The sequence below is a fragment of the Lutjanus erythropterus genome, chromosome 5 (genome assembly GCF_056507025.1).
Source record: "Lutjanus erythropterus isolate fLutEry1 chromosome 5, fLutEry1.hap2, whole genome shotgun sequence".
Classification (NCBI taxonomy): domain Eukaryota; kingdom Metazoa; phylum Chordata; class Actinopteri; order Lutjaniformes; family Lutjanidae; genus Lutjanus; species Lutjanus erythropterus.
In genome coordinates this window covers 41,117,244-41,222,385 of record NC_139321.1, presented here as the reverse complement: position 1 = coordinate 41,222,385, position 105,142 = coordinate 41,117,244, and the positions used below count along the sequence as shown (strand labels likewise).

General features: G+C 38.1%; 2 protein-coding genes across 2 annotated transcripts in view; one reads left to right on the top strand and one right to left on the bottom strand.

Moving 5' to 3' along the window:
• Positions 1-9,838: 9,838 nt before the first annotated feature.
• slc36a1 (solute carrier family 36 member 1) lies at positions 9,839-87,961 on the bottom strand. Its single transcript, XM_084719814.1, has 11 exons — positions 87,805-87,961; positions 76,008-76,122; positions 75,801-75,891; positions 73,726-73,814; positions 68,112-68,201; positions 66,250-66,334; positions 60,125-60,352; positions 52,169-52,267; positions 50,357-50,523; positions 47,219-47,388; positions 9,839-10,484 (listed from the first exon to the last, which is right to left on the bottom strand). Exons 1-11 carry the CDS (start codon positions 87,839-87,841, stop codon positions 10,210-10,212), a joined length of 1,446 nt encoding a protein of 481 aa, XP_084575940.1. The 5' UTR covers positions 87,842-87,961; the 3' UTR covers positions 9,839-10,209.
• Positions 87,962-103,907: 15,946 nt separating this feature from the next.
• atox1 (antioxidant 1 copper chaperone) overlaps positions 103,908-105,142 on the top strand; it is an 8,962-nt gene continuing 7,727 nt past the window's right edge. The window contains exon 1 of the mRNA XM_084719813.1: positions 103,908-104,080. Coding sequence (XP_084575939.1) covers positions 104,075-104,080 — 6 coding nt within the window. The 5' untranslated portion in view covers positions 103,908-104,074. The remainder of the gene's footprint in view (positions 104,081-105,142) is intronic.

Below are 105,142 nucleotides of genomic sequence, written 5' to 3'. Positions count from 1 at the left end.
AGTTGAGGTTAATAATAATAATAATAAGAAGAAGAATGAGAAGAAGAAAACGAGGAGGAGCAGAAAGGAGGAGAAGAAGGAAAGAAGGAGGAGAAGGAGGGGGAGAGGAAGAAAAAGGATGAGGAGAAGAAGAAGACAATTTACATTACTGAGAGCTTGTAATTGATGAGGAGGATCTTGAAGTGGATTGGGAGCCAGTGAAGGTGTTGCAGGATTGCTGTCATGCATTCCTTACACTCTGACTTCTAAAGAAGTCTCTTATGTTCACTTTTCTATTTTCCGACATCCTGGCTGTGCCTAATGACCGAACACAGACACACACGGATACAAACGTCAGTGTAGGCTCAATGAAACCTCTGCACAACGTGACGTGACCGAGGCAGAACGATCGTTGCCCTCCAAAAAACTTACAGTGGCGAATGGTGATGTGTATTGCAGCACGGACTCCGATTAGCAATTAGCTAAACATCATGTGATTGACAGCAGGGATCATCACACAAGAAGCGGCAGAGCCAATCACAGAGCTTGTGGGCGGTCCAAACTGAGGGAAACAGTCTTCGGCTTGAGCAGCCGTTTGGTCCCAGTGCTGACGTCACGTGCTAACATAACATTGTTTTTGGATGGTTAAAACTGCAGGGGACTAAAACGGGCTTTTGAAAAAGTGCAGGGGACATGTCCCCCATGTCACCCCCAAATTACATCTGTGACTGTGAAGCTACAGTCACACAAGTGTCTTCATGAATTTCTCCATCTGCATTAGAACTGGTAACAACATGTCCATTGTGAATTATGAAGTTTAAAAAAACCGCAAATCTTATTTTCATCAAAATTACTGTTGGAAACCTTCAGCTGATTTAAAAGAAGTCAACATTTCGATTTTCTTACCAGTTTGTCTTCTGTGCATCCACACCAGTGCAGATGATTCAGAAATTAATACAAGTAATCTTTCCTCCATGTGAAGTGGGTCAAAGTGACACAGTAACTATCAGGTAACTCTACTGTACTGAATTCTACTGTATTTCCCTACTTCTGCACTTGAATTAAAAAAAAGGTCTCACCTCTGTCAGGACATAAGATCTTGTGAAATAATGAAGTGTTCTGTTCAACCAAAAAAAAAAAAAAAAAAAAAAAACTCTGGTCATTGTGAAAGAAAATAATAATAAAAATTCAGTCATTATCTACTCACCCTAATACTGATTTAAGGTTTTTTTTTTTTTGTCCACAAAACGCTGCAGGAGTTTCACAGAAAAACAGTGCTGCTGAATCTCACAAACAATGGAAGTGAATGGTGACCAGTTTTCAAACAGAAAAAACAACTGAAAAAAAATAATTTATACACCGTCACAATACACAGTTAAGGTTGTTTGCATGTGCTTGTGAATGTGGCTTCAAGATTCAGGCTAAAAACACGGTTTAAATTAACAACATCTTTTTAAGTCAACTTGGCATTAAGGGCTTTAGACTTGGATTTCACCAGACGAGCAGTTTGGAGGCATTTTATGTTTTTATTCTGTTGTTTTCTTCCGTTCGAAAACTGTACTGTGAGCTGATGCTGATGGCGCATTTTATGTCTTTATATTGGCCTTTTCTCTGATCATAAATGTTTTGTGCTGGTCAGGGGGTATTTGGCTGAAAAAATATTTCAAAGGGGTAATTTCTTAAAAATAAAAAAGTTTGAGAACCTCTGCTTTAAATCATCATTTGTGTAACTAAACAGGGGCATTGCCTCTGTTGTATAGATTAGAACACCTTGTGGTGTCTGGATTTCTTATAATGTTGGATTTTGGTGTTTAGATAAACCAAGATAATTAAAAAAAAAAAGTCATAAATGTCCCTCTTTAAGACTTTGTTGTCATGGCAGTTCAGTATAGACCCTATGCAACCTCTGCTATGTGGCGTCCTGGTGCCTGCACTGCAATAACATCAGTGATAAAGAATGTAGGACAATGGAGACTGACTATGGAGTGTTTTTATTCATCACTCAGTGTGAAGCTGGAAATCTGTTCATCAGTGTGAGTGCAGAGTGAGACCTCGCGTCATTATGAACGACACAGAATGTTGGCCTCACATGCTATAACTGACTCTGTTGACTATCTGTGACCCAGAACATTTTATGTTACTTTATTTTTCAAAATAACTTGTACGCTGCTGCTGTTCATGGGACAAATAAATGACTTTGTAATAGAAACCTGCAGCCCTCCACATTTGTCTGTGTCTTTTCTCATTCAGTGAGAATCTGTGAACCGATAACTGTCTGATTACTGATGGCTGAGATTACAGTTTGCACTGTAGCTGAGCTTCACTTTATCCTCAGTGTCCTTGTATGACTTGACAGTGGTGGGAAAATGACTGGAGAAAGAGCTGTTTTGTATTAGCTGCTGTAACAACAGCCAAACCCGACTGAAGAGCTGAGGGAGGGATTAACTCAACAGTGATGTATGCTTATCTCTTTCTATGCATCTGTAATTTGATTTCTGGATATATTTCTGTTGATATGAAGACTAGTAATGTGTTCATATAGAAAGTGAAGCAGTAATTACACATCAGGTGACGTGACTGTCCTGCACCAGGTCAGGTACCCGATGAGTGACCCGCAAAAATGTTGTGCAACGGGTACAAGTCTATGGTACGACCTTTGAGCCTGCATCCTGCTAAACAATGGGACGTCCCTGTTTGATTTGACAGTGATATAGGCCACGTGCTGGCTAAAATTGATGACATGAAGGCAAAACTATCCAGTGGAGGATACCTAATTATGGACAATACATCATCAAAGTTGCACATTCGGGAGGATTTTGGTGCTCAGAGGCTGTGAGAATAACCTTGTCAGTGACTTTGCTGCTTGTAAAAACTTTCAAAATGTTTTAGCTTTTGATAGCCACAAGTGAGGCCTGTTATCACTATGGAAACACATCAACAGCTGAAGGAGTACAGGCACTGAACCAGTTGAGAACACAGATGAGAGTTTTTAAATCACAGGTGCAGGTTGGGTTGTAGGCGTTATATTTTTCAGGTGATTTAAAGATAACCGTGGGTAATGAGCCAGTTCCGGATCTTAAGGGATAGTTCACACAAAAATGTGTTTTAGTCCACAAAACACTGCTGGAGTTTCACTGGAAAATAGTGTTGTAGAATCTCCCAAACAATGGAAGTGAATGGTGACCAGTTTTCAAACATAAGAAAACGACAGAATAAAAACATAAAACACCTCCATATTGCTCATCTTAAATAATCCAAGTCTCCTAAAGCCCTAACATGTTGACTAAAGAAATGTTATTTGTTGATGTGCACATGCACACTGTCTGGGCGCGCGTACTGTGATGGTGTGAAAACAGCATGCTGGGGCTTCAGGAGACTTTACATCTTACACCAGACGAGCAGTATGGAGGCATTTTATGTTTTTTTCCAGTTGTTTTTTTATGTTTGAAAACTGGTCACCATTCACTTCCATTGTTTGGGAGATTTTACAACACAGTTTTCCTGTGAAACTCCAGCAGTGTTTTGTCGACTAAAACACTAAACCCAACCTTCAATCAGCATGAAGTGAGTAGATAATGACAGAATTTTCATATTTGGTGAATTATTCCTTTAGTTTTTCAGGTTTGTAAAGTTGGACCCATATAGGCCTCTGATGTGACTGACACAAATTACGCAATGCAAATACATTAGATTAGCATGACTGGTGTATTCAGACAAATTGAAAATATTCAATGTGAGCAAAATTTTTTGCCTGAATCCAGAGATGGGAAGTAACAACAAGTACAAATACTTTATTGTACAGTTTTCAGACATTTGTAGTTTACTTAAGTATTTATTTTACCGCTCTGACATAACAATATCTGTACTTCCTACTCCTCACATTTTCAAAACAAGCTCATTACCTTAGTTTTAGTGCATGTGGGGAATGATTAACATTAATTAATCATTATTATTATTAATTATTAACATTTATTTTGCATCATTGTGTGCAGTCTTCTCAACACAGGACTGATTTCAACATAGTGGGATGAGACACACAGAAAAGGCAGTTCCAAGATGTATCCATCAGGTCATCATGTATGACAAACATAACAAAACAAAAAAGACAAGAAAGGGAGAACTGACCATGGAAAGGTTCACACAGCTGGTAGAAATGTCCTTCAGACAGCTGAGTCATTACTTCTACACAAATATCTGTACTTCTACCTGAGTACAGACTGTGTGTCCTGTTGCTGGCTGAAGTGGAGGGACAAGGCTGCTGACGGACAGCAGAGGAATAAATGCTGGAGTTACAGCAGATTCTGCTCGGAGATGGAGCCATTAAGCAGTGGGGGCTCAGGTCAAAGTTTATTTTTTAAACTTTTGGGATTAAGAAAGCAGATTTATGTTGACTCTCACTTCTCATCCTGTCTGCAGATGACCTCCTCTGTTGGGTGTTATAATGACTGTAATTAGCCTCTTTTCATCCATGTTTACTGCTGACTGGAGAGGAAAAGTACCTCATGAATGTACAGAGAGAGAAAAAAAGAGACTGGAGGGTCTCTGCTGAGTTCAGTCAGAGGCTGAACTGAACACAGACACACACACACACACACACACACACACACCCTCTGTGCCTGCTGTTGCTTGCTAGGTTATGACTGTAGTATTCTGGCTGTTTGGGGCGAATAAACACAAATGATCCCAAAAAGGTTTTCAGTCAAACTTCGGTGAGTAACCTGAGGTGAAAATTTGGTTCACCTTCTTTGTGAACACATCATTAAACTTACAATGATCTCTGACTTTGCTGCTGGTCCATGTCAGGCAGATTTATATGTCTGCAGCACAACATGAGGGACGTTTAGCCACCAACACCGAAATAAACAAATGTTTCTTGTGTTTCTCTTTGGAACAGTATTATGTAACTATTTTATGTGAACAATTACATCCAAAGAGATGCTTCTATTTCACTCACCTGTGGTGAATGTAGCCTTGACCAGCAGGAGTGGATGTCATCAGATGGGGTCCAACTTTCATTGGGTGTTTTAACCCTGAACTGTAACACCCTCCTGTTGGTGGGTAGCAGCTTGTCTCGTCTCTCCTGTTACCCAGACAACAAGAGGCTCTTTCTTCTGCCTCCCCCATCATGTAAGCAACTGTCTTCCTCTCCTTTTCTGTAATTCCAATGGCTGTTAGCATCCTCCAGACTGACTGAACAGGGAATCCTCCACAGCCGACCCTGGCTGGGAACAGCCATGCTTGCCATCCCTTCTCCCTGCAGTCTAGCAAAAGGTCCTGGTATTTCACCTCCTTTGGTTGTCTGGACAACCTGGGGAAAACTGCAGTCTTCCTCCCAGGTCTGAGCATAACCACTCACTACACTTTGCCACCTTGTACTCATCTGCTACAGATGACAGAAGAAGTTGGAGTTGTCTTGATCTTATGTAGAAACCTACTGAAGCGAAGCTTGGAGGAACTTCCAACCACCTTTGGAGGTTTTACATCAAAATGCATACATGCCTACATTTATTAAATACTCGATTCTGGTTGGTCAATTTGACCATTCTAGGGGCTGTTATTTCTATATAGCAGACAATAACCATGTATGACAGACCACTGCTATAACGAACAGACTGTTGTTATGGATACAGTTCTCATCATAGACTGGCGTAGCAATATAATCTTGAAATTTTGAGAAAATTTTGAAATAATTTTAAGGATGCAGGACGGTCATGAATCATCCTGAAGGGGTGTCTTTCACACACTGTGTGTACACACACACACACACGCATTACACAAAAGAACCTACAGCCTTCAAAGCTGTTGCAATCTAGAGCTGGGCGATATGCTAGACTTTTCCAAGCCATCATTGTCATCCATCCATCGGCGATGGACTCAGCCCATTGTCCAACCCTATTGCAATCTATACACTATATTAACATCAGATACAATCATATAAAACACAATAACTGAGTAACATATCGAAAATATCTGTTTGACAACTCATGGCACTGTATCCTGTAAGTAAGAAAGGGAAAAAAAATAAGACCTTTCAGAACGAAATTTAAAACTTGTGAACAAAATTCAATACCTTTTCAAGGCCTTAATTTACGATTATTAAATTTAAGACTTTTTCAAGTTTTTAAGACCCCGTGGGTGCCCTGTGTGATAGACTTTTGAGTTTTGAGCTCAACTCAAATTCTTAAGTTTTGAACAAGTTTTACCAACTTCACATTTATCTCTTGTTGAGATAAACTTAGCCTGGAGCTGAACTTTGAGAATTAGAAACATCCCAAAAAAATATTCAAAACATTTTATAACTTACATATATTTCATAAGTATCAATCCTCAAAGAATATTTTTTCACCAAAAATTGGAATTATAGTGTTTTTACTGATTTTTTTCATAGGACATTATTTGTCCAAATTCTAATGTGGCTTTAACCATCTGAGGACAAAAACAAGAAGAAATATTTGTAGCAGCTACCTAAAAAAAGGCAGTAAAACACATGTGGATACTTGAGATGTTATTTATTCTGAGCAAGGAATAAAGAAATGAAACTGCTAAAATGAAAACTGTTTTAAGTAATTTATCAAATAAAAATCTCAAACATTTGTAGGTTACAGCTGGTCCAATCTGAGGAGGACTGGGAACATTTTAAACTGTTGCTACAACACCAGTTTAACTGGAGAATGATGTGTTGGGTCATTTAAACTATTGATTAATTAAAACAATAACAAAGTGATTATGCGACACTTAAAATTATCATTAGCTGCAGCCCAAAATGAGCATTAGTCTTCTTTGGGTAGCTGCACATCATTGCCATCATCATCATCATCATCATCATCATCATCATCATCATCATCCTCTTAAAGTGTCAAGTGAAATCTCATTTAAACTGTTTAGCACATAGGCTCCACCTACAGGAGATGGAGAATAATGGGTGTTTTGTCATTTAAAACTAGATTAAACATTTTTGTGTGACATTAACATGTACAACAAATGGACATTTACACACAAAAGCAACTGTCTGAAACCAACAACCAACAACGAATCCTTTACACATAAGGCTCACACATTTCCACTGATAATTTCCTGCATTTCTTTTGAAAGAGAAAAATCTAAAATTTCTCTTTCTACTGCCACATAAACACTGAAGACATACAACAGTACAGAAGCTTTAGAAAGAACTTACAGTACATGTTTGTATTTGTCTGCTCACTAAAGCAGGTGGATGGGCTTCATTTTATGAATGTAATACCTACAGCTTGTAACCAAAACTTGTTTTTCATTACATTATATTACATGCAGAGCGTTTGTGTAATTAAACAAAAACAACATTTTTAAGGTTAGTTGTAAGTCTTAAAAATGCATGCTGCTGAATAAAAAAAACTATTCAAAAATACCATTAACCATTAATTTAGTAAATACATTAAAACATAAAAACACATTAAAAAAGAATCAGATCAGAAAAATAAAAGTTTTAAAGACAAAAAAAAATGTGTTAAACAACAAAGCTCCTACACAAACACAGAACAACTAAAGTCTGACATATTTTCTTCTTGGGTTGAGTGTCCAATGATTGATTCTCATTGTGCTTATCAATCCGAGTTCTCATCAAACCCTGGTTTTGTGGCCCAAACTAAAATATGTAAACAGTAAAAATCTACAATACACTAAGATGTAACTATTCCTTCTCCCTGTCATGAACAATGTCTGCTTCCCTTTTGATTGTAACCGAATTTTAAGATTTACCAAACCAAAGAAAAAAACGACTAGGATTCTCATTTAGAATCTCACAATTTCCAGATTTACAGCTCATGTTTGGGACTTAAATCTCAAAGTTATGTGATGTAGATCCTGATCGGGACGTGTGTGCCAGTATTTCAAAATGAAAGGTAATTCAGTCTGATTATCAGGCTGCTCAGGGAGCCTAAATCATTGCTTCAGTGTTTGCTAGCAGTAGGTAAACTTTCTGTAGAAATCCAGCTCGTCACAAGCAGTTGTGATTCATCACTTCATGATGATGTAGTGCCTGATATGGTACGAGTTGAAATTTAGGGATGGCGGAAAAAATCTAAACAGCATATCATAGTGATATTTTCTCACTACAAGGATGTCAAATATGAATCTTTCATTGTATTAATTATTCAGATTTCAAATTAAAATGTAAGTGTTTGATACTAGAATAATAAAAACAATTAGTCAGTCCAAGAGATGGCGTTTTTTCTTTTTCAGGTCAGTCAGCAGGATTTGTAGGTTTTTATGACAGTGTGTCTATTTTTCTGCAATAAAAATGACTGTTTTATCTAGAAAATCGAAAAATCGAAAAATGTCATAAATTGCAATATATCATCACAATATTCTGATACTGTATCATGACAATATCTTTATAATATACAATATCACACTGTGGTGCCACCAGTGATTCCAGATTACAAAGAAATAAGACAAAACTCAAGGAAAGATGTAGCTGATCTCATTATTACTATATTAATATCCCGTTACATGAGGTACCAAGACATAATTATAAGAGACAGAAGTAGCCTGTCTAGCTTTGTAGAGACTGATGTATATTTAAAAAAGAGGAGGACAGAGAACCGCTCGTCTGTGCAGCCCTTACATGGACTTCTTGGAAACGTGATTTTCAATGATTTGCAAATTATGCACTGCTGTGATTTTATGTTTTTATTTCTTTCATCTATTTGTTTTTAATTTCATTCATTTATTTTTTGAGTTTTTCCAGGGAGGAGGGTAATATACTCAGTTTTCTTTATTGGAATGTTTACATTTAATGTATAAAAAATAAGAGATGGAAGTCATTATTGAACATCATATCTTCCTTTGGTAAATGTAACTTAATTCTTTACTTTTAAGCTTGACAACAGGGTGTGAAACACTCGCCAAGCACCAAATCTGACTTGTGAGTAAATTTTGACAGAAAACTAAATTTGAATCACTGGCCAGATGGCTGGTAAATAATTTGGGATCATAGTGAAGGTCAGGTCAGGTTAATATTGCTGCTTTTTATGTATACAGACAAATATGACCCTCACTGAATTTGCTTCTTTCGACATGTCCATGTTTATGCCGTGAGAAATATCTACTTTACCTTATACCTTATTAGAGATGTGGTCACACAGTCCTTGTGTTTTAAAATGAAGAGAAAAGTCATGGCGGTCTGCATTTGTACAAGAAGTTGTGAGCCCCAGTATCCTGGCTAAAATTCGGAGCTCAAAACCACAGTATGTACTGCAGTGTTTAGTTTTAGTTAAACAATGACATTTTATGGCCAGTAAAAAAAAATCTGGTTAGTAAATTTTCTCAGTTGTCTTGCATTGGCAGATGAGCCAAAAAGTTGGATGCTTGTAGACACTGAACACGTGTACCTGCTGATGTAGACAGAACAATATCAGCTCAATAAGCAAAATTGAAAAGCACAATTCCTACAGAACCCACGGTTCCTCTTAAGATGGAACTGGTTCGCACTCAGAACCACTTGGATACTCAACCCTTTTTTGTTCTTGGTATTATTATAAAAAGAATATGTTGTCTTTTTTAAAGTTTTAAAGTTACAGTTACTTGATTTAAAGTTTGTGTGATGTGTTGTCTATGTTGAAGTAGTGCACTGTTTCACTGAATAAGGCATAATACAAAGTGCAACAAAAAATATTGATTTTTTTTTTTTCCTTTTTTGTAAATGAGGGGGTGGCTGGTCAAACTAAAAGCTCTAAATGAGAAGCTGTTCGGGCTACGAGTCCACGCGTTAAAAAAGTTTCTAAAGACCAAATCGATACCAGTTTGTGAGGTAGTTTGAATTTGTGACTGAAATATTATAACACATCAATATATTCAGGCTGTCGAAATGATAAATTACCTCTTAAAACCATCTAAACTCTTAAATTCTCTTGAAAGTATCTCCTAGCTGAAGGAATGATTTAACTTTTATCATAATTTTCTTGTCATCTGAGAGCACTACATAGCTGAGTGAAATGTGAGTAACTTGATGTCATGTATGTCAGATACAACAGGACACTGTAGCGCAGCAGTGACATTATGAAACACAACATCAAGCACCACAAGTCCTTACAGCTCCATAATGCTTAAACATGTGACGGATGGTTCCTAAAATGGCCGCCGTATCCAACAGCAGCAAATCAAAGACGAAAATAAAAATAAAAATGTGCCCTAAAATGGTTTCTAAATGGCTGGGGTGTGTTCAATCCACCTGCCAAAAGTCATTTCTTTTCATCACTGGACCATGTAGGTGGAGAACGTCTCTTCATGTTTGTGTGCGTTACGGGCGATGATTTGCTCGATGGCGATGTAAGTTCCCGCGAGGAAACCCACCAACCCAAACAGGCTGATGACGATGTTCTTGATGGTCACCAGCGGTGACAGGCCCTCCGTGTGAAACGTTATAATCTGGAGGAGGGGGGGAAAGATCAGCGCCAGGAAACTGCTGCTGACCGAGCCGACCAATGAGATGACGAGGTCCAGCTCCGGTATCAGGATGGCGAGAGCACCTGGAGGACGAACAGAGAGAAATAATGAGATGCAGAGCTTTGTAACAGTGGAACAGTTCAGAAAGTCACTCTGGTTAACACACATATTTATGTGCATTTTCTTAGTGATTTTTCTTATCTCAAAGTTCATCAGTTCACCTCCTGGATGCTGCCAGGCAAGGCACAGGAACGCCAGCTGCTCCGGACACCACCATGACTCTACCACCTCTCTCAGTAATTGCATATGCATGTGTGTATTGCAACAATGGAGTGAATAAAATCTGAGCCTGCGGACTGTTTTAAGGCCCTTTAGAGACTACTGTATTATAAAACCTAGCTAAACAAACTGGACCTGCTGGGGATAAAGAGTGAGAGAAAACACTTTCCCAATCTTTTATTTTAGTGCAGAAATATTGGGTGTTGAAACATAAATATATATTTGGTCTTTTATGTTTAAACTATAACTTCACAAAAGTTGTTTGTGAGCAGCGTTGAATTTCACTACCAACTGATTTTGGCAGTATTTTTTATTATTATATAAAACTAAACTCCCAACACAAGGAAGTAGATTTTAAAGTGATTCAGGATCTGTAATATCAGTTGGAGGACCTCCCCCTGCCCCTGTGTTTGATATTTCCTTGTGTTATAAGGCCATGATTCTCAAAGTGGGAGGAGGGAGAACTCAGAAATTTAATTTTTATTATGTGTATTATTATAAAGTATATTGTGTATATGTTTTTTTCACATATACACATGCATCAGGCTTTAATGTGTATGAGATGCAAGTGCATCGGTTCAGATGGCCTGTATTGTAAAAAGCTGAACGTGAATCTGAAAAAGAACTGATGCAGCACTAGTGTTTATAGGATGTGCATATGTTTCATTTTTGGTGTCAATGAACTGCTGCTGTAATTGTTTTCTCTCTCCCCCTGCCTCCGCTCTCGCTCTCGCTGGACGCCTGCTGCCTTGCTCACACAAAACAAGCGCTCCCTCCTCCCTCTGCTATCTCTCCTCTTCATTTCCTAAAACAGTGTTGCACCATCAAACTTTCATAACGCACAAGTGTGGATTAAGTTTGGGTTTTTAAAAGAAAGATGAAAAACCCTGCAGCAAACCATTTATGCAAAACGTGTCGGACAGCAGCGTACAGAGCCATGAGTCTCCCAACCCACAGCGATGTCATGTCCCTGGGAGAGTAGGTAACATGCAGCGTCACTGTTCCTCCACACCCCACTTCTTCTACACAGTCAAATTCAATCAGAAACACAGCACTCTTCATATGAAACAGAGCAGCTGATCATCTTACTACAAAAATGCATTTTAAACAGTTTTATAGTTTGTTCACAGATTCTCATTGAGGCTTTCTAAGCGTTGTAAGCATTGTGTCATTGAACCTGTATTGAGATGCGTATTGAATCGTCTCAGTCTTTTCTTACTTTACACATCCATATTTCTGTCACATGAGAAAGATCATGTGTTGTAGAAAAGCTAGATGAGGAGATGACTGAGAGATGAAAGTGGCTACTTCATTTTCGTCCACTGCACAGATCTCATAAGAAAATTAGAACTACAGTAGAATACAAGCAAAGCAGAGAAGGTTCAGAAGACAAGAAAGAAAAAATGGATGGATGAGAAATCAGGTGAAGTATACCAGGCAATAAAGAGATGGATGAAGTCAGAAAGAAGACAATGTGATGGGAAAAAACGACAAATTGAGAAGGAGAGGACAGAGTCACCCCCTGAGACACAATAACAAAAACATGTCATCAGGAGTGGCAACCATGCTGTTGTGGTCACTGGGGTCCCGAGTCACCTTTACCCATTGCCATAGACATGGACATAAACAGTGATGGGCAGCAAACAAGCTCTGATGCCATGCTGCATTGTCACAACAGAGGTGTGCATTTCTATTCCCGCTGACACACTCCACAGTGACACTTACACCTTGAAATGGGCTCATGGGTAATTGTTACATGCTTGGACACACCTGAAAAGAGGCCTACTTGCTTTGCTACACACACATATATACACACATTTCATCTCTTGTCCGTTAGCATCTTCTCTGCAGTGAGTGGAGAGGACAAGTCGGGTGTTCTTGTTCTCTCTGTACGTCGGACACCCATTACCAGCGGCTGATAAAAGACTCTTTGAACCTTAATCAATTGCGTGCTGCTGCGTGTTCACAAAGTCTGTCAAATTAACCTATGGGGTGATGGCAAGGTCGAGCTTTCATGTGACAAGTACGGCAAATGCACCTCACTGCCACACGCTCCCAGGGAGTAAACCTGTCACTTCTAGGAAAAGGCCCTCGCCATTGAAGGCTGCTCTTCAAACTACATTTGAAGGTTTCCAAGCCATCAAACAAGGCAAGCGCGGTTGTGAAGGAGGGCGGTGAGGGGGAGGGAATACCTTAAGAATGCGCTGAGCTTTCATAGCAAATAAACTGCAAGGCTGTAGCTAAAAGGCCGGCTGCCGTCCCCTGAGACAAAGGCAGAATGTGGATCATCAGGCAGCTTCAAAGGGCTGAAGAAGGAACGCTCCGAGCACACTAATTTGGCCGCACAACCTCCAATCTTATAGAAACAAAGGGAAAATGCTTGCTTTCTTCCCATCAGCCTGCTGGGGCTTTGGTTTGCCAGGGAGCACTCTACCCCTTCAGAGAATTCAAAGAAGACGTTATAGAAGGAGAAATGTGATGATGGTGATTTTATGATGTTGGGAAAAGGAAAGAGTTTGATAAAGGCAAGGTGAATGAGTGACCTTGCCCTTTAAGGTTGGGTATTGCATCTGCATCGAGTTTAAAGTCTTTGTGAAGATGAGAAAGTCGTGAAAGTCAACTCATTCACTCAAATACAAACAGCAGATTAAAAGAGTGAAGTAAAAAAAAAATGAAAATTTACATGAAGGAAAACAAACACCAAAATGGTTAAAAGCCCAGTGGCCACAAACACACATGGCTGGATGAAACAGTAATCTGTTCAGCAGAGTTCCTGCAGGCTACAAAGAATGAGGCAGGTTTTATTTATTCCATGATAGTGGGAATAACAGAAATCTGTGTGTGGACATCATCAACATCCAATCACATTCTCATGCCATGACTGTTGCTGACACAAAAACATCACTCCTGAGGGCACATCATATCTCCAAAATAAATTTTAATTATGAATACAAGGCAGTTTGGTGATTTGTAGTCAGAATACATCTACAGTGTTTCTGCAAGTTGCAACAAATGAAATTTATCTAGTCACCCTCATGCTGATTGAAGGTCGGGTTCAGTGTTTTAGTCCAAAAAACACTGCTGATGTTTCACAGGAAAACAGTGTTGCAGAATCTCTCAAACAATGGAAGGACCAGTTTTCCAACATAAAAAACAGAATATGCCTCCATACTGCTCATGGTGTAATCCAAGTCTCCTAAAGCCCCAACATGCCGTTTGCACACCATCACAACACACACACCTAGTTCAGAATGACATGTTGGGGCTTTAGGAGACTTGGATTACACCAGATAAGCAGTGAGGAGACAATTTATGGACTTTTTTGGTTGTTTTTTCCATTTTGAAAACTCATCACATTTGAAAAAGTCAGCTTTTGCAGATTCTGCAACACTGTTTTCCTGTGAAATACCTGTAGTATTTTGTGGACTGAAAAACTAAACCTGAACTTCAATTGACATGAGAGTGAGTATAATTTTTGGGTGAACTATCTCTTTAAGAATGAGAATGAGAATTGGTTTACTTTGTTAATTTTAGAAAATGTTTAAAAATAAGATGCTAAACTAGTATAATAATGAGGTATGAACACTATTGTGTATGACATGTCTGTGAACTTGTTTCAGTCTCTGTTTTGTTTTTGGTACTTTGTTTTTTTTCTGTTTTGCTTGTCTAGTTTTTTGTTTGTTTGTTTTCTTAAACCCAGACAGGAAAGAGGTGTTTATCAGAACACGTTACATAAAGACAGTAGGTATAATAAGCTAAAGCTTTAGCCTACAACTTTTCGGTCAGTTTGACAACTTTTTTGTTACCTGCTGTTACTTATTTATCCTTCTGTAAAAGTGTTAACAAGGGCTGAAATAAATGGCTAAAAAGAAATTTCAAAAATTAAGATATCGCAATCAAAATGCTGATTTCTGATATCATGTTAATGATGTGTGATGTGTTAGCATTGAGCAAACAGCCTTTATATAACTGATTCAGGAATTAAAAAGTCAAGTTGAAAAATAGCAAAAAAAAAAAAAAAAAAAGGATCAAAAATACTAAATCGTTTTTTTTTCCTTGCCCCTAGCAAAAAAAAAAAAAAAAAAAAAAAAAATCAAGCAACAATATCTAGAAAAGTCTCACAAGTCTTTAAAAAACAAACTATCAGGCAACTAGAAACTCTGAACTTTTATCTTTTTACCCACGAGGATCAACAGACACACTGGCCGGGCCTGGCCAGTTCAAATAAGCAGCTGGATGAAGAAAATAAGGACAGACTCAGAGGGAAGGAGGGAAGTGGGGGTCTGGCGCCTTTAGACTTTCAGCGGGCAGTTTCTGAACTGAGCCCCCAACTTTTAAATCCACTGGGATAGACAGCTCCTCATCCAGGTGGAGTCAATTACCTCCAGAGCCATAAAGCTACAGGCAGCAGTGGGGGATGCTCTGAGGTTGGATCAAAGATTAGTGGGGAGGGTCTTGGTTTCCTTTTCTTCACAGTTAACCTGGATGTACTAGACACTGTCCTACTACTTTATTTCTTCACCTCACCGTAAGCAGAACAGAGCCACGGGACCCATCTGCCTCCAGCTCGGGTGCACAGCATCCGGCTTTCATCTGGCACAGCCGGAACTGGCTGATCTACTGCTCAGTGGACTCCAGCTCATTAAAGATGGGAGGAACTCAGTCTCCCCAACAGACTCCCAGGCTGTTTTCACCAGGACAAACAGCAAGTGAACAGTCAATGTCTGTATATGCTAATGCTAATTAGCCAGCAGTAGATCCATTCAACATGAAGCCAGCAGCACAGGCAGCCAGATTAAACTTCACTGTCACTCCAGAAAAAATGTGCAAATTTAAATACTTTCATAAAGTAAAATAAAGACAACTTCTTCATATTAATAACAGCAATTCACCAATCCTAAGCCCCACTCCTTTAATATCAGACATCACAACTTGGACATCATCACACAACATTTCTTCAGTAGACCAAGCCTAAATGTCTCAACAGATTAGCAATATCAGAGTTTTCCTGAGGACATTAATGAGAGGTGGTCATTCCTCCAGGTCCTGATGAATCTTGTATTGTGATGGTTTAGTTAAGAAATAACCCACTCGTAGCCACTCTGCTCTTATTTGTCAAAGTTAAATATATCTTTTCACAAAAGTCAAAATTTATTTTCAATTGTGTCAAGCAGAGTGGCAAACTTCTGGTGCAAATAACAGCAGGAAACCACAAAGATACCGAAGATGTATCTTGGAACAGGTAGTGCCGAATTGGTAGGTGCTAAATTTTTGAAGCACTGCTCCCACAGGCTTAACCTGACACACCCAATGGTTTGTCACAGAACCATCTGGGAAGCCGTCCATAGAAACTTTGGACAAGGGCAGGCACTTTTGAAAAAACCTGTGGCAGGTGGTTGGATGAACCATCTGTCTTGTCTAACTTCAACCAATCAGAACACCAAATCAAAGCAAAAGCCAGATGGAAGAAAAGTTGAAACTTTTCCAAGGATAAAAGGTGTATCATTCAAGTCTGTATTGTTTTTTGCTCTTCTTTCAATGAAGAAATACTCTCCAGTTCTGATATAACTGATGCTATCACGGAACCTACACTAACCTCTTCAGGAGCTGGCATTGTTTGTTGGAAATGAATTGTTTCCATGGACACTTCTCACTGTCGTCAAACCTAAAACCACACCTGTAGCTGCCAGTAGTCACTCCGAGGACACTCATTGGCTCACATTACCTCTGGTGCAGACAAAAATGGATAACTTGGAGCCTGGCAAGATGGGTTCGTTCGTGATTTCATGATCTCGCAAATCCAGCTGCCTTGCAAGATAACCACAGGCCCACATGTCCCTAAATTTGGTAGCCAAGTACATTTTTACACACGTAAAAAAAACAATATAGAAAAGGCAGTTAAACACAACTTAACACAGCCATTCTTAACTGTGGCACATATATTAACTTTTCCCAATAAAATGTTTAGTACAGTGCATCTTCAGATATGAAGCTACAGCTTCCATTAACTAATAAATTTTCTTTGCTGTTTCCTTTTTTCATAATCTACCTTTTGCAGTTTAAGTCATACTGGACCCCAAAAATACAGAGGACTTCGAAAACCCCAAAAATTTAGTTTCTTTGCTTCCTGTATTTTGGTGAAACAATGAAAATAAAAAACAACAACTAAGTACATTCCAACAGCATTTGTAAAAAAATTGTCATAAATCAGGAGAAATACAGGAGAATTGTGATCCTGGGAGGAAATGGAGATAAGGCAATGAAAAATGGGATTTCTCCTTGGAAAAATTGGAGGGTTGACAAGTAAGATTTAAGTAGGTTTAGTAAACCCAGACTTCAGTAGGCCTGGCACATCGGTAGCTAGCCAGTGACAAAGACTGTTCACTGATTTCATATGAATGTTGAACTAAAAGGCCCAAAGGAATTGTAATGTTGCAGAACTGTAAAGAACTATATTGAATATTTGGTACATTTGGTGGCTACTGAACAACTTTTTGCATCAAGGGGCAATAACCCTCTCTCTTTTTGCCCAAACATACGTATTAACACACTCTCTGCACCAATGCAGTGGTCCTGTGGTTAACAAATTCATGCTACCCAACCCACCCAGTTGAGAAGCAATGTTAATTTATATTATCATGACTGAATGCATACACAGGGTGTCTTTCTTTTTTTTTGTAGAGAACAGAATGACTTTACTGAGATAATTTTAGCTACTAATGTTTTGCTGCATGTTCCCTACAAATGACCCTGGTTATTACACTGGAGAAAGTGCTCTTCTTATGGATGGTGACATGTTGTCTGATAACAATAATTAGACGGAGGGACAACACATTGATAACACTCTCAGAACATGCAATGGTCAGTGTTTTTGTCATGGACACCATCTTTCTTGATGATCTTTGGAGCCTTTGTTGTTCCAATCACAGGACAGTTTATTTGTCAGTCCACCCTGTCAATGACAAATCTATAAACCATGATGATGGAAGACAAAGTAGTAAAACTCTTAAATATGCTGATTTGCAGTTTCTCTGTTGCAGTGCTGTCATTGAAAGCAGAGTATATAATTTAACCAAACAGCTATGATCCCTAACGATCATTAACTTGGCATCAAACCCACCACCTCTGCCATTTTGTCTGAATAATTGCCCTCTCTACTTCCCTCCTCCTTGCCCTCCATTTCACTGTCAACATAACCCCTGGCTCACCTCCCTCTTTCCAACCACTTCATCACTGTGTTGAGTCAGCAATGAGCTTCTCTCCTCGCCCTGATGAACCAAGTGAGGTGCAAAAACTTTGTGCCGACCAAACGGATGCTGCTCTGGATTCATCACTTTTAAGTGTCGTTTTGAGGGCTGATGTTTGAGACACACTGAACCTTTTTCTGCCACAAGACATGACAGGAATGATGAAGTTGTGGCTGTTTAAGAGTCAGAGAAAGTTCAACAATGTGGCCAGAGAAGAACTACAAAGAATATCAATCCATAATGATACCACAATGATTTACACAGCAAATTCTGCTTATTCTAGTGCTGTAACAAGCTGCTGTACTTTATTATACAATTAGCTGATTGATGGGAAGTTAATAGACAATTCAGGTGAATCAATCAGTCATTTCAGTCTTTTATCAAAGAAAAAAGCCAAACATTCTCAGTCTTTTAGCATTAATGATAAATCATGTACGCAGCTGATGGGTAACTTTACACTTACACTTTCACAGGGATCTTGTTTTAAAACATGTAAGATGGAAACATTAAAATGTTAGCTGGAGACGGACTTCTTGGCGGCTCAAGGAGTTAGCAGTAGCTACATCAGCCAGCTACACTTCTGAAATCTACTTGTGAGTCATAATTTTAGTTGACAAAATCCACTGTGTCAAGCTATAAATGAGAAGCTGCTTTTGTTTACTTCTCTAAGGATTCAAAGACCTCATATTTCAACAATTACTCCCAGTTTCGATGTTAAATCTGCTACCATTATCACTGAAAACTACATAAATGCAGTGCCAGAATGGAAAGTCTCAGGTAAAGTTAAATTTTCTAATGCATACTTTGCAGTATATTACATTATAAGATCATTTAATAAGCAGGTTGTATACAACACTATTTGATAGATTTTGTTTGGCTGTCAGTGTTCGTTCATTAAATTGCTCTGAAAGTGATCCCAAAAATATCTTAATTAAGAGACAGATCAGTCTATAATAGAAATCATTTTTAGTTGATATCTATCTCTACTTAACACAGATGTTTGTGTTGTATGTTTTGGGCAGGACAACTTAGCACAAGGTTGGACAAACTTTCTTTGCTGTTGCAGAGGAAAGTGAAGTGTTCTTGAATCTACCGTAATTTTCAGGAGTGTCCTCTGTACACACCTCAAGCCAATATGCGTCGTCAGGGCTCCACCACAAAATAAAAATAATTTTCACCTGACTCAGAAACATTATAAGTAGGCCTGAGGGGGGGTACATCTAGCAGGGGCTTGTAGGAAAGTACATTTCCTTGCTCTGCAATTACAGGCTTTTGTTGGAGGGGTTGGCTGTCCTTGTTAAACTGTTCCTTGTAGATCCTCTGCAAATGGCCAGAATTTCTTAGGAAATTAAAATAGATTATTTTAGGCCTTGGGATACACAGTAAGAGAAGTCAAAACCTTTGGCCAAGTGGAAACGGGATGTACGTTCATCAAAATGAACTCAATTTATTGTGGCTCATGGTTGTTTGAAATTACGAAAATATAAGGTAACAGGAGCTGTTATTACGTCTCTTCCCTGTGAGCGTGTGTGAGTATTCATTTTAATCAGGAGGTGACAGTCTGCTGGAGGGGCTGTAATCAATTGGGACTGTGAGGATTATTTATTTAATTTTTATTTAACCTTTATTTATCTCTTTCAGGCAGGAACACACTGAGTTACAAACAAGGCACACATAACTATATATCACAATAATATATCAAGTGGTTTCAAAGTGTTTCGAGGTCTGGCTATGCTCAGCTCTCAGAACCACTGTAGTTATCAGCTGATTCTCTGTGTTTCAGAGTTAATGTTCCTGTTCCTATTTACAGATACCATACAGATATCTTTACAGCCATACTGGAGCTATATTTGAGCTGTGTTTGTTGCTAAAGCAAATCATTTCCAGCTGCCTCACATTACAAGCATGCCACTGGCAACTTTTTTGTGAAGCAAATATGGAAAATATTGGGTTTAATTCTGATGCCCGTCCTGAAAATGCCTCTGATACAGTCTAAACCAAAACTGGATTTTATCATGTTAAGAACATCTCCAGAGTGCCACAGTTTCTCTCTCAAGCCCCCACAGAGACACTTATGCATGTTTTTATTACCTGCAGAATTGATTACTGTAATCCTTTCTGGTCTTCCTATGAAAAACACTGCTCAGTTATAATTATTACAAAACCAGAAAGAGAGCACGCAGTGCACCATTAAAGTCTCTGCTCTGGCTTCCTGTGTGCTTCAGAATTGATTTGAAAATGCTTGTATTGGTTTATAAAGCTCTTAATGGTCTCAGTCCTACCTATTTGTCAGATTTGCTTTTATCGTATGAACCCTCTAGAACCCTCAGCTCTTCTGGTAGTGGCCTTTTAATTATCCCCAATGAGAATGTGGGTACTGTTGTCTCTTGTAACATTATCTTACCTGAAGTGTTTTATTCAGTTAGCTAAGTTAGTTAAAAAAGTTAGCTAATATGTTTATCCTTAATACCAACATGTTGATTAGTGCCACAAATGTACTGAAGCTAATACAAAAGTGCTAAGTGATATTTAATTATTTTTGGTTTAAATTCATGTTATTCAATGCTGACAATTATATGGATTAGTGCCTATATATGTCGCTGTGCATACACCTATACCAGGGGTCTGCAACCTGAGGCTCCAGAACCACTGTGGCTCTTCAGCTCCTCTCCAGTGGCTCCCTGTGACTCTGGCAAAAAATGATATGGAAGTGAATAACATATTTTTTTGGATATTTTTCATGTTTCATTGTTGTAGGTCTATGAATAAGTTGAGGAAGCTCTAAATTTCAACAACAACTAACTATATACAACCAACTACTGATCTTTTGTTGAGATAATTTACTTTCCTTTTTTAGATACATATAAATATTTGAATTTTAGAAACCCCAAAATGCTATATTTTAAAAATTATAGTGTAAACCATTTAATTCTAAGGCAACAAAATAGTAACAAATCAGCTTCACAGTTAACTGTGACCAAATTGTGAAAAACATTTTTTTTTAGTTTCTCTGACTTTAACTTTTACTATGAGTTTTTTCTAAGGAAGACTAGTAAATTATCTCAACTAAAGGTCAGCAGAAAGTTTGTAAAGGTTTGCGTTGGACACAAAACTCAAAAATCTATTGCAGTATGTTGTACACTAAATTTCAAAAAAGAGTTATTTCATCACCTAAAATATGCATCAAAGACTGTGTCTGTGGCTCAGTGTGTTTTCCTCTAAATTGTGATGCTGGCTTGTCTTCTTGAGTCTCTATAAGCTATGGCTGCCAAAAAAAGTCTTCAGGGTAAAGAGCATTTAGTAGTTGTGGCTCCAGACAGATTTTTTTCCACCCTTTTTTGGCCAAAAATGGCTCTTTTGATCGTAAATGTTGCAGACCCCTGACCTATACTTAAATAATAATGTTAATTTAAATTATTATTAGAAACACCTCTGACGCACTACTTGGATCTCAGAACTTTTTACACGTTATAGAGGATACATATTTAAGTAATTAAGATCTGCCCTAAAAAAAGCCATTTTTGGTAGAATCATATTTAATCATATTTATTTCATGATTTGATAAAATTTTTCATTCAGAACATATTGAGGACACAAAATATGTTGAGTTTATGTTGTAATTTGACTGAAGATGACCCACACTTTTGGGTTAAATGACATGACTAAAATGGTAAGAGGTACTCACAGGCCTTCACAACCAGACTGGTCAGCTCATAAAACAAGTCACACAGATGAGCAGTGGAGTGTTTTCCAGAGGAATTATAGTTATTTTAACTTCCAAGTGCATGGAAACAGCTGCACAACAAGCCCATGATCACTAAAGCACTAGATGATCTGAAGTTTAACCAGACCATGCAAAGCACACTCTGTATAAACAAATCTGTTATTTTAGTCATGGTACAAAATTCCAAATGAGAACATAAATGTACAAACATGGAACAAAAAGCTCAAGCACAAACAAGGACACACTACTTCATTACAGCAACTTAAAAGTGTACAAAGACTGTGAAGTACCCAGGCGTATAAAAACACACCTCTCACTGCTGATCTTAAATAAGAGATTTAGCCTTGAACAGCTGCCTGGATTTTTATGTGTGAGCAGAGTAATAAAAGAGAGAGTGCAGAGTGCTGTGTGAACATGTGTGTTTGTGAGAAAATGAACAGCACGGTCTGCAGGGTGGAATTACAACTAATGTTTACGTTCTGTACCAAAGATGACAACTGTGGGAAATGATCGCTCTAAATTGTATGGCTGTGAGGGGCTGTATGGTAAATACGGATGTCTGCAGCCTGTTTAGAGACTGGTTTCATGAATAAATCCATATCAAATCTCTTCTGAAAATATAATTTTGAAATAAGTGATGTACATCTTGAACAAAATGGAACATGGGCTGTGGGGTGAGCAATCATGTTTCCTGGATAAGATGGTAAAGTTCACATCAGATTATGAGGACAAACCGGTCACATTCATGAGCAGGTAGTGATGGCCTAGAAGTCAAGACAGGAAATTTCTGCTTTAAAAACTGACAATCTGAGCAAGATAAGGAAATGACAAGGTTCCTGTGCTGCTCAAAAGCTAACCTATAGAAACAAAAATAAATAAATAACTAAGATCATACAATTTATAGAAAGCGTTCTTCTGCTGGCTTGCCGACAGATAGGTTGAAATAACTGAAAGGGCATAAACATCAAATATGTCAAGAGTAAAATCACACACAATGTTACAACAAAGGTTAAAAAATGACAAAGGCACATTTTGATAAACAACACAAAACCACAAAACTGTCCAGTCCAGCACCACACCATGATGGGTTGTCATTCCTTCTTTGTGGTGCACTGTACAACAACAAAATGCCATCAAGAGACCTTTCTAGTCTGCCATGCTATTTGTTGAAAGTATGAAAACATTTCATTGTGTGATACCTCCAGGATGTCAGAAGTGAAATAAACATACACAAAAGACAGACTGGAGTCATTCAAAAGCTTAACAAAACTGAAAGTCTAAAGCCCCTCTAGTGGCCACTGGAGGCGGAAATGTTCTGTCTCCCAAAATCTGAAATTTCTTGAACAAAGAAGAAAAGCAACAAATTTGGTCATTAAAGTCAAAGCGTTTATCCTCTGGGATGCATGAATGTCCTCAGCATGTTACTGGACAAACGGCCTTAGCTATTTTGTGTGCAGTCAAATTTATATACTCATGATAGGCCTGTGCGGTATACCGGTTTGTAGTGAAAAACGGTCTTTATTTTCGTTATGATATGAATTTTTCATATACCGCCATACCGGTGAATAGCCCAAAACAACGTCCGAAACGTGTGTGGCGGGAAAGTGTTTCAGCAGGGACCCATTTCACTGCTGCACACCAACACCACAGGCATGCTTCCTGGAGTGTGTGCACTAGGGATGTTCATGGCGACTAATTTCCCTGTCGATTTAGACTAGTAGAGTAGTCTAACACTAAGAAAACACTCAGAAAGAAGTTAAAATTTAGCAGAATTTGTTAATTTATAATGTTAAACACTGTCCAAAAGAAATACTGTGTATTAAGAGCCAATTGAAGACGTTAGTCACAGTCTACAATTGCCAAATCATACTTTAAATGCAGCTGAGATGCGCACTACTTTGTGCTGTGCAATACAAGCCTTACACATTAATGTACAAAACATGACAACAACTCAATAAATGCTTCACCTTTTCAGACTGAAGAGGGTCACAGTGTCTGCAGGTAGAGAACACAGAGCTAACGTTAGCTGCCAGCCTGACACACAGTGTGGCTAACGTTAGCAGTGCTAGCAGCAGCAGCAGTTCTGCTTGCAGGTTTATGTCTGTGTCTGTGCTTAATGTGGTCGTGTTTCTCCAGTCGAGTGAATATATATCAGCTTATTCTGTCACAGTCTACACTAATCTGTCCGACTTCGCTGATATAAACATCTGGTGTTGCCAGGGTGATCAGTTCATACGCACTAGGTGAGAGGGGCTGTCGTCTGACAGAGCCGCAGCCCTGACAAGTGGCATGCAGCTGCACAAAATCTTAGAGGCAACAGATAACTGACATCATGCATGAATGAAATATTGATAAATATTTTATTTTTAAATATTTTAAACTACTAGTATTTCTGGTGCCGTCTAGTGTGGATGGGGACGTTTAATCGTATAGTTGTCCCTGCCATGTGATAGTAACCATACTTTGAAGGGGTCATGCTTTTACCTGTGTCTGGACATGAAAAAAAACATGATACAGTCCTTATGACAGTAAAATGGGCTATGTAAAGCCAATCAACTGCAGTAATTCTGTTCTCAGTAGAAGAAAATGTGGGTAAGAACACTGTTGCACGAAAAAAACCAAAAAAAAAACGTGAGATACTGTGAAACCGATATGATTTTTAAAAAACCGTGATATGAAAATTTTGTCATACCGCCCAGCCCTAACTCATGATAATTCACAGTTGTATTTTAGGAACTACTTTCTCTCTGCAGTAGAATCTAACAGGACTCTGCTTATGACAAAGTATATGGATTATCTTGAGTGTGTCAGGATTTTTGGAAAGAGACACTGTTTTTGAATTTTCCAATGTATTTTTTTGGTGCTTAGAGCACCACAGATGAATTGTGATTTACGCAGTCAGCTCCATGGCCGGTAACTACAAAACTCTACAACTCACACCAAAAAAATCTAGATGGATAAACAGGACTACAGCCAGGAGAAATATATAAAAATATGTATTTCTGATTTTGGGGTGAGCTGTCCCTTTAAAGAACAACTAAGTCACTGCTAAAAGTACAGAACACAATGAAAAACTTAGCTTGAAGAGCAGCTTTATTGGTCAAGATTAGGGATGCACCACTTTTTGTCAGACCGAGTACAAGTACAAGTCAGTGTTTCCCCTATAGTGTATTTGGCAGGGCGCCCTGCCCTCCCAATAGACGCCCCCGCCCTGCCAACAGGACCCCCACACAGAAATTCAAGTTGTAGATTTTTTTAAATTCCATTATTTAATTTATATTTTAAAAGGGCCTATAACGTGTTTTTTAATCAAATAAAAAAAAGCTAAGTCTAATTTGTGCGATTTCAGAGTCGGATGCGTTGCTATCATTTCATTACATTCATTACAATGCATTTCTCCTCTCCTCTGTGACGGGCGGGTCTCCCCCCCTCGCTCCTCTCTCACAGCACACACCGATGCACCGGCACACCCACCCACACTCATATAGCAGAGGAGAGAGAGTTTCCAACTGTTACGGTAAAAAACAACAACAAACAAACAAAAGTTGTAAATGGACGACCAGTGGTTCCCCAACTGTTCGCCCCACCAAGCAAAAATATCGGCGTTTTTTAAACGAACCGTACGTGGCGAGGCGGGAAGCACAGGTAGCTCTGCGACCAGTGTTAGCCAAAATGAGAGCATCTCTCCCAGCCCCGACCACAGCGCTTGTCAATCTCCTGCCCCTGTTAACGTCGTCACGACTAGACCCAAACACACCTGTTCAGCCCTCCCACCGAAGCACGCAGTAAAAAGCTGCAGACGGGTCACCACCGTCAGTCTGGCTTTGATCCAACATGGCTGTCAGACTGTAGATACTCCGCATGGCTGTACAAGAGCGAACTTGGTGAGTGAATTGATTAATGAAGATGGATGGATGGATGGCAGGCGGCACCAGGATTTTAATTTTGGGCCTTTTAATTACAAAAGTTAACTCTGTTTCCAGCTGGTAATCTCACTTTAACAAAAATCACTGGTATCATACTGTGGATGGCGACGAGCACTTCCAGTTGATTATGACACTTAAAATCTTTTGAACAGTTTCAATCTGCAGTTTATATTTATTTCAAATGGCACAGGATATCTCCTTATCTATGTTTTCACTATGGATCAAGTAGATCAGTATATCAGTTCATTAAGAAAACTGTCATTTTATTCCTTTTAATGCATTTTCATTTGATCTGGCTGGATTACTCTTTAAATTGAATGTAAGGAGAGAGAAACGAAGTGATCAGAATGATGGGTGAGCTACAATGACTTTTAACAGGAGAGAGAGTGAGTGGGTGGGCCCAGGCCTGTTAGGCCCACCCATAACGCTGCGCCTGATGGATGGGTGGATGGATAGATGCATAAGTAAATGTTCCATTGCTCCCCCTGGCCAAAGCTAAAAAGGTAGGGGAAACACTGCAAGTACTTACATCTGGGCACTTGTCAATACCAAGTACCGATACAAATACTTAATAATGCCATTTAAGTTCTTACAGTAACTTTTAAAACATATTTTATTTTCATTAGATGGTCACTTTCTAAATGTAACAAATTATTGTTGCCGTTTCCTGCTACAAGTGTAACCATGGTTACTGTACACATTACATTTTTAGGTGATTTGTAGTAAGTTACTTTACTGATTTTGTGGTCCTTATTAAGCTCTGCAGTTTACTGTATATGATATATTTCAGTATAATAATTTCACAACATTATTTGTGGACTTGTAGAATTAAATACTACATATGTAAATGTATAATTAAAATACTAGTTAAAATGCTGTAAATGATAATGAAATAATTATCATATATACCACTATTTATAATAGTAAACTTAAGTTTCTTCTACTTGTCTCTCTTGTCTAAGAGCTAATAGTTCCTACCTGTCATTGTTTACGGGGGACAGGTATGAGTGTGGTGGCTGGTGTGCAACAGTTTTGTTTACCCTGCTGTGAACCCCTAAAGGCCCCAACACATGATCAGCGGTAAAAACACTTTGTGCTGGTTGCCCCATTGTTTTCCTATGGTGTCGCCCGACCAAGCAGCACTGCTTGGATCTGCCGCTGACTGTTGCACTCAAAGTTCAAAGATTTTTATCCTTGACCTCGTTTGCTGCTGACTTTTCAAAGCGCAACCAATGAGATAACAACTGAATGTGTTGACACAGACCGCAGATGTGTCGAAGTGACTCAAGTAGAGGAGACAGTGACAGATGGTTGACTCTTGAAAGGAACCCCAGAACTGCGGAAGATCTTGCCAGAGTGATAATTTTAACGTCACAATGAAGAGAAGACATAGGAAAACCTTGCAAGAAGTTCGCAAATCAAGGCTTCCCTTCCAGAAACGACCTAATAAAAGTGTGTGTGTGGAGTATCGGAGTAGTTTTATGAGTATGAGTACATGTATGTGAGGTCAGTATCGGACCGATACCAGATGCTGGTATCGGTGCATCCCTAGTCAAGATTGAAGGCTCTATACTGGAGAAAGTGGCACTCTCCGGGTTTACTTAAATGAAATTCTCCCTGCCATACCTCCCTCCTGCCTGTCACTTATTTTGCACCCCCTCTTTTAACTAGAACTAGGTATTAGGGTTGGGTTGAGTTTGGATTTTTATGATTCTGATTTCAATTCTGCTTTTTGATTTTGTTTTTCAATGACTGAATTCTCATTCTTTGAGTGTTCCCCGCACTCTTCATAGCAGAGCTGTCTGACACACTTATCACCATGGATAAGTGTAACCAGTGGAAACATTCAGCTCAGCCAATGCTAACCGTAGCGACCGTGGTGTTTTTTCTGGTTGCTTGAACATTTTGGGGTTTAATTAGGTTTCTTCACTGCAACAATACAGGAGTATCCCATCTTTGTTAAGTCATTTGTAGCATGACATTTTCTAAATTGGGGTGACTGTTACAAGACTCACACAATTTGTGCTATTCACCTGCTAGTCAAGCAACTTAGCAAGAGGTGAGTAGGTTAACTGAGAATAATGCTAGAAGACAAATGCATCAGGAGATGGGAAGACATGCAACATGTTCAACTCAGATGTGCACAGGTGCAGACAGACTGCCATACAGTAGGTGTCTGAAGTACATGGTTTAATTAGAAACTAGCAGTACTGAAATTTGTGTAGGGATCAAGAATTGAAATTAAACGTTGTTCATGATTCATTTGAAAATGTCTGAAATAAATTCCCAATGTCTAGCCCATGAATACCACCATCTAGCGGACAGTTTCTTGCCTAATCTATTCTAGTATTGGCATAGCACGTGTGAAAAGGCTCAAGACAGAAATGCTCCTCAATGAAGATGCATGTGTGAATAGTGAAAGTCAGTGGCAGTGCCTGAAAGGTTATTCCAGTAATTTAATGGGAGCTCTGTGTGAAAAGGGCTCATGTCTGGATGCCATGCAATCAATTTCAACAACTGAAGGCTGTGCCGACAAAGAGGACACACTGTCAAAAGGACTTTGATGTCCTTTTCACATTCTGAAGTTGAAGAAAAACTGATAAAAGTCAAAAGCCTCTTTCTTTGAACAACAAACACATTAAGTTGTAAGCACCTCTGGGAATACAATAAAAATAATGACAAAAAGACCCCAGTGGACACTTAACTTTATCACCTCACCAAACAAGTCTGAGGAAAAACAAGTAATCGGATCATAGAGACTGTTGTCCTTTCCTAGCTTGACATCACTCAGACCTGTCTATATTTAAAAGCCCTCAAGTGCTACTACCGGGTTTGAGAGGGTCTGAAAGTGCAAGAAGGGCTGTAATGACAGCAGCACTTTCACAGAGTGTCAACCTGTATATAGCTCTGGGAACATAGCTTTCTGTCCTCTTTTTTTGTCAAAAAGACACTGAGGACATATAGGCTGTAGAGAGGTGTTTGATACTTCTTGAGCACTGGCTGTCATCGCTTAACAAGGATGAAGAAAATCAGTCAGGTCGCAGTCGGACAGTCTTCCTGTTTGACATTCTGCTGACTCTCCTGTGTATAAAGCTGCAAGGAAGTCTCTAAACAGTTACCTCCTGCTGCAAATGTGTAAACTCCCAAAACTTGAGAACTCAGAAGTCCTGTCATGTCAGGGTGCTAAGCTGCACACAGCATGATCATATTTCTTAACTCAGCCTGTCTGAAATGCTTTATACCAGAGGATACCAGGAGGATAAAAAAGGCAAAGATCATATGTCAGAAAGTTTTCTTTCTCTGGATAGAAAACTTTCTGAAGTAGAGAAGACGCTAAAGTTCTTCATTTTCTTGATTCTTGTGTTCAGAGAAACTTGGCATCAGTGACCATAGTGATATCCAACTAAATGGTTCTCTTCTATTCTGTGTTACATCTCCACTTTGTTATTTAGACTGAAAAAAAGAGGTATTCGGCTGTGTGCAGGCAACATTCGTACTGTAGAAAAAATGCAGCCCTCCCATTCACTTCAGTGAGACAGCTGTCGCCTGGCAGAAAGTTGAACCTACCTCACATTTTGCCACAATGCAACATCATCACACTAGAGTTTACAATCAAACACACACAGGGCTCCAGAGTAACTTTTCCACTGGTAGCACTGGAGCTACCAACTTTCTCAGACTGTTTATAGATCAAAGTGAATCACAAAAAAGTCTTAGTGATAAGAGGATTTAAGTTTTTACTTTGAAAAAAATCTGTCCCTACCATAAAACATTGGATAGGCGTTTAGGAAGGGGTTTGGTTCAACGTTGCCACAACAGCAAAATGAAGTGTCTGAATGATTAAAAAAAAGGACATGTATAAACGGCATTAGCTGAAGATACAATAAGGTAGTTGTATGTCAGCTTTGTCCACTTTGATATTTTTTAAGTTACAGATTGACAGGCAAAGACATATCATAATTGCTCACCTGACTGGCCAGAGGGTTACAGACTCCTAATAGCTAAACAGAGATACATTTTTTCTTATGTCTTTTTGCATTTAAACTGGTTAAGCCCTCTGGATTTGTACTGACTGCCAGTCAAATTAGAGGGATGCTTTCACCCAAAAGGGGATGGGGGCATGATGCATGAGCAAAGTATTCAGATGGGCTGCTCTCATCTATCATTTTTTTGTTTGTTTTTTATGCAGTGTCTTTTTTCACCTGAGGACTTTGTTAGGTGTCAACTCTTGGCTTGTGACAGGCTTAACAATGCAGAAGGGGGATTGTTAGGACGACCATTAACGGCTGGCGGTGCAGTAATGATGACAGAGGAGGTCGAGGATACCAAGCATCTGGTGTTTATTTACAATATTTAGAGCATTACTAACGGCATTACAGCAACCCAAGTGAGGTCTAACCAGCAACACACATAGATGGGAACTGGCGCCTTAAATACTGCGTCCCTGGTAGACCTAGTTGGAAGATACCATCAACAGGTGCTATCCAAAACCCTTTGCTGTTCAAATGCACCTAAACCATATGTAAACAGTGGCAAAATCAAAATATATACAAAATCCCATTAAATGCTGTTAACTCCATTAATAAACACCCAAGCATAATTAATATTAATAAATATTTACAAATACAATACATTTCCAAACCCCCCTCCCCTTATCTCCCTCCTTGGTTGCCTCACGGAACGTTTAATGAGCCCCTTGTAGCCGGGGGGACTCTTTTGGCCGTGCACCCTGGAGCGGACACAATGCAAACAATATTTAAACTTATGCACTAGTGCACGCACTTGGTCCCAGTATTAGCACATCTGTATTGCTGCACAGAACTCAGCACAGAAATATAATTGTTATTCGTCAACCAAAACAAACCGATGCACGATACTGTCGGAGCCTAATATCACTCTGCTCTTTCAGGCAGCGCCGCGTATCGATCGCCGCATCTGCCAGAAAACACCGCAATCACTCATTGTTCAAACTGACAATAATATCAATAAATACAGCAATAAATATGCTACCAAATGTGCAAAATATGCAACGTGCAAATTAAATTATTCTGTGCCAATTCTGCTAATATAGTGCAAATATCGCTGACAAAGTGCCAAGTGCCATTATAATTATGCATAGTTTAATTGTTTGTTAGAAAGTGCAATTAATTCTAACCCACATTGTGCAGTATTCCCAAGGCCAGAGTCATCTGTCCACTGTAACGAAGTGCCCTTCGTTACAGGGATATAAAATTAGAGTTTGGACAGAGAAGGACAAGACCAGAGGAAGAGAGGGGTCAGAGGGACGGCGTATAAACAAGGGAAAACATGAGATTTCTGAAGACTTACTAGAAATCATCCAAGTATATCCTTTGGAGGGTCGCAGGGGGTCTAGAGACAGTTGCAGACAATGAGTGAGAGGACAGATCAATCACAGGGACTTCCATCCATTTTTGGCATATGCAGATTGTATCCAGATTGATTTTAGAAAGTCTGGACAGCAAAAAGCTGCATGAAATGGGATGTATTTGATCCAAGTCACATTTGGATTTGGATTTCTACAGATGTTTCTCTCAGGTCTGGGTGCTATGACTGCTCAAATCAGATTTCAAAGTGTCTGTCGTGTCACTTGAAAGACAACACACGACGACAACGTCAAATCCAAAGTGCGTCAGAGCGGCTAACTGAAGGAGGAAGACAGAACACCCGGAGGAAACCGAAGCAGGCAGAGGGAGAACATGCAACAACAGAAAGGCAGCAGCCCCAGGTTTGGACCCAGAATCTCCGTGGGGTGACTGTGCCACTCACCGACGTTAGCAGCTAAAGATCTATATGCTATATTGAATGTAATTTTTATTTAGATACAAAAAAGGACATTAAGTAAGCTTTAAAATGTATCATAGTGTTGATACAGTGCAGCTTGAATGACCTCAATGGACTGATAATATATATAAAGATGCCATGCTTCAGTATAAGGGTAATAGCTCTTTCTACCTTCAGGTATCATTAGAATTTTAGCACATTAAAATTAGGTCACAGGCCAGAATATGCTGAGCAACCCCGATCTAGACACTGAGAGTGAGAAAACATAATGAAAAGAACTATGGGGGAGAGAAGGCTGACAACAGGAAGAAGGCGGAGGAGGAGTGGAAGTGAGGGAAGATGGAGTTGGAGGGCGAGGCTGACCTTCCCCGCCCAGCAGGAGGTCCATGCTAAAGACAGAAATCCTCAGGCTGACCTGTCTGCTCACAGTCCGGCTACTGTGGCGGTGCCTCTTTTAGCTCGGCTGACACACTAAGTGAGCCGTGCTTTGGATGTTTGGGGACACAAGTTGTCATTCAGAGATAAGGCTGTTTTAAAAACATGACTTGCACATTCAGACACTGTGCTCTGGTTTATTTCTCAGATCTGACCTTTAGGGCTGATTGTTCTTCTGGTCACTTGCAAGTGACCATGTGAGACTCCTACATTTAATTGTTACCATATCTTACAATGGGTGCTGTGTGTCATTATTGCACCACAAAAGCTCTGAGTCACAGTTTTCAACTCCTGTGGAAGTTACATTATATTGGCTTAATCCAAAGGCTGAGGTCTGTCTGGTTACCAGTAAAACAGGGATACCGAAAGTGGAGTTTGAATACACTATATGGCCAAAAGTATGTGGACACCCATGTTCTACTGATTTTCATGATTTAGGCTGAGCCCTACAGCTCCATTGTAGGAAAATCTCCTTGCTGGAATATACAATATTTTGGATAAGTGGTTTCTGAATCTTTTTGCTTGTGACCTCTCACAGGGATAGACGCAAACATTTGTAAGCACTGGCCACACGGGCTACCAAGACTTTATAAATCTGGTCACCAACCAAAATGAGAAAAACATGCTAGATTCCCTTGGCTAGTTGAAGAAACTAGCAGCACACACTGCAGTACAATACATCCTTACATGTCTTATTTTCTAGCATCTTAAACTGCTGCTTCCATTCACTCCTATGTTTTTGCTGCAGTTTCGCTTCTTCATAGTCTACTTTTTTTTGTCTCTGTTTCTTATGTAAGGAACATGTTAGCAGTTTGAGTAAGCTTAGTAAACCTAGACTTCAGCAGCCCCAAAATATCAGTAGCTAGCTGCTCATGAGTACTGTTTGCTGTTTTCATAGAACATTAAAATAAAAGGAGCAAAGGATTTGGGATGTTTGTATAACTGTAAAGTTGTACTGGTGAGGGCTTGCAATATGGAGATGAAACTTGAGATAAGATAAGATAAACTCTATTGATGCCACACCAGGTAAATTCACTCAAACTGTACAGGTAGAAAAGGAAGTGGCAATAGAATACTTCTAAATAAAGATAAAATAGAAAAAATATATTAAAAAAAACATAAAACATAAAGTACTGAATTTGCCAAAACTAAACACTCAAGACTGCATACCTACATTGTTATTTGGTGGCCACAGAGTAACAGGACGAAGGCTAAGTGTAACTGCAGCGAGTCCCCCCGCAAACCGTTGGCTCATCTCAGCACTGGCCTCTTTAGGCTTAGGTTATAAAACAGTTGGTGGGGTTTTAGCCACTTTCAATTCATAAACTAGTATTGATGTGTTTCATCACAGTATTGTAACCTAATTTACTTTACAGCTTAAAACATGTGTAAGTGTCCAGTACTTCTGCCTTACTGCAAAGCCATGTCCAGTCCTTCATAACATGCTGGGCATATTGGAGTTTTTCACACTCTGCTCTAAACTTTGCTTTTTTTGTAGTGAAGAAAGTTATTACATGTCCCAGTAATAAAATCTCAACCCATTAACATTTGTTTTACCATTCCCCCAAGTAGTAACCCCAAGTTGGGGAACACTGATTAAATGATGGTAAATGTAGTCAACTGAAGCAATAAATTCCTCAGTGCATGCTGTGGACCGTGGAAGCTAAGACAATAGTGTGCTTGCAACTTCGTGCAAAAACCCTTGCACAATACCATCTCCATAAAGAAATTATTTTCTCAGTTTGGTGTGGAAGTACTATATTGGCCTCCACAAAGCCCTGAGCTCAACCCTATCCAACCTCTTTGTGATGAACTGGAATGAGTCGGACCTTATCACTCAACATCAGTGTTGGACGGCACTAATGCCCCTGTGGCTGAACTGGGGCAAATTCCTGCAGTCAGGTTCCAGCATCTGGTGGAAAGTTTGAAACAAGAACAGTGGAGGTTGCAATAGCAGCCTATTAATGTTTAGTAATCACATATAAGTTCAGGGCCACACACTTTTGACCATGTAACTTACCTAGTTTTACAATTTACTTACATTTAATAAGCTTAATAAAAAGTAATTGTATTTCATCATTGCTTAGAATAAATGCTAGGGTTTTACAAAAAATAGTTTTATTTAACAGTTTTGTAGTCCTACATAGTTCAGCTGCTTTTCTGTCTACCAATAAAATGTATAACTGCTCTTTAGTTTTTATTTTGGTGCTTTTCTGAAAGTGCTTTTTCTAAAATAGACCTTTATATCTAGAGTAGGTTCATCACATCACCTGACATCTGATCTTTGAGTGTCACTACTGCTAACAGACATGGGGTAATTCAGACGAGCTGAAACAGGCGCAGAAAGCAAAGGCCAAACAACAGAGGTGAATTATCTCTGAACGACATAAAGGTGAATGTGTGCACACATCATGTTTCTAAAAGGGTAAAAATATGACAGCACTACAACAGTCCAGCAACATGCAGCATGCATTCCCAGTGGCATGCCACCTTTGTGCCACAGTGCTCCAGGATGAAGTAAAAAAAAGAAAAAAAAACAAAGAGAAGAAGAGGAGGCTCACGCGACATCCTCATGTCCTCTCTTGTTCCCATCAACAGCTCAACAACACACGCTAGCTGCTCAGCTCAAGCCTGTGGCAAAGTGACTCAGACAAAGGAAGTACTTTTGAAAATAAAATGACCAGTGCAGCCAATTTAGCTCCACACAGGCAGGAAACAAACTGTTTTTTGTTTCATGGCTTTCTGAGCTAGAGTGAGTGAATATGACTTCTGTATTTAAAGCAATATTAAAGTGGGGCTATTATGGAAACCAAGCCATTGGTGCAATCCATGTATTAGTAAAGCCTCATTCATCTGTGTCCTCAGATATATTTTAAACTGTACATGGTCCCTTTTAAACAAATTAAATAAATAAGTTCAGACCAGAGGGGCGAAGGGGTGGGATACAGGGTTTATTGGTGTGAATTGCTTTCTGCCGCCAGGCAATTCAAGACAGCTTTATACATATAGCACATGGAAAACACAAAGGCAATTCAAAGTGTTTTACATAGGCACAGAAAAGCTGTGTCTTTTTTGATACCACTGGGAGCTGTTAAGTCGTACACATTTGGGCTTCAACGATAAATCAAATTACTCTAATGTGAAAGCGCTGCTGGAACAGAGTCCCTCTGGCATTATTTTGATTAGCTAGTTCATCTGGTTAAGTTCTTCCAGCTTTGGGGCAAAAGTGTCAAATATTTATTAAGTTCAAGTTTAATTTCTACATGAAAATGATTTTTAAGGTGTTTTTTTTTTCAGGTCTGTAACATGTCTAATGATAAAGGGTACTGTATGCTGAAAAGATTGTAAAGCTCCAAACATATGATTTGTGATTTAGAGATGCACCAGTCCACTTTTTTACAGTCCCAGTTCAATTGTACTGTGTTCACAGCCAGTCAGTTTTCACATCTGGAAAGCTTTTATAAATCCATGCTCCAGAGCAGTAGGCTTGTGTAATGGCATCCTCCAACCATTGTGGCTTGTAACATTCATATGCAGACAGAGCTGAGGGAACTGCCCTCATTTGCATAATTTCCCATGATGCATTGGTGACAGTCCATGTTTGTTATTTTATGCTGCAAATGCAAATGTTGCTTTTTGTTAGTGTTAATAATGTATTTGTTCAGAAAATGGAGGTTCATGTTGGTTTATGTTGATTATATCATGAGTGAGATGGCTCATACATTAAATACAGTTATTCTTAATGCCAACCACCGGGTTGGATATGAAGGTTCCTTGTAGAAGTTTTAAAGCTGCATTAATTAGTATTTCTATATGAACAATGGGTCAAATAACTATATATGATGTTATGGAGTGCTTAAGCATCTTTCAGCTCATTGTTCTGGGTTTATACAAGCTAATTCCCCTTCTTCAGCCTAGGGCAATGTGGCAACATCATCACTGTACAAACCTATGTCAGGTCACATGGGAAAATATTTTTCAAACACCTTGGGAAACTAGGAGTTTGACACTTAAACATATGTACTTCGACCAAAACGATGATGGTGATGTTACAGATGATTCTGATGACGAGGATGGTGCCTGTACTGAGTATTTCATGTCACATACAACTACTAATGCTAGGGATGTTCCTGGCACCGTACAATATGAACATTGGACATTAACCTACAAAACATGGCATCAACTCACTAAATGCTTCAACTTTTCAGAAAGAAAAGAATCAAACGACATCATTTACCCAGAGCTGATGTTAGCTGCCAGCCTGCTACACAGTGTGGCTTACAATCAGCAGTGCTAGCAGCAGCAGCAGTTCTGCTTGCAAGTTTATGTCTGTGTCTGTGCTAAATGTGGTCACATGTTGCTACACTTGAGTGGTTATATGCCAGTTTATTCTGTCATAGCCTACATTCAACCTTATTTCCATTTTCTATATTAAAACACTAACAAACAGCGCTGGTTTACAAGCTGTCATCTGTCTGACTGTACTGACAAGTTGGTTGGGCCATCAGTCCATCAGGGCACACATACTGGGCAAGAGGGGCTGCCACCTGACGGGGCCGCAGCCTTGACTAGTGGCAGACGGCTGTATAACACCTTAGAAGCAACAGTTAACTGGCATTGTACATGAATAAAATATCAGTAAAGAGTTTTCCCAACTAGTACTTCTGGTGGCAACGTATAATCATGTAGTTGACTAATAGTGCACACCCCTAACTAATACTAACACTAGAAAAGTCTCACTGATGTGTACACCACTTATTATAGTGCTGTGCTCTCCCCTTGTAATGCCTTGAGATGTGTATGCCTTTTTCTACTTGTCTTACCTGCTGGCTAGACTGTGTGTGGTAGGACAGACATGAGGGGATTAATAAAAAATGTTGTTTCGTAGGATTGAAATGTTTGGATTTGAATACACAAGGCCCACTACTGAGAAGCCACAGAATGATAAGAAAAAACAATTTAAAAAAAATGTATAAAACACATAATGGAACCACCCTTTAAGTGATCAACTGCCCTCAGGCATTATGGCACATACATACATACATGCCAGAAACAAGGTAAAGCTATGTAGCATTCCTACAGCTGCCACTCAGGAGCTCTCTGATCCAGAACAACAGTAACAGCAGCAGTAAGCTCCTCCACCCCTCTGACTATCTCTGCTAAATTAGGATAGGGAGCTCACTTGAAAAGTAATCTCCCTGCATTGAAATGAACTGACCTTTAGAGCAGGAGCACAAGTCAAAGCACCGCTCAGCAGAGAGAGAGAGAGAGAGAGAGAGAGAGAGAGAGAGAGAGAGAGAGAGAGAGAGAGAGAGAGAGAGAGAGAGAGAGAGAGAGAGAGAGAGAGAGAGAGAGAGAGAGAGAGAGAGAGAGAGAGAGAGAGAGAGAGAGAGAGAGAGAGAGAGAGAGAGAGAGAGAGAGAGAGAGAGAGAGAGAGAGAGAGAGAGAGAGAGAGAGAGAGAGAGAGAGAGAGAGAGAGAGAGAGAGAGAGAGAGAGAGAGAGAGAGAGAGAGAGAGAGAGAGAGAGAGAGAGAGAGAGAGTCAGCTAAGGGCCGTCCTCCCTTTTAACTCTTATCTGACTGTTTGAGCTCAAACTGAAAGCCATGACGGGAAAGATGAGGATTTGTTGTTGTAGCAGCTACAAACACGAAATAACATTAAAGTTCATTTTACAGTTCCAACACTTGAAAGCCCTCCTGAGTAAAATCAGGAGAAGAGAATAACGTACAAAGACATCAGTGGATATGCACCTACTGTGACATTTTCCACCATCATTTGAAAGCCGTTTTGACACCACAGATTGCCAACAAGATGTCGTCAGCTGACTGATCTCACATTATGGAAAGACATTTGAAAATGTTAAACACCACACCACATAAACAAACATGTTCAATATCCAGAGACAAAATGACAACCACATTTCATCCATCCATTCACTTAAATTTATTTTCTCTTTTGGAAGGTAACAACTTTTAAGATGAAACATTCTTCAGGCAAGTGTTTGGGCTTCTGGCTCTCTAAACACTGACAGCAGTTTCTCTGGATATTACTGTTGTAATTTTAGTGAAACTGTTTCCTCTTTATGTTAATATGTACTTTTCATCTGTTTGCAAGATGTAGAAGAATAAAAACTACAGGACAGGAATTATATCACGGCCAAACAGCCAGTGACATGAATGCTCAACAGTGTGGCTGTAATGCCCCTTTAACCACACCGCCGGACTCATATGCCCTTAAAACAAAGTACAGTCTTAGAAGTAAGGGTTCCAAAAGGGTTCTTATTGAAGGGTTGAGGTGCTACCCAGAACCATTTGGTTCTTAATAACCTTTTTTTGAGGAAACGGTTTGTCAAGGGTTATCTGCAAGACTGAGGGTTTCCTTTTCATCCAAAAAAAACTTTTTTGAGGAAAGAGTTCTTTAAGGATTGTTAAGAGGTTCTCAGAGTTCCTTAAGGATTGTTAAGAGGTTCTCAGTAGAACCTCCTTGGTGGGCTCCAGATAAAATTATTGGAATATGAAAAGGTTCTCTGTCTTCATAGAAGAACTCTTCTTGGTCCACCTGGAACCCAACATAAATGCTTATACCTAGAACCAACTGTTAAAGGTTCCACCCAGAACCCCCTATGAGAGGTCCTACAGAAAACCCTTCTATGGTACAATGGTTCCACCATAACACTCTTTGGGGGTTCTACCAAAAACCTTACCACCTTGAATGGGGGCAAAGAAGAACCCATCCAAGGGGTTTCATCTAGAACCCACGCGGAAAATATAAAAGTAGCTTTTTTCAGGATTTTCAACTAACTTTTTTCCTAAGGGCTCTACAAAGAACCATGTATTCAACAGAGTCCAAGTAAAAATGAATTGATGAAGATGATTCCGGATACATCTACATTAAGAAATACTATTTGACACATGGGTAAACATTTGCATATTTGAAGTTGATGATCTTTTAACATGCATGTTTTCAACAATCCTTGAGGAACTCTATCTTGCAAAAAGAGTTCTTTGGTTCATAATGGAACCCTTAGTCTTACAAGCAACCCTTTCTTCAAAAAAGTGTTATTCAGAAGTGAATGGTTCTGGGTAGAACCTCGACCATGTCCAAGAGTGGACATTTTAGCCCTAAAAATGACTTAATTCCAGGGCTGAAACTATCTGAAAGTGATGCACCTTCTCTGTGAGACGTTTGTTTCTTTGTACACTGTCAATGTCTCTTTTGCTGCACACTCAGATAACCTTGCAACGCAGACCAAGAGAAGCAAACTTGCATCGCTAAAATATGGCAGTAGTAGTGTAAGAAAGACAAAAGTTTCTCCCTGCGGACAGCCAAGAAGCGACATCTGCTCTCGATTCAAAGACAGAGACTCTCAGAGGCATTCTCTTCAAGATTTACTCTACACATACAACGATGCTCTGCTTCAATCTCATCTCATATTCCGATTCAAAAGCAAATGCAATCTCCTACTCGCAGATGTGCATGTAAGAGCAACATGATTCCTCCTCCAGTCCCGTGTCCCTCGCCTCCTTCATTCAAGCATGCATCAGTGGGATCCCACTGGAAGAAAGTCTTTTCTTGTTGCTGCACCATCTCCACATTCACAACACACACTCTGCTCTGCGCCAATGAAACCACAAGCTGCCATGCAAATGACCTGCAGACATGAAGGGGCGCATGTTTGCATTTATTCCCTTTTATTAGCTTATCAACATGCATGTGCAGAAACCTATACAGCGTGGCAACACTCATTTGCATAATTCTCTACAGGCTCCAATCACAGCTAATAAAGGAAATGAAAATCCTGGGGCTAAGGAGTGCTGTGGTTCTCTAACTGAATAAGTCTGCCGTGACTTGAGGTTTCATTCCATGTGAAGTGCAGTGAGAAGGGAATGGCATTGAAGCTGGACATTTCTTTCTGAAAAACACTTTCATATTTTGGCAATTACTACTGTTAAGCTATGATTATATCAACTGTAAGGCCACAAACGTGGTATGGACTACCACCAGTGCCATCTCTGTAGAACAGTTAAATAAGCTGTATAGTACTGCCTCTACAGTACATCTGATTATCTGCCCTGGTTCCTTCACTTGCTACATCTTTTGTAATAAAAAAAAAAGACCTTGAGCACTCCTTGGTGCTGAGAAACCAGCATCTGTATCAAACTCAACTTGAGATAGCCACATTTATCTGCTATATTATCAACCTTTCACATCTCCCTCCAGACTGATGGGATTTAAATTGTGGTCTTAAGGTCCATTATTTAATGGAGGCTTTTATGCAAAGCACTTAACATCGCCACAAGTGTATAGAATACATAACACCTACCCAGAAAGTGAAACTTATTGTATATTTATGTCTGCACTAAACCCATCAGGCTATTCATGACCCATACACAAATTAGAGGGTGTAAAAAAAGACATAATGGAGGATGGAGGAAAACTTAAGTCTACCATAATTTATCTGACAAAAAGCAAGCAAGCAAATTTATTTATGTAGCACAATTCAGTGTGCTTCACACACATAAAAATGCATCTAATTTCAGCAAACTTTATTTTATAGCAAATTATATAAAGATCAGTAGGTTACTGACAACATACCACTATGCCACTGAGTTGACATCCAAGCCTACATATATATTCCTAGTAAACACTATGAAATGTGGACGTGAGCTTCCATCCCCTTCATTACTGGTAGATAAGTCATTGATTTCTGCGTGCCTGCTGCAAACCCAATTACTTCATTTCCTTATTTTTTGAGAAACCTGTTTGAAGGCTTCATTTAGCCTTTCTTTCTCCAAACAGCTGCAAGAACAATGGTGAACCTGCACTCATTTTAGAATGAGGCGATGGTGGTTAGTATAATGTCAGTTTTCCATTCACAACCCATCCATCCAAAATTAAATTAGCACCATCAATCACATTTTTCTACAGAATGTAATCAAGGCAAAATTCAGGCTCACTGGAAGAATCAATTGAGCAACTGGTTTAGAAACCATGTTGAGCAGGCGGACTCGATCAAACCATTTAGGGGCTGCTGTTATTAGAAGCACTTTGTAATGGCGTCCATCCATTAATCCATTCATTTTCCATCACTTTTCCTCTCTGATATTTTTGTGGCAGAAGGAAGCTCAAATGTTTTTCTCATCAACCACATCCTCCAGCTCTCTCTGGGACTTCCTGAGGTGTCCCCAAGCAGAGCTGTAGTGTGTTCTGAATCTGCCCAGGGGATCTCGCACCAAGTGACATGTCCAAAACATCTCTAAAAGGAGTGTGTCTTCATCACCTTAACTGACTCATTTACATGTGAAGGAGCAGTTCTACTCTGATCAGCTCTCACATGGCTGCCAGGTGAGCATCCAACATGCATCTCTGTGCCGGGTTTAAAAGGCCTTCGTCTCTGCACCACATGTTCATAACTTTGTTGTGTTCAGCATCTGATGTTTGAAACAAAGTCAGCCACCTAGTTTTACTGAGCTAAGCTAAGAAAACAATTATGTAATAACAACACACAACTGAAAGACACACACTAACAGCGGAAAGCGAAAAGAAACACTGCTGCCATCAATGCGTCTTGGGTTTATGGTAGGGATGGGCATTTTCGACAAACTTTTTGATCGATAATCATGAGAATTAACGATCAATTATCGATTTAATCATTAAGAAATGTCTGATAGAAAAAATGATTAAAAATACCACAAGCAGTCTGATTTTTCTCAATTTAATCCAACAATCCTCTTGCACAATTTAGGCTACAGTTTAAATGTGCAACTGTTAAACAAAACACCGCGAGGCGTCGGGCTGAAACTCACAAAATAAAAGCCAGTGACAGTACTATTTTCTCAAACAAAATACAATTCCGCCTCTTTTAGACAGAATAAAAAATCATAATAAATAATAATAATTTAAGGAGAACTTTAATCCACGTCTTGCGCGATTTACAATTTAAATGTGCAACTGTTAAACAATAGAAATATACCTACGCGGAGGCGTCGGGACTCGGGATCTTAACAAAATAAGAGCCAGTAGGCTATTCTCTAAAACAAAATAAATAGGCTACATTTCGCCTCTTTTAAACACAAAAATAAAACATCATATTATTAACTAATAGTCATTTAATCAAAGAACAAAGTAGACTCGCAGCTGACCTTTTTTTTTTTTTTTTGCCAGAAGGCACGACTGAGAGAGGGAGATCCCACATAACAATAACACATTATAGGCCTATAGGTTTACATGAAGGCTACGGTGGTAACTGTCCTGGGCTATAGCTTACTTAACCTACTTGTTTTTGTTCGCCGTGCACGCTTCATGTTTACTACCTTCAGATACGGCGGCAGGGCAGAAGTCAGCTCGCAGGCGGTTTTCTCTGCTATATCGCCCCCCGCTGGTGGGATATTTTACTACCGCCACATAATGAAATTCATTACATTGCTTTCTCGACGCACACTACATGAACTCTGTTTAACACTGTCGAAAAATCGAAAAAAAATTACGTGATCGACAAAATTCTTAATGTTCAATTATCGATCATCGATTAATCGTGCCCATCCCTAGTTTATGGTATGGCTTTGCACACAGCAATCATCACAAATATTCCATAATTTAATTCAGTGTGTGACCAGCTTTCTACCACAGCAGCTACACACCATATAGTCTGTGGTGGAGTCGCCTACGGTGAATTTGATGGAGGCAGTTGAGTATGCAAATGTTACCACCACACACTTGTGGCATTTGATAATTAAATAAAAATACGGTTTATTTCAGGAATGTTTCCATCCACATAATGGGAATTCAGTGAAGTAGAAAGAAAGAAAACACAGTGGCCTACTGATATCTGCAGGGCTCCAGAATAGGGCTGAACAATTTTGAAGAAATATTTAGTTGTAATTATTTTGACTTACACTGCAATTGCAAAATGATTTGCAATATTAAAGGATAATATTTACATCATTATTCTCATTTTCATTAAAAGGTTTGATTTGTTATTTTTTTCTTGGATCTGTACTGAACAAATATCTTTTCTGAAGTGTATGAATGATGTGTTGGCCAGTACACATCTGCAGCACCACAATATTAATCAATATTAATTTAAAATGCTATTTTGATTTGCAGTCGACCATATTGCGATTTTGATAAAATTTTGATTCATTGATCAGCCCTACACAACAATAAGGACTGCCTACTTTCCCAGGGCAAGTAAAATGCCATGTTGTAAATCTAGCAACTCACTTGCCCGACTGGGCAGTGTTAAGTAACGTTTCAGGTAAAAATGCTGTTTTCAGCCTCAGCCTCTATGGAGATTCCCCGCTTTTCTTTGTTAACTATGATATTAAACTGAAAATCTTTGGGATTTAGATATCAGACATTTAAAGACTTCACTGTGGACTGTGAGGAACTGGGATGAACATTTTTCAGAATTGTTTGACATTTTATAGAGGTTGCAGCTCCATGACAGTTGTTGTTACTTGATAATTGCTAATAATACTGCTACTAAAATCAGTCTGTACAGGGGCAAGTAAAAACTGACTCTGGGCAAGCCTGACAGGGCAAGTGAAAAAAGAAAACATTAACCATGACCCATGTTTGGTAGCCTCAGTAACCCCCGTTCCCCCCCAGCACCATCCACCAGAGACCATGTAGACTGGACCAGCAAATGAGTAAGAAGCTGGTCCACAAATCTGAATCTGAAGTTCCTATTCCTCCTGACCAGCCTTTGTACCATATACTTACATGTCCCTTTCATTCAGTTTGACAAATTTGGTATGTTTGGATACTTTGGGATCTCCACTTGAAGTTGAGATGGATTTCTGTGCGCTTGAAAAATGGTGATCTTCCCAAAAAAGTAACCACTGGTAGGTACTTCAGAATTTTAAAGGTTAAAGAAGGAATCAACCCTAAACATGTCTTAATCAACTGAGTAGACGTCTGCCACCTACTGTCAGCAATGTGTCTCATCACCTCCACAATGAATAACAGCAATATGTCCAGGAAGCTGTGTGACAACAACAGAGTTAACGTGAATAGTAATCAATTGGAGGACTACTGCTGCTATAAATAGTCTAGTAGAGCTATTAGAGGTAATGTTTTGCTGCTGCTTGAAACTGAAGGAGGAAGGAGAACGGATGGGGGAACGTGAGTGTCTGTTAACAGGACACGCCGCTGTTGGTAGGCACTGGGTCCTATTTCCAATCACATGAGAGCTACTCTATCACAGTGAGGTCGAGGAGCAACACATGACTGGTCACACATGGCTGGATGGACACGCATGGGACTGCAGATTCACATATACACACACAGTCCTCGAGATACACAGGCAATCGCTCAGAAACACATACCTGAAAACATGCTGACCCCAGCGTCCTCCCATACATGTAGAGTGCATACAATACACACTCACCTCTTTATATACACAAAAACTGCAGGTACACAGAAGCGCCTACAAAAATAGGACCAAAAAACAGGAGCATCTTAATATAGGAATCATGCCAAAAATAACTAGGTGGTTTTTAAAGGTAGTATTTTGTGTTTCACACGCCTAAAAGGAAAAATACACACACAAGGCACACAAGCACACACACTTCATGTGACTGCTGGCTGAATGTCACACAATGAGGTTAGAAATATAACTTTAAAGAGCAGTATTTCAAATATCACTCGCCAATAAAGGGTCTTACAAAGATGCCACACAAAAACCCATAAAGACACCCAATGGTGTTTGTGAAAGACACACATGGACTAGTATTAAAAAAGACACACTTACGATGGCAGAAAACAGTAACAGAAGAGCTGTTATTAATAACTGAACACAGAGAATTAAAGTCAAATGTGAATGACAAATTCAGCTGCTGAACAGCTCTGCTACAGATGGAACTTTTCCTGGAGATCGAGAACCTTTGGATATGTAATATATTTACTTTACAAAAGCAACTCTTTTTGTTTGCTCATTTCACATTTACTGAGTTACAATTAATGCTGGATATTCACTGATTGAGTAAGTGTCTGTGTATGAGTTGTAAGAAATTATAAATAATCTATGGCTCCAACTGGCTATTTGGGACTGCAGTAGTTATTTTTGACCACTTATATTTTTTCCTTTAACATACATTTCTACCAGAAGTCATTCCTCTATGATAGAGCCAGGTGGTAAAAAAAAAGAAAAAAGTCTGTACTTTCTGGTGGTTTAGGAACTGCTGAGAGAAGTTTTTAGGGGTGACAGTTGCTTATATGTCAACCACTGACCCCACAACTTGAAACTGTGAACCACTTCATTCATAAAACTAAGTACTGGGTGTGAACAAAATCAATATTTAAAGAGTAATACTGATATTTAGGTAACAGGAAAGTGCATGGGGACTTTTTGTTGCTACTTTAGTTCCAGTGGCTACGATATTATCACGATACATAAGTGCAGATTCAATGCAGTTCCCATTATGTGTTAGCACTGAGCTAACTGACTAAGCACAAGTTATTCATATACATAAAAACTGATTCATAAATTCTCAACTCACTGCAACCAAAGACTGTCTCTCAAATAGGGTTTCAACCTATTTAATATACTGTCTATGGCTCCAGTTGCCTATGTGGACAGCAGAACTCACTTCTGAACGCTTTTTGAGCACTTGATCAATAATGTGAGAGCTCCTGTAGGTGATCACTCATATAGTGTGCAAACCACAACAAGTACAGTGATTTGATGAATTGAAAGGCACTACTCAGTGGTTCTTTGGATTGAACTGCACCTCTCTCAAGAGCAGTTCCAGCTGATTCCACGGCTCAACTAAACTGAGGGATAAGAGGTGGCTTTCAACAGTTGTTCTTGCCCAGTTTAAGAGCCAATTTAAGATTCACACTAGGACACTAGGTTCCCAACCAGGGGTCCAGGCCCCCCTTAGTGGGGTGGCAAAAATCACAGGGGTTGTCAAAATTAGATTTACACGTTCACATTTAAGATTTGTCAGATTTGTCCAAGCTGTTTGTAAACGCAGTAGAAAGATATTTCATTGTTGAGTCTCACTCAACGTTTTGGGTGGGTAAAATGTAGCCAAGCAGCAAAATAATGAGGAAATAAGAGATTTGTTCTACACAAGGAGGAGTGACTCCATGGCAAAAGGTTGGAAACCACTGCACTAGAAGTCATCTGAGTATATATTTGTTCTTCTGATCTCAAGGTTTCCCCTCAAGTCCTATCCACACACACACGCGCACACACACACACACACACACACACACACACACACACACACACACACACACACACGATTGGGATGTGCAACTACATGGGTGCTTTTATTCCATTTTACTAGTAAATTACTTTGCCCTCCATTTTTACCTCCAAATGAGTTTTTAGACAAAGACAGAGCTGTAAAAAGAGACAGATCTTAGACGTGGTCTGCTTGAACATTTTAAACAGCTTGTCATTTTCTGACTCATTAAAAAAAATATTAAAAAAAGAAACATTTTGTTGGCTGAGATCCCTTTAAAGAGCCAGCTGGCATGTTGATTGCCACTGCTCCAATTTTGTATAAATGAATCTAGTACAATAAAACCTAATACAATAAAAGAAACTAGGTGCTCTAGTAAATTAAGTTCAAAAGCTTTACAGCAGTCATGAAGGAAGCACAAAACAGGACTGCTCAGGACTGAAATAAAAGCTGTCTGCTAAGCTTTACTGAATGGGACTGCATCAGAATATACAGCAAATATATACAGCAAATTGAGAGCAGCTCAAATGGTAACAAAAAAATATATGTCCATTATATTTTTCCAAAGTAATTTCACACTGTACATGAACTCTACATCACTTTAAGAAGTCAACTTAAAGGGTTAATTCACCCAGGAATGAAAATTTTACATTTGAAAACTGGTCACCATTCACTTCCATGATTTGGGAGATTCTACAACACTGTTTTCCTGTGAAACTCCAGGAGAGTTTTGTGGACTAAAAAACTATTTGATTACTATCAAATCCTGTGAGGGCATCGGTCAGATTTTTTTATATTTCATGTGAATACTGTCATTTTCATTTATTTTAGTGTATTGTATATGTGTCTGTATATTTTGTTATTGTCTTGTTCATTTAATTTTTTTATTTTTTTATTTCATTTGATTTGATTTTTTGTAGTATTAATCAATTCTACCTGTTATTTTGTCAGTACATTTTTCTTGGTCTGGTGCTGTTTGGGTCTGTGTTTTGTAGGTCGTGATCTGATGTGGTTTTATCTTATTGAATTGTGAAAATCAATGAACATTAAGTCAATTGTATGAGGGGGGGAATATTCATGTGTATCATCAGGATATAGCTTTAACTTGGTCAAAGAAAGCTATTTAACACTTGAAATAACTAAAGATTACAGCATGCACCCTGCTGTGGATGTATTTTAGGATTATGTGATTGGTTTCTTTCTACTTACATGTGAAGATGACTAAGATGGCTCGGAGCAGCAGGTCGACAGCTTTCTCCCACCTCTCTGGCACGCGAGCCACGACTGGTGGTATGAGAATCTCTGCTGGGACGTAGAACTGCAGGGCGAAGGTGATGAAAATACCAAAGCAGTACAGCAGCTTCACAGCCTGGTATGTCCTGCAAACAGGGATTAAGAGAGGAGGGTTAAATCAACAGAGAGTCACAGAAATGTGACGAGACTGAAGCAGACTAAATGACAGTTGTTGTGTAGTAAAGTAAGAAAACATAAATCATATTTTAATTCTTTTAGTGCACTGAAATGTAACCCATAAAAAACGTTTATAAAATAAATAAAACATCAACACAGGACCCAAATTTTCATCTTCAATAGCCATGAGAACATATAACAAGATGAAGATTCATTTATTGGTAGTCCTTGTAAAACAAAGAGCCAGCATTGACGGTCTTCTGCTCCTTTTTTAAAAAATGAGACGCTGGTAATTATAGTCACTGAGTTTTCAACCTCATTGAGCAGCCAATCTATTCCACTAATTAGCTGTGTCAGCCCAGTCAGGGGAGGCATTTCAAAGGACGTCTGTCTCCTGTTGCTGTGATGATAGTAACAAATAATGAGCAAACAGATCCAGTCGAAGTATTTGATTTTAGTACCTTTATTAGCCCTAAAAAACTAAATGAACTCACAGTTGGAATAAAATGAGGACACGATGATGAATGGTTAGAATCAAATCACACCAGATGACTCACACCACACATTTGTCACAAAGTTAATTTGCTCTCAAAGTGAGTTTAGTATTCGTTTGTATGTCATGATTATTCTCAATAGAGTTGACACACAGTGAAAGTAGGGTTCTTAAAACAGATTGCAATGTAATCCTTATGGATAACTATGAACTGTCAAAGTATGTTGACTTAAAATAAGTGAGTGTGTAGTTGATGGGGACAGAACAAGTGGTGGAGAACAGTGGAAAAGCTGAGCAGTGAAGTTGTCACTCTGGCAGTAAAAGTACAGTGTAGTGTTGTCTCCAAGAGGGCTGCTTGGACCTATCAGTGACAACCCTCCTTTTCTCCCCCTCAAACAAGTGAGTGTTGTGATACTGAGCTCGTGCGTGCAGCAGAGCAGAGTGAAAGACGTTTTTAAAAGTCTCTTTATGTTCATATTTCAGTATTTGAGAAGATCATCTCTGTGGTTTGTGATTTTAGCTCCTCATCTGTTCCACTGTTTTTTCATTCAGGTTATCTGCTGTATTTTACTGTCATGTTCGCTACGTATACAAGTCATGTCAAGTTACCGCTGATGAAAACTGAAAATGTTCCAGTTTTGCTGCTTCATAATAAAAGCTTCTGAATAACACATTGTCACAGGACTTTTATTATGAAGAATTCATATGAAATTCAGCGTTTATTTGCTGTTTACAGCTGCTCGAATCAAGCTAAGCTGCTCATCTTCAGTCATGAGACACCCATTCGAGTAAGCCCTGTTGTACTGGAAATGAAAATGTGCTGGGCTGACGTGCCGAGTCAAACTGAGCCAACACATGTATGGAAAAGACATAAAATTCTGTGGTACTGTTACTATGGTACCGGTTGCACAGCTCGCTCTTCTCTCTGACAGGGAGTTGACACACGCGGCTGAAGTGTCCACATAGTCCCGCCTCCTCTCACCTACCTACAGAGCTGTCTTCTTCTCCCACTCATCTCATTTTCTACATTTGTCATCGAGTTAGTGTCTTTTAATAAAAATCTAAAATTTTATGCCCTTAATGTTAATTTTTACTTGTGGTAACAAAATGGTAAAGAATATCAATATTTTTCAAGCTATTGTATCAGACATGTATGTGTAGGTTACAGTTTGTCAGTAGGAAGGCTCCCTGCCCTATTAGAGAGACGGGGAGGAGGAATAATTCATGATGAATGATTGCAAAGACTGTTGTGGTATTAAATTGTCATATTGTCTCACTATAAGCCTGCAACGATGAATCGATTATGAATTGATGGTTTAAATTGTTTGTTTTTTTAACTTGACAACTGTTTTGATAGTTCATAAATCAGTTTGAGGCTTTTTTTTAATATTTACATCTCAAAATGGGTTATTAATATTATTATTATTATAATTACTGGTATTATTCAATTGTATTAATTCTGTAATAATAATAATGATAATAATAACAACAACAACAACAACAACAACAACAACAACAATAATAATAATAATAATAATAATAATAACAATGGACAGTGCCTCATACAAACAGTTAAACATGTATGCACACACACACACACACACACACACACACACACACACACACACACACACACACACACACACACACACACACACACACACAAACACACAAAACCAACCCATACCATCACATACACCTTTGTAACTACTTTGTGTTCTCTGTATCAGCATGTACTCTTTGTCTACTCTGTTTATGTCCCTTTCTTTTGTCAGTCTTTCAACAATTAAAAAAAACAACAACAACAATTTGTCAGTAAATAAAGGCTGCAGATTCTCAGCACTGAAGCACCCATGTATGTGTTGTTTCCAGCTTGTTGGAACAGAGTTGCTATGATGATCAGCTCCGCCTATGTTGAGAGAGTACAATCTGCGGGAGAAAACAAAGTAGGAGTACCGAAAACGAGTCGGGTCCAGCCGTACCGTGTTGTAGAAACACGGCTGTGGAAGGGATTTCTAGTTCCTCTGAATCTGGCCACTAGATGGCATCAGAGGAGCACTTTCTGCCACCACTTTCTCATTTGCCTCAAATGAAAAAGTGTTGGTCGTGGTACTCAAAATTCCACTGAGCTGTTGTCAATGAAATGCTATTTTGGGTTGAGTATTTACTTTATAAATAAAGGAAAGATTATGATGAAAAACTGGCACCACTGCTTTTGTAAATTACATCAAACCAAAATCCACTACAAACAGGTTTAAATGTGTAGCATGAAAAGAAGCAAGTGGGATTAAGTTCACTGGCTGGAGAAGTTCAAAGCTATTTAGGCAGAACTCAACAGAGAACTGCATGCTATCCAGCATCAAACCTGCTGATCAGGTCCTCAAATGCTACAAATCGAGTACCACCACCTATTTGTGATCCAGGGAGGGTTGATGTTATCTTACCAGCAGTTTGGCAGGTTGAGAGTGATGCTCCCTCCTATCTGAGCTCCAAAGCACATGTATCCTATAGTACCGAGACTGATGTAGAGGAAGGTGACGATGCTCATCCCCAAATACAGAACAGGGATGAAAGTCTGAGGCCTCTGCATCTTATTCTCCAGGGGAAGAACCTGCCGACCCACAGAGATAAAGACACAAGCAGACTGTTAATGGGACAATGGATCATAATGAATGCATGATTTGTGAGTCATCCTCTCCTTTGACATTTGATCAACATTAGAGGCAGCAGTCCAAAGACTTGGAAAATGTCTTAACAATGTTCCTGTGAGTTTTCCATTTTAAAATGTCACTTCCTCTCAGGCTGTGATGTCTTGACTCTGGCTTATGGACGTTATAGTGAAGGCTAAATTTGTGTTGACATTTCAGTAAAGACCGACACTCTCTTACACTGCACTCAACATATTGAACAGTGTTATGTTCTCTCAGCGCTCTGGATGATGTTAATTGAATACCAATGAAGAATCCTCTTCTATGTGTAGCTCCTGCAGAACTATGTGATCAGTACATCTGACAGCTTGTGTCTATACAGTGTTTTTTTCTCTGGCAGAAAAGCACTAGGGAGTGCTGAGATGAAGCGCTCATGCATCGAGAGAAAAAAAGCAAACATTTTTTAAAATGGGGTTGTATGAGGTACTCATCCATAGTCAGTGTATTACCTATGATGGTCAGCATCCCTAGTTTAGAGAAGCTGCGGGAATGAAGGAAGGTAAGTAATGTACTGCTGTGGAGAGGATGAGCACTAAAATGTATTTCAGTATCTCCAAAAAATCGCCACATTTATAATATGGTGTCTGCTGATGCTTGACACCTGTGACATACTCAGGGAGTCTAAGTGAGACCCAAGTCCATTCTTTATTAAAGTGCACTCAAGTAGCTGAAAGACACAATCACTGGAGGTATTGGACTGAGCACCAATGGTAACAATCTGAGGACAAGTCCAGGAAACCTAAGCCATCTTCATTGTTATATTTTTCAGAGTAAAGGTACAGCTACCTTTTTTCTCCTCTTTGCTGCTTCAGCTAGAGATTATATTTTGCTTTCTCAGTTGGATTATTAAGACCCTCTTCTGAGGAGTTTTTGTTCCTTTTTTGTCACAGAATTTCTGGATTACTTCTGTTTAAAGAAGCCCTTTTTATGAGAGCGTTTAACTTTGCACCAGAGCAGAATGGGACTGTAAGAACTGTGTGCACGTTTCAGACTCTGTGTATCTGCGACAGGCTGAATGTTTGTATGCGTTCTCTGGACACAACTGTAATAGGTGTTTAAAACAATAATCTTCGAGTCAACCTTGTCTTTCCTGATTTACAAAGCCAAATAAGTCAAACAGTAATCATTTTGCTCCTATGTAATTCTTGTTTGGATAACAGATTGTTTTGGCCACATTCTTAAGAAAAAAGATCTTCTCTAGTTCTATTTTAAACCTCTGGTTATTTCTGGCAAGCAAAGGAAAAATGTTGAGCCTATAGCACAGCATTGCTTCTCACCACCTAGGAGGCTCCATGTTTGATGACAATATCAAATCAAACTCTACTTGTATAATTTGCATATATTAATGTGATAATGACATGTCCAGAACAGAGATAATGAGAACATTATAAGACCAGGTGTAAATGCAATGATCACATGTCATATTGTCTTCAGACACACATTTCATGTTAATACCAGATGTAAATGGAGTTTGACTTGTGTGGAAGTTAATGTGTTTGACCCTTGCTTTCATCAGCTTCACAGAGTCATCACCAGTCGGTCACGTACCACTCCGATCCCTTCAAAGGCAAAGATGGCCGTTCCAAAGAAAAGAGGGTAGTCTTTAGCTCTGCCGACTTTTGGTAGGTTGATGGGGTACGTGATGTTCTGGAGAGAAAAAAAAAGAGAAAAGATTTGAAAATTAACTCTACATTCTGCCAAAGCTGCATCATCTTATTCAATATCATAATCCAAGGCTTTGTTGAGCCCTCATCTTTGAATAAATGATTTGTTATCTCTGAATACCAGACTACTCCTCCACATCTAATCATATCACATTTGCAGTCAAGAGGTCCATTTGGATAATTTGTAATCAAATTAAGTAACAACACCGTGTGGCGAGGGGACATCACTCCTTGGCCCTGTTGGACTCGTTTGTTGGCCAAAGATTGCAAATTACATTAGCTCATAATAAAATAATTTAATATGATTGGGGTCCTTGATAATGTAAAGGGAACTGTCATTACTGCAAAATAAACCCAACTGGGAGAATACAAGACAATGTGAGTCATCAAACTTCATCTCTTTTGCACATTATTATACAATTCTGTGCTAATAAAAGGTTCTCCTGTTACTCTTCAACAACGTGTGGATGTGGGCTGCACTGACTCTCTTACAGAAGCTGTAGTGGGCTCAGTTTTAAAGCTAGAGTGAAGATACTGGCGTTATATGAAACTGTAAGACCTAAGGCATCCATTGCTACAAACCATGTCTTGCTAGTTGGGTCTGGGGCTAAACAACACTCCAAAGTTAGGCTACATTTTTATGAGGGAAAAGTGGCATGGCATTAAAGTATTTAAGTAGTGCACTGACCACTCACCTCAGGATATCTGAATGTAAATTTGTTCTATGGGTACCCAAGAGTTTCCCCTTTATAGACATACCCACTTTATGCTGATCCTATACCCCGGCAGTGTTTTGCATGCAGCATCACCCTAAAAATCCCCTGCCCTCCTTAAAATTACAAAAATAGGTGTATGGCAGGTTAAACAATGACTTTGAATTAAATGTATTTGCTGGAAAAGGATCGGTCGAGTCAGCTGGACTGACAATGTCTTTGCTGTAATGGAGAAACCTCTTTATGATTTCACTTTGGATGACCACATTTTACATTACTCTTAAAATTGAAGGTCAACGGGATGAGCCAAAACCTTAAAACCATGATATGGAGTCATTTAAAATGAAATAGGAGCAAGCATGTAAAAACCACATTAATATTATTATATATTCTGGGGTTAAAGGCAGAGATAAAATACATATAGGTCACTGAATTAAACAGGGAAACAAAAAAAGACATTCCAGGCTATTTTGTAATACTTGAAGCCTTTAATGCTCCAGCTTTCCCAAAAGTCTTTGCTCAAGTGATTCATCAGCCATAGAAACACCTTACAGGCCACATATATCTCTTAGTGCTAAATCTCTGTACGCTTTCTGATGCAAGAAATTGCTTTTTTTTTTCGAAGGCAAGGCTGTTTCTCTAGGAACACGTCTCCTATATATCTGTAAAGGGCTGAAGCTGCGTGATGAAATACTTTATAACCAGAAAACAGGTAATCTGGAGACTCTGTCACTATCACTTGTCCTGTTATCCATAACAACCCCAGAACCTAATCAGCACAGTAGAAAGAGAGAGACAGATTATCACACACAAAGAAAAGTGAGGGCTTAAGGTGGCTGGTTATTAACAGGCTGCACCAAATGTCATTCCAAGTGTCTATTGATGTTTTTGAATGAAGCTTCAACTCTTTGTTGTCATAGTTTGATGTCATCACACTAAATAATAATAATAATAAAAAAAAAATACTTGGAAGAAAAAACTTAATTTGAATTAGGTGAATCAAAGTTTTCAAATAGTAAGCCTTTTTTTTTAAATTAAAGCTGAAATATATTTTTTGTTTTTGTGGTTATAAAAATGAAATTTAGTGCTGATAAACCACCTCGTGTCTCCACCTGTGTGATTTTTAGATCACAGTGACAATGTTGCTTTTGAAAGGCTGGATAATAATAATAATAATAATAATAATAATAATAATAATAATAATAATAATAATAATAATAATAATAATAACAATAATAATAATATACGTTATTTATAACACCTTTCATATAAAACATGAAGCTCAAAGTGTTTTACATTTTATAAAACAATGAATAAAAACAGTAATAACAATAATTAAAAATTAGGCAAATAAATTAAAATCAGGCAATTTGATAGATCTAGTTCTGTTTAAAACAGAAAAGAAAAAACATATTTGAAGGCATAATAAAAAATTTAAGACATTAAAGGTGCCATTTAAAAACAGGATACAAGGCTAATAAAAATGCATTAGTAACCAACTAAAAACAACATAACTGGGTAATTAAAGTCAGCCTGTGGAACATCTTGCAGAGGAAACAGGTTAAAAAGATGTGCTGTTCCTGGTTTTAAAGGCTGCATTACAGTAATTTTCAGAATTAACCAGACTGCTTTAGCTGTTCTCTTACTTTTCTTTACCCCCTTAGTCATCAAATGCACATTACTGATATTATTTAACTAAAACCTCATTGTGTTAATATTTTCTGCCAGTAGTCCTCTGTGATTCAGAATTATCGCCTTCAGGTCATCACATTCTTGTGTACACCATGTAATGCCTTGAGGGAATTTCTTCAAACATGGAACAAGCTTCCACTTGGACTAAAAGATGAACTGATTAGATTTTAGTGGTCAAAGGTCACCTCACCAGTAGTGGACAGTAGTGAAGTACATTTACTTGAGTACTGTACTTAAGTACATTTTTTGAGTATCTGTACTTTACTTGAGTATTTGTTTTTTTGGAAACTTATGACTTTCACTTCATTTCAAGGACAAATATTGTACTTTTGACTCCACTACATTTCTAGGAATGTTGTTACTTTTCAACTAACCACAGCTTTGAAGTCAGCTGTTGCTGTTTTTTCTTTTCTAAAATGCAATTGGTCACATGCTGTGTTCCTCACAAAAGAAAACCAATCACAGTAGCTCCTCTCAAATGGGACTGATGTATAAGAAGGAAATACGTCATCCAGGTGCTCTGTAACAAGAACAAGCAAGCTCTGCCTCTGTCATTCAAACAAAAAGCAGTAATGGTGACGGCAGGAGAAAGACAAAATTAAATCTCAAGATGTTATTATAATTATTAATTATTCGAAGTAGCTTTAAAGTTGGATTGTTTTTATCGTAGTGAAAAATACCATATAATTCATGTACATGCTGCCCCTGAAGCCAGAAAGAAATCTCAGTTATTTAACAGACTTGGAGAACTCCTTACAGTTGGCTTCAATCTAATTTTATGATGTGATTTTAATACAGTTACATCAGAAAATGACAATAGCTGTCCTTTTTGTTTTTGATTATATTTCTATGCTAATTTTTTTATAGGTGTTTCTATAGACTTTGTGTAGCAGAGTGGTTCTACAGGCATCAGTGCATCATTAGATGGTTTCAGAGAGTTACAAGCTTCTGTAAATGCATCATGAAAACAATACAGCATGTATTGATATTAGAAAATGTACTTTGTAATTTGTACTTTTGAATACTTAAGTATTTTTAAAAACATGTACTTTTGAATAATTAAGTATTTTTAAAAGCAAGAACTCTAATACTTTAACTTGAGTAAAATTTTGACTGAGCAACTTTCACTTGTAGTTGAGTAGTATTTGACCAGGAGTATCTATACTTTGACTCAAGTACTGGGGTTGAGTATTTTGTCCACCACTGTACCTCACTAAACATGTTTCATAAGCTAACTGACCAAATTGCATACAAATATCTAACAGGATAAACTGATGAGGTGATGACATTTTATATCCAAAAGGTCAACTTCACTGTGACATCATAATGTCCAACTCTGTATCAGTCCTCTGTCCTCCTCTGTAGAAACAGTCTCTAAGTGAAGACAGCATGTTTCTACCTGGAAGTTCTTTACTGGAGAACTTCCATTTTTACAAAAAATACACTTAATACCTTTTATTAAATTCCATCAAAGTTACAGGTCAATATAGTGTTAAGTTCCATATTAAACTCCTATTAACTCCTATTAACTTCTCTGTTTAATACACCCATTGACAAGTATTTCAGCTCAGTAATCTGATTTTTCCCAAATTTTAGCAGCAACCTGATTTCAGTTTTTTCCCATTAGGTTTCTGTTGGAAAAATTAAACTCTTTGGCTGATAAAAGGTGTGTTTTAAATGTGGACAGGCTGCACGTCACAGACCCAGAGCAGGAAACGTATCACTGTAGCAGCATAAACACTGCAATCATTACTACTCCTCTGTGTTGATGCACGCATATCAAATAAATAAAAAGCTTTACGACAAGTGAAACTGACAACTGAAGACAACTTAGTCAAAACTGTGATGTTGATTTCTGCACTCAGAAAGGTGATTATCTGCATTGAAAATGTTCACAGTAGGAAAAATCGTGCTCTCCCTCTGCAGTGCCTGCTCAGTAGTCTAATTAGTTGTTGGACCAATTAGATGATGCATCACTTAAACTTTTATATTTCATTATTTGGCCCATTTGATTACATTAACATTATTGTCAATTACCTTGCATTTATAATAACTACTCAGTTAGATGCTAATTAATGTCATCTATAATAATGCAGTAATTGCAGAAAGTAAAGTGTTCATAATTCTTGTGCAGGGACTGAATCCAAAAAACTATAATTGTGATTTTTCATATCTCGTATAATGACATAATGCATCGCACAAAACCAGAAGGCAGATATGTCATTTCAAGTTCATATATATAAGTTCATATGTTTTTCAGATTAGGTTAAAAATGTTTCTTAACCATCCAGAGGAACAAATATATTTTGAACTATCAGACAGAAATGTCTTTGAGTCTGTAAGGATTTGCGTTTCAGCAAACAAGATGCTTAGCTCTATGACTTAAGGGCATAGTTCAGGGTTTTTTGACGTGGGGTAATGTGAAAGCTAAGCAATGTACTGCTGTGGACAGGGTAGGCAGCAACACGTATTTTAACTCTTTTTTCTTGTCCTTTTCATCAAACCATTTGGGCTAGTTTTTATTGAGAAATAGTAATAAGATGTGTTTAAGCTGGGTGTTCTGGAAATGATCACATTGAAGTGTGTGTGCTTTCACTGGAGCATTTCATTGTGTGATGAGCTTCAGGTGTGTGTGTATGGAGCATGCAATGACTGAAAGACTGAGCATTGAGACGACAACAGAGGCGTCGGTTTTGAAAAGATCTGATGAGGACACACTACAGCTGCACTATCATCCAGCTCAAAAACTTTTGTTTGAAAACCAGCTCTGTTAGTTTTGAGATCCATCCAACACCAACCTGAACCTGAACTAACACACCTCCCAAGTACATCTCTGTCCCTGAAAGCCAGTCCAGTTTTCCTTCTACAACACACTCCAGATTAGGGTTAGTGTCGGACACTTGTAACACCCCTAGATATGACTAGTCCCTAATGATAATAACTGGCAATTAATGGTCGGCAGCCTTTTTATTTTGGAAAGTTAAGCACATTAATTCATGCTCCGCTGTGTTGTTAATAACATTGTGTCTCCAGCTGTGGAGAGCAGCCCCTCTGCTGCTTCGAGGAAAACCATTGCTGTCCAAGACGTGGGGCGGGTGCAGCGTTTTTGAGGTGAAACTGATTTACTTTCTTCACCACAGAGTTGGTGGAAGTTGTTTAATGCTGCAGTGTGTGTTGGTCAGCCAGTCTCATTTGTTACAGCTGATCACTCCTCCGCTCAATTAGTCTCTGGGTGATGGGGTGTAAAGTATTCACAATATACTTTACTTAACTTTTGTCTTGCAAAGGTAATCATGTAAAACCAAAACATAATTAAGCATGCTCACAACCACTGGGTTTGGTGATGTCCATGCACTGTAGACGCATGATTACTCAACTACACCACCCTCACTAGTCGCCATCAGAAATAATAGTCAGTTAAACAATTTATCAATATTTTATTCATGTACAATGCTGATTAACTGTTGCCTCTAAGGTGTTACGCAGCCATCTGCCACCAGTCAGGGCTGCAGCCTCATCACACGGCCTGATAGCTCACCCAACCCCGGATACTTTTATCAGCAAAGTCAGACAGATGACAGCTTGTAAAATCAGCGCAGTTTGGCAGTGGTTTCATATAGAAAATTGAAATAATGTTGAATGTAGACTGTGGCAGAATAAACTGATATATAAGCACTCAACTGGAGCAACATGTGACCACATTCAGCACAGACACATGAACCTGCAAGCAAAGCAGCTGCTGCTAGCTCTACTGATGTTAGCCACACTCTGGACAAACAATGTTGTTTAGCCCCACATTCTATGATCTTTTGTGGTCTGAAAAGTTGAAGCCTTTAGTGAGTTGTTGTCACGTATTGTAGGTTAATGTACAGTATTCATATAGCATTTAAAATATGATTTGGTTATTGCAGACTGTGATTAACAGCTTCAAATGGCTCTTAATATACACAGTATTTTTTCAGACAGTGTTTAACTTTATCAATTAATAAATTGTGCTCAATAGTTTAAATTAAAATTTGCATTTAACTGACTGAGAAATTAGTCACCATGAACATCCCTACTGTAGACAGTCCATTGCTGCACTGCACTTGTATCACAATGCATCTAAAAGCCACACCAAACATATTTTGCATGTGATAAATTCACATTTTTTCTGATTTCAACATTTGACCAATCAAACTGTGTGTTGTTGACAATGTCACGTTCAAACATGTCACGTCAACATGACAGATCACTTGTTTCACACGTTTTACAGAACTCTGCATGTATGATGAAAGGGGGAAAACTATGGAGACAATGATTTCAAAGACAGTGTGTAGAGAGGAATATAATGAGCTTCAGTAGGGCAGGGTGTGTATATCAAGCTTCAACAGTCTGGAGCAGCAGCTCGATCTGTTTACAAATCATATAACACTGCTGCTCTGGGTCAATCCACTTTCAGAAATCACTCCTCTGTTTCTGCAAACACTTTGTCATCCTAAAATAAGTCATGAAGCAGCTGTCATACAGTTTCAACTCCTAAACCAAGCAGTTTTTTTTTCCTTCTTGTTATTAAGCAAAAGGAGACCCAGGAAATGTTCACGCAATGTCAATTATATCTTTTTTGTTGCAGTGCAATTTATTTTTAGAAGATTAATAATATATTCAAAAATCATATACCATATACCCGTTTGACTGAATCTGTTTTTTTAGGATTGCCCTTGATTGCTGCAGTAAAACACTCGTAACACTCGTAACACATGAAAACCACCACATGAACAAGGTTAAAAATGTGGTTTTCCCTGAAGGGGGTCTTTAAGAATCTTTTTTTCTCCATAATCCTTCTTTGGAGAGACCAATATGATGCAGTTTCCCACTGGAAAAGGCTGTCTGGCAGCAAGGTAAGGCAGTAATATTATTCTAAATATAGCGTGCAATTCAACTGATATTGATTATGTAAAATATGTGTTGCTGCTGACGCTGTCCACAGCAGTACATTTAGCTTCCATGCTGGCACTCCAAACTAGGGGTGTGTTGAAGGCCATCTACTGTAGGTAATACACTGACTTGGGCAGTGGTGTTGTTGTACCTCATACAACACCACTTCAAAACACTGAAACTATCCCTTTAAATGTAGTGTTATTACAAGTAGAGGCACAAAGTGAGGCTAAAATATGCAAATCCTGGTTCAAACATTTTTTTTGCTAGTGACATGTGTCTACTGAGCACCTGCATGTAAACCGTACACTCAAGTCTCAGACTACTGCAGTGCATGTAGCGTAAATGTGTTACAACGTGATTGTAACCTCCTGTTATAAATCTGGTTTAGAAAACAAAGTCAGAGTGAGAAAAGGCAGAGCTGACAAGCAGCACTGAAGTCAGTAATCTTCTCTGAATTAATGAGGGTCACTGAAGGCAAAACAGATGAGACAGAGAGACATGTGGTGTTCGTTTACCATGAGCGAGTAGATGTAGATGAGGACCAAGCTGGCGGTCATGACCAGGTTTGCCACCAGAGAGAGTGGAGCCAGGTACTTCAGGTTGGGGGTGAACACCAGCAGGATGAAGGCAGGGAGGAAGCAGAGCATGTAGAGACGGGAGTCGAAGCTCTGCACCAGCACCTGGGTCTGGTTGGTGTTGTTAATGTGGCAGCTGAAGGTGGTGGCGTTGGCTGCTTCTACCACCTGATGAGGGCAGGGGTGGAGGAGAGGAGCACAGAGAAATTAGTCAGTTTGTAAAGGAGAGGGGAAGGCAAACTGATGTGTGCCTCAATATGTTGTTTTTTCACTTACCACCTGTTTTCACTGCTAAGTTAATAACAGGTGGTAAATCTCAAGTATTTTCTGTAACTTATGATGAATGATATAAACCTAAAATAAATTAAACAAGTTATACTCAGCAGAGCAGATCAGGTGGAGCAGTTCATAAAAATTAACACATCAGATTATTAGAGGATGGGTTGTGGGTGGTTGAAAAAATATATTGTTAATAAGGAAAATATTAACTAGGTTCTCCTAAATGTGAACAGGCAGACACTAAAGATCAGAGTGGACTCACTGTGTCTGTTGTGGGGTCATTTCTCACCACACTAAATTCATATATATCACATCTGTGATGTGAAAACATCACATTTTCACACAGTCAGAGAAAGTTAAAGTGTGCATCAGCCTATAAACCAATCCAGCACCCACTTTGTGTGTTCTGCCATCCTGCAGCAGTGCAGTGGCAGGTCGCGTCTGTCACTCTGTGTCTGCTGGTTGTCAGACTCTTGTGAGACTTTTCATGGTTTCAGTCAAAATGTTCTCTCTCACCAGATCTTGCAGATCTGGGGTTACCTTCTAGACACTGTGTCTTACTGTTGCTTGCCAATAATGACAGATGGATAACTAGACGATGTTAAACAGTGGCCTGATGAAGGTTCCTTTTAGGATGGTGACAGTAATGTTTTTAAATTTTTACACAGTAGTTAGACATTGGTTGAGACAACAGCCAGAAACGGATAATAATAAAGTTCCTTTCTGTGAATATTTTTAATCCACTCTGACACATAGTGGTCCTCTGTACACTCAGTGAATCTCTGTAGAGTCTCTGCTCTCAGACAGTAGCTCTCTTCGTCAAGTAAAGCTTTGTGGATTTTACATTCTGTTTTTGTCCAAAGTTGACGTTTGACTCGACAGTTGGAGCAGCTGGACTGCACAGCTTCTTCCCAACTTGGTAGATATTGTTGTCAAAAGTAACGGTACATAAAGAGTAAGTGTAAAAACAGAATACTGTAAACTTATGGTGCCTCACATTCATTCACACTGATACTGTAGGGAGATGCCACTGCAGCAGTGGTGGTTTGTTCACTTCAGTTACTTCACCAGGTTTGTGTCTCTGCTCAGGTTACAGCTGCTGTGTTGCACACTGCACACTCCTTCATTATGTGAATTAAAGGATTATTTCAGCCAAACAAGAGTTGGTGATTGTTGGAACAGTGAGAAGATAAACCAAGATTCTTTGGTGAGTTTTATTTAGTTTCTGTCGAGTCTGAATGAAGCTGACAATTGGTGCGGCGAGAGCAATTTAACAGCTGTTTCTGGTTAAATAAAACATGTTACTCTTTAAAAGGGTCTCCCACTGTTATAATCCGTTCCATAAAGATGTCAGACTCATTCCACCTTCTCTCATTTGTTAACCACCAGCGTAGGTTGTCACAAGGATTTTTTATGAAGTGCGGCAGATAATAAACTATATTTATGATTCCCCTTATTTATAATTCCTCATTAAAATGTTATCCCAGTCAATTTTTTTAAGCTTGTATCTGTTTTATCATATAACGGTGATGCACACTGACTGACAAAGGGAAAAAAATGAATGAATGCTCCACTGGAAGAATCTCAGGGGCCTCTCTACAGTTCAGGTGCTGCTCTCTAAATTAAAGACAATATTTAGTGCAGGTGGTTGACGGGTGGATGATTTATGTGGACATGTGGTTTTGGGTGATGTCAGAGCTGATCTGTGCATCTCTAAGACTCAGCAAATGTTTGCAGTTTTTATTGGTGAAGTAATTTACATGTATTACAATAATATTGGTTGACCGATATTATCGCGCTGATATCGACCATCACAGCTTTATCTGTCTATATCCTTATCAATATACATACATGTTTGATAAGTGCAGACTTGAAAACTTTCTTTTGCAGAATATAATCCAGATTGTTTTATAGTCAGTGTTTCATGTATAATTCTTCCTATTTCTTAATTCAGATTTAATAAAATATGTATATTTTTTGTTCTATTTGTGTGTTTTCTTTTTGATTAATAGTTAATTAGAATTATTAAAATATACCAGGGAAAGTTTACTGTCTCAGTTCCCTGATATCACTTTGGACAATACAGTTTATTGTTAAACTGTAAAACATTCTGCCTCTATTGCATATCTTTGTCACAAATGTTTGATAATCACATTTCAGGAATCATTGTATTTAAAAAAAAAAAAAAAAAAAAAAAAGAATATCAGCTGATATATTGATATCAGAATTTTCCTTCTTTCCTAATAACAGTGTTGACAAGAAATTCGGTTGAGCTCTACTTAAATGATAAATTGATTATCAAAATGGCTTAATGTGGTCCTAAAACCTCTAAATAAATAAATTAACTAAACATTTGATTTAATTAAATACACATTTTATTCTCTTTCTGTATATTTTATTCTGATCTTTATTGTTCTTACTTTTTTTTGAAGCATCCCAGATAAAGTTTTACATCTGTGCTTGTATAACTGCTGTGACAATATACATGTTGAATCTTAAGTTTCTGTTAAATTTTTTTTATCAGTCATTCAACCCAGCATTTCATAAACACTAATTAACACACTGCACAACAGGTTTGGAAAAAGAACAAGACAGTTCTTACAAACCCCTCAAAGGCTTGATTGTTTTAGTGAAATGTACTCAGTGTTCTGCCTGGGACAGTTGATGTGGCAGCAGAGGAAAAGAGACCCTCACAGTAGACAGACAGACACCACCATCTAGTGGTAAGACATTGTACTACACTGATGATGTCTATCCAGGACTTCACTTTAATATACACAATTAAGCCAAATACAACGCAGAAAGAGTTGTCAGAGTGTACTTAATGTTATACAAACTGCAGCAAAAACAGTTTGATCAAAATTTGATCAGAAATTAGTTAATTATATCCAGATCTTCTACTTTTTAAACTCTATCTTCAAACTATTGTGTCCTCTGTATATGTGAGTGTTGTGGTCACAGAAACACTACAGCTTCAGTATAAATAAAAAAATACTGTCACCTTAAATTTAAGATAACAAAGATAATGAGAAGTTCAAAAGCAGAAATATGACAATGCTGATAATGTGCAGTTGTTCTTATGCAGGATTTCGTAATAACAAACAGTTACTGTGAACTGTTACTAACTATTAATCGATTATTGAATTAATTGCCAACTATTTTGATAATCAATTAATTGGTTTGAGTATGAAGTCAATTCTCTGATTCCAGCTTCTGAAATGTTAATATTTCATAGATATTTGTCATAGTGGAGTAAAGAAACAAAAAAAATATAGTTTTATATTTGTGTATTTTAAAAGCTTCAAAAACGGGCAGATTTTCTGTTTGGCAAGAAAATCTCAGAGGGCGAAACAGCACAATGACAGATAAGTTTACACCAAAATAAACCAAGCTGGGAGTCTCTGATGTGTTTTGGTGTCATTTACAGATGTGCTGCTTCTGTCCTTTGATGTCTGAGTCTGAGCTTGACACACAAACACACACAAACACACAGGGACAGGGACCACATGACGCATTCAGATGCACCTTGTAAACACTGAAATCTTTACTCAAAAAACATGAAACATCTGTTATTACTTTCTTGTTCTCTTACTACATAATACTTAATTATGAGATGTTAAAACATAACAATATCTCATCAATTTCTACATGGGCAGATTTTTAAAATTCCATTAAAAAAATCTTAGCAAATTGCTATTAAACTCAACCATACTCTTGTGCAACAGGTCCCCAACCACCAAGTTTTCATTTTATACTATAGTATAGAATGCTGTGAAGAATAGGGCTGCAACTAATGATTGATTCACAGTAGGGGTGGGCGATATGGCAAAAATATCATATCACGATTTTTTTCTATTATAAAATCACGATTTCGATTTTATCACGATCTTACATGTATTTTTGAGACTAATTAGCAAGTTTCTGGTCAGTGCAACCAAACCTTCCTGCTTCTGTTACCTCTTTCCACCGCTTGCTTGTCTTCTCATACGGAGTGCCTTTATCAAATGCCTGTGTTAACATTGTCTGTTTGGGTCTAGCTGCTGCCTCTGGCTGCGGTGCCTCTGGCTGCGGTGCCGCCGGCGGTCCCCTCACCGTTTGGCTCTCAGCATACTGTTTACGACGTGCGGACCGTCCCTGTGAAAACTTTGCAAATTACCTTTGTTTGCGCTTTGTCATTTGGGGAAAAGCCAAACCAATTCCATATAATGGAAGTGGAGTTTAGCGACCAAATCCTCTGTTTGGCTTTCAGCCATGGCTCTCCATGTGGCTACCGCTACACACACACAAACAAGGAAGTGGGTAAGAAATTGCGTCACTGCCCGTAATTCGCTATGATTGGTCGGTCAGGTTGACGACGTAATACATCTGGTGCATCGGAGCATCAGCATAGAACTGCAATTTATAGAACGTGACCTAGACGATCCATACGATCTCCTCACTTTGGCACATCGTCTACATGTTCTAATCCTTCACGATCTAATATTGTCATATCGCACACCCCTATTTCACAGTCGATTTATCAGGTGATTGTTTTCTGATCAGTGTTTCCCAAAAATGTCTTGTTTTGTCCACAACTGACAGATGTATAGTTAACTGTCGTAGAGGAGTGAAGAACCCAGAAAATCACATTTAAGAAGCCAGAATCAGAGAATTTGGGCTTTTTTCTTTAAATATTATTCAAACCAATTACTTGATTATCAAAATAGTCTGTGTTTAATTAAATAATCACTTTAAAGTTGACTAATTGATTAATTGTTAAAGTTCTAGAAAGAAAGAATGAAAGACAGAAAGAAATCTGATTCTGTTAAATCTGCTGGATGTAAATCCTCTCTCCCTGCTCTTATGGAAACCACTGTTCTCCCTCTACTCTTCCTGACCTCTTCATTATGCCTCCGCCCACCGAAGGTATTGGGCCGGAGGCATACTGTTCTCTGGTTGTCCGGCCGTACGTGAGTCCGTGCGTCCGTCCGTCCATCCGTCCGTCACAGATTTTTGTTTGCGCAATAACTTTTGAACAGGTGGACGGATTTGCACCAAATCTTGTGTGCTAACACTCTATAACAGGTACATGAACTGATTATTGACTTTGATATATTTTTGAATAACTATGTTGGATACTATTAGGTAATAAAGGTAATAGCTCTTCCCTTGCAATCTTTTCTCATTAACTGTATACTGTATCAATAGAGCCATAATTCTCAAACTCCTGGGACACTTGCAAATAGGATTTATAATGAATCAATGGTTTCAATCAGGTGTAGGGAACACAAAAAGTCACAGTTGTATGAAACTGTTGCAGGCGGAGGCATCAGAATTGACGCTTTAGCGTCGACTTCTACCCGTTTTCATTGGTATCTAGAATGTTCTGTGTAAACTTTGAGTGTATGCTGAAGCCTACTCACTCTCTCAGTGGGAACATGTACATACATGGGCAATATTCTTACATAACTATGGGAACTGCCATATCAACTCAAATAACCTTCATGTGATCATTCTAACTGAAGTCCATAATCAGAGCAAACAGACCCGGGGTCACACACTTTGTGCTCAACTTCCACAGTTAGTGGGGCGTGTAAACACCATCGATCTATTCTGATCTTCAGGGCTGTGCGGCTCAAAGGTCAGAAGACACAGTGACTTGGTTGTTATATTGACACAGCAAACAACCTCTCAAAGTGGTTTGACAAGCAGTAGACAACTATTAGACAGCATTTAGACCAGAGAAAACATATTGTATCATATCTAGTGTGTGTGTGTGTGTGTGTGTGTGTGTGTGTGATCATGACCTGCTTGATGTTGTCACTGAGGAAGACAAAGTAGACACAGCAGAAGCCGAGCTGGGTGATGATTAGAAAGAGGTTCACTGTCTGTCTGAGTGAGATAAAAAGAGACAAGAAAGGTCAGACAAAGGGGTAAGAATGATGCTACATTAAATATAGAGTCTGAAATGTCACTATGGACTTGTACAAAAGCTTCATGAGCTCTCATGTGGATGAACAAGATGGCTGTCTGACAGAAAATTCATATTTCTATGCCAAATACCTTTACATTTGGATATTTTCATGCCAAAATGTTTCAGCAGCATGTCATTTCACGAGTCTATATTTTTTCTGAATCATTTTCTTTAAATGTCCAAGAAGTTTCCTGAAATAAGATCTACGTAATTTGGTACCACTGTAATTACAGAGATGTTGAATTGTATGTCTGCCTGTGGGCATGTGCGTGCACAGCTGACTAGATTACAATAGCAATTAAATAAAGTAGATTCAATGGAAGTGTAGCAGTTTTCCCTTGAATAAGCAACAAATTACAGCAAGCACATTTTTCAGAAATATAAGAATCTATAAAATAAGACCTGATATAAGGCTGTCTTAGATTTTGGATTTTGTTGTAATGTGAAATGGTATATGTGTTATCTTTTATTGGTTTTAAAGGCTCCTTTACAGTAAACTGATGAAATATACTGAAGCTGTACAACTGTAACAACTGTACATTAAAAAAACTAACAACAAACAACATTTGTATTTTGGAACATAAAATAATCAACTTAAACTGCAATGCATCATGGGCACATGCAAATGACGGGGCTGTGTCTCATCATCATATCTGCAGCACATGTGAACCTCACAAGTCTGGATCCTACAGCGCCCCACAGTGGTTGAACATTAAACAAGCCTCCCAGACAGTGAAAACTCCCAAATACAGTCCATCAACATCAACTGACACACAAATTTTCATCACTAAAGTTTCAGCCTCATGTAAACTTACAAATAATACCAATACTACCTACTACTACTACTACTACTACTACTACCAATAATAATAATAATAATAATAACAATAATAATAATAATTGGGCTACTTTTTTCCACACAAAAAGAATCAGATCGATCAGCAGAATAGATAATGGCACTGGTATCATTTGTAAGTCCAGCCTTATTTCCACCATGATTACATTTTAAAGTGGGAAAGTCTTTAAAACAGTATTCACCCTCCATCAAAACTCTTTACTGAACTGGAGCATCGGGATACTTTGAAAATCAGATAACTTCAATAAGCATATTCAGGCCTTGAAATTTACTTTTTTTTTTCCTCAGTGTTTCACAACTGTACCAAATTCTACTTTCATCTGTCCCAAACTTAACAACCAATCAATTTATTTTTTATGTTATTCATAACAAATTTAGTTTATTAACTTTCAGTGACTCGCATCACTTTGTTGAGTCACTCTGGTCCACCATGGGAGTTCTGCTAGTTGTTCCATCCACTTCTATAGAAATAAAAATGAAACTGTAGATGTCTGGCCACAGTCAGTTTCATTATTCTATTAGTCATTTGTTGAGTTACTGTTTCTAGTTTATTTCTAAACGTTTCATCAAAAAATAAATCCCTGCAAATTCAAACCTGTTTCTGATTGGGATACAGTGACAGGAATTTATTAATCTCATAGTAACAATTTTCTTTTTAATACCATGACAGTGAGTAAGTGAGTGTATGATGTAGTGCAGAGCCTATTCTAGTTCATTTGAACACATTACTTGTACATTACTCTGTACAGTTCTTTTCATAATGTGTCAGTGATAAAACTGCATGAGACTTGAATGAAAGATGAGAACTGACAAACTCAGAAGGTGAAACACTGTCTTACTTTCCCCACTGCGAGTGTCTCCTCAGCCATGAAACGTTCTCCATCCCATACTGCATCGCCTCGCCATAGGTCAGAAACGGTCTATTCACCCTGGAAAGGAAACAGAGACACATTTTTGAATTGTCATGAGAACACACATCTCATTCTATGTTACTATTTAGATAATATTCTCATTTTTGATGTCTACTCATTCACAGAGGAAGTTGTGGAAGTTTTTCCATGCTTCACAGTCACACAGTAACAGACATTCACACACATTGAGGACAATCTAGTAAAACCACAAAAAGCCCAAAATAAAAATGAAAGTTGTAGGAAGACCCTTTGCAGTGAAGTAATATCAGATACAATCAACTGCCAATACACTACATAAATGCCTCTTTACAGCCGCCAATGGTAACAGATGTAGACAAGTTGGGGAGTAAAAAGTAAAGGGCCGTCGTTACCAAAAATGATAACTACCTCTAACAGTAACACTCTTAGGAAAGTTTCCATTCATAATTTCTTATGAGTTGACATTAATTTAATGCCATTCTCATGAGGAAATAAGTAATGCTGTGTTCCACTCTCACCAGAATTTCCCAGTTTCCAGTTGGAAATTTCAACTGGAACATTCCAAGTCCGATTTTTGACTCAGACAATAGGAAGAACCTCACCAACTTCAACTTCACAAACAAAGATGGCTGCTCCGCCCATCATTACTAGTAAAGGCTGCTGTAATATACCGTTTTTTAGCGCTTCTGTCTTTCGTGTCTCATTAAGTCAGTCACACACACAGTACAACCCCACTCCTATCTGTGGACATGTTGGACATGTTACTACTAGGAATGCAACTAACTCATTATTTTCCCTGTTGATTAACCTGTCGATTATTTTCTCAATTAATTGCGTAGTTTGTTCTGTAAAATATCAGAGAATAGTGAAGAATGTCCCAAAGCCCAATATGTCTTCTTTTGTCCACAACCCAAAAATAATTCAGTTTACATTCACAGAAAAGTCAAGAAAAAAGAAAAGAAAAAAAAAAGAAGAAAAGATTCAAATCGATTAATTGATATCAAAATAACTGGTGATTAATTTAATTGAAAAGTAATCGATTGATCGTTGCAGCTCTAGTTGCTAAGGTGTTTGTAAGCAGAAAATACCTTCTAATGCATCACACACAATAAATAATAGTTTTCTTGGAGGCATCAGTATTTCGTTTTTGACTTGTTGTAGGGGAACACGGTCAACTTGGGTGTCACTCCCACCTCAGACTTCCTCTGTCTGCAGTAAATCTAATGCACCTGAAGGACCAAACAAACTTCAGCTCCAGAGATTATTTGGCAGTATGTCTCAGGTTTTGTAACTGTTATTTGCAACCTAACACCATATTGTTAATATTAAATAAGTATGCTATATCCTGTAAATTTGGATGGATCTGATTGGCTGTCAGTCAGATTAAATAGTTCAGTAAATATAGTTAACAATAATATAAAAAAAATGATTTCTGAAATGCTAATTTATTTTGCTCATTGAAAGTCTGCTGACTATTTATTGTTTTCAGTTTTTTCTACATTTATACTGTACTTGTCAAAGGTTTGGACACATTCACACTCATTCAATGTTTTTTCTTTATTTTAGTTATTTTTTACATTGTATAGTAACACTGGAGACATCAAGTGTGCAAAAGTTGTTTTGCTCTTTGACATTTTAAATTCATCAAAGTAGCCATATTTTGCAGTGATGGCAGCTTTCTGAATTATTTCTTACAAAACTAAACAAAAAACACTGAATAAGAATGTTTGAATTAAATACATTTTTGATTTTATATTATATATTCACAACATATTTGTAAGTTCAGCAGATGAAACTTGTGGCTGCTTCATGTCTATGAGGGAACAAGAGGAAGTGATAACTCCAGTTCAGCAATAAAGAACCGTCAGAAGTGGGAAGAACAGCAGGTTTCCCATCAGCATGTTCTCCCTGTACATTTCACATTGATGTGTGACTTTTTTAGCAGAGGCTATTTCTGAGTCCTGTTGTAAGAAGCTCTTCATTCATGTTCTCTATCTGCTTAATCCTCTTTAGCGTGGCAGGGCGGAGCTACTGTACATCCCTGCATGACCAGGGCAAAGGGCGGGAGACACCGTGAACAGGTGGGTTTACTGTGAGAGGCAGAAACAACTTGCAACACACACAATTTAAAGTGCACATGAGGTGTCAATCACCTGAGCTGTCACACCATACCAGCTGTAAAACAGATACTGGATCATTTTAGAGGTTATTGGCCTCATTTGTTCAGTTATATAATCTGATGGTTTAAAATTGGACTGTTGACAACGTTTACTGCAGCACAAGAGCCAGCGTCTGATTGGTGGAGCTGATCACAGGTCACGGTTACATTATGTCTGGTTTGTGGAGCTAATGAAAGCCTCAGTGTGTCCATATGCCGTTGATTACACAGTAGGAATGGGTGGAGAGAGGCACTTAAATAGAGTGTAATCTGTCAGCCAGTGACAACAAACAAGTCGCTGTTGGCACAGCGGATGGCTAAGTAAACAAATGACAACGAAAGCTGAGGTTTTACAGCACATACAGCGTCAGATGATTTGGCAGGAACAAGCCACAGCGGACCTGCTGTGAGGGAATTGATGAGAAATTATCTGCAGGCTGTTTTGGAAACAAGCTATTGCAGCAGAAGAAAAAGTAATTTAAAACCCCAGGAAAAGGACAAGGTCAAATTTAGTAAAAAGTATTCAACATGTAACAAAAACACTTCAAACAAGCAAAGATTCCTCCCCCCACAGACAGAAGAGGAGAGAACTTTTTTTCATTTCTCTCTAACGTTTATACAGTGGTAACTTCCCCTTTCATATCTCTGCTTGTATTGCAGACAGATGTTTTGTCAACAGTCAGTGTATTAGCTACAGCAGATGGCTGATGGCAATAAACTGCTGTGGACAGGATCAGCAACAAAGGTATTTTGGCCACTTAAAGTCCACCTAAAAAACATATCACTTAAAGTCTACATTATATTAAGAATATTTTGACTACTGTACTTTGTTGTTGTTATGGTTTAGGTTTCTCGTAGTCACTTCCTGTTTTATTCTGGTGTGTCTTCCCTTGTGTGTCTTTGTTTTTACTTCCTGTCTTTGTCTGTTTTCCCACTCTTTTTTGATCACTGATTATTTTCACCTGTCCTTCACTGCCCTCACCTGTGTCTTGTTATCCTCCCACTCCCTAGTGTATTTAACCCTGTGTCTTTTTCTCCTTAGTTGCTCGTTCATACTTGTCTTTTGTCAGTGTTTCTTGTTGTACTTTGGTTGCATGTGTTTTTTCTCCTGGATGGATTTGTTTGGTGTTTTTCTTCCCTGGACTTTGATTCTTGCATCCTGGAATTTTAGTTGCTTTTATTTACCTGCCTCCTCAGTAAGTTTTCTGTGGTTTTTTTTCCTTGCCTGGTTTGAAATTTGCTGCCTTACATTGATGTAAGCTTTTGTATCTTTTTGTTACTCATTAAATTTCACGGAACTGCTCTGCTCTGTCTCCGTTGTCTGCATTTGGGTCCAAACCTGAAAAACCTTGAGCATAACAGTTGTCAGACAACCTTTTCTGATGGGAAATCACTGTTCAAACATGGGAGTTGCTGGTCTACCACTGCCTCAATCTGATAGTTTGTTTTTGTGTGACTTCTGTGTTTTACAGGGATAGTTCAGATTAGCTTATTTGGCATTTCCCCATCAGAAAAGGTTGTACCACAGAAAGGTTAAGAGGTGAATATATTGTGAATGTAGTGTTGGACCTTTCTGAAGAGGCTGATATACCTTTTGTTGCTGACCCTGTCCACAGAACTTCATTACTTAGCTTCTGTGCTGGTGCCCCTCCAAACTATGGGTGTGCCAATTATTGTAGCTAAAACTCTGTTTGTAAGAACCTCAAACAATCCCACATCCAAACTATCCCTTTCATCAATTGTCGGTTGTCAACATTGGATTTACAGGATTTGTGCTTCAATGTAATGACCGATTTGTCAGGTAATTAATTGACTCTTAGTCTTGTCTACTGTTTTCTTTTAATTGTAAATAGACCGCACTTGTAGAGTGTTATCAGCACAAATGTATATGTAAAACAATTTTTAAAATTGGTCCAGTATTGAGTTATGCTGCAGTCATCAGATGAGAAACAGACTAAGATGTAGAGCTCAACAATAAGGGTTAGAGTTAGGCAGGTAAATCTGGCAACTTGCTTGCCTGACCTGGCAAGTTGTAAAAAATAAGTAACTATTTTGATAAGTAATTCATTAGTTTTTCATGCAAGATGACCAAAAATGCTGTTTTCAGCTGCTCAAATATGGAAATGTCCCACTTGTCTATCTTGGGGCGTTACACTGACAACACAGGACATTTAGTGACAATAACTTAGACATGTAAAAACTGGGATGAATATTTTTCACTATTTTCTACATGTTATAGACGTTGCAGCCCTAGATTAAACACGATAATCAAATTTAGTCTTTGTTATTTGTTAACAATTTGTACAGGGGCAACTAAAAATAGACTTTGAGCAATTTCTGACCTGCTTGTCCAACTGGCCCAAGTGAAAAGAAACATGAACTCCAAACCCTGGAATTTAATTGTTATGAGCAACTGTGCAATGTCAAAAGTACGTCCACTAAAAGTGCTTCTTTTGCCACTGACAGGCTCAGATTATTTTACTCCCTGACAACATTTTCAAAAGGATCCCTACAGAGACTGACCTTTTTGTTTCAGAGGATGGTAATCATTGTAAAACATTTCATTTAAACGTGACAGAAACAAAAATTAACTGATCAGAACTGTCTTGGTTCCTCTTTCCACTGCTCCCACAATCACCAGCATGGGTTCTATGAGAATCAGGAGGGAGAAACGGCGTGTAGAACCAGAGTATTTTCACATCTAACAAGGTGAATTAAGGTTTTATTTTGACCAAACAACCAGAGATGGTGATCCGTTAAACAGTGGAAAGAACCAAAATGGTTTTATTTTGTTTTTCATTGTCTTTTACAATGACAAAAGTATTGTTTCTGTAAAGAGACTCTGGTGGGTAAATTAATAATAAATTGTGTGTTTCTGGTTAGACAAAAAGAATCTTATTCTCTAAGAAAAAGGTCTGTTTCTGGAGGGATCCTTCTCATAATGTTGTCAAACACTTGTTGTCAAACAGTCTGAGTCTGGTGGTGGTAAAAACAAGAACTTTTAGTGGACATACTTTAACAGTTTGCATTTAGCCAGAAGGGTTTCATTGCAGCCTGTTTTGTGGCTGCCGGCTGCAGCTGTCCTGCTCAGTACTGGACAAGTGTCAAAAACTGTTGTCCCAATTTGTAATTTAGACACAAAAACAGGGTCCAGGCTGAAAAACACTTCAGTTTCCCTTTTTAAAAGGCAAAACGTCTTGGCTGCACTGCATAGTGGCCTATTAAGCCCTGTATGCATGATGAGTACTTGAAGTTTTTGCTATTTGCTTTGTGAGGAGGAGCCGACATCAAAACCTGGTGCATGTTGTCTGTAACTCAATTTTACCTGCTGGGAGTTAACATGTCAGTAATCCAGTGGAGATAGTGGTATTTAAGTGTTCAGAATTTCCAGGTGTTTTTACTTACTTTCCACTGAGGTGGTGGGAACATTTCACCAGCAGCCTCATACAGTGGACAGCTATGATACCCATAACCAGCAGGCTGATTGGTCCAAGCTGCACCAAGAAACAGAGAGGGACAGAAGAAAAGTCAGGTGATTCATTTATTTAATCTCTGCATCACTGATTTCAGCACAAAATTAGAAATTAATATTTAGTGATACATTTCATGATGTTACAAAGTTACGGTGAAGACAAACATCCTGTTAAACATGAGGATGTCCTATGAGTTGAATTAAGGACAGTCTAGTGTAACTGAAGACACATGTCCAAATCTGTTGCTATTTGGAGCTGCAACTATCAGTCAATTAATCCATTAGTTGATCAAAAGAAAATGAATCAACAACTACTTTGATAAATAACTAATCTTTTAAGTAGTTAAGTTAATTCTGGGTCCTCAAATGTCAAAATTTTAAAGGTTATATAGATGAGATTCTGAACATTAATATAGCAACAAAAAATGCTACTCCCTCTGTTTGTGTTAGAATCTGAGCCTCTGTTCTTTGTTTTGGTAGCCAGGCCAGCCGTTTGTGGATGTTCATGCATGTGAGTCTCCTCATGGGGAACTGTTGGCTCTCTTTGCTTTTATAAAGACACTAAGACAGCAGTCTTTCACACAGTATTGTAAAAGCAGGATCACAGACTGCAGTTTGAAGCTGAAATCATTCACATTCAACAAAAAACAAATTTTAGCTATTTAAAGCATATTTTACTTCATGTTTTTAGGTAGGGAGCATTAACAAGACAACTAGCAAGCTCATAATTATGTTACATGGATATAAATCACTCTCAGGCAAAAACAGCATGTACAGATAGAATAGTTGCACATCTCAGTGGGTGAACTAAGGATTTCTTTCAACCTGGCATTATTCAAGTCTCGTAAAGTCATTTGCACACAGTCACACCACACATGACACGTCACACCCACTTCAGACAGTGTGCATGTGAACGTGGCTCCAAGCTAAAGATCTACAGTGAAGATTCAGGCTAAAAACATGGTGTAAACAACATTTTTTTAGTCAGCTCGGCATGTTGGGGCTTTGGGAGACTTGTATTACACCAGACAAGCAGTATGGAGGCATTTTATATTTTTATTCTGTTGCTTTCTTACATTTGAAAACTGGTCACCATTCACTTCCATTGTTTGAGAGATTCTGCAACACTTACCTATGTTGATTGATAATAATAAATAACATACTTATATATATCTCATTTATGTACATAAATTTCTGTAATTATTACACACTGGTCCTTTAAGTTTGTTTTAAGATAATCTGCACGCTAACATTACTGTTTTTGTAAATGGAATCTGGTTGCTTTGAGGAAGTTGTTTTTGGTTATTAGGGGAGAGGTGTGGCTGACATCTTGTGACACATTTAGCATTTCTTGGTCTGACATTATGACAATATAGACCAAACAATTAAATGATTAAGAGTTATAATTGGTAAATTAATGTATGACAAAAAAACACACTAACACACTGACAGTGGAAACTTAATCATGAAGGTTAACATGATGGCTTTTGTTGTTTCAGTTTAGAGGACCGTGAGAATAATACTTATATTGTCATGGAGCACATCCAGTATATCTCACTAGTTTGACCACAGTCTTTCACTTTGATGCAACATGTAAATGAATTCACACGCTCTGACCACAGCTCTCTACATGACTCTGTGAACAAGGCTCATAGCTCAGGGGAGTTCTGCCGCTAGAACATCAGAAATACCAGGGAAAATTCGAATCAAGAAGGGAAAAACCACCTCTGATAATTAAGATAATTCATCTTCCACATTTAGTTATGAACATGGTTAACTGCCCCTAATGGTCTCCTTGCTCATGACTGCATTTTCAGACAGCCACAGTATACTTTACACGCTGACAAAAGAGGATCTGTTACAAACTTCTCATCAACTTCAGCACCAGCATGACCACATCTGTGCTCTGTCATGAATATCTGACAGGAACAGGAACAGAATCTAATTTCCAGTCTCCAGAGCTGTCATGTGACCTGGTGTGATGAGTTAATAAAATCTGAGTACTCACCACCAGGCCTGCGTTCTTGACAGCCAGGGGCAGACCCAGCAGCCCTGTACCGATGTTCCCTTTCAACAGGTGGATGAGAGTCTGACAAAAACTGGAGGAGGAAAAAACAACTAAGTACAATAGAACCAGGCCAACTACAATTTAATTACATTTTCAAAAGAAAATTACTGTTACTGTTGGGTGCATTTAATATTTTATAGCACTTACGAGGTTCCCGTCCGTTCTCCAATCCTCTCATAGTTTCGTTGGGGTCTGGAAGGTCCAGGAGGAGACGGACAAAGTGCATCCATTTCTGATGGATTTTGGTCAGAGAACAAAGAACCTGAAGCAAAGTAGAAGAGAGGAAAAAAGTGAGAATAAATTAGGACAAAACCCTGTGTTGCACTGCTCTGATATTATGTGAGGACTTCATGATGGCAATCAGTTATAAAATCACCACTGCATTTCATTAAATCATTTCATAGGGAAAAAACACACATTTTTTGACTCCCTAGGGCTCTGCACAGTATCACAAGACAGATTTTTTTTGTTTTTATTTTAATTTCATCAAGTAAAACAACAACCAATATGTTCACAACAGCTGCTCAATTATTTGCAATATTATCAAAATCCCAGTATGGTCAAATGCAATATCCAAATCACAGAACCAGAAGCAAATCGAGGAAAAGTGTGAGAAAACAGCATTATAAAGAAGTAGTGTAGTGCTGTGTAGATGCCCTGACCTAAAGAAAAATGTTTGTTTGGTACAGATCCCAACAAATATCACATCGTCACATCACAAAAACATCACATCACACAGACACCCAGTAAAAATAAAAAACTGTAAGGCAAAAATGACCATCCCAACTAATCACATCACTAACATAATTTCAGTCAACGTAACCGCAATATGACTTTTTTAACATATGGTGCAGCGCTAGTTCAGAACCTTTTTCCACAATGAAAACAAGACCAAAACTAAATGAAAAGTAACTGATTAAAGTAAAAAAAACATGAAAAAATGTATCATCAACAACAACTGGATCTACATATAAAAACTTAGAATAATGTGAAAAACAGATGGATGTACAAATGAACTAATATCAGTTTTAATGTAAGGTATTATTTAGTGAGCTGCAGGCGTCTAACAGTTTCCTCTGCTGCCCAAAACAAACTCTTCTTTAGATGTTGATTTAGACCCTTGAACTGTTGCGCAAATCAGCAGCATTCTGCATTACAGTAACATCTCACATACAAAGCAAGAGCAGGATACCCAGGAGGCAATGAGGCAACACAAAGCCAAAACAATGAGGACAAACAGAAGCAAGAAACAATCTAAAACTGAAGTCGACACTAAAACGTAGTAAAAATATGATGGAACAGGAGGAAAAGCAAACATACAAGTAGGAATAAATAGAAATAAAAACATGGCGATAAGAATAAATAAAGGAAAGGCTTAAGAATGCAGGAACAATGTTACATGATGTTGTTTAGTCAATGTAAATAAAGATGGAATAGATAAGATGATATCATGTAATGTAAACACAATAAAAGGAATAAAAGAAGAAAAAGAATAAAAAAAGATTAAAATGGTTTAAACAATGACATAACACAAAAGCAAGTCTATAAAAATGGGTTTTAAGAAGTGATTTAAAAGATGTCACTGATTGTGAACCCTGATCTCCTCGGGCAGGTCGTTCCAAAAGCGAGGTCACCTTTAAATTCAATCCTCAACTTTGGAGCAGCCGAGGGGACCCCGCCCGAGAATCAAAGGCTGTGTACTGGCTCTTACAGGGTTAACATTTCAGCAATGTAGCTTGGGGGCCAGACTCAGACGGGCTTTAAAAGTCATCAGTAAAATCATAAAATCAATTCTAAAACACAGAGGGAGTCAATGGAGGGAAGCCAGGACTGGAGTGATGTGATGTCATTTGTTAAAACCAGGAGGTGTGAGAGTGATAAAAACCATCAGATGATAAAAAGTTTAATCTTAGTGTCAAACTATAGTGTTTTTTCCCTTCCTTACTGGTATACAGGGTATATATGAAGTGCACAAATATTTGTTGTGGGATGTGTTGTGTTTATCATATCTCCATTATTAAATTCCTTGTCATGCTGACTCTATCACACACAAAAAGACTGAGGTGTTTAGAAGAAGTTTTCAGAGAAGTGGATCAGACAACTGAAAACAAAATGTTTTTTCTCTTGTGATTTTTCAGAAACGCCGCACCACCTGTACACCACCTGTAACCATGGTAACTGTAAACATCAAAGATGGCATGACTTCACCTACTTCAACGGTGCATGAAGACAGGAAATAAGTCTGAGGTCACAAATTACACAAACACTTGTAGTGTAAGAACAAACAGCTTGAAACAGCTTCACCACAGTCTGCATTAAACTGCCTCACAATGCTTACAACACAAAATGAAAATTTACTGACAAAAATGAGAATACCTAACTAAAACAGAATGATAACATGACTAAAATGTGACAAAACCTGTGTGTAGGACTTTGAGAGCATAAAAAATATCATTTCATGTCTTCCAGTCATGTTAGTTCAGTCAGAATCAGTTTTTTTTCCTCTTCAGTTTGGTATTTGCTGTGCACCACGTGAACTGCACATAAAAAAGAAATCTCATGACTCACAGTGATCCAAACTGACAATGAGATTCTTGCAAATTTCACTCTGTAAAGCAGCTGACTGTAATAAACATGGAAACAATATTTGGTTTGGCTATTTGGCATTTTGAAATGAACAAAAAAAATCTGTCTTCGACTGCAAAGCAGACAAGAAGCCGTGCAGCTACACCCAGCTACTGATACCTGCTTGTTTAATGATCTGCAACACTGCACAGCTCCTGTGGAATTTACTTTGGCCTCTCATGAGTCTTTACACCCTTTTAAATGTAGAGAGGAACTTTTAGGGCATCTTTCTGTGTAGGAGGGATGAAGAGCATAGTATTCATTGTTGCATCAGCAGGCAGAATGTCCACTCACAGTGTGAAAACTATTACTGAAGTGAAACTGAGGCCCATATTTAAGAGTACGTCCACATTAATATGTTTTCATTTTAAAGTAAAAAAGATCTCAATCCACACGGGTAGATTAGCAGAAATAGGGGTACAACTAACAATTAATCTGCAAGTTATTTTCATGATTAATCAATTAATTGTTTAGTCTATAAAATGTCAAAAATAGAAAAAATGCTTATTACAATTTTCCAGAGCTCAAAGTAATGTCTTCAGATAATTTCTTTTCTCTAACCAACAGTCCTGAGCCCACAGACTCTAAATAAATAAAAAAAATTAACAAAGAAAAGCAGCAAATTCTCACATTTAACAAGCTGGAACCATTTTTACTTGAAAAATAGCTGAAACAACTGACCAATTTTCAAAAATGCTGGCAAATAATTTTCTTACAATCAATTAATTGTTGCAGTTGTCTTCAAAAATGATCTCAATCCACATGTGGAGTGTAAACAGGAAGCAGATTGTCAACTCTGCAACTGAAAATACTACTGTGTAGGCAGTAGTAGCATTATTAAATTCTGAATTTAATGGCACAACTGATAGCACAGACAACAAGGTCAGAAATGCCTGGAACTTGTTATTAATCGCTGGTAGTCAAGGCTGTTTGTTTTCTTCCAGAAGAGTGTCACGTCAGGGTTTTCCCCAGCAAAGTTGTTTTGATGGGGCTTGGCAGGGGCCAGAGACAGGCTGATGGCAGGATACAGTTTCGGTGATAACAGAATCACAGCCGGAATTGTGGAAAAAAAGAATTTTTAAAAAGCCAGTGCTAAAAGATGACTGGAGACAAGTATTACTACATAATGTGTTTTGACTGTTAATTCTCATTCCCATGAAGTCTAAGTCATGAACACAGCAAAATAATGACAAAATAAGAAACCACAGGCAGAGGACTGCAGGGTCTCTGCAGGAACAGACAACACCACACACTGACAGTGTGTCATAAGTGATGATTGACAGGGATTATGTTTATATGAGTCTATACAGAGTTTAATGAAAATATTACATACTGTGCCCTTATGTCATTTACTTCTAGCGGCACACACAATTACAACAAACAGAATAATGAAACAATAAGGCTCTCGCTTTCTCAACTGGCCACTTGACTTTGTTAGACAAACAGCTCCACCAAACTAAACAATGTTGAATGCTGCTCAGTTACTGACATTTCCAAACTAACAAGGCAGATCAGACCAACCACAAGAAAACTTACATGCACACAACATACCTTATCAGTGAATGTATTTTTAATTGGTTAAATTCTTAATGGTGATTAATAGATTATTAATTAATGAGTGTATCCCAAATCCAAATTGCAGGACCTAAAACTAATTGATAAAGTCAAAATGTGTCACAGCATACCATTAGTCCATGCTAATCTGGATTAATCTACAGCGCGCGTGTGGTTCTTGCAATACAATCATACAATCATATTTTTCCCCTTTTTCTTTATTTTAAAAGCAGATTTGCACTTAATTAACATTTGTATATTTATTACAGGAATATAAAGTAATAGAACAGACAGCTGCTTTGTTGTCTACTGAATTTTACTGACTAAAAAATACAGTGTGGCTGTTTCAGATGCTTTTCAAATGACTGTACAAATCAAATTAGCTAGAAGCAGACAGGTTACTGTGAGGCAAAGTATCATGAGAATAAAAAAAAAAAAAAAAATTTAATTACCATATGTTTCATGTATGAAAAGATTCTAATGGACAATGTAAGTGGACTACATGATTACTGCAAGTGAATAATTTAAACAGCATTTGTAGAGAAAAGATTCTGTCCCAAACTTTCTGATGCATATAAATGGTTGATTACTGATTCATGGTAGTCAAGGTAGTGAGAATACTGCGGGTTTAGAACTCACAATAGTTGTCGAGCTGTCCTCACAAGATTTCTGGCTTTCCTAGTACTCAATTAGTTTCTTCTACTTGAGGTGGTGAAGTTATTAGCCCTTTTTGTTAGTGTTGTCCGAAGCTGTCCATGTCCTTTTGGGAGTATAATCCAGCACTAAAACTCATAGCCCTGTGCCCCAGCCCTAACCTTTCAGCTGGACAACCAGTAGGCAGAAAAAACTCCTTGAAGCCCCACCCTGACAAATATTGACAATAGGGCTGGCTACCTGTGCTTGAAACCTCTAAGGAAGTGGTTCACAGACAGCGAATCAGGGCACACTGGTGTGCCATGAAGCAAGTCTAGGAGCCCCTTGGAATTTTGTGACAACCAAACATTATTAGTGCAATATACAACTTTACAAAAAGTTATGAATACATTTTTAATTTACTGTATCATATGTAGGTTTGTATGCTCTCATTTCGCAATAAAGAGGGACATTTTATACCCTTTAAAAACCTTCCATTAAAGAGAAGACGGTGGGAATTGTTTGACACCTTTTTTCTGCCATACACACTCTGAGGGCTCTGATTGGTTACTACTCATTGCCTCCGTTGGTTATGCTGGTAGAGGCTACTTTGCACAGGTATGTATACAAGTGTAACATGCCTCATCAGATGTTTGTTACACAGAACCATCGGGGAAGCCATCCATAGAAACTGTTTGAAAAAGGGTGGGCACTTTCAAAAAACATTTAGCAGGTGATTGGATGAACCATCGGTCATGTCTAACAAGGACTAACTTCAACCAAACAGATCGACTCACCAAACCAAAACTGAAGCTGGCTGGAAGAAGAGCAAAAACATCATTTCCATGGATAAAAGCATTCAGCATAATTCTTTGCTCTTCTCTCAGTGAAGAAATCCTCTCCAGTTCTGATAGAACTGATGCTATCACAGTATCTACGCTAACATCTTAAGAAGCCGCCTTTGTTTGTTGGAGACGAGTCGTTTCCATGGATGCTTCACTGTCTCCACACCTGAAACCACAGCAGTAGCTGCCAGTATTCCCGCTGAGGACACTGATTGGCTCACACCACCTCTGATGCGGACACAAATGGATAACTTGGAGACTGGTAAGATGGATTCTCGTGTGATCTTGCAATCTTGTGATTCAAGCTGCTGTGCAAGGTAAGTACAGGAGAGCCATGGGCAGAAAAAAGTTTAAAAACCACTGCTTTAAATCGACCAAAACAACACAGTACCAAGACATGTCAAACTCTCCAGTCAAATTATTTGATTCGTTTTGTACCAAGATCACTATTTGTATGGTTTTGCTCTTAGCCAATCACTGCAAGTGTTGTTCGACTTAATGCAACATGTGATTGGCCACCTACTGCGGCAGCTACAACCCAATCAATCTGTGGCATGGAGTCAAGCATAGCGTATATGAAAGAGTGGGCAGTTCAGTGTGCTGAGATGTCACCTAACGTTCTTGAGTTTGGCTGCACTACACGCCTGTGTTGTCTGACAAAAATAAATGCTAGATAAACAGGGATTTCCTGGATGTTTGTAAGATAAAGGTGTCAAAGGCTGGGAAACACATGGGGCACACACAGTGTAGTGTGAAACAATAATGTTTTGACAGACAAAAGTGTTCATAGGGGATACCAAAATGAAACAAAGAGTTAAAACACACAAATGACACCGTAAATTCCAGCACAGCGATCGACATAAAGACACTCAGTTGCAGACTGTGCAATCTTTCTGTGCATATTTATTCTCCTGGCTCTAGTTTTTGACAAAAGACAAAATTGATGAGGGAAAAGACCTTTTCAAAGTGATCACTTGACAGTTCAGTCCCTCCAGGAAGGAAGCAACAATAACCGCAAATTCAAAAAATGCCTGTGAATTGACTTTGCAATTTTGTCCAAACTCTGCACAATTTTTCTGCATATTTGACCAATCATTGTAGCTTTCTGCGACTTCCACCAGTCACAGCAGTCCCCCGCACAAATGTCATACATGTACATCTCAATGAACCGACTCAGTGTTTTGTTTTATTATTCACTATTTTTTTGCATTTATATATATATATTAGGGCTGGGTATTGTTAAGAACCTCACGATTCGATTCAATTTCGATTCTTTAGGTTTCGATTCGATTCGATTTCAATTTGATTCGATATTGATTTAAATTCTTCAATATCAATTCAGTAAGAAGTAGAAATACACAAATAATTAAGAGTACCTGTTGGCAATTTTTAAATATTTATTTTCATGCCCATAACACATGTGGTACGTTACTTCACATCTTTGGGCAATAAAACATCTGAACATAAAACATTAGCAGCACCATAATAGCTCACTTGTGCATGTGTAATACAGCTTGGCGGTACTTTGCAGACAAAGGCTTTGTCGAGTTGCATCTGTTTTGAATCCAGAGGTTTAGCCACGGGTTGTTGCAGAGCATCCGTATGGTGTCGGGTTAAGTGATTCCGCAAGTTCGTTGTGTTACTGTTGTACTTTAATTCTGCCTGGCACAACTTACACGCCACCCTACTTTTGTCTATTTCTTGTGTTCTGGATTTACACGAGAATCCAAAATGAGTCCAAACGTCTGATCTTAAAGACTTGCTTGCCTTCGTCGCCATATTGTTGTTGTTTGGTAGTGTGCAGCCTCCGTCCTTAAAATGCGAATCACACGAAGATGTTGCGCACAGCGCCCTCAATGGCCAGGAGGTGAATCGATTCAGAGGGTTTGCTTAATCAGTATTGAATTAGGGGGTGGATAATTACGATGCATCGATTTTTCGATATTTTTACTCACCCCTAACATATATATATATATAAATATATATATATAAATATATAAATATATATATATTTATTTATTTATTTTGTAATGGGTTCTGAAAAGAGCACATTTGTAGTTGTTATTAACATTTATCAACGCTCTGTGCATTTTTATTTCAGAATTTTGTGCTAATTTTTAAGTGTGAGCTCCAAAAAGTTTTTGCTTCTTCATGGAATACCCCCAGGCACTTATTCATTTACAAATAAAGCCAATTTTTATCATTTTTGTAATTCTGAGCCTTTTTAGTGAAGTTAGTTAGAACACTCAGAGCAAGCTGTTGTTTTGTTCTCCCCAGAGAACAAACAATTTTTTTTTTTAACAACAGTCTTTTTATTGGTATTTCAAAAGATAATACAGTAATACAGATATATAATTCGGTAGACATAGTATAACCCCCCATCCCATGTTCCTGCTCCAACAGAGCCCCATCTCTATAACAGTAATACTGTACCATTCAATACTCAGTGTTGATTTCATAAACATAAATAGCACAGAAAGAATAACTAAAAAAAGAGAAAAAAAAAAAGCAGAGAATCCATTTAAACAACACAAAATCCATATAAAGTCAGAAATAAAAATAAAAATGAAATTAAAATTATAATTAAATAAGTTATTTGGGGTGTAACAATTCACTCACGCATCCGATGCATCATGTAAGATACGAGTGCATCAGTTCAGACAGCCTGTATCGGTAAAAAGCTGAACACGAATTGGAAACAAATCGATGCAACACTAGCGTATCGATACATCTCATTAGGATGCACATACGTTTCATTTTGGGATCAGTGAGCTGCCACTGTTAACTTTCCTCCGTCTTCTCTCTCCTCCTGTCTCTGCCTACACCGCTCTTGCTGGACGCCTGCTGCCGCGATCACAAAAACAAGTGCTCCCTCCTCCCTCTCCTGTGTCTCCTCCTCATTTACTTAAAACAGACGGCACTAAAAACAGTGACAGAAGTGACATTGTACCACGTCGCACCACCAAACTTTCATAACGTGCAAGTGTAGAGTAAGTTTGTGTTTTATAAGAAAGATGAGAAACACTGCTGTAGATCATTTATGTAAAACATGTCTGACAGCAGAGAACAGAGACATGAGTCTGACCCACAGAGACGTCATGTCACTGTGAGAACAGGTAACACTTCACTGTTCCTCCACACTGATCAAAACCACAACACTCTTCATATGAAACAGAGCAGCACATCATCTTACTGCAGAAATACTGATATTTTAAACAGTTTTAAAGATTAACATTTATCTCATTTACACAAGAGACTCATAACAAGATGTTAACACCACTGTAATGTCTCCTTCTTTCTGTGTCTACTGATACTACATTTAGTAAAACTATCAGGATTTTTTTTGCAACTAAAAGTACTCTACAAATGTAGCATTAATTGAATCAAAATGTAAAGACTGACACACTGCAATGTCTTGTATTGCATCGTATCATATTGTATCGTGACAGAGCTGAATCGTATCGAAACAAATCATTGGCCATTTAAAGATTTATAAGACATATGGTATCATTGAACATGTATCGAGATACTTACTAAATCGGTCTCAGTCAGTGAGATACACACCCCTATAAGTTATAACACATGTAATATGGGGTTAGCAGTGCAAAGCTCCTAAGCCAGTGGCATCCATTTTTTCTATATAGATTAAAAAATATTTCCATATAGTATAAACCACCCTCTTGTTCAATAGTGAATCTTCTCCAACACCAAATGATGTATAAGATCTTTCATCCACATTTTAAATGTTGGGGGGAACTTCTCTTTCCATTTAAGGAGTACAAGTCTTCTAGCTAAAAGAGATGCAATAGCTATCATATTTTTGCCTGCCGATTAAGAGGTACATCTTGTGGGGTTGCTTCAAAAATTGCAGTAGTAGCAGAGGGTTCAATAGGTACTTCCAAAACATCTGAAGGGGTCTTAAATATTGACTGCCAGAAAGAAAGGGTGACTGGTGCTTGTCTGCATCTGTCACATACAGGATCAACACTCGGCGTGATCTTGGCTAGCTTCACTTTAGAACAGTGAAGGCCATGTAAAACCTTGAATTGGATAATTGTATGTCGTAAACAAATTGAAGAGGAATGTATTCTGTCTAGAGCAGTCTTCCAGACCTCATCAGAAAACTCTGTCCTCAGATCTTCTTCCCACTGATTTCTTAACAATGTCAAGGGTTCTATGTGTTTATGTGAATTAAGTAATGAGTAAACTGTTCCAATAGACCCTTTGGACCGTGGGTTAAGTCTCAAAATGGAGTCTAGAAGAGAGTTGGGTGGTTGCGATGGGAAGTAAGTGGATGATGCTGATATAAAGCTACAAAGTTATAAAAATCTAAAAAAAAAAATGAGAACAGCGAATATTAAACTTAAGCATTAACTGATCAAAGGATATAAAGGCATTATCAATAAGTAGATCTCCTAATGTAACAACCCTTCTTTTAACCCACATATCAAAAGCGCCCTCAATAGTTGATGGTGTGAATAAGTGATTTCACATTATTGGAGCATACATTGATAAGTCATTGAGTGAAAAGAATCGCCTGAACTGTCTCCAGATTTTAAAAGAGTGTTTCACAATCGGGTTTGAAGTGTACTTGGATATAGGATCAGAAAGGGGGAGTTTTGGGCAGAGCAGGGCGTATAAGGAGGTGGGACAACAGGATAAATTCTCCAATTGTAACCATTTGGGGGCGGTGCCATTGGATGGGGATTCTTTCCAATACAGAATAGTCCTTATGTTGGCAGCCAAGTAATAAAACTGAAAATTAGAGAGTGATAGTCCACCATGTTGGCGATGTCGTTGTAACAAGCCTTTCCGTATCCGTGGGTTTTTCTTAGTCCAGATGAAATCTAGTTATCAATTTGTCAATGGACAAAGAAAAAAGATTTCCATAAAAGTACAGGGACACATTGAAATACATAAGAATTTGGGCAGCAGATTCATTTTAATTGTATGAATTCTTCCTCCTAATGATAAGGGCAATAAACTCCAACTTTCCAAGTCTTGTTTCAGACAAGCCAGTAGAGGGAGGAAATTAACTTTAAAAAGGTCTTTTAGGTCATGTGTGATCCAGATTCCTAAGTATTAAAATTTTTGTGTATTTACTTTAAGTGGAAGTGTTTGGAACTGTTTGTTAACTGATTAACAAAATTAGTACCAAAATAAGTTCTTACAATCAAAGCTATGTCAAAGTTATAATATCCCCCAGAACAAATGTTTTTTAGCAAATTATACAAAAAAAAAAAACTTTTTCACTGGCAATTTTCTCTTGGTCCCACAATTTCATTGCAAAAACTGTCTAAAAGCATTGCGAGATCCATCACAACTTTTTAGATAAGCTACCATGAAATCAGCTGTTTTAGGCCACAACAATCTCCAAAAAGGCCTGTAAAGAGGGACTGACAGTTACTAGCATGTGGGTCTGTCTGCTGATTAAAAAAAAAAAAAAAAAAAAAAGAACTACAATAAAAAAAAAATAGTTGTGTCTTTTTTGTTCAGTGTTGTAGGTCTCATACTGTTTGGTGTTGACTTGTAATCAATGGTTCACATGCTATTTATTTTTTTTATTATTATTATTTTCTATTCAAATATTTATAGAAAATAAAATAATTACACAATCACAATCAAAATAAGTGAGCTACATGAGACCAATTTAGTATAATTCTTTAATTATAACTGTCACAAAGTCAGCATGAAGGTGCTGTAAAATAAAAAAAAATAAAAGCCTTTGCATTTTTGTCACAATTTTTAACAACAGTTAGATAGGCATGTAAAACACTAATAAAGAATTCAATTTGCAGTGGTGTTATTTTAAGGGTTCTGGTATTGGTGCTGGTCTCTTCATTTTTTAAACAATACACAGCCTTGATATTCATGCTTTTCAAGTACTGGGGTTCAATTTAGGTCAATTAGTCTTTTAATGAACCATGCATACAATGTACACATACCATTTCCAAAAAAAAAAATGAATGAATGAGAATAAAAATTAGAAATCTTTTACTTATTTTACTTGATGGAGTCAATAAATAATAGATGCTGTACCTTTATCACAACATGTTGAATATTTAATTTGTTGTTGTGACCCCCTGCTAAACAAAACACCAGCAGCCACAACAAAAAAATTATGATTCAATGTCTACCTGCTTAATGGGATTACATATAATCCCACTGTGCCTATGTGTACTGTACGGTATGTGATAAACCCAGACTACAATCCTTGTTTTCTTCAGTTTGTGATCCAAGAAGTGAATTTAACGTATTGAGAAAAACTGTAGAGTTGATTTTCATACCTTCACCTCGGATGTCTACATCACTGGAGGCCATCATGTTGGGTCAGGTGGTTTAGTGGACGGCTGGGCGTCGTCTCGTCCCAGCCTCACAGATCCTAATGCTGGGAGATGAAGGAGTCCAGCATTGATAAACACCCACTGCAAAACAGAGGAAGTAAGATTCAGCCATAGCAGGGGAACGTGATCATTAACCCCACAGTAAAAGGAAGTTACAGAGACAGATCATGTTGACTTTTTGAATTCAAAATACGAGATAAGATATTCCTTCATTAACAGGGTAATTAACAGTGTTACAGCAGCCAAACAGATAGCAAAAATATAAAGAAGCATCAATAAAAATCTAAATATAAAAATCTAAACGGGAGGAAATACAAAAATATGAACAATTTAAACAAAAGAATATAAAAATAAAAAGGAACATTATAAAGAGGTCATATATATACATAAACAGGAACAGTATATACAATACAAGAGGACTCAGCAGTTGAATTTACACCTTTGCACAGAGGGATTATTCATATTGTACTTGATGATCATAGACCTGTTTATTACATTAAGAATTCACCTGAGTAAAATATACTGACATTGCACACTGAATAATAATACACCTGATTTATGTACTGAATATTGCACAACTAAGATAAAACTAGATAAATTGGTGATCCTCCAGGAGCTGCAAATGTGTGTGTTTTTTCCCTTTGGTGAGGGGGGAGGGGAGGGGCAAGATAACCGCCTAAGTAATGATGATTGGCTAAGGTAGAGTAAGATTTCATGTTAAGCCAACCAGAGACATCAGGTGGGCGGGTGTTTACACACAAACCCAGCACATAGCAGCACGCACACACAAACTATCAGAGATAGTGAGTCCGGAGTCGCAGGGAAAGACGGCGTTTTCGAGGTGGAAATACAGGCACTACTTTGATCTCATCAAGGTAAAAGGTAAAAATGTACATGTTGAGTGTACATTATGTCCCAGAGCAAAGAGTTTGTCCACGTCCGGTGTAAGCAACTCCAATTTAATGAAGCACCTCTCGACGGCACACGCTTCTACTAAACTAGTGGCCAAAAACACTGTTGACACCGGTAATGATGATAGCAGGCCAGGTGCTGTTAATGTGAGCTCCGCTAACAAAGAAGGACACAGAGCCACGCCGTCCAAGCAGCAAAAGCTGGATTAAAAAAAAAAAAAGTAACGCAATAGTTACTTTCCCTGGAAACTAGTTACTTTTATAGTGGAGTAACTCAGTTACTAACTCAGTTACTTTTTAGGAGAAGTAACTAGTAACTATAACTAATTACTTTTTCAAAGTAACATGCCCAACACTGTCTGATCATCATCAACATCAAATACAGAATAGTCATTTTGTGATTACAAGGCAAACATTGCTCCATTTAATAAGAAGCGATGTTCAAAAGAGAAGATAAAGTCTAGTCATCAAGACTGTCAGCTTAAGAGCTGACCGACCAGTGTGTTAGATGGGTCTTTGAGCAAGGCACTTAACCCCTGCACTCTAAGCCTTGATGTTACATAAGAGCAGCATGAGAGCTGTTAGTTCACACGGGGTGTGTGAGAACTCGCTGTGTGTTACTGCTGCTTCTTCTAATCATACAAGAATTTGTAGAAAGGTTTGCTGTCCACCTGACCATTCATTACAAAGAGAACACCAAAACAGTTCACACTATGCTGCAATTTTTAGGAAGATAATCGCATTTATCACCTAAAAGCCAGGTATTTTAAAATGACAGCAGCTGATTAAAAAACAAAGTGTGCTGCAGACTGACAGCAGAAAGAGGAGTGAGTGAGTATGAACAAGTATGTTTTGACATGATATTAGGGGTAGGCAATACAGCTAAAAAAAAATTATCACAATAAAATGATGCATGTCAGTCAATTTGATGATTTTTAATTGCCTATTTCTAATACAGACAGGAGAAAACAGGTAGAATTTAACCGCTTAATCTTGAAAATAACAAGCGTACTTACCGGCGGCGAGCTCACTGTCATTTTGTATTATAATTAACATCGCCTGTACCCATTTTCTCACTCCACACTTTTTCCACGAACGACGATTTAGATTTGATTCAGTTCAATTCACTGTCAGATGAGATATCATGTCTCCATTTACCACATTCGGTTACGTTTATGTCAAACCACAAAAAGAAACTGAATTATGATTCACCAATTTTAGGACTAAACTCTTTTGGATACTGTGACATAGACATGCCATGTGAATTTCAAAATAAAGGTGTATCTTAAACATGACAATATAGATCAATATTTTCACTTTGCATCAACATTGAATCATTATCCAATTATCCATTATCAATCCAGATGGATGTACTGTTACACCCCTAAATGTTATTGTACAGTTTCTGTGGTTTATCAGTGAAGTATGAACTACACTGCAGACTGGAGTGTCTGTCACAGAGACAAACAAACAGATCTGGGTAATACACTCATCTCCTGTATGAAAATATCTGTCACTGCCCTGCATCATTACAAATTATTTTAAATTCTAAAAAAAATAAAATAAATAAATAAAAATTCAATGTTCAATGGTTCAATTTTAATAGACCTGCCCAGTCTGGCATGTGGGTCAGAAATCTACGAGCCAAAAGTCAATTTTTACTTGCCCCTATACAAATTGTTTTATTTATTAGCAGTTATAAAAAAAAACAACAAAGACTAACGTTAATTGTCACAATTAATCTAGAGCTGCAACATCTATAAAATGACAGTAAATAGTGAAAAATGTCCACCCCAGTTTTTCAAAGTCCAAGGTGATGTCTTTCAATGTCTCATTTCATCAGTCGAAAACCCAAACATATTCAGTTTAATAGAATAAATGAAGAAATATTTGAAAAGCTAAAAAAAACACTATTTTGCAAGAAAAATTACTTTAACAATTTATCAAACAATTATCAAAATGGTTCAAGTTTAATTCCTTTTTACAACTTGCCCAGTCAGGCAAATGAGTTGCCAGATTTACTTGCCTGACATGCCATTTTTCTTACCCCAGGCAAGTGGACAAGCCTTACTGTTGAGTCCTGTTGGCTAGGTTATCCTTGCCATTCAAATTAATAAAAAAAAAATACAGTACACCAGAAGCATCAGCTGACGCACAAATGAGTTGCATTAAGTATTGCTTTGGGTCAATGGATGTTTGGGCCCAGTCTGCCTGTGCGGCAGAGAGGGCTTTTAGAAAGACACGACCACCAGAACAAACAAACTCGGACAGACCAGGAGGACAAATTCTAGAGTGAGTTTGATACTGTAATGTATGTCTGACCAGAACTGCAACTAGGCAAGACCGCAGCATATAGAGGTGTCTACCATCGCTCCCACCACATCTCCAGCAAATTCCTTAATTTCACCCTGTGTAACCTTGAGTGGGACCAGTAAACTATGTTCAGTATTTTAAACTGCAGTAATCTTGTTCTAAGTTCTGTAAGGTTTTCTTCTAGACTAATTCTTTAAGATGTTGCTCCATTTTTCCTCTCTGTAAATGAAAGGTTGAGTTCAGTCTCCAAGGCTGACTTCAGACTAGAGCCTTTTTAGAGCAGTGTTGGAATTTTTAGGCAATAGAGAATAACAGAAACTAGGGATGGGCACGATTAATCGATGATCGATAATTGATCATTAAGAATTTTGTCGATCACGTAATTTTTTTTTCGATTTTTCGACAGTGTTAAACAGAGTTCATGTAGTGTGCATCGAGAAAGCAATGTAATGAATTTCACTATGTGGCGGTAGTAAAATATCCCACCAGCGGGGGGCGATATAGCAGAGAAAACCGCCTGCGAGCTGACTTCTGCCCTGCCGCCGTATCTGAAGGTAGTAAACATGAAGCGTGTATGGCGAACAAAAACAAGTAGGTTAAGTAAGCTATAGCCCAGGACAGTTACCACCGTAGCCTTCATGTAAACCTATAGGCCTATAATGTGTTATTGTTATGTAGGATCTCCCTCTCTCAGCCGTGCCTTTTGGCAAAAAAAAAAAAAAAAGGTCAGCTGCGAGTCTACTTTGTTCTTTGATTAAATGACTATTAGTTAATAATATGATGTTTTATTTTTGTGTTTAAAAGAGGCAAAATATAGCCTATTTATTTTGTTTTAGAGAATAGCCTACTGGCTCTTATTTTGTTAAGATCCCGAGTCCCGACGCCTCCGCGTAGGTCTATTTCTATTGTTTAACAGTTGCACATTAAAATTGTAAATCGCGCAAGACATGGATTAAAGTTCTCCTTAAATTATTATTATTTATTATGAGGAGTTTCAGCCCGACGCCTCGCGGTGTATTGTTTAACAGTTGCACATTTAAACTGTAGCCTAAATTGTGCAAGAGGATTGTTGGATTAAAGGTTCTTCTTGAAATAAATACTTAATTGAGAAAAAACAGACTGCCTGTGGTATTTTTAATCGTTTTTTCTATCAGACATTTCTTAATGATTAAATCGATAATTGATCGTTAATTCTCATGATTATCGATCAAAAAGTTTGTCGAAAATGCCCATCCCTAACAGAAACCAAAACCAATTGTATTTCCCAGAGATGAGCTCAGCACACTTCCTTAAACTCAATATCACTGCATTTAGGAATAGAGTATGATGAGTTCACAACTTTTGAATAATTACAACATTGACTTCTTATCAAATGATAACTGCTTGAAAAAAGTGTCAGATGATCCTACATCTTGACTCCTTGCACTGGTACAGCCAGATACTTTCTCCTTCACATCACAGTCCAACTAAAAAGGGGTATTTTCAAGAAAAACTACAGTGCACAGCTTTCATGTGTCCAAAAAGAGTAGAGGAGTAGCAGAAAAGATTTCCACAACTATAATGTAACCGTCAGCATATCAAAGTGTTTTATTTGTGAACTTTCATGTGCTGTGACATGAGAGGACTAAAGAACCATGGAAATTTAAAGAGCATGGTGTGTGAATTCTGGCAGCAGCATTTTGAACTGAAACAATAAGACCATTAAAAAGTTCATTTTTTTCTAACACTAACTGATGTAGACCTATTCTTAGTGGCAGAAAATATAATAAACAAAGAATGTAGGCAGCAGTAGCATTAAAAAAGCAGAATTTAAATGGACAACAGCTGATAGCACAGACAACAAGGTCAGCAATGCCTATAATTCATTATCCATGTTAAATTAACTGCTGGTATTCAAGGCAGATCTGGTTTGTTTTCTTCCAGAAAAAGATCACATGACAGGGGCTTGATGAATTGTGACTGATTAGACTGTATCAGAAAGAGAATTTCGCTGTACTTTCTTTCCATAGAAGAGATAAAGTAGTCCCTATGTTACTTACAAATAGGGTAAGAATAGACTCCTTGGATGCACTGCACTTCTCTCTAGAAAGATTATGTCTCGAAGCAGCCAAACTGATCAGCTCGTCATCAAGCCTCTGCAGAAGGGGGGCCTGAGGACCAGAAGTGAGAAACACTGCGCTAACCCATTAATCTCACTTCGTAGTACACCCCTCTGGTCCTCAGAGCTCACTGCCCTGCATGTTTTAGATGCTTCCCTGCTCAAACACACCTGATTCAAATGATCAGCTCGTTATCAGGCTTCAGGCTGTCAGGCAGTGGCTTCATGATGAGCTGATCATTTGAATCAGGTGTGTTTGAGCAGAGAAACATCTAAAACATGCAGGACAGTGAGCTCTGAGGACCAGGATAGGGGAAACACTGCTCTCTGACACTAAACTGAATACCTTTGGATTGTGGACAAAAAGCAATTGAGGACATTATCTTGGGCTTTGGGAGACATGGATCGACTTGCTGCTAACACTGCTAATATTAGCCACACTGTGCATCAGGCTGCAGCTAACATCAGTACCAGGTAAACAATGTCATTTGCCTAGTAGTTTAATTTAACATTTACATGTATAGTATTAAGTTTCTTCTTCATGTCCCTCTTGTCTAAGAGCTAATTAGTTCCTACCTGCCATTGTTTAGGGGGGACAGGTATGAGTGTGATGCCATGTGTTCAACAGTTTTGTTGACCCTGCTTGTGTGTACTGTGCTGTCAGGCCGTTTTGGTGAAGATAAAGTACACAAAGAGAAGTTGTAGCAGCTTAGTACAAAGAAAAGATGGTTACAGACTGGTGGCAGTGGTGTTTTTTCTTCATCTTCAGATTAATTTGCCGAGGCCCACCAGGACTGATTGGGCAGCGGTTGGCTGCGGTCTATAGGTGCACTCTGTGCATTTATTCCAGTTTTACATGGACTTGCATGGAATTTTACGGACAGTTTCCAAAGTCGCTGTGGTCATTAGTGGATGATGTTGAGGACAGCAAGTGCCTCGCTGATGATGACAGCGTGTCCAAAAAAAGAGGGTAAGCATCAGCAAACTCCTTGAACTCTGTGTTGTGGCAGTTCTTTAGATGTTTACTTGTATTGAGAGGCTACTGTTTGTGACGTGGTATCGGGTGTGGGGTATCAAAGTAGTGTTATGAGTACGAGTATGAGTACATGAGGACAGTATCGGACCGATACCCGATGCTGGTATCAGCATCGGTGCATCCCTAGTTAACACCACTGTAATGTCTCCTTCTCTCTGTCTATACATTTAGTAAAAACTATCAGGATTTATTTTTGCAACTAATAGCACTCTACAAATGTAGCATTAATTGAATAAAAATCTAAAGATTCACACATTGTATTGCATCATATCATATTGTATCGTGACAGAGCTGAATTGTATCGAACCAAATCGTTGGCCATTTAAAATTTCCAAGATATCGAATCATTGAACATGTATTGAGATACTAATCGAATTGGTCTCAGTCAGCGAGATGCACACCCCTATTCTTTATAATTATTAAAAATACTAGTGAAAGAGCTCATGTCATTTTGGAGAATAATGCGTATGGTTAAACTGTAAAATATCCTGCCTCCATGACCTATGTCACAAGTGCTGACCACTTTAGAAGGATCATGACAGAAAAGTGTGTATGTACATCCTTTATTCTGTATGAAAAATACTGGCCATTATATCTATCAGACTTTTTTGACTCCCTGCTCCCAAAATACAGTATCAGTCTGGCTCTAGCGTGGACTTTAATGTCATGCCACCCTGAGTACTACAAAACAAATATTGACAACTCGTCTTTTAGTGGATCATGCAAAAAATGTACATATGCTATTTCCAACAAATTGAGTGGCTAAGAATAGAAATTTCACAGAAATCATTTTTTTTGTCATTTGACAAGAATTTGTTTTCACAGTTGCTGTAAGGAAAAGGAATATTTTAGTTCCTCTTCTTTGTCAAGTAAATAATTCATAGAAACTCTATCTTTATCACAACATGTTGAATATTTAAAGTGTTGTTGTGATCTCCTGCCAAACACCAGCTGTGTTAAAAAATGGATTTGAAGAAAAACTATAAGGCATCTCATGTGTCAAAAAGAGTCGGTAGAAGAGTGGCAGAAAAGACTTCAACAACAACTACAATGTAACTGTCAGCAGGCCAAAGTGTCTTCATTATGACCTACTCAGCAACTTTCACAATCTGCTGTGACATGAGACTAAACTCAGCACCATGAAAATGCAAAGAGCATGATGTGCATTTTTCACAGCAGCACTTTAAACGAAATCTAAAAAGCCATTAAAGTATTGAGCATGTTTCACTATTAAAAAATTATTTCCTTCAAATAAATAAATAAACAATAAAATAAATAAACCTGCTCAGGTCATTACTGCATTTGAAGATTCTAAATTAATCAAAAAGTTTCTAGTTGTACTTTCTGGCTCCAGCTCACTGAGTATGTTTTATTGACATGTCAGTCATTTTCTCAATTAAACAATTAGTTCTTTGGTCCATAAAATAAAATGCTAAAATGTTCATCAGCGTTTCCCAAAGCCAAAGGTGATGTCACCTCACAGCTCAAAGATATTCAGTTTACCACCCTGTAGAAACCAGAAAAACAAAATCACATCGGAGAAACTGAAATCAGAGAATTTGGAAATTTTTACTTAAAAAAAACCCAAACATTCAAAATGATTAATCAATTATCAAAAAAGTTGCCAGTGAATTCAATATTTGACAACTAATCAATTAATTAGCTCATTGCTGCAGCTCTAGTAACAAGCAACCCCCTCAGTTAGAAGGACCTACAGTTTCACAGAGGGAATACGTTTTGCTGAATCTGGCACTCTTTAATCAGCTACAAGGCCAGTTCATGATCATGTTTTGCTTATTTATCTTAATGGTAATATCTTTATCTGTTTTATGCATTTCTTTCACACATGAGGTATACTTCTCAGAACTGCAGTTTATGACTTTTTGCAGTTAAACAACTGATCATTTTGTGTCAGAAACTAGTGAAAAGTCTGCAATCTTCCTTTCGTTCAGTTCCTGTACACATCCAGGACCCTGGGGTGTGCGGGTAAGATGGCTGACCCCTCCCACCCAGGGCGCAAACTGGGTGCTTTTCGTTACATTGAATTTTGCCTCCTTGTCTCCTCTCTCTGTCGACCTAGAAGTTGTTTCCCCTCCGCCACCATGAAAGATCTTCCAATTGTTAAAATGCACCAGGAGCAAACAAGGAGCAAGGAAAGAGGAGGCTTCTGGAGGAGCTCAAAGTGAGAATAACTACGCAGAAGTCTTATCAAGAGGAGTGATACTGATTGGACAGTTTTGGCGGCTTTTATCCTGCATCATCAGGACACATGCAGGGTAATCAGTCCAGACTGGCAGAAGTTTCTGCAGCACTTTAATGATGCTGATGTGAATATTTATGACCTTTGGTGTCATAAAGAGCTCACGAAGAAATAACTGATTATATGCATTATTAGACTGCAAATTGCCACATGTTCTGAATAATGACAAACGGGTAGAACAGGACTGGTACAGTGATGATTCAGAGATTATTAATGTGGGATCACTGTCACGCACTTTTTAATGGACTAATGATGAAAAATAGCTGTGTGCTTTGTAGTGTCATAGGGACTTACAGATAATAAAATAAAACAGTTACATGATGAGATGTGATATGATGCACTGTCATTTTGTGTGTTGGTATCTAACACTTTATAACAGGATCATTTCATTGCAAAGAGTTGTGGTATCACAGTTTATCTTGAGTTTCTTTTTTTTTCTTATTTACATAATAAAATCATCTCCTCTGTGCTTGCATCTCTTCCTCGCACCACTCTCTCATATCCTTACTGGGTTGCCAAATGAAAAGCACCCACTATCTGAGACACCCCCTCTGGCAGGAGGCTAAGTGACAAAACCTCACACCACAAGAAGCAGAAGAAGAAGAAGTGGTCCCTATGTTACTTAGGAAAAGGGTAAGAATAGATCCCTTGGATGCATTGCAATTCTCTCTTGAAAGATTATATCTCTATATTTTTATAAAACAGATAAGCAGAAAATTCTCCAATTTGGCAGGCTGGAACAAGCAAATTATTTCATTTTTGTTTGAAAAGGTTAGTTGAATTAGATTTAGTGGGGAGTACTTTCTTTCCATAGAAGAGAGAAAGTAGTCCCTATGTTACTTACAAATAGGGTAAGAATAGACTCCTTGGATGCACTGCACTTCTCTCTAGAAAGATTATGTCTCGAAGCAGAAAAGTCAATATTCGGAAATTTAAAACCCAATATTCTGCAGTCTATCAAGAACAAAACCTCACACCACAAGATCAGGTTTTTTCCGATTGCAGCTGATCTCGTCAACATGCCCACACCCTCCACTGACACCGTCTCATACACCCAAACCCTCTACATGCCACATAAACATTACTGCACTGATCCATGTGTGAATAAATTATGGTCAAATATCATTTATAATATACACTAAAATCTTGTTTGCTATGCCCGTCTTTCTAATTTCCTGCCAGTCAAACCATCATTCATCATGTCATTTTGTCTGTTCATTGTAATGACCAACTGTATAACCTACATACTGCAAATGTACATACAATCTATTGTTGTATCATTACAATTTAAACCATAACTTTTTCTTAACTTTCACCTGATTTTTTTAATAGCTGTATTTTTTCCTAACTGTTGTAATTTGCCTTTCCCTGCTTTCATTTTCATTTATATATATTATTTCCTCTTTTTTTTATGGAAGTTGCTGAAATCTCATTTCACTGCTGTTGTACTTGTGCAAATATCAAATAGCATGTGACAAATAAATAGCTGCCACCTGCCATGAAGCTGCTCTGCTCCTGAAATTTGGTACTCTCTCAGAAAAATGGACTCGTTTTTGAAAGAGAGAAGACCTGACAAGCAGACCAACAGCCAAGCGGACAGACACTCAGCTGAAAATAAGCCGAAGAATTCCAAGCCAAGTAAAACTCACAAATATAATGCAGCGTACATAAAAGATAGATTTACTGCAGCATATGGAAATTGCTACAAGCTTCAAGACCTTCTCAAATGAGTGTTTAAAACTTTTTAAACTTCAGCATGACTTGAAGGAATAGCATCCTACAGAGGCTGAAAAAACAGTCCACTACAAGTTTTTAAAGACATCTTGCAAAAGGGGGGCCCCGGCCAAGCTAATGCTAACTGGGGGCCTTGGTGTAATCCAAATCTCCTAAAGCCCCAATATTCTGACTTGAAAGACGCCATTTACATCATGTTTTTAGCCTGAGATGTAGATCCTTAGCTTGGAGCCACGTTCATGCCACGAACTGGATGCATGTTGGGACTTTAGATTACACCAGACACGACAGACATTTTATTTGATTTTTTCCAGTTGTTTTTTCTGTTTGAAAACTGTTCACCATTCACTTCAACTGTTTAGGAGATTCTGCAACACTGTTTTCCCGTTTTGTGGACTAAGAAACTACACCCCACCTTCAGTCAACATGAGGGTGAGTAGATAATGACTGAATTTTTATCCCTTAAAGCCGTCTAGCATGTTTGTTGTCTGTGTCTGTAAGTCTCTCTAGGTGTGTGAATCACAAGGTAGTTACGTTACGTTACTTTAGTCAACTGTAAAGTGTGTTCTCTGCCATAAAAGAGAAAAATGTTCCTTCAGTGTCCTCCTGCAGCAGAGTTGGTCAGGACTGTGAAAAGCTGTTAAGCAGCTACAAGTCAGGCTGGAGTCCAATAGCCCAAAACCAGAGGTCTCCCAACAACAGTTCAGAGTTGCGGATCTGGAAAGGTAACGTAATCACGCTCAGCATTGATTGAGCTTCACGGGTAGTGTAACAAATGAGTTGCCTAGAAACAACAACTGTGTAGTCTATGTAAGTGGAACATTGATCACAGACACTGGAACCATTCCCTGCGCCTGCAGGATAAACAACTGCCTAAAAAAGCCCAAACTCAGGTGAAGCATGCAGTGCCACATAGGTATAATGCCCACAGTGTATGCAATTGTATTAAAGGGATAATTCACCCAAAAATGAAAATTCAGTCATTATCTACTCACTCTCATGCCGCCTGATGGTCAGGATGAGTTTGGTCCACAAAACACTGCTGGAGTTTCACAGAAAAACAGTGTTGCAGAATTTCCCAAACAATGGAAGAGAGCCAGATGAGCAGTATGGAGGTTGGTCACCATTCACTTCCATTGTTTGGGAGATTCTGCAACATTGTTTTCGTGTGAAACTCCAGCAGTGTTTTTGTGGACTTAAAAATTAAACCTGACCTTCAACTGGCACGAGGGTATGTAGACGAGGGTATGTAGATAGTGACTGCATTTTCATTCTTGGGTGAACTATCCCTTTGATAAAAGATAAGTGGAATAACTAAAGTAAATATATCTGTCATATGCCATATTTTAAAAGTAACAAAGTAATTAAATCATGCAGAAAAATCCAAAATTATGATGAATCAAGATGCATCAATAATCATTTTATAATCGCATTGTTGCCCTCTGAATTGAACCATGATGTGCCAAGAGATTCCCTCCAATGACATTAATTCCTGAAAGGAAACTTTTGAGATTTTCAATTTTTGAGCACCACAAGCTGAGTGTCATTCCCTTCCATTACATTCAAGAGAAGGCAGATACCTCTACAATCAATATCTCCAAAACTCTGGAACTCACAACAAAATAATCCAGATAAATAAATAGCAGTACAGACCAGATGTATTTCTGATTTTAGGGTTTAAAGCTTAAGTACCCATTTTTATACATGCATAACTAAGTTTTGTAGGTAACCCCAATAATGAAAGTTGGGAGGAAAATTACGTATACATCCTAGTGCACTCACGGGATAAATGTACAAAAATTTCCTTTATTCTGTATTGAGTTCGAGCTACTGACATAACGTGGCAACAAAAAGTGACCTTTAATTTTATATTCAAAGGTCTGAGCGCCAATAATATAGAGATATTGGATGCAGCAGCCCCCAGTGTTTACAGATGATAAGCCCACATACAGTACATTCCATGTCTCTTCCAGGGTGCGGCCAAATCAAGCCAGTTCTACCGTTTTCATCTGCTTCGTGTGTTCTTTAACGTTTTAAAATTAGAAGTACTGTCCTTTCACTACAGCACAACAACACACACGCTGCAGACCGATCGGATGAACCCGATAATCCCATTATTTTAAACTAATATTTGGCCAGGAGACGTGTGAGTGTCTGTCGCCTGAATGGACAGGGTGATCAGGGACAAACATCAGTGATGGGACCTGGCCAGGAAACAACGCCATCAAATAGGCTTATGATTAATTGTGCTGTGCTAAGAAAGCGGTTAAATAGGACTGCACAAACGGACACCCACAGAGATAAGGTACTGAAATAGCACGAAAGGAAGGCATGAGCTAAAATGGGAATGACTGGCGTTAGGTTAGCAGGACTGAAGCTACACGCTGGTAAATAACCTGTTACTTCCATAGAAACGTAACTAATAGTTTGTTTTGCTTCGGCTGTATGAAGCGGTTTAGCTAATGCTATGTGTCACAAACGGAGGTTAGCCAACGTTAGCTGTATCTTCAGATGCCATCTTTGTGTCTGTAAACACCCAGCTCCTAACTACCACCAACCTACCTTCGTGAAGCCGTGTCTTCTCTCTCCTCTCCCCGGTTACCTGGTTGGCTTTACAAGAGGCTAACCTCACCGCAGACCTCTTATTTTCATATCGTAGTCATGTCTGGATGATACAGCGTGGCTACGCTGCACCGATTGAGAGCAAAATAGCAGTCGGCTCGACTCTGAGCGTCATAGAGCCAGAGGTGTGGTCACATGACCCGGCCCAGGCCGAAGTGTGTCGTGCTGTTAGACGTGGTGTTGCCATGGATACAGATTATAACTTCAACAGTGGAACATGTTACAGCCAGTATGTTTAATATATAGTTATATTTAAAATTAAGTTAATATTAAAATCTAAAAGTTAACAAAATGAAATTCAGTCGTGGAGGAAGTACACGGATCTTTTACTTAAAGGAATAGTTCACACAAAAATAAAAATTCAGTTGTCTTCTCACCCTCATGGTGCAAGAGTACCTGGCGGGTTGGGTTTATTTTGTTACTAACAAAACACTGGAAAGTTTCACAGGAAGACAGTGTTGCAGAATCTCCCAAACAATGGAAGTGAATGGTGCCCAATTTTCAAATGTAAAAACAACTGGAAAAATATATAAAATGCCTCCCTGCTACTTGGCTGGTGTAATCCAGGCCTCTGAAAGTCCTGACACACCAAGCTACCACAATTTTTTTTTTGCCAACTTGGCATGTAGGGACTTTAGGAGACTTGGATTACAGCAGATGAGCTGTATGGAGGTGTTTTATGTTTTTATTCTGTTGGATTGTTACATTTAAAAACTGGTCACCATTTACTTCCATTGTTCTGCAACACTGTTTTCATGTGAAACTCCAGCAGTGTTTTGTGGACTACAAAACTAAACCTGACCTTCAGTTGCCAGGAGGTTGAGTAGATGATGACTGAATTTTCATTTTGGGGTAAACTATCCCTTTTAAGTAATACCACAGTCTAACAATACTCTGTTACAAGTAAAAGACCTACATTTAAAAATTCTTTACATTCACAGATTCTACTATTCAAAGTCCTCTATCCTCATCGATACTGGTGTATGGTAGAGACTTTCCCCCCGACCCAGATGCTCAGAGACTACTTTGAATGATACATCAGAGGAACAAGTGGCACTGATGCTCAGAATGGTAGCTGCTAAGAAGATTATTCTAACCAGCTGGAAACTGCCTATTTGACTATTTCAAAGATAATAATTGTTAGATGTGTTTGCCTAATCTTTACTTGGGGCCTTGTAACACCTGACTCAGTAACATCCAGAAAATTATAATACTCAGGGTATGTCTGGCAGCTCTTTTCTTTTCCTTATTTTATTTTATTTACTTAATTATTCATTTTCTATTTTCTAGTCTGTCATAGTTGTTTTCGTTTTGTTATGTTGTATACATGTTATTTAAACATAAAACTGTAAATCTGAAAATAAAATTTTAAAAAAATCAAAAGTATTAGCACCAAAATATACAATTTCTATTAGTATAATGTAGTATAGTATAATAGTATACAGGGCTGGGCAATATATCAATGTGATATCATATGGTGATATGATATAATATTATATCATATGGTGATATGATAAAATTTTATATCATATATTATATAGATTTTGGATACTGTCATATCATGATATGGCATAAGTATTTTCTTGTCCCTGTTTTAAAGGCTAAATAACAGTAAAGTGATGTAATTTTCTGCATGTATCACTGTTTCAGGTGTTTTATTTATTTACTTTACCCACTTAGTCATTATATTCACATTACATTATTATTTATCAAAAATCACAGTGTTAATATTTTGTGAAAGCACAGACAGTCATATCTTCAATATATTAGATATTAAATTATTAGATTATTATTGAATGGGAGTATTTCTGAATCTGGTCACTTTAATGTTGCAGCTGGTAAGGATAGCTCAAACTATATTAATGCATAGTAATTTATTAATTTATATATATTGTGTTTTAATAACCTGAATCCGCAAAGTAACTAGGCCTACTAATTAAAGCTGTCAAAATATTAAGTATAAGATGCATAAAAAGAAAACATTCAAGTGAAGTACAGGTACCTTAAAACAGTTCTTGAGTAAATGTGATTTGTTACTTTCCATCACTGATAAAGCTGACATATTCCAGTTTTTAATCTTGTCAGGAGGTCAGAAACACATTAGTCTGTGATGTGCTAAGACTATTAGCAATATGACAAAATACTTTAATTTCTAATTCAATTTTTTCAAATCTGTTGATATAAGTACGTTTTAATTCAATGGTCAGGTCTGTATTCAAGGTATGAAAATAATCTATTTGTAATGAAAATTGTAGTCCCTTAATGCGACACATAGAAGATAAATACAGATAACCAAATTCAGAATAGAATAGGGTATATAAAATAAATTAGAAATAAAATAAAATTCATTGAGACAATTTGGGATGAGTATGTATATGGCTTTTGTTTTGGAAAAAAAATCTTCCGGATTGGAGGCGCTTGGTTTGTTCTCCGGGGCAATCAGACTGAAATGAAGCTACTTTTAGACGATATGTACGCAGTTTGTCTCTCATTATTCTGTCTCGCTCTGGTATAATTTGCTCAAATTACTAACTGAAAACAACCTAAATAACATAAAGTGGTTTGAATTGTGCAGTAGAAAGATAAATGTTCAGTCAAGTCACTCGGGTGATAGCTTGTTCTGCATCAAGTTAGCCAAAATACAAGAAGAACTAAAGCGGATTTAGCTAAAGTGAACTAGATAATAAAACAAACGAAATTCCTCATGTGATTTTGGCTCCTATTTATTACATACTATTTTCTGTCTACATAAATAAACAAATATTTAACATATAACTCAAGAACGGTGCAACATAACAATATGTCCATCTACAAATAATATATGCTCCTAACATACCGGAAATGCTTCTGCACCGTTGAGTTGTCTAGATGGCAACCCTAAACCCGCAACAGATCTCGCGAGAGTGATCATTTTAACCCAAACCACGATCTTTCCCTCACCCTAACCCAGAGTGTTTGTCCTTATCATAGAAATACCTTAACCCCAGCATTGTCCTACCATAAACACAATTATTTGGGACAAAGTGCACGATTCAACTCGCACAAATCTCGCGAGAGTTTTGTAACGCTAGGGTTCCTACCAAGACACTACCTCCGTTGTTCAAAGCTAGCTTCACACCAGCTAACCAGGTAGTGAACGTTTCTGGAGGTTCTCGCAGTGCTTTAAACGTTTGCAAGTCAGTTAAAGGCAAAAGTCCACAGCAGAGTTGACAGCCGGCGTGCACCACATCACTTCAAACATGACCGTGAGTTATGTTAGACTGACATTTTTGTTTTACTGTAGCTTTAGTGCGAAATAGTGTTTCCTCATTGCTAAGTACCCTGCAAGCTAAGTTAGTTAGCTTTCAAACTTGGTTTAGTCGGCTCGTGTAGTTAGAAGTTAGCAATCGCTTCCATTGATACCACGGTTAGAGGCCAGGACAAATCGATTCTGTTTGTCTTGATTGAGCAATATCCTGAATTGAACAGTATGTACCGCTACAGTTAGCAGTAAGTTAATCAGTTCAGTATCAGCTGTTCAGCAAGTGCGTCGTTGACCATGCTAGTTCCAACGCCACACTAAGATTAATGCTGGATGATGCTGGTATTGACATAGAACGTTGTTTTTACATTGAAACATGGATTCAAAGGAGACACAGATTTAAACATACACTGAAATAAAGGGGATCCCCAGTGACTGTGCAAGAATATTAACTATTGCACATCTCATATTTGTCGTTGTACGTCTGTATACTACAGCCTAGACATAGATGTAATATTATTGAGAATAAACATGATCAGTACGGAAAAATATTACCCTACGAAAAGTTCAAGTTCAAGTTCTGAAGCAAGACTAGTTTAAATAAATAACTGCCATCTCTTTCTAGGCCTGCACAATTAATCAAAAGAGATATCGAAATCACAATACTGCCAAGTGTACTATTCAAATCTCAGAAATGTGTGATAAAACAGCATCATAATGGAGTACTATAGTGTTACAAGGGTGTTTTGGCCTACAAAGCTTATTCTCCACATGTAAGAAAACATGTTTGTTACAGATGCCAACAAATGCAAAGTCATCATGATTTTACTAGTTCTTTTCATGCGTGAATCATATTGCAATCACTACGCCCCTACCTCTTTTGATACCATGTTTAAAGAAAAATACACAGGATAATAAAGGATAAAACAGGATAATAAAGACTAAAGTGAACTGAGGTCTTGAATGAGCACTGAGATAATTTTTAAATACTTTAGGTGATTTAAATACTACCGAATGTTAATATTGAAATGTTTTAAACTCGTGGTATTAAAGAAGTATTGATACC

Coding starts and splice junctions, on each gene's coding strand:
- slc36a1 (XM_084719814.1), bottom strand. CDS start 87,841: ATGATGGCCTCCAGTGATGTAGACATCCGAGGTGAAG. Junction 73,815..75,800: donor TCAAGAACGCAGGCCTGGTG/GTGAGTACTCAG, acceptor TTCTTGGTGCAG/CTTGGACCAATCAGCCTGCT. Junction 10,485..47,218: donor CATCTTAGTCATCTTCACAT/GTAAGTAGAAAG, acceptor TTCGTCCTCCAG/GTGCTCTCGCCATCCTGATA.